Consider the following 144,179-nt stretch of genomic DNA (forward strand, 5'->3'; position numbering starts at 1 on the left):
AGATGTATATTTTGCAAATATTTTCTCCCACTCTGTTGGTTGTCTTTTAACTCTGTTAATTGTCTCTTTTGCTGTGCAGAAGCTTTTTAGTTTGATATAATCACATTTGTTTATTTTTCCTTTGGTTGCCCGTGCTTTTGGGGTCGTATTCATGAAGTCTGTGCCCAGTCCTATTTCCTGAAGTGTTTCTCCTATGTTTTCTTTAAGAAGTTTTATTGTCTCAGGGTGTATATTTAAATCCTTAATCCGGAGTTTCAAGATGGCGGCGGTTGCGGCGGCTGGCGCGGAGTAGCTGAGGTGGAAAAGGTGGCCACTGGGCCTCAGGCAGCCGGGAAACTTGTGGACCTTCCTCTGGCCATCTCTTAAGGGAGGTCTGCTGCTGCTGGCCGGTCGTGGGGGCTCAACGCCACTTTGCCCCCGGCAGGAGAGGCTGCCTCATTTACAGGCAACAGCTTTGAAGTGTGGAGCAGGAAAAGAACTGATTCTTAGCTGCAAAAGCGAGTCTTGAAACAGGGAACACGGCGCCAGGGCTGCGGTGGATGCAGCCAGGATCCCGGAGGCTGGGGCCGCACTGAAGGCGGCCAGCTGCCCTATTCAGGATTCGAGGTTTCAGGCCGGAATTAAAGAAGATTCCTGGGAGCTAAAAATTAATATATAAATTCACACACACACATACACACATACACACACAAACCGGGGGGGGGGGGAGGAAGAAGATATAACAACCACAATTATTTGAAGTTGATACAACAAACAACCAGAAAGGACATTGTTGGGGGGGAGGGGGGGAGGGAGAAGGGAGGGAGGTTTTGGTGATGGGGAGCATTAATCAGCTACAATGTATATCGACAAAATAAAATTAAAAAAAAAAAAAAAAAAAAAAAAAAGAAGATTCCTGGGAGCGCACGAGCGGCGCCGCGACTGAACAGCCCGAGGCGGCAGCGCCGAGAACACGGAAGGCAACAAACCAGAGACAGAGCGAGCGCCCGACCTGGCACAGCAGTGTGAGTGATCCCTGGCACAGCTCTGTTCGGGGGGTGGATGCCCACGCGGCTCCCCCTGCACCACCAGGCCACTCACTGCCCCGGTGCTGCCTCCATTTTCCCAGGTGCGGGCAGCTCCGCCCTGCTCGGCCATCACTGAGCCCATTTGCTTGGCCTGGCGCGGGGCTTTCCGGAGCCTGCGGGCCGGCCTCCTCTCCCACTCCCTCCGCGGTTCTCTGGCGGGGCTGGGGGTGTGGGGCGTCCTGACCAGTGTTGGGAGGGCAAGGAAGTACGGGCGGGCCGACTGTCACTCCACCACACCGTGGACTCCTGCCCCGGTAAACTTCCTGTTACTGGGAGGCAGATACCATCTTTGCGACCACCAGTTTGGAAAAAAGCCTAACGAATTTCTGGTTGGGAATAGTGTGGTAGGAGAGTTCCCAGGTCCGCTTGAACCTGCCGGAGAGCAGGCTGCAGGCGGGCACTAGACTCGGTTTATACCGGGGGGATACAAAGGTGAACAAGACCCGGGAAAGTTCTACACAAGCTCCCAAAACTGAACCACGAAGACGTAAAAAATTTTAACAGAGCAATAACAATAAAGGAGATTGAAGCTGTTATCAGAAGGCTCCCAACAAAGAAAAGCCCAGGACCAGATGGATTCACAGCAGAATTTTACCAAACATTCAAAGAGGAATTGACACCGATTCTTTACAAACTATTCCAAAAGATCGAAAGGGACGGAAATCTCCCAAACTCATTCTATGAAGCAAACATCATCCTGATAGCAAAACCAGGTAAAGATATGACCAAAAAAGAAAACTACAAGCCGATATCCTTGATGAATATAGATGCAAAAATCCTCATTAAAATAGTAGCAAACAGAATATAGCAACACATACGCAAAATTATTCACCACGATCAAGTGGGATTCATCCCAGGGATGCAAGGTTGGTTCAACATACGCAAATCAATAAATGTGATACACCATATTAATAAACTCAAACACAAGGACCATATGATCATCTCTATAGATGCTGAAAAAGCATTTGATAAAGTTCAGCACTCATTCATGACAAAGACCCTCTATAAGTTAGGTATAGAGGGAAACTATCTCAACATAATTAAAGCCATATATGCCAAACCCACTGCCAATATCATCCTGAATGGGCAAAAGCTGAAAGCTTTCCCTTTAAGATCAGGAACTAGACAAGGATGCCCACGCTCACCACTCCTGTTCAACATAGTGTTGGAAGTACTAGCCAGAGCAATCAGAGAAGAGAAGGAAATAAAGGGCATCCAGATTGGAAAAGATGAAGTCAAACTGTCCCTGTTTGCAGATGACATGATCCTATATATCGAACAGCCTAAAACCTCTACAAAAAAACTGTTGGAATTGATAAATGATTTCAACACAGTAGCAGGATACAAAATCGACACACAAAATTCAGTAGCATTTCTTTTCTCCAATAGTGAACATGCAGAAGGAGAAATCAAGAAAGCCTGCCCATTTACAATAGCCACCAAAAAAATAAAATACTTAGGAATTGAGTTAACCAAGGAGGTGAAAAATCTCTATAATGAGAACTACAAACCACTGCTGAGAGAAATTAGAGAGGATACAAGAAGATGGAAAGATATCCCATGCTCTTGGATTGGAAGAATCAACATAGTGAAAATGTCCATACTACCCAAAGTGATATACAAATTCAATGCAATCCCCATCAAAATTCCAAAGACATTTTTCTCAGAAATGGAAAGAACTATCCAGACATTTATATGGAAGAATAAAAGACCACGCATAGCCAAAGCAATGCTCAGCAAAAAAAATAAAGCTGGAGGCATAACACTACCTGACTTTAAGCTATACTACAAAGCTATAATAACCAAAACAGTATGGTACTGGCATAAAAACAGACACACTGACCAATGGAATAGAATAGAGAACCCAGAAATCAACCCACACACTTACTGCCATCTGATCTTTGACATAGGCACCAAGCCTATTCACTGGGGAAGGGACTGCCTCTTCAGGAAATGGTGCTGGGATAACTGGATATCCATATGCAGGAGAATGAAACTAGATCCATACCTCTCACCATATACTAAAATCAACTCAAAATGGATTAAGGATTTATTTTTTTTTTTTTAATTTTTTTTTTTTCATTTTTTTTTTAACTTTATTTTGTCGATATACATTGTAGCTGATTATTGCTCCCCATCACCAAAACCTCCCTCCCTTCTCCCTCCCCCCCTCCCCCCCAACAATGTCCTTTCTGTTTGCTTGTTGTATCAACTTCAAATAATTGTGGTTGTTATATCTTCTTCCCCCCCCCCCCGGTTTGTGTGTGTGTGTGTGTATGTGTGTGTGTGAATTTATATATTAATTTTTAGCTCCCTCCAATAAGTGAGAACATGTGGTATTTCTCTTTCTGTGCCTGACTTGTTTCACTTAATATAATTCTCTCAAGGTCCATCCATGTTGTTGCAAATGGCAGTATTTCATTCGTTTTTATAGCTGAGTAGTATTCCATTGTGTAGATGTACCACATTTTCCGTATCCACTCATCTGATGATGGGCATTTGGGCTGGTTCCAACTCTTGGCTATTGTAAAGAGTGCTGCGATGAACATTGGGGAACAGGTATACCTTCGACTTGATGATTTCCATTCCTCTGGGTATATTCCCAACAGTGGGATGGCTGGGTCGTATGGTAGATCTATTTGCAATTGTTTAAGGAACCTCCATACCATTTTCCATAGAGGCTGCACCATTTTGCAGTCCCACCAACAATGTATGAGAGTTCCTTTTTCTCCGCAGCCTCGCCAGCATTTATCGCTCATAGTCTTTTGGATTTTAGCCATCCTAACTGGGGTTAGATGGTATCTCAATGTGCTTTTGATTTGCATTTCCCGGATGCTGAGTGATGTTGAGCATTTCTTCATATGTCTGTTGGCCATTTGGATATCTTCCTTAGAGAAATGCCTACTTAGCTCTTTTGCCCATTTTTTAATTGGGTTGCTTGTTTTCTTCTTGTAAAGTTGTTTGAGTTCCTTATATATTCTGGATATTAATCCTTTGTCAGATGTATGTTTTGCAAATATTTTCTCCCACTCTGTTGGTTGTCTTTTAACTCTTTTAATTGTTTCTTTTGCTGTGCAGAAGCTTTTTAGTTTGATATAATCCCATTTGTTTATTTTTCCTTTGGTTGCCCGTGCTTTTGGGGTCATATTCATGAAGTCTGTGCCCAGTCCTATTTCCTGAAGTGTTTCTCCTATGTTTTCTTTAAGAAGTTTTATTGTCTCAGGGTGTATATTTAAATCCTTAATCCATTTTGAGTTGATTTTAGTATACGGTGAGAGGTATGGATCTAGTTTCATTCTCCTGCATATCGATATCCAGTTATCCCAGCACCACTTGCTGAAGAGGCAGTCCCTTCCCCAGTGAATAGGCTTGGTGCCTTTGTCAAAAATCAGGTGGCAGTAAGTGTGTGGGTTGATTTCTGGATTCTCTATTCTATTCCATTGGTCAGTGTGTCTGTTTTTATGCCAGTACCATACTGTTTTGGTTATTATAGCTTTGTAGTATAGCTTAAAGTCAGGTAGTGTTATGCCTCCAGCTTTATTTTTTTTGCTGAGCATTGCTTTGGCTATTCGTGGTCTTTTATTGTTCCATATAAATGTCTGAATAGTTTTTTCCATTTCTGAGAAAAATGTCTTTGGAATTTTGATGGGGATTGCATTGAATTTGTATATCACTTTGGGTAGTATGGACATTTTCACTATGTTGATTCTTCCAATCCAAGAGCATGGGATATCTTTCCATCTTCTTGTATCCTCTCTAATTTCTCTCAGCAGTGGTTTGTAGTTCTCATTATAGAGATTTTTCACCTCCTTGGTTAACTCAATTCCTAAGTATTTTATTTTTTTGGTGGCTATTGTAAATGGGCAGGCTTTCTTGATTTCTCCTTCTGCATGTTCACTATTGGAGAAAAGAAATGCTACTGATTTTTTGTGTCGATTTTGTATCCTGCTACTGTGCTGAAATCATTTATCAATTCCAACAGTTTTTTTGTAGAGGTTTTAGGCTGTTCGATATATAGGATCATGTCATCTGCAAACAGGGACAGTTTGACTTCATCTTTTCCAATCTGGATGCCCTTTATTTCCTTCTCTTCTCTGATTGCTCTGGCTAGTACTTCCAACACTATGTTGAATAAGAGTGGTGAGAGTGGGCATCCTTGTCTAGTTCCTGTTCTTAAAGGAAAAGCTTTCAGCTTTTCCCCATTCAGGATGATATTGGCAGTGGGTTTGGCATATATGGCTTTAATTATGTTGAGATAGTTTCCCTCTATACCTAACTTATAGAGGGTCTTTGTCATGAATGAGTGCTGAACTTTATCAAATGCTTTTTCAGCATCTATAGAGATGATCATATGGTCCTTGTGTTTGAGTTTATTAATATGGTGTATCACATTTATTGATTTGCGTATGTTGAACCAACCTTGCATCCCTGGGATGAATCCCACTTGATCCTGATGAATAATTTTTCGTATGTGTTGCTGTATTCTGTTTGCTAGTATTTTAGTGAGGATTTTTGCATCTATATTCATCAAGGATATCGGCCTGTAGTTTTCTTTTTTGGTCATATCTTTACCTGGTTTTGGTATCAGGATGATGTTTGCTTCATAGAATGAGTTTGGGAGATTTGCGTCCGTTTCAATCTTTTGGAATAGTTTGTAAAGAATCGGTGTCAATTCCTCTTTGAATGTTTGGTAAAATTCTGCTGTGAATCCATCTGGTCCTGGGCTTTTCTTTGTTGGGAGCCTTCTGATAACAGCTTCAATCTCCTTTATTGTTATTGGTCTGTTCAAATTTTCTACGTCTTCACGGTTCAGTTTTGGGAGCTTGTGTGTGTCCAGAAATTTATCCATTTCCTCCAGATTTTCAAAATTGTTGGCGTATAGTTGTTTATAGTAGTCTTGAATGATTCCTTGTATTTCAGATGAATCAGTTGTAATATCGCCTTTTTCATTTCTAATTTTTGTTATTTGAGTCTTCTCTCTTCTTTTTTTTGTTAGCCATGCTAATGGTTTGTCAATTTTATTTATCTTTTCAAAAAACCAACTTTTTGATTCGTTGATCTTTTGAATTGTTTTTTGGTTTTCAATTTCATTCAGTTCTGCTCTGATCTTAATGATTTCTTTCCGTCTGCTAACTTTAGGATTGGATTGTTCTTGTTTTTCTAGTTCTTTAAGGTGAAGTGTTAGGTTGTTCACTTGCCATCTTTCCATTCTTCTGAAGTGAGCATTTAATGCAATAAATTTTCCCCTCAATACTGCTTTTGCAGTATCCCACAGGTTTTGGTATGATGTATCATTGTTTTCATTAGTTTCAATAAACTTTTTGATTTCCTGCTTGATTTCTTCTTGGACCCATATGTCATTAAGTAGAATGCTGTTTAATTTCCATGTGTTTGTATAGTTTCCAGAGTTTTGTTTGTTATTAATTTCTAGTTTTAATCCATTGTGGTCTGAGAAGATACATGGGATAATTCCAATTTTTTTGAATATATTGAGACTTGATTTGTGACCTAATATGTGATCTATCCTGGAGAAAGATCCATGTGCTGATGAGAAGAATGAATATTCTGAGGTTGTTGGGTGGAATGTTCTGTAGATATCTGCCAATTCCAATTGGTCTAGAGTCTTGTTTAGATCTTGTGTTTCTCTACTGATTCTTTGCCTAGATGATCTGTCTAATATTGACAGTGGAGTGTTCAGGTCCCCTGCTATTATGGTATTAGTGTCTATTTCCTTCTTTAGGTCTAATAGAGTTTGTTTTATAAATCTGGCTGCTCCAACATTGGGTGCGTACATATTTATGATTGTTATGTCTTCTTGATGGATCAGTCCTTTTATCATTAAGTAGTGTCCCTCATTGTCTCTTTTTATGGTTTTTAGTTTAAAGTCTATTTTGTCAGATATAAGAATAGCCACTCCAGCTCGTTTTTCTTTTCTGTTTGCATGGTAAATCTTTTTCCATCCTTTCACTCTTAGTCTGTGTGAATCTTTATGGGTGAGGTGGGTCTCTTGTAGGCAGCATATAGTTGGGTCCTGCTTTTTGATCCAGTCAGCCAGTCTGTGTCTTTTAATTGGGGAATTTAAGCCTTTAACATTAAGAGTTGTTATTGAAAGGTGTTGATTTATTCCTAGCATTTTATTGGTTGTTTGGTTGTCTTAGGTGTCTTTTGTTCCTTGCTTTCTGATTTACTGTTTGGTTTCTTTATTTGTTGGTTCCTTAGGTTGTAGATAGTGTTTTTGTTAGCTTGTTTTCTCTTCATGAATGCCATTTTTCTTGTACTAGCAGGTTTAGATTTTTCTTAGGTTTTTATGGCAGTGGTAGTTATTTTTCAGGAACCAAACCCAGTACTCCCTTGAGGATTTCTTGTAAGGGTGGTCTTGTGGTAGTGAACTCCCGCAGTTTTTGTTTGTCTGAGAAATAGACTATTTGCCCCTCATTTCGGAAGGATAGCCTTGCAGGGTAGAGTATTCTTGGCTGGCAATCTTTGTCTTTTAGTATTTTGAAAATATCATCCCATTCCTTTCTAGCTTTTAGGGTTTGTGATGAAAAGTCTGATGTTAACCTGATTGGGGCTCCCTTATAGGTAATTTGACGCTTCTCTCTTGCAGCTTTTAAGATTCTCTCTTTGTCTCTGAGTTTTGCCAATTTGACTATAACATGTCTTGGAGAAGGCCTTTTTGGGTTGAATACGTTTGGAGATCATTTAGCTTCATGGATCTGAAGATCTGTGATTTTTCCTATACGTGGGAAGTTTTCTGCCACTATTTTGTTGAATATGTTTTCAATGCAATCTCCATTTTCCTCCCCTTCTGGAATACCTATGACTTGGATATTTGAGCGCTTAAGGTTGTCTGATATCTCTCTCAGATTTTCTTCAATGTCTTTGATTCTTTTTTCTTTCTTTTTGTCTGCTTGTGTTATTTCAAACAGCCCATCTTCAAATTCAGAGGTTCTCTCTTCAACTTCGACAAGCCTGCTGGTAAACTCTCCGTTGTGTTTTTTATTTCGCTGAATAACTACTTCAGTTCAGCAAGTTCTGCTTCATTTTTTTTCAGGACATTGATTTCCTTGTACATTTCCTGTTTCAGATCCTGTATACTTTTCCTCATTTCATCATGATATCTAGCTGAGTTTTCTTGTAACTCATTCAGTTTCCTTAGAATTATCACTCGAAATTCCTTGTCAGTCATTTCAAGGGCTTCTTGTTCTATAGGATGTAGAGTTTGAGATTTATTAACTTTTGGTGGTGTACTTTCTTGATTTTTTGTATTTCTGGTATCTTTCTTTTGATGTTTATTCATTGTGGCAGGGGGTTTCACAGTCCACCGGTTTGAGACTATTGACTAACTAAGATGTTGCGGTGGTTGCCAATTTGGTATGGCTACCTCCGTGACTGCTCAGTTGGCCTCTATTGCCTTGTGTGTATGGTTGCCTTGGGTCTTGGGCCTCTCCGGGGAGCCACCTCTCTGGTCAGCTTGGACTCTGCTGGGCTTCTGGATCTCATACCACAGGGTGTGTGATCTCTCCTTAGCTTTCACTTCCCATGCAGGAGTTCTTCCTGTTCCATGTGCTCTGGCCCGGGCTGTTGGATTGTGCAGTGGAGACCCCACAGGGTGTGTGGTTTCTGTCGAGTCTCCGCCTCCCTGGCCGGATGTCTCCCTGCTCTGTGCACACTGGGCTGGGCTGGGACGTGTCATCTGCAACCCTCGTCTATCAGCTGGGCCTTCAAGACCCTGCTCGGCACCGCCTTGCCCAGGAAGTCTACCAGGTTTCTGCTAGGCACAGACGACCGGTCGCTCTGGGTGCCTTTGTAGCACTGTGTAGATCTTTCTCGGGACTTATCACCTTCCTCCTGGTATCACGGTTATTTGTGTACTTGTCTTATCTCCGACATCAGAGCGTGAGCTCCTCAGGGGAGGAGCCTGCAGCACACTGTTCACCTTTGTATCCCCCTGGCACCGACCGAGTCCGGTGCCCGCCTGCAGTCAGCTCTCTGGCAGGTTCAAGCGGACTTGGGAACTCTCCTACCACAGTATTCCTAACCAGAAATTGGTTAGGCATTTTTCTAAACTGGTGGCCGCAGAGATGGTATCTGCCTCCCAGTAACAGGAAGTTTACTGGGGGCCGGAGTCCAGGGTGTGGTGGAGTGACAGTCAGCCCCGCCCGTACTTCCTTGCTCTCCCGACACTGGCCAGGGACGCCCCACGCCACCAGCCCCACCAGAGAATCGCGGAGGGAGTGGGAGGGGAGGCCAGCCCGCAGGCCCCGGGAAGCCCCGCGCCAGGGCAAGCAAGTGGGAAGGCTCAGTGAGGAGCCGAGCCGGGTGAGGAGGACAGGCTTGGCTGAACCCCGCCGGAGCTGCCACACCTGAGAAAATGGAGGCAGCCCCGGGGCGGTGAGTGGCCCGGTGATGCAGGTGGAAGCCGGGTGGGCGTCATCCCCCCCCTCCCCGTGCAGGGCCGGGTTGGGGGTCACTCACAGGGCTGTGCCAGGTCATGCACTCACTCTCTGCCTCTGGTTTGTCGCCTTCCCCATTCTCGGTTCCCGCCGCCTCGGGCTGCTCGCTCGGTCCCACAGCATGGCTCGGGCGCTCCCAGCAATCTTCTTGTATGCCGGCCTGAAACCTCGAATCATGAATAGGGCTGCTGGCCACCTTCAGCGCAGCCCCGGCCTCCGGGATCCTGTCTGCATCCACAGCAGCCCCGGCGCTGTGTTCCCTGTTTAGAGACGTGCCTTTGCAGCTAAGAAACAGTTCTTTTCCTCCTCCATACTTCAAAGCTGTTGCCTGTAAATGAGGCAGCCTCTCCTGCCGAGGGCAAAGTGGCGGTCAGCCCCCCACGACCGGCCACCAGCAGCGGTCCTCCCTTAAGAGATGGCAAGAGGAAGGTCCACAAGTTTCCCGGCTGCCTAAGGCCCAGTGGCCGCCTTTTCCACCTCAGCTACTCTGCGCCAACCGCCGCAGCCACCGCCATCTTGAAAACTCTCTCTTGATGCTTTTAAAAGTCACAGTATGAGTACTGCTGAGTATATCCTACTCGTAGTTTGTTATGTTTCTGTGATTTGTAGATTCATTTCTTGCATGAAATTTGGAAAGTTTTTAGACATTTCTTCAAACATTTTTTCTGCCCCTTTTTATCTCTCTTCTCCCAATAGGATTCCTGCAATGCCTATGTTGATCTGCTTGATGATGTCTCACAGATCCCCTAGTTCTGTTAATTATTCATCACTCTTTTATATTTCTGTTCCTTAGCCTCGGTAATATCAGTTGTTCTTCAACTTTACTTATTCTTTCTTGTGCTTAAACAAGCTTTTGAATCTCTTTAATATATTTTCATTTCAGTTATTGTACTTTCTAGCTGCAGAATTTTCTTTTGCTTCCTTTCTGTAATTTTATATATTTATTGATGGTCTCATTTTTTTTCTATATGTCTTTCCTGTTTTGTCCTTGCCTTCCTTAGCTCTTTGAGCATCTTTAAGAACATTGTTTTAGTTTTTGTGTAGTAAGTCTGACACCATCTGGGCTTCCTCAGGTACATTCTGTGTTAATTTATTTGGTTTCTTTGAATGGGTGGTACCTTTCTGTTTCTTTGTATGCCTTGGTAACTTTTGTTAAAAACTGAACTTTTGAATCTTATAAGGTAGAATCTCTAAAAATCAGATTCTATCCCTTCCAACAGGTCTTGCTGAGCTTGTTACAAAAAAAAAAATTTTATGGTGTCTCTGAGTTGGCGATCAGCCCGAGGTGAAAACTTAGGGTTTTCTTGAGGTCTTTTCTGAGCCTGTGTCTCTCCCTGGACATGCATAGTGGCTTTCTAAATTTCCCCACATATACAGTTGTTTATGAATGTCCAAAAAACAGGTGTAGCTCTTTAAAATATCCTGGGAGCCACTTTAGCTGGTGAAGTCTGACCAACCTCCATGCCCACACCTCAGCAATCAGAGAAGCATTCCATAATCAGAACATAGTACCCTTTTATGATATTTAGAGGGCCAAATCTTTATTTCCCACCCAGCCTCTAGCAAACCCCCTCAAACATGTGTTGTAGCCCCCCACCGCTGCCTGACATGAGGCTGTGCATAGTTGCCACTGTGCACAATTTATCAGGCAAGCTGTCGCTTGGAAGTTGCAAGCATTCTAACAAACTACAGAGTTCCAAAATTTCAGTTTCTGCCAGTATAATTACTGTCCATTTGTAAGATGGATTCTGGTGCTTTCTACTCTACCATTTTCTTAACTTCACTCTGCTGAGGATCAGCTTTAATAGTAAAGCGTAATTACTCCTTTAAGCATGTTGATTTCCCTGTATCAGATATCCTAATTTTATCCTCTTGGATTAAATATAAGAGGATCCATTCTCCAAGAATACAAAACAACCTAAATGTATATGCATCTAACAAAAGAACTCTGAAATACATGAGGTAAAAACTGATTAGTCTGAGAGGAGAAATTGACAAATACACAGTTACAAGAGACTTAAGTACTCCTCATTTAATAAAAGATAGAGCAAATAGGCAGAAAAACAGTAAGAAAATAGGTTAGTTGAAGATAAAAAAACAAACCTGACCTAACTGACGTATCTAGTATACTCTACACAACAACAGGAGAACACATCATTGTCCAGTGAACAGAACATTCATAAAGTAGATTAAATGTTTAGCAAGCAATAACACATTTAAAAGAATAGAAACCATACAAAATGTATTTCTGGAGCAGGATGGAATTAAAGTGGAAATTAATGACAAATACTTTTGGAAAATTTACAAATTACAAAAATGCAGCAATATGCTTACAAATAACCAATGGATCAAAGAGGAAATCTAAAGGGAAATTAAAAATTATTTTGAGCATAATGAAGAATAGAATAAATCTTATCAAAATTTGCAGGATGCAGCCAAAGGGTGCCTGGAGAGAAATGCATAGTATTCAATGTGGACATTTAGAAAAGAATAATAATTTCACATCAGTAGCCCAAGATTATGCCTTAAGAATATGGAGAAAGAGGAGCAATTTAAATCCAAAGCAAACTGAAGAAAGGAACTTACGCCAATTAGGGCAGAAGTCAGTGAAATTGAAAACCAAAGCAGGGAGAGAGGAGGAGGAGGAGGAAGAGGAAGAGGAAAAGGAGGAAGAAGAAAATGGAGGAGGAGGAAGAGTAGGGGGAGGAAATAAATGAAAGCAAAAGTCTTTGAAAATTTCAGTTCAGTCTGAACAAGAAGAACAGGAAAAGGATGTAGTTTACCCATATTAGGAATGAAAGAGGGGCTACCAATATATACTCTACCATTATTAAAAGGATAATGAACTAATACTGCAAAGAATTCTACATATAGAAATTTGACAGCTAAGAAGAAGAAAAAAATTTCCTTGAGAGACCCATATTACCAAACCCCTGAAGAAATAGATAACTTGAATAATTCTATGTCAGTTAAGAAGTTAAATTTGTAAATAAAATCTTTGCAAAAAAAAATCCAGTCACGATTGTTTCACTGGTGATTTTACCAAACATTTAAGGAAGCAGCAGTTTCCACTCTACACAGTCTTTCCCAGAAAACAGAAGAAAAGGGAACACTTCTTCACTCTTTTTATGAGGCCAGCATTAACGCTAATTTCAAAACCAGAAAATAACATTATGAGAAAAGAAAACTGCACCAATATTAGTCATGGAAAAAGAATGAAAAAAACGTAAAAAAAATATTGCCACATCAGACTTAACTACGGAAATTATATGTATGTATATGCATATGTGTATGTTTGGTGGTGATGCATTATGATCAAGAAAAACAGGGCTGATTAACCATTCAAAAATCTAAGTAACGCACTATAGTAAAAGACTATGTAAAATTATCTCAAAAGATGCAGAAAAAGTATTCAGTAGAATTTAACATCTATTTCTGTTAAAAAAAAATAACTCTCAGCAAGTTAGGAATAAAAAAATTTTCTTAACAATAAAGAATATATTTTAAAGTCTACATTCTTAATGGTGAGGATTGAATGATTTTTCCCTAAAACTGGGAACAAAGTATTTCTATTTGGTATTGTATTGGAAGACTTGCACAGTGCAACAAGAATAAGAAATAAGTGCAGCAGCAGGACCCGCGCCAGAGGTCTGCACAGCCCTGCCGTGGATGGCCCCGCAGCCCCCACGATCTACCTACTCAGATGCAGCTGCAAGACCCGCGTCCAAGGTCCCTGCAGCCCTGCCACGGACTGCCCCACAGTCCTCACGGGCCTCTGCCCCAGACAGAGAAAAGTTGAAACAATCTTTATTTGCTGATATAAAAAAAAAATTCTAGGACAAAATCTTTGGTTTCTAGGGCTAGACAAAGAGTTATTGATTCTTATTTATAAGTATCATTTAACGAATTTTTGTTTTCAGTAATAGAGTAATGTGTACCTTTACTTGTTATGAGAAAAAGGAAAAGTATTCAGTGTGCCCTTTCAGGTTTACAGACAAATTGTGAAGTGCCATGTTGTGTAGAATAAGGAAACAGTAGTTCCTAGGGAAGAAATAATGAAACAGGTAATGTAAATCTAAGGATGTTGAAATACATAGGCACACACACACACACACACACTCTTACATATACAAATTTGTGTATTTCCCGCCCCCTAGCTGACCAGCACAGGGATCAGAACCCACGACCTAACGATGTGCTCTAACCAGCTGTGCTCTAAGCAGCAGAGCTAACTGGCTGAGTAACCAGCTGAACTAGCCAGCGAGCTACATGTGTGTATTTGTAATTGAAGTTAAATTGTTAGGCAGGAAGCATGCAGTCATATTTTTCTATCCTCTCTTTACACGTCTTTCAAACAAGGTGTTTTAAAATATTTTCAACTATCTTCAATAATTGAACAAAAATTTTCAAACAGAAAAGAATGCATGCATAATTATTTTTCATTTTTATTTTACATATGGATGTTGAAATACATAAATACAAACACACACACGCACACGCGCACACGCAGGGCTGTGCAGATCTCTGGCACAGGTCCTGCGGCTGCGTCTGGCACTGAGGCACGTGGGGGCTGCGGGACAGTCAACGGACCTCTGGTGCGGGTCCTGCGGCTGCCTCAGGCATGGAGGCATGTGGGGACTGTGGGACTGTCCACAGCAGGGCTGCGGGGACTTTGGGTGCGGGTCTTGCGGCTGCCTTGGGGCGGAGGCACGTGGGGGCTGCTGGACCATCCATGGCAGGGCTGCGCGGACCTCAGGCGCGGGTTTTGTGGCTGCATCTGGGGCGGAGGCACATGGGGGCTGCGGGATGATCCCTGCAGACCTCTGGCGCAGGTCCTGCAGCTGTGTCTGGCGTGGAGGCATGTGGGGGCTGCGGGACCATCCACAGCAGGGCTGCAGTGACCTCGGGCGCGGGTCCTGTGGCTGCATCTGGTACGGAGGCAACTTGGGGCTGTGGGAGCATGCACGGCAGGGCCGCGCCGACCTCGGGCTTGGGTCCTGCGGCTGCGTCTGGTGTGGAGGCAACTTGGGGACTGTGGGACCATCCTCCGCAGGGCTGCATGGACGTCTGGCACGGGTCTTGCGGCTGCATCTGGCATGGAGACATGTGGGAGCTGCGGGACCGCCCAAGGCAGGGCTGCCCGGATCTCTGGTGTGGGTCCTTTGGCTGTGTCTGGGGCAGAGGCCCGTGAGGACTGTGGGGCAGTCCATGGCAGGGCTGCAGGGACCTTGGACGCGGGTCTTGCAGCTGCATCTGAGTAGGTGGATCGTGGGGGCTGCGGGGCCGTCCACGGCAGGGCTGTGCAGACCTCTGGCGCGGGTCCTGCTGCTGCATCTGAGGCGGAGGCTCGTGTGGGCTCTGGGGCGGTCCATGGCAGGGCTGCAGGGACCTTGGGCGCGGTCCGGCAGCTGCACCTGGGTAGGAGGCTCGTGGGGGCTGCGGGGCCGTCCACGGCAGGGCTGCGGGGACCTCTGGTGTGGAACCTGCAGCTTCCTCAGGTGCGGAGGCACGTGGGGGCTGCGGGACTGCCAACAGCAGGGCTGCACCGATCTCTGGCTCAGGTCCTGTGGCTGCCTCTGGCGCAGAGGCACATGGGGATGTGGGACCATCCAGGGCAGGGCTCCGGGGACCTCTGGCGTGTGTCCTGCGGCTGTGTCTGGGGCGGAGGCACGTGGGGGCTGCGGGACCATCCATGGTAGGGCTGCGGGGACCTCTGGCGCGGATACTGCGGCTGCCTCTGGTGCGAAGGCACGTGGGGACTGTGGGACCCTCTACGGTAGGGCTGCGGGGATCTCTGGAGCGGGTCCTGCGGCTGTGTCTGGGGCGGAGGCCCGTGGGGGCTGTGGGGCCATCCGGTGCTTGGCTGTGTGGACCTAGGGTGCTGGTCCTGCTGCTGCGTCTGGGTAGGATTCTCATGGGGGCTGTGGGGTTGTCCATGGCAAGGCTGTGGGGACCTCTGGCCAGATCCTGCGGCTGCCTCAGGTGCAGAGGCACGCGGGGGCTGTGGAACTGTACACGGCAGGGCTGCCAGGACCTCTTGCGTGGGTACTGCTGCTCCATCTGTCATGGAGGCATGTGGAGGCTGTGGGACCGCCAACGGCAGGGTTGTGCCAATCCCTGGCACAGGTGCTGTGGCTGCCTCTGGCGCAGAGGCACATGGTTGCTGTGGGACCGTCCCTGGTAGGGCTGCGGGGACCTCTGGTGCAGGTCCTGCGGCTGCCTCAGGCGCGGAGGCAACTTGGGGCTGTGGGAGCATGCAGGGCAGGGCCCTCTGGACTTTGGGTGTGGGTCCGGCGGCTAAGTCTGGTGTGGGGGCTTCGGGGCCATTTGTGGCAGGGGTGCACGGACCTCTGGTGTGGGTCCTGTGGCTGCATCAGGTCCAGAGCTATGTGGTGTCTGCGGGGTAGCCCCCAGCAGTGTTGAGTGAACCTCTGGTGAAGGTGTTGCTCTTGCTGCTTCCAGAGCTCAGAGGTCCCTTGAGAGGAGGGAGATTGACTCTTGGTCCTGGAAGGCCCTGCTGTTGGGAGGGAGTTGGCTAAAGGCTTCCTGGTGTTTCTTGATGACACAGAGTAAATGCCTTGTACTTTCTTGTTCCTTCTTCAAAAGGTGACATCCCACGTGTTGGATGGAAGTTGGGACAAGAAGTTGGGCCCTCTGCTGGTTTGTAGGGCGAGGTGCTCCCCAGGCCACGATGTGTGGTGAGTAGCACGATGGGATGGGGAGACAGGATGAGGTGTGGGGCTGGCTCTGGATCTGAGCCAGAGGTGAGGCTCGAGTCAGAGGTTGGAGTTGGGCCACATGGGGGGACCAGAGTTGGAGCTGAAAAAGTTGCGGAGATACTTGAGTCTGAACTTGTACCAGGAAGTAATTGGAGACTTCATAGAATAAAACAGAGAGAAACTCTAGTGGGGGACCAGAGTCCGTGACTGTAGCCACCAGAGACTCACGGTACAGAAAGAAGAGGCCCCAGAAGAGCTGGCTGCATTTCTGCTGTGAACGGGCCTCCCAGACCTTGGGGTAAGAGAGCGAGAGCTGCTGGGGACCAGGAGAGCTTTGAAAGACAAGCTCTGGTTTGTCTTTCATGCTCCAGAAAGGTCGTGGGATTCTGGTGTTCCATTCATCACCCAGTGATTGTAGCATACTCCACAGTGAATGCGGGGGATGGTCTGATTCCTCCATTTCTTCTTCTTTCCAAAAACTCGGTTCTTCTGTCCTGGCAATTAGTACGGCCAGCAGCTCTTGGACATAGGAGTTGTCCAACGTGGGGCCACCAGCCTCCTTCTGCCCATATGTGAGGTCTCCCATGAACGAGGGCTCTGGTAGATGGAAGGAAAGACATTCTTGCTGGGATTGGCTGTGTGACAAGGTGGGTAAGAACAAGGCCTTGGCAGCTGCTTGTCACCAGGAGAGGGCTGAGATTGGACAGCTCAGGGAACCAATGCTCAGGATAGCTTGGACCGGAGTTGTCAACCAGCAGTTACTGTGTGGACACAAGCTCTGTGGGATGGAGCCCAGCAGGAGTGCCACCGAGTGACACTGAGAAATAGCCAGGCTGGAGACTGGTGGAGGCAGATGGGATGCCACAGGGTCCAGGAGTTGTGATGGGGAGGAATGGGTGTGAGTGGCTGGGGGGAGAGAAGGTCTAGTGGGAGCAAAGGCTCTTGTGGTCGAGAGGCACACAGGGGAGAATGGGAGCCAAAAGAAACCATGGAGGTTGTTGGGCCTAGTGACAGGGTGGAGGCCACAGACACTGGAGACTCACCCAGAGGAGCTGGGGCAGCCTGTTGGCACATGGTGATGGGACCAGCCTCTTCCCCATTCTCCCTGCATAGCTGGTGGATTCTGGCAGGTGCTGCTTTGTACACCTCACTGGGAGGGTCGGGGATCTCCACCAGGTGGCTGCAGGAGACAGGAGACACGTGCTGTAGCCAGGAGCAGATGGGCCAGGAGTGGTGCTTGCATCTATGGCCCCTCCACTCCCATCGCTGGCTTCACACAGTTCCTGCGACCTCTGCCCCAGGACTTTAGTCACATTAAGTCCCCTTCCTTGGTCCCCCCTCCCAGGTCCACCCCAGGCCGTGGGGGTCACATCATAGGCCCTTGTAGGAAGGAGGACATGGGAGAGAAGGGGAAAGTTCCTCACCTTTGCCGATGTGAGATCAGGCCCTGCATCTCCTTCAGTTCCCCCAGGCCATCTCTACAGGCTGAAATCAAGAGACTTAGTTATGGTGGAGGAAGGGGTCTGGGGATCTTACAGGAAGCTTAGTGGAATGTCCTTTAGGGGAGACCATGGGAAATTAGACCATGAAGCCCTGGCATCAGTGTCCAAGGCCATGAGATCCCCGACAGTGACAGCAACGCAAATGGATGGGCAGCACTTTGTCATTCACAAAGTGCTTCCATATCCAGCACTCCATGGTCCTTACAACTGCCCTCTGAGGGAGGAAGGGCGGTGTCACCTCAAAGAGGAATCAGCTTTAGCAATGTTGAACAGCATGTCCACATTTGGACAGAGGTTACAGCTTAAGATCCAGGCAGTGTTGGCCTGCTCTTCCCCCGCCAGCCCTGCTGGGCAACACCCCTTCCCTGGCCTGCTGTGGCTTCATTCCCAGCACAGAAACTGAGAAGAACCCGAGATTCTGGTCTCCTTCCCAGGACCCTTCCTCTCAGGCCTCTGTAAGGACATCCTCACAAACATAGCCCTCATTGCTCAGGGACGTGCAAGGTCAGGTCACCTCCAGGGCTCCTGCAGAAGGGCAGAGCCTTCCCTGGCCGAGCGTCACTCTTCCTGCTCCTCCTTGTCTCCACCTGACGCTGAGAGACAAGAAAGAACGAGGGCTGTGACCCAAGTCTCACACTCCTCCCCCTAGACAAGCTGCAGACACACAGCGTTCATGAACAACACGACTTTCTACAGTTGGCTGACGGAGCCCTGTGCTCTTTTCTTGCCTTTTACTCATTTTGAACGTGGATAAAATTGATTCCTGTTTTCCTTCTGTGAAAAACAGAAAGAGGGATTTTCTATGTGAGCTCCGCTGCAGACGTCCTCAGTTCCTCTGGAAACCCACAGGCTAGGCCGGCATCTGATCTGTCAGGTAGGATTCCACGTTCCAAGGCCAGGGTCACCTCCAGCCTCTGATGGGAGCTCTCAGGGGCCCAGGAAGGCCCTCATAAGAGCCCAACACAGAGACAAGACTTGGCCCGAGACACCTGCCACAGGAAGGGACTGATGAGCTCAGGGCCTGTCCTCCACGGAGATCTCAGCTCTCAGCAATCCCGTTCTAGGCTACAGAGTTGAGTCTCGGTGTCTGACGTTGCCTTGGTCCCTCCCGCTGAGCAGCACAGCTGGTCTGAGAGCTTTGGACAGAAATCCTAGTGCCCACTCTCACCCCTGGCCTGCCCCATCTGTCCCTAGAAGGATGCTGTTCTAATCTTTCCTAAGATTTCCCATCTCAGGCATCTCTCTAGTTGATTTGGAAGAGTGGAGATAGTAATAGGAAGAAAAGAGAGAATCACTGTCTGTTGGGTCTCGACAGAGGTTTGATTACCTTCCTCATGTTCCTCAGATAAGGGGGCATCCTTCTGGATTAAGCGGGGTAAGAGGAGGAAGCGCCCCAGCCCACCCAGGATGGCAAGGGTGATGTCCACCTCCCAGCAAGTGGAGCTGGGGCTCAGCCATGTGGCTCTGATGGTTTTCAAACATAAGAGAAGATTCTCCATCGTCTGAATTGCAATGCTGCTCTCAGACAACTGAGCTCTGGGGGTTGCCTTTGGTGCTAGAGCCCAGGCCTGCATCACAGAGCTGTGGCCTCATCACAAAGGGCTCTTGGGGGGGGGAGGGGCAAAAAGAGGAAGAGGCTGAACCACAGCCCCTCCCCCACCACGGGCCCAGCAGGTCCCTACATTCTAGGCCTTCTTGATCCCTCCTTCCCACTCCAGCTGTCCAACCTGTCACAGATTAAGCTTAGTCAACTTTCTGTTCTTTCCCCCTGGAACCCAGATATTACCTGCTTCCTGAGAGATCCCTGCTTGTGGTCCATCCATTTCATAGTTTTTGAAAATGTGGAGTTGTCACTGTAATTTTTGTTATTTCCCAGGGATTATTATTTCTCCCAGGAGACAGGATCTCCTGTCTGCAACATTCTTTTGTGTAGTATGTTCTTGCCTTGCATCAACTCAGATATAGGAGTTAAATTTCTTCCTTACTTTAGGTTTTTTGAATAAGATTTTTATAATTTTTTTATTTCAATTAATCTTTACTATCTTGAGCTAGAGGGACTTAAAAATACTTTAAAATTACACAAAGTTCAGAAAGCTACATAAGTATAAAAAATTGAAATACTGAAAGCTTCAAGTGACATTTTTATACACTTCTAGTATCTTTGCTTCTAAGATAAGTGAAAGTTAAAGTGCACAAGAAATTTTGGAACATTTTGTACACACACACACACACCTTTGAGAAATCAATCCAGTATTTTCAAATGTAAGAACCAAGCATTGCTTTTAGCTCCAAGGACTTCTTTTAGTACTTCTTGTAAGGTAGGACTGCCAAGAGCACCTATTTTAGTATTTGTGTATTTGGGAATTTATTTTTCCTTCATTTTAAAGGGTAGATGTTCTGGACATGGAGTCCTTGGTTGACTTTTTTTTCTTTAAGCTTTGGATATGCCGTCTCACTGCCTTACCCCCACTGTTTCTGATCAGAAGTCAGTGGTTAATGTTATTGTGGTCCTTTGTACAAGAAGAGAATTTTTCTCTTGCTGCTTTCAAGGTTCTCTGGTTTTTCACAGTTTGACTGTGATGTTTCTGGGAGTGGATATTTTTGTTTTCATTTTACTAAGGGTAAACGTTGACTTTATAGATTGCTGTTTTAAGTCAAGTGTGGTAAGATTTCAGCTATTATTTCTCCAGGTATTTTCTCCTTTTCTCCTTCTTTCTGAGACTTTTCCCGCCTATGTTGGTGTGCTTGATGATGCCTCATGCGTCAGTTTTCTTCAGTGTCTTTTCTCTTCGTTTTTCAGATTGTGTAATTATTTTGCATCTTCAAGTTTACTGAGTCTTTCTTCTGCCATCTCAAGTTTGCTGTTACGTCCCTCAGTGAGTTTTTATTGGTTGTTGTACTTTTCAATAGCAAAATTCTACTTTTTTAGTAAATAACTTCTAGCCCTTTATTGGCTTCCTGTGTTTGTTGAGCCATTGTAATTCCACTTTCCTTGAGTTCTTTGTCTGGTTTCCTTTAGTTCCTTTAAGTACTTATATTCACTGCTTTGAAGCCTTTATTTGCCAAATACAACACGTGGGTGCACTTAAAGATGGTTTCTTCTAATCCTTTTCTGTTTTTTAGTTTTTTCCTCACACAAGTATGGGTCACATTTGCTTGTTTCTTTTAATGTTTTGTAACTTCTCATTAAACACTGGATATTTTAGATAATATATTGTAGCAACTTTGCATAGTAATTTTTTCCTTCTGAGACTTGTTTAGTAACTTGCTTGTACTAAATCTGTGAATTCTGTTAGCAATGTATAGCCACAGGTGTCTTGCTTAAATTTTTGCCTTATTTTTATTTTGATGCATGGTTTCTCAGGAGTTACTCCTTTAGCTCACGTATGGTATTTGGTCAACAGTTGTTTGGATTTGCACACAGACACCTTGAGTCAGTGAAGCTTCCACTATTTGCTGATGATCTGTGTGTGGACAGGGAGTGCATTCAGAATCCTGGTGTCACTGGTGTTTACCTTCTACCTTTGTTTACTAAATCTACTTTTCATTTCAATACAGCCATAAGTCACCCTGTAACCAAGAAAACAGTACAGTGACTAGTATAAAAAATCCACTTTCAGAAAGCTCTCTAGTAGTATACAAAATGCATAACACACCATGTAGGGGAGTTCTAAAAAAGATTGTTTTAATTTTGAAAATGAATGTGTAATATTGACATTTAAAATTTATTTTCAACTTCTGTGTGTCACACTCCAGGAAACACTTTTGCATAGTTTTATTTTTTTCTCTCTCATCTAATCCTTTTAGTAACCCTTAAGGGTAAATGTTAACCCATTTGCCAGTTACAAAATTAAGTAATGGAGCCAGAACTCAAACTGTGATGTGTCTGCTCCAATGCCCAGGCTTTTCTGTCTTGCTGTACTATATTATTTCTCCTTAGCAAAGCTTTCATGTCACTTTTAGGAGGACATTGTTTCTTTGGACCTCAGCTTCTTTCCAACACATGGCAAAATCCACCCCAATTGTCATCTCAGTATCCTTACTTGAAAACACTTTTAGCAAGTTCTTTTTGAAAGGTATTTGATTATCAATAAAGCATGTGTGTCCTAGGTTAGCATAGAGTAACTTGGTCCTGTAATGTTCTAGCACTGATTTTCAAATTTTATTAATCCTCAAAATCCTTTGTTCAAATAAAGTCTTCAAGGAAAGTCCAAAATATTAAAAAGAATTGCTGTTGGAAGAAAGCAAGGATGAGCAGTTTGATAACTGTATCATCAATTGTAGCTACGTTTATTGAGCACTTACCTGTCACTTTTCTGCCTTATATACATCATCTCATTTAATCCTTGAAACCACTGTTATTGCTCCTGATTTAAGAATCAGGAGATCAGTTAGGAATGTTACTGTGAGTAACCGAGAAGCCTACTACTATCTCTTAAATACACAGTGGCTTACTTTTCTCAGGTAGCCAGAAGCCCGGAGGTACCCAGGCCAAGGCTGACACGGTTGCTCAGTTCTATCAGGCTTTTCCTCTCCCTTGTCCACCACACTTAAGATGAGGCTCTTCTCCTCATGGACATTGGGTATGCAACTAGCAGTGTTTGCTAAAACGGGGCAACTGAATGATCTGAAAATCATTAGGTTCTACGAGTCCCATAAAAACCTTGCTTCAGATTCATTGTTACCAAGTCAATTTCCTCAGGCCCTGGGCTCTGCAGGATTCTTTGGTCAGTGTCTCCTCGGTCTTGTAACTCCATTGAACTCATCACAGGTGGGCTGCTATGCTTTCTTCTCCTTTCTTTTCTTGCTCCCTTTTTGACTTTTGTTCTGGTTTGCAATTCACTTCCATAATCCCAGGGGTAAGCACACTTTCATGATGTTTCCATTCTCCTTCAGAAACCAGAGTATTTTAGAAAATTTTACATACAATATCTCATTTAATTAAATTTGAGCTTTGGAGATGTTTTCTTTTTACCATTTAAACAATAACAGTAATAATAGCAAATAATTACATAGTAATTTTCTATAAGCCAGGTGCTGTTCCAAGAGCACTGAGTATATTAATAATAAATTATAATCCTCCTATAGCCCATTTTACAGAGAAGAACAAAAGTACACAGTAATTAAGTGACTTGCTGAAGGTCACATGTGAGTAAGGAGCAGGACAGGATTAAAATCCAGGCAATCTGGCTCCCGAGTTTTACCCACTGTACTGTTGCCTCTAATAACTTTAAAAATAAAGATTTTATAGATTATGATAACATATCATGTTGAAAATGAAGTTATTTTAAATGTAGTTAAAAAATAACTAAAAAACTAAAAACAGAACTACCGTATGATCCAGCAATCCCCCTACTGGGTATTTACCCAAAGGAAAGGAAATCAGTATACCAAAGAGATACCTGCACCCCCATGTTTATTGCAGTACTATTCACAATAGCCAAGATATGGAATCAACCTACCTGTTCATCTACAGATGAATGGATAAAGAAAATGTGGCATATATACACAATGGAATACTACTCAGCCATAAAAAAGAATGAAATCACATCATTCATGGCAACGATGAGCCATGTTGGAAGCCATAATGGAACACATTATGTTAAGTGAAGTAAGCCAGGCACAGAAAGATAAATACTGCATGTTCTCACATGTGGGAGCTAAAAAAAAAATGAGCTCATAGAAGGAGAGAGTAGAAATGAGGTTACTAGAGGGTGGGAAGGGTAGGAAGGAGGGGGAATAGGAAGAGGTTGGTTAACGGATACAGAATTACAGCTAGATAGAAAAAGCTGTATTCTATAGTAGTGCTAAGTGATAAAATCAACAATATTGTGTATTTTCAAATGGCTAGAAGAGAGTTCAAATGTTCTCATCACAAAGAAATGATAATTGTTTATGGTGGTGGATATGCTAATTAGCCTGATTTGATCATCACACAGTGTGTACATATATCAAAGTATGACTCCATACCCCATAAATATATACCATTATTACATGTCAATTAAAAATGAAGTCAAAAAAAGAAAAAATAAATGCTAATTTTTAACATTTACTAACTGCCTAAATATGTTTATTTAAAATTGCATCAATACTATGACCTCCAATTGAAGTATGATGATAAGGCAAATTGTTTTACACTTGTGTTTGTAAAAAACAAATATGACAACAATTAACATACTTGACACAGGAGCTGAGTTAATTTGAGATTCTTTTAGAAAATAAGCTAAAACATTTAAGGTAAAACTTTCTTTACTCGAAATATTAATAATGCCAACTTAGTGTTTCTTAGGTCTCAGATACTGTGCTGTGGTAGATTAAATTAAATGTCACAAATTCTTTGCTACTTCTATTATTGAGAGTGGAGTCATTTCTTTCCCTGTTGACTCTGGGTTGGCCTTAGTGATTTGTGTGTCAAAAAGAATGTGGCAGAAGTAACACTTTGAGACTTCTGAGACTTGATCGTAAGAAGCCTGGCAGCTTCAGCAGAGGTCTATTGGAACACTCTTGGATCCCAGCTTCCATGCTGTAAGAAAGCCCCATGGAAAGACCATCATGGAGAGGATCCGAGGCTCCTGACTGGTGGCCCTCGCTGAGCTCCCAGCTGACAGCCAGCACTGACCCACCAGCCATGTAGGTGAGCTCTTTTGGGAGTATATCCTCCAATCCCAGCAGATGCCAAAAGGAGCAAGATGGGCTGATTCTACTGTGCTCTTCCACATTATTGAATTGTGACCAAATTGGATGACTATGATTGCTTTAAGCATAAAGTCTGGGGATAGCCCATGACCAGAACATGTGCTAATAAGTGCTTTACAAATGTCATCTTAATTTATTCCTCACAATATTCTTATGAGGTAGCTATTATTATCCTTATTTTAAGATGACAGAGCTGAGGCACAAGGAGTTTGCATAATAATCCAGGTCTGTCAACTCCAATTTAAAGATGGGTAGTCCTCCTAATTGACGAATATGACTTGACTTTATGATCCATCTTATTCACAAGACAACTTTCGAGTTAAAGAGGAAATCAAAACTAAAACTTAAGAACACCTGGAAAATAACAATAATGACACTAACACATCTAAATGATTCAGCTTAAGCAGAACTCAGAATTAAGCCCATGTCTTAAATCTCATATTAATAATTTAGAAGAAATAAATAAACGCTAACTCAAGGAGTTAGGGAAAAAAATTAAGGAAAGCAAAAAGTAGGAAATGTACTAAAGTGGAAACCCACCAATTAGAAAGAAAAAAAAAATTACAGAATAGAGACAGCCAAGGCACAGCACACTGGTGGAAGCAAAACACACATACAATAAAAAAAAGTAGGTCAACTGTTAGCTATCTTAATCAAGAAAATAAGGGAGCATGCATAATATGTAATAAGGGGGAAAAGACGTATGCATAGGAGAGGACGAGATCACTTTGCTCAACTCCAGGAAAATAAAGTTAAAAACTTGGATGAAATGGATGGTTCCTGATGCAAGATAAGATGTAAAAACTACATGGACCAATTACCAACAAAGCTGTCCAAGTGCTGCCTGCCAAATACCCACCAGAATGAGATAATTTCACTGAAATCTTAAGGAACAGAAAATTCCAATGCTATTTAAACTGATCCAGAGCACTGGAAAAAGAGGAAAGTTTCCAAACCCTCCAGCATTAAATACAAAACTTTCTCAAAGATAACAGGTGCATGCACACACATACACATACTAGTCTCACTGATAAATACGAATGCAAATATTGTAAAAATATAAAACACTATCTAGCAATATATTAAAAAATACACATGGCCAAGTAGAGTTTATTTCAGGAATACATGAATGATTCAAAACCACTAAATATATTAATAAAATTCATATTAAAGGATCAAAAGAATCATATGATCATCTCCACAGATGTTGAAAATGGCATGTGATAAAAATTCAACATACATTCTTAAAATTTTTTAAAAAGTAGGGATCAGTAAATACTCCTTAATATGATTAAATGTTATCTACCTCAACCCAGTTCATTCTAGTCAAAGTTATTTAAAATTATCCTCGAAGTACTGGACAATGCAATTAAACATGACACAAAGAGGTATGCAAACTGGAATGAAGGTTATTGTGTAGCTGGAAAACAATATAATTAACTGAAATACTGTTAAAAATATAAATGAAGTCAGGGGGCTGTGTAGAAAATTAACATAAATCTTTAGACTTTATGTATAATAAAATTATGCTAAATTTTAAACAGAAAACTTCATTAATAACAAAAAAACTTTGTAAGAATAAACTCTTAAAAAAGTACGAGATCTTTGTAAAGTAAAATGCATCTGGAAAAAACCAAGCCAAAAAAAAAGGACTTAAATAGTCACCATTTTTAGATAGGGCACTATGATTTAGAATAAAAAGCTTCAACATAATAATGATGTTAAATTTCCCTAAGTTAATCTAGAAAATTAAAACTGTCCAAAGGGGGAAAAAAAACAAAAGTATGTATGAATTTGTTTTGTGGAGTTCAACAAGTTGATAATAAAGTTCAAATGGAATACTTAAAACATTTTAAAATTATAGTTATTAAAACAATGTAGAACTGGTATAAAAGGAGAAAGGCAGATCAATTGAAGATTAATTAGAATCTAGAAAAATACCTAAATAATATGGAAATTTAGTATATGACAAAAGTCCCACTTCAAATTAGTAAGAAAAGGATGTATTTTTAATAAACAGCTTTGGAAAAACTAGGCAGTCACCTGGAAAAAAAAAGTGAAACCCTAAATTCAGGACAGATCAATGATTTAAATGTAAAAAATCAAATAATGGAAATAGTCAACTTCACTTTTAATATTAAACTCTAATAACATATTTTCCCCCTTGAGAAAAGGTATAGAAAATATATACACAGTAAGTTATGATTTGCATTACTGTATATGGCATTTATGAGGGTACTTCAAAAAGTTCATAGAAAGATTGTATTATCTTTCAATTCTATTTTCCACAAACTTTTCGAAGTACTCTCATATATATATATGAAAACATTTATGTATGTATATGGTATTTCTGGAAGGATACACAAGAATCTGGTATTGGTATGTCTCTCTTTGAAAGGGAACTAAAAGATGGGTGTTAGAGGTAGGAGAGGGATTTACTTTTTACTGTTTGAACCAGGAAGATGTATTAATTAAAAAAAATAAAGCATATGCCAGAAAACAAAACCAAAAACCCTATATCTTATAGTATATTATTTGTAGGACCTAAAAGATTATTTTGGTAACCCAAATTCTGCCATTAAAATCTTCTGTAGGGGTCTGAACTGTATGTGAAAATAACATAAAAAGAGAACTGATTGTGTTGTTACTGTGTCTTACAAGACATATCAATTAAGAGGCAATTTTCTGAAGGCAAAATAATATCCAGGTCCTTTGGGAATTTTACCCTGGAGTACTTGAATGTATAAGCTATTACTTCACTATAAAGTAGTTAAGGAAGAATATCCCTCCTTTTATTTTTCTTCTAGACATATTGCATATTTTATGGCCTGAATCTGTATATACATGAAAGTTCAAAAAAATAAAAAAACAACTTTGATTTAAAAAGTATCTCAAAGCAATAGAAAAAAATCATTTTAATTTTTGATACATATTAAAACATTTTAGTCAGTTCTTCCTGACGGCATAACACGACAAATACACAAGACCTCAAACATGCTTTAAAATGACATTCAGCAAAATATTTAAAATTTAATAAATAGCAATAATCACACACAGATACATTTTTCATACTCAATCATTAAGCTACTAAAACAGACACCTGAAGAATAAATAAATAGGAACTGACAATAATAAAAATATGCTGGATTTTGCAATTCATTCTACCTAAAAAAGAGGGGTGATCTGAATGATTTCTTAATTTGCTTTTCTTCAAGATTGTAGCATGATACCCCCATGAATAAAATATATTGAAAAAAATCACTCTTACAATAATGCAGCTTTAAATACAACTAATAAATATGAAACCAGCACAGCATTTTCAAGTTGTAATAAAAAATGCCCTCCCACCCCCCATAAAAGCTATGGAAATATATAGTCATTGTGGTAGCAAATAATAGTATTTAAAGTGATAGTGCTTGTGCACTAAACTCATCTGAGACCTTGATACGATTTTAGTGCAAATCCCTAGGGTCCAATACAAGCATAACCCTATATTAGGGAAAGACATTACCAGTTGGAACTTATCTTGTACAATTTTTGTACATATTTTATAAAGTTCAAGATTTAATGCATAGTAGAATATCTTCATCTGCTTAATGATGTCTTTAAATAGAGATGAAAAAAGAAATGACTTGGGATTTTAACATTTGGTTTGTACCATATTAGAGTAATAAAGTCAACATTAGAAAAATCTATAAAAGTTTTGTTTCTGCCATTAATTTACCTAATTCTACCTAAAATTTACATCACTACGTTTAAACATAAAAGAAAAATTTTTAGAGAAAGTTTTCTTCCCTTTGACAAGTTCACATTATGATAAAATCCAATAATAGACAAATTGTTATACAAACAAAAACACAGGTGAGTATAAGGGTTTTTTTTTGTATATTAACAACCTAATATCTAGTATATTAAGTTACAAGATGTATTGGCAAAAGCATAAAAGGTTCAATTAAAAGGAGGTACTATTTTGAACAAACAAATCTTTTAACATAGGATAGATAAAATGACAGTCAAATGAGTTTCAGCAGCCATATTTCTACCGTGAACTACAGTACCAGGATAAAAACAATTAGTAACAAATGAAAGAACATTATTGAACAAAATGAATATATAACGCATTTTTAGCTGCTAAAATGGTAAACTCTAAGTTCATAGAGTTACAAGTTGTTTAATTTAACCATGCAGGCTAACCTATAATAAGAAATCACCCTGCATCTTTTTTCTTTTTAAACTAAAACTAGTTTAATTGTAAAGTTACAAAAAAATGAATGGATATTGCTCCAACCTGTATACAATCTCCCTTATGTGATTCGTACCTAACAAAGTAACAAAGCCTCATCATCACTCGTTTCATTTTTCATTGTTGCTTCTAAGCAAGTGTGTGGTATCTGGGCAGTGTGGACAATTCCACAGCGCTCACAGGGGCCATCTCGATTACTTGGCCTTACTCCAGGGTTTGTTGCACTATATTGTTGTCTAAACCCTTGTCCTTGATCTGAGGCAAGATCAAGAAGAGGTCTGGAGCAGTCATTCACATCAAAGTCTGAAGCTCCGTCAGCAACTGGAATTAGCATTTCAACATCATCATCTTCTTCTCTTCCATTTACCCCATTATCAAGCTGTCTCAAAGGACTCTGGTTCTGATTTATGGAGCTTGATCGCCCTAATGTAAAACGTACCCAACGTAGCCCCCGAGTCACACGACTTAGTGCACTTGTAAGCTGGTGACTTGCTGGACTCACACTTGGGGGTTCCACACTTGTCACATCCCTTCCATTATCTGCATGACCACCTCGAGTAGTCTGGGTTGAGGAACTTCCACATGCTCCTATTGCTGCTTCTACTGCTGTTGTGGGAGGGACTTTTTGGGGCAAAGGAGCTGCAACGCCACCAGATGCTCCTGCTGCATCTCTTCTCTCATTTTCTGTGTCTGTATCATCAGACTCCAAGGAAAACAAACTTCTGTGAGTATGACTTCTTTCAGATTCTCTGCTGGTACTCTGACTAGGGACAACCTCATCTCCATCTGCTGAGACCAAAGCCAATGATCCTGAATGACGTGATCTTGCAAAATTAAAAATACGATTCCAAATGTTGCTGGATCTGCCTGCCATAGGAAGCCTGACTGAAGTAAATCCAAGCTGAGATCGTACAGCAAGTCTCAGATTTTCCAAAACAGAAGCCTGCAGTAATAAGAAAAGATCTTAAGATAGCTAACAACAAAGTATTAAGAAGGAAGACACCCTTCTCTTAAGAATGTGTTGTGGCTAAAAATTCTACTACTCGTTATCAGGGTCTATGGAAGACATATTAAGTTATCTCACCTATACAGGTTCATCCCACTATAGAATCTAATCTATAACTTGAATCACTGCTCACTGTGTTTAAGATTTTTGGGGGGGACAGCTTGTTGGTATGGAAATCAAAACCCTTGACCTCAGTGTTATCAGCACCATGCTGTAACCAAGTGAGCTAACTGGCCAGCCCTGTTTAAGATTTTCTTGATACTTCATTTTATATAGACAACTTTAATATTTAATGTCAATTATAAGTTATTTTGTTTTAAAACCTCACACAGTAATCCAATCCTAAAACCGTATCAAAGATAGAAAATAAAGTTATTTGATACTTCTACAACTAGTAAGGTAGAAAAATCTCCACCATAATTCACTAAGTGACTTAAGGAATATGAAAACCAGGTCTTTATCTGTTTTTTTTTTTAAAAAACATAGAACAAATTAGACTTGATTTATAAGGCTGAAACTTTCCAAAACATGTGAAAAAAGATTTGCTTAATGAATGGATATTGAGGATTTAATTATATTGCCATAGATAAAGGAATTAATATATTTGTTATACAGCACAGAAAATAAAAAACAGAAAAGCTAAAAAAAATTTACTTGTTTATAGCACTACACAATAGTATGCAGACATCTGGATTTCTTTTCAACCTTTAAAGATTTTTTTCTTTTTCTTTTTTTTGACCACTGGTTGGTATGGGGATCTGAACCCTAAACGTTTTACTTTCTACAGTTTAGTATTAAATATAAAATACCATCATCGTTCTTTGAAAACTGGTGATTTTTAAGTAGTAATATGGAAAATAACCTTAAAAAAAAATCTATAGCATTTACATAAAGTAGTCTTTAAGCTCCATCTAGTGGTTATAAAAAGGAGTATTCAAACTTGAAACAGCTTTTATCAACCTGGCATTTAGTGTATTTAAAATAGAGTATTTCCAAACGATGGTAGTTTCCCTCTGCTAAAACTCATGCCTCTTGCCTTTACCCTCAAAGAAAAAAGAAGTGAATAGAAAATGGAAGATGTGAAGCTTATGTTTTCCATCTCTGTGACTGGTATTGCAATTATTTGTGATTTCCATATAGGCTTTTCCACAGTGCTGGGAACATAATTCATGGAAAGCTAAGAAGCTATTATCATAGGAATATTTCATAGTCTAGCTTTAATAAAACACAGACTGTCAACAAGAAATTTGGGTATCAGCACACATGGAATTGTTATGCAAATAAGTAATATTTTTCACCAATAAAGAGGTATCTAAATTTAGAAAAACAAAACAACAAAACAAAAACTACTCGTTCGCATCCCTAATGAACTTCATAGATTTGGTACTCAGCATTCAAGTTGTAAGGCTCTGTGTGAGCACTATGTTATTATATCCAGCAATGAACAAAAGTCTCTTCAGATATCCCTCTATGTTATGCAGCTATCGCCAGCAAGGTCAACAATGCCTTCGGCATACTTTAATGCCAACTTTAACGTTATAGTTTATCATAGTGAGGTGAAGCTCTCTACTTAGTTAAAAAGTCTGTTTAATTAAAAGGTTGCCAATCTAACATTAGATTCTATGAGGAGACTTTATGAATGTTTTGGAAATAATTTTTATATACTTCTTCAGTTTACTCAGAAAGCATTTTTATTTTGAATGAGATAGTAAATCACAAGATTATTTTTCTTTTTAAAAACTGCTATGGAAATTTAATAATTTGTTACATAAAGTTTCAAACTTGAGAGTTTACTCTCATTAATGAATAAAATCTAGCTTACTATTCATAAACACATTTTATTTTTAAATGCTGTTGAAGTAGAATTCTCACACAACATTAACCTTAGAGAATAGGGAAGTGTACAGTAAAGAATTTAACCTTACTCAAAGGCTTTGTCCTTGGTTTCTGGGGATGTGATCTCTAAGCCCTTGGAATGTCATGACTGATAGAAATGTCTTTGCTTGGGGGCCTTGGGCCAGCCAGACAGTTAACTCTGTTATTTAGGATGTAAGCTCTAAGTCACACCAACAATGTGATGAAGGGTGGGGGCTTTGGGTCATGTGGTATCAGGCAGTCTCTGGAGGGGTTAGAGAATGAAATTAGCCATAAGTGCAACGCTCATGTGAGGGAGCCCCAATGAAAACTGTGGACACAAAGACTAAGGTGAGCTTCCCTGGTTGGTAATACTTTGTGTATATCGTCACACAACTGTGTAATGCTCTCCTATCTCTATGTGGAAAGTACCACTGGAAGGTCCATGTTTGAACCTGAACTCTGTCCTGTGTATGTCTTCCCTTGGCTGATTTTAATCTGTAACCTTTCCCTGTAATAAACCATAACCATGAGTAAACAGCTTTCAGTGAATTCTGTGAATCCTAGTGAATTATCAAACTGGAGGGTGGGTGCAACTGGTGTAAGGAGTGAAGTCAGTGTTGTGTGGCCTGTGCTCCTTCTCACTTAGTGTTTAGAGGTGGTGGGTAGTAGATGATGGAGCACGTAAATGGAATTAGCCATGGTCTGAAAGCCTACTTAAAAAGAAACTTTCCCCGTAACAGGGCCAACAATATAAAGAAGCTACAATTTAGGTCTTCCCTATTTTGCACACAAACTTCCAATCAGTGGAACTTCTAAATTATTTACTTAGCAAATTACATCAGGAGAAATGTTTTAAAACTACAAATTCTCACCAAAGATTCCCTAAAAGACCCAAATAAAGTGACAGACTGTAGTCAGAAATGTCTTTTACCAAAAAGTGGTCTTCCATTTGGAACAGAATTAAATCACTGGAAAACAATATTTACAATTTTTCTTAATCCTAATACTGAAGAAAATTTTTATAAATGTTTCTTAAATGAACCTACAATTTAAATGTATAAACTCTTATGCCTAAAATGAACCCGAGCACACATTTAAGCATTGAAAAAATTATTTTTAAATTGCTGAGAAATTTAAAGAATTCAAAAACATTAATAAATGAGTTATATAAAGAAAATGGTATATATTCTTAAATAATGTAAAATCCAGCTTGAAGAAGTTTTTCCTCATGTGAGGTGGAAATGTTAACTTCATTTTGATTACTTTTACTTCTGACTGGTTAATCTAGCTTAATATATTACTAGAATATTAATTTCAGCATTCATTCTTAAATCTTCTAAATGATCAGTTCAAGTAGAAAATAATTTGCCAAACTTGCTTTTGAATTTTAACACACTGAATTATCCTAAACAATAAAATGCTTAAGAATCTCACAACCAAATTGGAAGAATGAAAAATATACTCCTGTAATTTGTAGTATTTGTTAAAATATAATGAAAAAAATTATAATTTCAAATCTTCCATATATTTAATCTTTGACCTAACTGCAAAAATGCCGACAGTCAAAGGTCCCTTGTCTTACCTTACATACAGGCATAGATTTCATTTTAAGAGGTACTGACATAGAGATCATAAATTACAACATACCTGATTAGGCGAACAAACAGGAAAGTCTTCAACTGGTGGTATTAAACCCTGAGCGATCAATTGTCCATAAGAGGGAGGGGCTTCTCTTCTTAACAATTCTGCTTCCACTCTTGACAACTGTGTTTCAAAAGACCTTCGAGAACAGACGGCGGCAAAAAACAATTAAAAAAGGGGGCAAGGCAAAACAATAATTTTCAACTCGTAGTAATTAAAACGAACTGAATATGAGTATAGCTGATCATTTTTAAAAGTTAGTCATCAATGAACATTTACTGAATATATGTAGGGATAACCCTACACTGAGAATACAAAGATGAAGCAGTCTGCCTGTCTTCATGGGGCTTTACACTAGTAGAACCCTAGATCACTAAGTTTTAATAAACTGGAAATCCCTTTAAAAAGTAAAGAAAGAAATAAAAATACTAGATTTTGAATCCCCGAAGAATATGCGGTTGGGCGGGGGGCAGACTTTAGGTGACAATATTTGAAAGTTCTCAGGAGATGCTTTTATTCATTACATCCAATGCATTTATTTGTCAGAGAAGAAAGTGAAATGAATCACCAAAACTTTTTAGGATAGCTGGTTCTTGAACTCAGGACCTCTGACTCTTCATTGTGCTCTTTTGTTGCAATGTGGTAAGTTTTCTGGCCATTTATACTTGCTCAAAGAAAAGATGCAGCAATTATTATAATACTGTGCATCTGTGTGCCATCTTAGCTCTCTGGTAGGTAAAGTTCTTTGTTAAATGTATTATTTGTAACTAACTTGGGAGTGAAGGTCATTGTCTCCACAACAGCCTTCTGGGGACCTGACATTAACTTCCCCCAGGTCCAAGTTATCCTGTATCATGCTGAAAACTACTGTTTCGGAAAGTCATTCTTTAATAGTTAACTGTTTCTCAAAGAACTAAGAACTCTCAAGTGTGGCTCTTACTGAAGTCTACAGCATGACATTAGCCCCAGTCTTATCTCCTATTAGTCCTTCATAAGTGTCTTTGGCTCCAGATAAGTTGAACATGTGCTCACTCTAAGCACTGATGGGCATTCCTACTTCTATTTTCCCTTTTTTTTTTTTTTTTTTTTTTTAACTACAACACCTTTTTCCTATCTACATTCTACTCATACATTTCATTGGCACCTCACCAATTAAAGCCTTTCCACATTCTCCCATTAGATAAGGTACTTTTGACTTTTATACCAGTTAGTTTTACAGTTCTTACAGAACTTATACTCCTGTCTTCTTACTCCCATGCACCAATTGTAAACTGCTTGTGCTATTATTCACTTTTCTATTCACCTGTATAGTGCTTTGAACACAGTTCTCAAATATCTGGAATTGTTGAATTAATATGAGAGCACTTCAAAAAGTTCATGGAAAGATTCGTAATATCTTTTTTTTTGAAGTATTATTTTTTAATTCTATTTTCCATAAACTTTTTGAAGTATTCTTGTATTTATAAAAACACAGGGTAAAAAACTACAACTGAGAGTTGCAGCTTACAAAATTCTGATAAAACAGATTAATCTGAGAACAGGAGCTAGTAAATATAAATTGGCCTTTCTCACATCATAACTAAGCATTTATTAGTTTGTAAAGTTTTCAGCCTTTTGAGTCTTGGGCTTTTCACACTAATCTTATAAATCATAAACAATATTTATCCATTTATAAACTAATATAAAATAAAAATACATTGCTAATAATTAAAGTAGTTGTTTAAAATATTTGGGCCATGCTTTTACTGTAGAGAGCATGACCAGTATCGTTTTGCTTTGATACTGACCTTCGTTCAAACATTCTCAGAGAATAAAGCTTACAAGTACATCCCAGTGCAATGACGAGTAACAAGCCACAAATAAGGCTCCCTATGACGGCTGCAGTTATGACTCTGGTAGGCACAATTACTGGGCAGTTCTCCTCATCGCTCCCATCACCACAGTCATCTTGAGAATCACATACCCAGCTTTCAAACACACAACGATTATTTTTACAATGAAAATTTCCTGGCTGGCAAAAGAAGCAGTTTTTTTCATCTGATCCATTTGGGCAATGATTCTGATAGTTGCAGCGATCAGAACGAGGATAACACACACCATTTCTGGAACATGGAAATTCTTCCTTTTGGCACATGGTACAATTGATTTCATCCCTTCCATTTGGGCAATGCCAATATCCATCACAACGCTGCTGCTCAGTATAACACCCCCAGTTACCTCCGCAGGGTATTTCCCATGGCAAACAGAAGCCATCTACTTGGTAAGTAGCATTAAATCCCCTTGCAGCGTTCACTTTATCGGCACAAAAATGTACCCTTATCTGTCCAGAAGAAGAAACAACCGTAAGAGGTGCATGAGAATCAAAAGCAGTTAACACACGCAAAAGCTTGTGTGGACTTTCCTCTAATCCATCATATATTTTGACATAGTCACCATAACCAGTACCATCAAGTTTAAAGTCAGTGAAGCGCAAAATGACTTTACGATGATCACCAGTGTCTATTAACCAAGTGCAATTGCTTCCAGGAGGATAAAAGTCTGGATAATTGGGAGAATTGAAAGTACCATAAAAATATTTTAACCATTGCCCACAAGTTGGCACGTCACAGTCTATCTCATCTCCTAGGTCGAGGCAGTCAATGTTCCCATCACATTTTAAGGATTCAGGGAGACAAGTGTAAACTTTGGTGAAACGGGAAAGACATTGGAACTGGTTGTAAGCACAGGGCTGAAAAGCAGCAGCTGTTGGAGAATTAGCTTCCTTGGCACAGATCTCTTCATCAGAACTATCTCCACACTCATCCATGTTATTGCATTTCCAGGCTTCTGGTATACACTTTCCATTACCACAACGAAACTGATCACAAGAACAGTTTGGTTCCTCAGATTTCCCTGGGAGGATGTGGGTAGGAGAGAGACGGAGAAGGAAGCAGAAAAAACATACTCCTCAAAGATATATAACAGCAAGTGGTATTTTCATAATAAACAATTAGGCCCAAGTGATAGGGGTTAAAAAAATCTTATTTTAAAAAATGGGTTAAGTTCTAATGACAAAGTAGTACTGGCACATCAATTACTCAATAATTCAATTTATTGAATGCTCATTACTTGTTCCATAAAGCTCTTTGTATTTTGATCTAAAGGGAGAAGGGACCAATTCTGTTTTTGCAGACAGCTATTTTACTGCAGAACATTTAACAAAATGATGTAAGATACACAAGCCAATAAGACATATTGCCTAAGAATTTTAAATAACTCTTCCATAAACACCATTAAAACAATGATGGACATTTTTTAATGAAGAAAAATTTATCTACAACAATCACCTGTTCAAATAATTTTTTCATAACGTTCTGTAGTTCTTGTCTCTCTCTATACGTATGTGTACATAAATATATATATGTATACATACACACACAATTTTGCTATATACATGATAGTGTATTTTGCAAGCCCATTATTTAGACTCAAACTTTTGCCAAGACTATCATAAGATCAACTTTATACTGTTTATGTTTCATGTAATCATAAAACAGTATTTCCAATTTATAATTTCTATTGTTTTAACATGACTGCAAAATACTACATGAATCTGAGCTAAAGGTATATACATTTGTTCATCAAAATAAAAGGAAGGGGAGAAAAAAATTGAGTTGCTTACAGAATTCTAATTACCTTTGTATACCATACTAAATATATAACAATAATGAGGTAGGGAAAGGCAACCAAACAACATTAGATTCCTGCAGTACCCAAACTGACAATTTGGGGCCAATACTTACTTTTCATCAACAACTTATTTATCGGTAAATAGGTGACTTATTTGTCGGTGAATAGGTAATTAAATATTACAAAGACCTTGTTTTTAAGAAAAAAGATAAAAAGCATATGTTTGCTAAAGGAGACTATGTAATCTCAAAAGACGCAAAATAATTTTTAGCAAAAAAATATACATAACTAATGCTCTGGATTATTCATTTTTGTATAATCTGGTCACCTTTTTTTGGATACAGTTGAAGAAAAGCAAAAGATAACTTTTCTTTTTCTGAGACTAAACTATGAAGATGAAACTGGTTATGTTTTATTTTTGAAGGTGTAAAAACAATAATAATTCACACACAAAAAATATATTCTAAAGTAACATTCAGGATATGGGTAAGCACTTGAGGGAAAAAACTACTTGCAACATAAAAAAAATGCATTTTAAAAATAAATGTATTCAATATGTTTAAAAGATGTTTAGTTTTTGAAATTAATCATTTATTAGGATTATATAAAACATCCTTTGGAAACCCAGCCCCAGACCACCTGATTTTAGCATCTAATCCTCAATCTCAGCTGCCTTGAGGCCCTAGTCATAATTAAATGGACGTTTCGAAATTAGCTTCAAAGTGACTGAGCAGTTAAAACCATAAAATTCGGTTCAACATTTTTCTTATTACTTAAAAACACACCTGAAAAGTATGCCAGTCTGAAACCCTTTCTAGAGATGCTGTCGTCTGAATGAAACCTGATCCAGACATGATCTTGTGAAGAGATATATGGAGGTGGAATTGTGGAACCGCAAGCTCTGTAACCTTCAATATTCTTGTATGTTTCTATCGTCAACCAGTCCAAACTGCATCTTCTGGACCCTTGAATATCAAAATCCTGAAAACTATACACACACAGAAAAGTTATGAAAGACTATTAATAAAGTAATTTTGGAAAAAAAATTCATAATAAGACAATGTAACTGAGGACATTATTATAAGCCTCCATACATTCACTGGTTCTCCTGAATTTTCCAGGCCTATGACCTTATCATCAGCAAATAATAATACCGCTTCTGTGTTCCTAATATTTGTATCTCTTTTCCAGGTTCCAGAACCTTCATATTCCTTCTTCATAAGTAATATCAGATTCCAAAATAATGCTAAAGAAAACAGGTGATAGTTAGCACCTTTTTCTTTTTCTTCTCCATGTGTGTTTATTTAGGAAAGACCACTTCAAATTCAAAATATCCTAAATTGTTCTGTGTTTGAACCAGAAAAACTACTTCATAATTTGATGAATTGAAGTACACACAGAGAAAGCCTTCTCTTACATTAGACTAGTATATCTGCTTGCTTAATGAAAAGTTTGTAGCATATATTTTCAGGAGAACAAACAGCACAAAATCTGAATAAAATAAAAAAAATTAAAAGTTAACAAAAAACATTTTCAGTGAAAAATCCCTAAGTTTGGGGATACTTTTTACATAAATCACTTTAGATCTAAATATCGAAAAGTAGTTCATAAAATATGGGCATAAGTAAAGGACAAAAAAGTCAAATGAATAAAAGTACATACGAAATTAGTAACTGCTTATGAAAAAAGAGAAGCCAAAATATAATTTTCCAATATCTGAACAGGTCTCATCAAAAAGTGATCTGACTTTATCTTCTTGCCTCTGCCTTAAACTAAGTAATAATGCAATTATCCAAGGATTATTATACCAGGATATTTCCTCTTTAAATATTCTGAATAGCTGTAACAAAAGCTGATAGACAATTTGTTTCCAGTTTTTCACTATCATGATGATTTTGAATCCTTATACAATACATGTATCTCTCTCTCTCATACACATGAGCAAGTATTTTTCTAGGACAGTTTTCTAGAAGTAATATTCCTGCGTTAAAAGATGATTCCTTTTTAAATTTAAAAGACACTGACATAAAATATTCATACTAATTCACAATTCTACCAAGTATGTATCAAACTACCCTATAACCCACACCTTTAGCAAAATGAGGTATTCTATTTTTTAAAAATGTATTGCCAATTAGGTGGACAAAAGATTTATCATTCTATTTTGCATTTCCATGTTTACTGATACTGAAATACTTTTTCCTATGTTTACTGGCTATTTTTATTTCTTTTCCTGTGAATTGCCTTGTTATAGTCTTCATTCATTCAAACTTGTTCTTATTTACTTAAGAACTTTTTATATATTATAAACATGGACTTAGTTGGGGGAATGTCTGTTATGCATGGCATGTGTACATCTACCCACACCCACATTCTCTCCAGTAGTTGATGTGGTCGGTCTTTTTCATTTTAATAATTGGTGGGTGTGAAATGGAATCTCTTATGTGGTTTTTAGTGCACTTCCCTTAAGACTAATTATGTTGAATATCTTTTCATATGCTTATGGGCTACTCATATCTTCTGTGAAGTGTCTGTTCTTCTGCCCATTTTTTAAAAATTGGGTTGTCTTTTTGAGTTATAAAAATTCTTTTTATATTCTGGATTCAGGCCCTTTATTAGATATGTGTATTACTAGTCTTTTCTTCCAGTCTATAAAGTTTGCCTTTTCATTTTCATAATGGAATCTTTTAATGTGAAGAAGTTTTTAATTTTAGTTTTGATGAAGTCTAATTTATTATTTTTTCCTTTATGTTTTAGTGCTTTTAGTGGATACCTCTGCCTACCCTAAGATCCCAAAGATAATTCAACAATTTTTTTCTTATATTTTAGAGTTTTAGTTTTTACATCTATACCTAGGATTTATCTTGAATTAGTTTTTGTGTGTTCTCAAGTAGGGGTCAAGATCTTTTTCTTCTTACATTTATCTAGAATATAGAATATACTAATTTTTGTTCTACCACACAGTTAAAATACTATCTGATTACCCTGAACTTACGGAGGTTTGGTTTTACACTTTGTTAGATTGGGTTTGTTTAAACCCACTTAGTTTAAACTAAGGGCAAAGTAGAAACAGAAAATTGTACACTTCTTCTAGAAGAGGTCAGCCAGAGATAAGCTCAGTAGTTGTGCTTAAAGATGTAAACTTGAAAAGTATGACAGTTACAAGGTTCCAATAACAATCCAAGGTGTTTAGGAAGCCCCTCTTTTACACCCAGTGTGGTTCCTTCTCTCAAGAGTGGAATACCCTCCTGTTTCTGCCAGCTTCTGATTACTCTCTAGTGCCCTGAAATAGTTTTTAAAATTTTATCCAAAGTTGATAATTTAGTTTATGGGAGGGCCAGTTCCACTGAAGCAAGAGAATCTCTTAATCTACTTTTAGTTCACTAAAATGTTTAAGATTCACAAAAGCAGGGACCTTGTCCAGAACAAAAAATCATCAACAAATATCTGTTCATGTATATATCCTATTAGATTTGGTTTGCTAATATTTAGGATTTTTTAATGCATTTATAAGTAGAATTAGTTTTCAGGATTTTAGTGTTCCACATAGTTTACATTATAAAAGCACTGCTAACATAACCTGTGCCCTATGCCTCTTCAGAATACAGGGGAGAGATTTCAATTTTTTCATGTTTTTTTTTTGTTGTTGTTGTTTAATCAGCATTTCTTAAACTTTTTCCAGTCAGTTTTGATAATTAAAATTTTCTTAGAAATTATTCTTTTAATCTGGATAGTGAAATTTATTACTACAAAGGTGTACACAGTACTTTCTTTAATTTAAAGATTTTTCATATCTATGGTCTTTAAATTTGCTTTGTTAGTAAAATTCTGTTTTATCCTTCCCAATTTCATGCCACCAATTTCTATCTTGCATTATTGCAATGACTAGGGGTTCTGGCACAGACTGGAAGGATGCATTCTTGTCTTCGTCTTTGGTGCTGAAATTAACTTTGACATTGTTTGTTTTTTAAAATTTTTTAATGGACACCCTTTATCAGGTTATGAAAATTCCTTTTCTGTTCATCTGGTAAAACTTGCCTATAAAACTATCTAGGTCTGGAGCTTTATTTTGAATGTTGATTCTATTTCTTTAATGGCTATTGATTTCGTCAGTTTTCTAATTCTTCTTGAATCAACTTTGGTAATTTACATTTTCTACAAAATAATCCATTTCCTCTAATTGTATAAAAGAATTAATATAAAAGCAATATGCTATTATGACTTTTATAATCTCTATTATATCTATAATTATAATTTTTCACATTTTTATTTAGTTGTATCTTTTCTTTTTTCTTGTCTTGCCTTGAGTTTTGTCTATTTTCCTCACTTTTTCAGAAAGCCAATTTTTTGTTTTATTGAATCTTATTTATTTTCCTGATCTTTTTTTCTAACTTAAAATTTACCCTCTAATTCTTCTAAACTTGAATTATTTTTTCCATCTTACTAATTTTTAAATCAGTGCAGTAAAAGCTGCAAAGTTTTCTCTAAGTACTTTTTCCATGTGTTCCAACAATTTTAATATGTAATACTTTCACTATGGTTTTTAAAAAAATACCTAGTCCCACTGCGATTTCTTCTTTAATGCAAGAGTTATTTGGGAATATGTTTCCAAATGTATAGGTTTTGTTATTTTTTTTCCCCTTTGTTTTAATTGCATTGTGATAAGAAAACACAATCTGAATGACATAGAGTCTTTAAAATGTATTAAAGAATTCCTTTGTGACTTAACAATTTTCCATAAATGTTCCACATATCTTAAAAGAATGTGTGTTGTCTGTTGAAATAGATATAAACATTAAAGGTGTGTTAAAAATCTTCCATTCTAATTGTTGATTAGTCAAACTTGCTTGGTAATTCTCCACATTTTGCTTTGCATGTATTTTAGGCTATGTTTTTAGGTACACAAAATTCACCACTATTGTATCTTCCTAGTAGATTATCCCATTTGTTACTAGTCTTTTGTGCCTTAAGCTCAATTATATCTGATGTTAATCCTCCTACACTAGCTTCTCTTAATTAGTATCTCTGAGGCTAATCTTTATCTATCCCCCCCTTCTTAGAATTTTTGTATTAGTTTTGTTTTAGGTATGTTCTTATAAGCCCTCTATAGTGGGATTATACAAACCAACCAATAAACCCAATGGGATAATCTGCCTTTTAAAAGTTTGAGTCTATTTGTGTGTTTTTATAGCCTTCCTATTTGGGGAATTCACATTTTCCTCCTTTCCTATTTTTTGAATTAATATATATTTTTTAAAGTTTCTTTTCTTCTATGAGATGCATCAGATTGTTACTTCTATTTTTTTTTTAGTAGTTACCTTTAGATATTTTAATTAAAATACTAAAACACTTTTTTCCTAACAAAGGCCAAGTAAGAGTTTTGTGTTTCTATTTTCTCAAGTTGGGTGGAAACGATTTACAACTTTATTTTCACTAACCTCTAACTGAAATTTAGGATTTCTTTCATTTAAAATATTAACGACAAGCCATGACAGTACTTATAGTACCTGCCACTCTGTCACTATTAGAAATCAGAGTTACTACTTTGAAATTACAGGAGTTATTAGAACGATCACTTGATCTTGTTACTGTATTAATAAATAAGCATATATTACTATATTATATTTAAAAATATCTGATAGCTGTACTTTAATATAATTGGCCTCCTTTGTAATGCTATGTATTTTATGAATTTACAGACATTATCCTAAAAGAGAATTCATTTTTCACCAGACGACCAAGTGTCCATGGCACAAAAAAGGATAAGAAAGAATCTCTTGCATAATAAAACTTAAAATGTCTGGTGTAAATTTGTGTTCCAACTTGATTTTGTGGGCTGTCTTAGTATTAAGTTTTTTCAATCATTCTGAAATTTTGGGTTGCAGGCTTATTTTGTGGAAGGTTTTTTGGTTCTCACTTTTTTTTTTTTTTTTTTTTTAACCCTTTTTACCTCTATGTTCCCCAACCTGGGTTTCCATTCCTGAACCAGTCTTAAATAGTGGTTCAGAGTATTACAGATCCTCTCACAGAGTCAGTAGGTGGCACAGTTATATATCTGTCAGGGTATTTCCTCTCACCTCTCTAAGCTCTCAGCCCCCATATAAGCTCAGGCAGTGGTTAGTGGAAGCTTTTTTCAGCCTCCTTTCCTGAACAAAATAGCCTGATCCTAGTCCTTGGATTCAAGCGAGGTGCTAGGATGCAATCCTATCTCCTATGGATAAGGTGGCCTTTGTTGATTTTGGTGGGTTCCAAAGGAGAGAAATGCCTTTATATCACCATCTTCAGCCAGTTTTACACAGACAGTTCTTAGTGTCATTTGTTTATTCTCCGTAATTTTAGTTTCCCTCCTCTATCTAGATTTTTTAAAACCATGTTTCTGATTCTATTTTACTAAGAATTTTAATTTTGTTTTAAATTCCAGAGTGAATCTGATTTTCTTTTTACCAAAATGCTTTAAAGCATCTATCTATCCTAGATAGTCATACCCTTTTTCTTCTGACTTATTAATATGGTAAACTAATTTAATTTAAAACTTCCTAAGATTGACTCATTTGTATGTCTAAATGAGATGCATTTGACTATGGCACATGATTCTTTTGAATCATTTATTTAAGATTTTACATAAATAATCACATGAAACTTGTCTGTCATTGTGTACATATATATGCATATCGTCTTTTTAAAGTTTTGGTATTACCAGGATTATGACTTTAGTAAAGAACTATGATAGTTACTAAAATCACCTGATCTGTGCAAATCCAAATTCATTAACTTCTTCCAGAATTTAGAAAATCCCTCTTCAGATGTAGGGCTCACCTCTAATTTTATTCTGCATTTCAGTATTGTGCTTTGTCTCTGGTGTATCTTACTTTGTGAAATCTCAAGGATCCAACACATGATCTAAACCAGATGGTAGTATTCTATGTAATCTCTTCTGTGCTGGCAAGAATTTCCAAGTTTTACATAACTGAGCTGGTAAGCTGCAAGTTTAATTTTTAGGTTAAAAGATAAAAATCTCTATAAATTCTAGTTCTATGGTGAAAAAATCCAATATTTGGTAAAAATGTTACTTTGTAAACACATTTATACTTAGTCATATTATAAGTAACAGAAAATAGGCATATTGTTCAGATTCCATCACTGGTACTATAGCAGAAAGATAGCCTTAATGGTACATACTACTAATCAATCAGACAAGATAATCACACTTTTCAGAGGAGTGAAAACAGCTTTTATATGCACCAAGCTCCAGGGTTCCAGAAGATGTAACCTGGGGCAGAAGGGACTAAAAGGAAAATAAGCTATGAGGGTACTTCAAAAATTTCATGGAAAAATAGAATTAAAAGATAGTAAGAATCTTTCCATGAACCTTTTAAAATAACCTCCTATATGACCCCTGTTTATGATTTCCACATAAAAAAGGGAATGGATGACAGTTCTGTTTCTCAAGAAAGACTGGTTCTCTCATTAGTTAATAAATATAAAAAAGGAAGATGGAAAAGTATGAGAAAGTATGCTAAATTTACCAGGCTTTTTAAAAAAAAAAATGTAAAATGAAGGTATGAGTCTATGATCTGCAAAGTCCCTCCAAATTCTAAAATTTCATAATTCCTACCCATAAAACTATTGCACATGAAAGGATGTTGAAGGTGCCTTTGTGCTGTAGCAGAACACCATCTCTATGATGTGAATGGCATTCTTATTTGTGTTTCAGTTCCAAGTGCAGTTTTTTGTTCAGGCACATAGTTTTTTTTTTTTTTTAACCCTTTTAGGTAGATTTTTTCTCTAAAAACCTTGATCTAATTTCCTTGAGCAAGCAATATCTAGTTCTACTCAGTATTTGCTCTTTAGTATCTTATTCCCACACTGTTTTTCTCTGCAAATATTCAGTAAATGTTTTTAAAATTAATCTTAACCTTCCTTATTTATATCATATTTATTCTTAGACTCAAACTTATGGCTATTCTCCCTAGGAATGCCTTTCACTCTGTTTTCTTAACAAAAGTCCTTTTGTTTCAAAGTCATAAAAAAAAGAAAGATTTTTCTAGATAAAATATCTATTAGTAGCTTCTTTCAAGTTTTATACATATATACGTATAAACAGACATGCACCTACAATCACGTTTTAACTGATTTAGGTAGAAGACTCTACCTAGATCTCCAAGTGAATTACTAAGTTTTGTTTATCCCACTGCAAAAGATTACTCTTGATCCTAATAAGCTATGTTGAAAATGTGTATTTTTCATTAAAAATTACCTTAGAAGAATATAGATGGCTCACTGCAAATACATTACCACCATTAGAAAGTATTCAAAACATAAGCCAGATGTGCCATCATTCTAAAATGATACAGCTATACTTTATTATATATAAACAATCTTCTTTCTATATTACTGAATGTTAAGTAACAATATTTGGGAACTGAATTTATATTTTGTAATAAAATATTATGTATATAATAATAAAGGTATCAGAATTACCTTATAGTAATGATTTCCCCTGGGTTTGCCCTTATGAACCAGCTACAGTTGATTTTGGCAGGATATTCAGAAGGCCAGCCTGGGCTCGTGATTATACCACTTGGTGCTCGAATTTGTTCTGGAGTCTCTCCACAAGCTGGAAGATAGCCAAAGCAATCTTAGCTAATTATTATACTTTAAAACACACCATTAAGTAAATCAGTGTTTATTATTAAAAAAAACTCAAAAACTTTAAACATCAAATCATATACAATAAGATGTGGTATTATCAACCTTAAAAAGCTTCTATTATTCTAACGAGACATTTTAATTTCCCCCTTTTTAGACAAAGTACCTTATCCTAATTAAGTACATGTCTTAGGCCCACAAGCAAATTTCCAAATTGGACTAAATAACAACTCAAGAGTTAGGATTGCTACCTTTAAACCCTGGAGATCACTCCATCCAACCATCTTTTTTCAAAACTCATCTTTTAAATTTGATTTCTTTATTATAAACTACCTAAAGTTCCCTGGTACCAGGGGTACAATGACAGTTATCACAAGTGATGTGGCAATCTTTAGAAATAAATACTAATACTGAACTCAAAAATCATAAGAACTCAGAATATTTACATAATTGCTTGTCTTCCAAAAGGTAAGACTTGTATTATATCATAATTAACAAATTAATTAATATTCATACTTATCTAAAAGAGTTGTTGAGTGAATAAATGAATCAGTGTGAGCAAAGTGCATGGTACAACCTATGGCCTGAACTCCTATGATTTTGAGTTATGCTGTTAGTTTAAAAATCAGGTAACCTAATTTGTAGATAACCAAATATCCCCATTACAATTGGAATTTGGAAAAATTACTTTTTTTTTTGGTAACAAAGGTCATAGTCTATTCAATTTAGGTTAAGGATACTAGCAAGTATACTATATAATTTAAAGAACTTTATCCAAAATAATTAAAATAAAACAAGTTGAGCTGGCCTAGCTCAGTTGGTTAGAATGTGTTGGTAATAACACCAAGGTTCAGGGTTCAATCCCTGTACTGGCCAGTTGCCACCCCCCCCCCAAAACAAAAGAATAAAATAAAGCAAGCTATATTGCTTAAAGCCAATCCTTTGTCTACATAATAGCCCATTCTTTGAAGAAAACATGTAATCAATGCTCTAAAAGTATATTCTACCACAAAAAAAAAAAAAAAAAAAAAGTTCATGCCTAAAATGGGTTTTTCCTGGAAACAGGGTATATTGCAAAAGGAATCTTGTTTCAAATCACTTTCAGAAGAATGGAGATTCATGGCACAGAATACACAGATATAATACATCAGAGGCTTAGCATTTATCCCATTGCCCAGGCACAGTCAAATCTTACAATTTTTTTTGCTATTGCTGTTTCATTAAGAGTAAATTTCCTTACCAAAAAAATTTTTGATTTTAATGATGTTTTATAAAAAGACTAAATTTATCCAAATGTAATTCTATTTTAAAAGCTCATTAATAATAACGTGCCAGAGTTTTGCTTCCACTTTGCTCTGAGCTACCATCACGATAATTTAATAAGACATTACCCATTTATAAGACATTCTTTTTTATTATCTCTTAACCAAAGCATTCTAAGTCATTTATAAGACATTTTTTTATTATCTTTTACCAAAGCATGCTGGAGGAGTATACTGAAGGAATTCTTAAGTTCATGAAGATACAAATAAACAGGCAAGAACAATCATTACACCCCTTACCCAAAATACAGAAAATTGTTCATTTTCATTAAAAGACTCATCTACGGGCTGGGCCTGTGGCTCACTCGGACGAGTGCGGCGCTGGTAGCGCCGAGGCCACGGGTTCAGATCCTATATAGGGATGGCCGGTGCGCTCACTGGCTGAGTGTGATGCAGACCACACCGTGCCGAGGGTTGCGATCCCCTTACCCCTCAAAAAAACCAAAAAAAACAAAAACAAAAACAAAAAAAACGACTCATCTACATTAAAGAGAATAATACAATTTTGAGTTAAATTACATTTAACTTAGAAGTATAAAACTGACACATAAGTACTCAAATACTTACTAGCTGATTTAACAACAGTGAGATACGGGTGAAAATGAGGTAGAAGTAATTTATGACAAAGTAAAAATCTGCTAAGCTTTAAATAACGAATTGATTAATTATAGGGGAAAACTAGAAAGAATTTTATTAGGCTTTTGTTTTATTAGAGTTTAAGAAAAAATTTCCAAATACATGAGAAACCCATAGGTGGTGCTCTTATACCAAAAACTAAAGTTATATTCTGGTATGATACTGAAAAATACATGTTGTAAATATTTTATTTTCACATAACTGCTCAGAGATAAAACATACCTCCCATAAATAAGTTATTTTAAGATTCAGTACTTAACATTTCTAATTCAACACATACTTTTAAAACACTATTTTAAAATATTAAAGATTCCCCCAACCAAAAACTACAGTATCATAAAGTTTCTCCCTGAATTTGTTATAAATACATACATTGATGTAGTTTTGCACATTTACAATATGACTGAATTTGGCATTTTGTTCCAGATCCAGCTAGTGGCTTTTTATCAACACATTTTTGCATATACAACATATTGGATAAGTAGATAAACACACTCTAGCACAATCATAACTAATTCCCTTCTAATAGCTAAAAAAAAATTCAAATGCCAAAAGAAACCATTAACAAAATTTTTCCCTCCCTTTAGGGTTAAAAGTTTGCCCATACAAGGGGTCTTTTAAAAGTTCACAAAAAATGCATATTTTGTAAAACCTATGTATGCATGGATTGCAACATTTTTTTTGCACCAAAATCAACTCATACTAACTTGTTATAACATGTCTTAACAGGATCTAATTTTAGGCACTAAGAAGGACAAGACATCTTTGAAAAGAGCCCTTATTAGAGTAGCATGAATTGTGCTAAATCTGAAGCAAGAACAAACATCAAATTTATGGTGAAACTGGATGGACGAATGATGACATCACTGATGCTTTACAGAAAGCTTATGGGGACAAGGCTCCAAAGAAATCAGCAGTTTACAAGTGGATAACTCATTTTAAAAGGGACAAGACAATGTTCAAGATGAAGCCTGCAGAGGAAAATCCACATCAATTTGCAAGGAAAAAATTAGTATTGTTTGTGCCCTAATTGAAGAGGACCAATAAAAAACCAGAAACAATAGCCAACATCATAGACATCTCAACTGGTTCAGCTCACACAATTCTGAGTGAAAAATTACAGTTGAGCAAAGTTTCTGCTCAATGGGAGCCAAAACTGTTGCGCCCATATTAGCTGCAGACAAGAGCAAAGCATTCAATGGAAATTTTAAACAAGTGGGATCAAGATCCTGAAGCATTTCTTTGAAGAACTGCAACAGGAGATGACACATGGCTTTACCAACAGAATCCTGAAGACAAAGCACAATCAAAGCAATAGCTATCGAGAGGCAGAAGTGGTCTAGTCAAAACAAAAGCAGAGTGATCAAGAGCAAAGGTCATGGCAACAGTTTTTTGGGATGCTAAAGGCATTTTGCTTGTGGACTTTCTGGAGGGCCTGGAATGATAACATCTGATTATGAGTGGAGAAAGTTAACTGAAGCTTTAGCAGAAAAACTCCCAGGAAAGCTTCAGCAGGGAGTCCTTTTCTACCACATCAGTGCTCCTGTTCTTTCCTCTCATCAAACAAGGGCAATTTTGCCAGAGTTTTGATGGGAAATCATTAGATATCCATCTTACAGTCCTGATTTGGCTCCTTCTGACTTCTTTTTGTTTCCTAATCTTAAAAATTCCTTAGAGGGCACCCACTTTTTCTTTTAATAACGTAAAAAAAGACTGCATTGACATAACTAAATCCCCAGGACCTCAGTTCTTTAGGGATGGTCTAAATGGCTAGTACCATCACTTACAAAAGTATACTGAACTTGATGGAGCTTCTGTTGAGAAATAAATTTTATATTTTAAAATTTTTATCTTTTAATTTCATTTTCCTATAGACTTTTTGAAGTATACAGGTAGACGTGGAATCAGAAGACCTAGATGCTGTCTGTTCTATCTGCCACTTACTGGCTTTACCATAATGTAAGGTACTAAACCTTTTTGGGTCTTACTTTCTTCATATGTTAAAATAAGGAATTGCTATTTGTCATCTTTTTTGGGGGGATGCAGGGGGGTGGCTGGCTGGTACAGGGACCTGAACCCTTGACCTTGGTGTTGTCAGCACCATGCTGTAAACAACTGAGCTAACTGCCCAGCCTAAGAGTTGCTATTTGAATTGAAGGAGTTGCCAAGGTTTATTTCAGCCCTCAATCATGCACCTTTTCTCCTCATACTGTGATATATTTCTACTATATTTCTGATAGCTCATCACGATGCATCAATACACTTTTCATTTTCTTACTTTGTATTTTCTCTTTGACCCACTGAAGTCAGACTTCCAATTCTTACTTTATCTCCACAGAAACTATGCTAATAAGCAAAGGACATCGCTGACCTCACTGTCAAGTCCAATGGACCTTGTCCTCCACAGGACTAAAGCACTTGACACTGACTTTCTTTTCTACCCTGACTTTGCTGACATCACCTCTTCTGGTTCTCCTCCTAACTCTGACTGTTCTGTGTTAATTCTATAGCACTAGATCCTCCTTCCTCAGCAAGCCCCTGATATGTTAGTGTTCATGGTTCATTCCCAAGCCTCTGCTCTTCTCATTCTCAATGGAAGATCTCATCCACTCCAACAATTTCAACTATGATTTATAGATTATGGGTTTAAAATCTCTAATGCAGAGACTGCATAGTCAAATGACCTCAAATTCAACATGATCAGAACTGTTTCTCAAATCCTTCTCTTTATCCTCTATTCTGAATATTGTCTTAGGCATCATTTGGCTGAAGGAACAGGTACTTAAGTAAAAAAGAAATTTACTTTAAGAATACCATAGGCATCCTACACTGTTGGTGGGACTGTAAAATGGTACAACCATTATGGAAAATGGTATAGAGCTTCCTCAAACAACTTCAGACAGAACTACCATATGACACAGCTATCTCACTGCTGGGTATATAAAGGAATGGAAATCATCATGTTGAAGGGGAAATCTGCATTCCCACATTTATTGCAGCTCGATTTACAATAGTCAAGAGCTGGAATCATCCTAAATGCCCATCATTGGACAACTGGATAAGGAAAATGTATATCTACACAATGGAATACTACTCTGCTATAAAACAGAATGAAATACTACCATTTGCAGCAAAATGGATGAACTTAGAGAAAATTATGTTAAGTGAAATAAGCCAAGCATAAAAAGAGAAATACCACATGTTCTCACTTATATGTGGGAGCTAATAAAAATACATAAATAAATAAAAAATAGAAAAAAAAGACAACAATCACAATAATTTCTTGAACTTGTTAAGAGAAGAGAACAGATATGATGTTGATGGGGGTGGGAAAGGGGGAGAAGAAAGGGGGAAAGTGAGGAATTGGTAAAGGGCCACGAAAATCAACTACATTGTATAATGGTTAAAAATAAATAAATAAATTAATTAATTAATACCATAGGTAATCTCAAGGATTTTCAGGGACAGAAAAAAACTAAAGCCAGGCCTCACAGCAACTAAAACTGGATATTTCAAAGTCAGAAATTGAACCTGCCTTTGCCACCTCTTAGGGAATCAATGCCTGTTTTATTTCCTACACATCTGCCCAAATGTTCCAACTGGCTTCCTCTGAGTCCTCTATTTTTAATTTCAGTGCCTTATAAATGACTTCCCAATCACCATAACACTTCAGCTCTAGCACTTACCATCAACTGTAATTTCATTTTTTTAGTTTATTATATTTATACTACTGTTATCCACTTCATATTATACCTTTTAAAAAGCTTTGAAGTGGCTTATTATTTCAATCAATTTGATAAAACGTAAGTCTCCATTTTCTCACTTGTAAATGGGGATTAAAACACTACCTAGCACATAAGATGTTGCAAGGATTAAACACACTGCTTAGATTATAGTAAACTATCAATAAATAACATCACACAACATGCCAAACCAGGTTGGTTTGCAGAAGTGCCTGGAGGGCTGTCTTGAGATGGCTACTAAGGCTGTTCAGACCAAGTGGGGAACAAGGGCAGTGATTGTAGGTTATTTTATTTTATTTTTTTTGGCGGTTACAGGGATCTGAACTCTAGACCTTGGTGTTGTAACACTGCACTTCAACCAACTGAGCTAACCGGCCAGCTCCCATTGATTGTTTATTTAACATGTGCTGGGCACCATCATGCTGTAGAAAGATTGAGAAATTATGACACGGGTAAAACCCAGGATAAGAATGGAGGTTGGGATACATATAAAACTTTATTTTAGGAAATAAATCTTTTGTTTTAAACCAAAAAGTTTATATGGTTTTGCTGGTTTGAACCTCATCTTTCCAGATTTTGACTATACTCCCAATTTATGATACATCAAACCTGACCTCGAATTACCTCCATTCATTCCATCCATGCTTTTTATATTGCTTATACATAATTATTTTAGCTATGGTCTGGTTAAGTCTTTAATAAGAACTAGTTTATATGTAATTGGCAAATAGAGAAATCTTGTCAGTATATTGAAAACTGTATAAGATTTTATTCCCAATATGCTAATGATTTGAAATAACTAGAGGTAGGAGTTTTCACAGTTTTAGAAAAAAAATATAGAAACCTCATAGAAATAGCATCCTTTATTACAAGAAGTGGTTGTTTTACTGGGTTAAATAATTGCTTGGCTTTCTTCTATATTTAGCTATCTTGGGAAGCTTCAAGTGCAGATGGAGATGTGAAGACCTTATTCCACTATGAAAGTAAAACTAACACATTAATTAATGAAGAATATGTCTGGGCTGGGCCGTGGCTCACTTGGGAGCGCGTGGTGCTGACAACACCAAGTGAAGGGTTAAGATCCCGTTATTGGTCATCTTTTTTGGAAAAAAAAAAAAAAAGAAGAATATGTCTGAATTATACTTTTAGTTTTGATTAAAATTGGTCTCCGTTAGAAGCAAATGCCTTTAAAAGGGAAGCTTGAACTCAAGCACGTAAGGCTACAGAGTACGGACTTATTCTAGATGCAAACGTCAAGGATATCTGTGCTAGTATCTGCATTAATATTTTACCTGTTCGTGCAATACTTACAAAATTATGTAGCTGTGAGTGATCTGTGCCAACACTGCTCTTTTCATAAACCCTGGTGTTTTAGTGTGGGATTTTGTAAAATGTAAGGTGTTTAGCAGAAATGATTATATTTTAATCTTTGTTCATTTTGCTTCCTTAATATATCTCTTAATTATCAGCATCAACTTTTTGTTCTTGGAACACAAACATCTACAAAAAACATCTATTTAATTTACTTTGGTCAGTATCTTTAGATATAAACAAATATTAAAGTATTTTGGATGATGATGATAATATACATTTTCACTTTTTATAAATTTCCCATAACTACAGAAATAGAAATCCCCAAATAAAAAAGGTTCTAAATGTTCATTCAAAAGATAGCAACTTTCAATTTGGACAATATTTTCTTTGTAGGAATAAATAGTGATTATGTTACCTGACTAGCTCCCAAAAGCCTGTTTAATTCATAGTGGAGCTAGTGAATAGGACATCTGGAATGGAAAAAAAAAAAAAAAGACAATGACATTATTACAATGCTACTGGTTGAGTTACACCAAAGATTAAACTAAATACATACTGTTTTTTATTCATCATGTAAGCTATCAATTAAGAAAGGGAGAATTAACTGAAGAATGAATAGGTAGAGATTCTCTGAGGGAGTTCTTAATATTTTGATATTAGTTTCCCGGCTTAAAATACAAAGATCTTGAGAGCATGCCCGGTGTCCTAGGCAGGAGCTGAGGGCAGCATCCCCCTGCCCGGAAGCAGGCAAGGAGCACACCGAAAACACCACTTCCATGTATGTGGCCCATCACAGCCACTGCCATAGCCACAGACACTACAAAAATGGCTTGATGCCAAAGCAGTAGCCACAACTGCCATGCAGGCAGCTTGCCAGACACTTGACTGCAGTGACACAAGGAGTCACCAGCCCAGACCAGAAAAAGAAAAGGCCATCTTTCTCCTCAAAGCCCACTCCAGAGTAACAGAAGAAGCAACTGCTCTACCAGATAACCAGACATCAATGTAGAGATACTAGAAATAAGAAAATCCAAGAAAATATGCCATCACCAAAAGAATACAGCAATTCTCAAATACCAGACCCACTTATACAGCAGGAAACCCTTGAAAGGACTGAGAAGGAATTCTGAACAACAATATTAAGGAAACTCACTGAGATACATGAAGACTCAGACAACATAAAGGAAATGAAGGAAAAAAAAAATTTCCAGGATATGAAGGAGAAAATTTGTAATGAGATTAATACCTTAAAAAAGAATGTAACAGAACTCATGGAACTGAAAGACTCAATGAAATTAAAAATGCAACTGAGAGCTTAAGCAGCAAGCTAGAACAAGCAGACAAAAGAATCTCTGATCTTGAAGATAGTCTTTTCAAAAAAACCCAGGTGGACCAAAAAAAAAAAAGGAAAAAACAATTTAAAAAATGAAGAAAATCTAAGAGTGTTAGTAGACAACCTTAAGCACACAAACATTTGAATCATGGGTATTCTAGAAGGGGAGGAGAAAGGAAAAGGCACGGAAAACCTATTCAATGAAATAAAACAGAAAACTTCCCAGGTATAGGAAGAGACATAGACATTTAGATCCAGGAGGCTCAAAGATCCCCAAACAGATTTAACTCAAAAAGATCCTCTCCAAGACACATTATAGTCCAACTGGCAAAACACAAAGACAAAGAGAGAGTCTTAAAGAAGCAAGAGAAAAGTGTCAAGCCACCTATAAGGGAGCCCCTAACAGACTAACAGAAGACTTCTCAACAGAAACTCTACAGGCCAGAAGAAAATGGGATATATTCAAAATACTGAAAGAAAAAAACTGCCAGCCAAGAATATCACACCCAGCAAGGCTATCCTTCAGAAATGAGGGAGAAATAGTATTTCCCAGACAAACAAAAACTGTGAGAGTTCAACACCACACACCAGCCCTTCAGAAATCCTCAAGGGAGTCCTGCATCAGGAATCTGAAAAACCATAATCACTCATCTTACTGGCTATAGTTCTGTTCAAACTCTGTTTTTTTCATAATTCAGTCTTTGTAGGTGGTACGTTTCTAGGAATTTATTAATTTCATCTAGATCTACAATTACTCATAGTATTCTCTTATAACCCTTTTGATTTCTATAAATTTGGTTGTAATGACTGCTCTTTCATTTCTGATTTTAGTTATTTAAATCTTCTCTTTTTTCTTAGTCCATCTAAGTAAAGGTTTTCAATTTTGTGGATCCTGTCAAAGTACCAATTTTTGGTTTCATTGATTTTCTCTATTTTTTTCTATTTCTATTTCTTTTATCTGTGCTCAATTTTTATTATTTACTTCCTTTGCTAGGGCTGGGCTTAGTTTGCTCTTCACTTTCTAGTTTCTTAAGGTGCTAAGGTGTGATTGTTGATTTGAGATCTTTCTTTATTAATGTACACATTTACATTAAATAAATTTCCCTTTTAGGAAAAAAAAGAAAGAAAAAGAAAAAGAAAGAAAAAAAAATGTCCTGGAAAAAAAATAAAGAAGAGTCAAATCAAGCTCATGGTGATTAAATTTGAATTCATAAACAATCTCAAAAAAAAAGTAAAACAAAAAATACAAAGATCTCATTGTATAGTTTAGAAAACCGGCCAAACTAACTGACAGAGAAATACTCAGGACTTCTTCATGTTTATCTTGATGTGATTTTAATTATCCTATAAAAAAACACATAACTATAGTTTTAAAACTAGATTAATGCATCATACCTATTACCTTTAATGCAAATATTTTAAAAATGTAAAGTGTTCAAATAACCTCTATTAAAAGGACACATGGGAAAGGAGAGGATCACTTCAAAATAATGTCAAACAAACTGCCCTTCAATTTGAGATTTCATGGTGTTAAAGCCTGGAGAAAAAGAAGTAGGCAAAGAAATTTATGATTAGAGCTGATCTACTTGTTAAAAAAAAAAAAAAAGTTAGAGGCTTCCAGACAAGATGACAGAACAGACAGTCCCAGTGTCACTCTCTCCCACAAATCAATGAATTTACAACGATAAAAATGTAACATCAGCCAAGCTGGGGCTGCTGGAATTCGGGGGAAGAGGAGGAGAGACCTATGGAACTCATGAAGGCAGGAGAAACCACGATGGGAGAAACAAAAAACTGTTCTCAACGTTTCGGGCCATGGCTGCTTTAATGCTGGACACATGGAGCAGGAGCCGGCAGAGGCTGTTGCTGTGCCCTTTAGATGGAGTGACTTGGAGGCAGAAGGGGAGAAGAGGACTTTGGTGGCCCCCAGGACAGCAAGACCACTAATAGGGTTCCCTTGGACCCATGCAGGAGGGAAGAGCCAGAACAACTGAAAAAGGGGAGCCATTCAGAAGCCAGTGAGTCATTGCAAGGGACTGGCGCAGGTCCCATCCCATGGGAAGTGTTGGAGCATGGGCACTAGGGGAGACAGGCTCACCAGGAGAAAACTGGGACACAGCAAGGACAGCTGATCTGCCCCCCAATCAGCGCAGGACCACTCAGAGGAGACTGGTTGGAAATGCAGAATTGCATGGGGTGCAATATGATGAAAAACTCAGGCCCAGATCGGAGTTTCTATATAACCCAGGTGCAACGAGTACCTGGAGAGCTGGAAGTGCCTATAAGGTCAACCATTAAACCCAGAGCTGCACAAAAAGCCTTCCCTAGGGAAACAGTAGCAAAGCAGCAATTTACTCAACCACACAGCTCAAGTTCTGGTTCCCATAGGAAGTTCCTCCATGTTAGAAGTAAGTATAGGACAAAAAGTTGATTCCAGCCCAGGCATACCAGCAATGCCTTGGGGCCCACCATGGGTCATGAGTCATGGAGCCAAGGCCCCACCCGCAACCACTCACATGACCAGCACCTCGGGGCCATGCCCAGGAACCTGAGGATTAGAGCTGGGACCAGACCCCACTCCCACATCCAGGCACACCACCACCGCCTCGGGTCCTGCCCGGGGACCCGAACCTAGCAGCTGGGGAGCAGACCCCCTTCCCAGACCCAAGCACACCGTGCCAGTGCCTCAGGGCCTGCCCAGGGTCCCGGGGTATGGAGCCAGGGACCGGACCCCCCTTCCCACAACCAGGCTCACTGTGCCAGTGCCTCAGGGCCTGCCCAGGGACCTGGGGCATGGAGAAGGGGACTGGATCCCCCTCCCGCAACCAGGCACACCATGCCAGAACCTTGGGTCCTGCCCAGGGTCCTGGGGCATGGAGAAGGGGACTGGACCCCCCTCCCACAACCAGGCTCACCATGCCAGTGCCTCAGGGTCTGTCCAGGCACTTGGGCTATGGAACTGGGGATATGACATTCTCCACAACCAGGCACACTGCCAGCACCAAGAAGCATGCCAAAATCATCTCCTCCATGTGGGTGGCCCATCAATGCCACCATGATATCCATGGCTGCTGCGAAGGTGGCTAGATGCCAAAACCACCATGCAGATGGTCTGCCAGCCACTGGAAGAGTGCATTGACACAAGAGTCACCAGCAGAGATAAAGAAAGGAGGATGTCTCTCCCCACAGAGCCCATTTCAGAGTGACAGAAGACGCATCTGCTCTATGATAGTATTGGGGTACCTGATCATGCCTCTCAGCACCAGACAGATCATTTGGGCAGCAAATCAACAGAGTAACCATTATTCTTTCAGAGGGAGAGAAGAAATCTAGGGTAATTGGGGGGGAGGAGGGAGGGAAAAGGGGATGGGGAGGGGTTGGACAAGGGGCATAAAGAGTAATTATGATTTGTAACAATATATATGCTAGTAATATTGATTTGATCAACATATCTCAATGTTGAACCCCAAAAATATGTATAATCAATTTTGATTCAATAAAAATTAAATAAAAAATAAAATTAAAAAAAAAAAGAAAGAAAGTATAATTTCCTGTTCCATAGATGAAGAACTGGGTTTCTTTTCAAAACTGAAAAAAGTTGACAGTTTACGATGAAAAGTAGTTGAAACTAAAAGTAACATGAAATGCGTGTCTCATTTTTTTTACTAAATCACAAAACTGAAATGCAAGTAAAAATCTGCTATGCTTACTGACCATCTAACTTCATAAGATACATAGGAAGGGCACAAAAGAAGTTAAGCTAATTCATGCTGTCATGGACATTATAATTTTGTAACAATGATGTATGCATATCAACTGAATCCAAGAAATATATAACAGCTATTATGAGAGCATACAAGACCATACAGTACTAAATGATATAATGCATACCTAAAGTAATTTTAAACTAAGTGTCGTGTCACATGTAAAGTTAAACATGTAGTATTATTAAACAGAAACAAAGACCCACCAAGAAAAACTGCATTATGTAAGTACAGAACAGGCAGGGTTATACTTGACTATGAACAAAGGATTTCTTTCACAGAACATAAGTAAATAGAGCCAGAGTAAAAAGCACATTCCAAACTAGTTAGAGGAATTTGAGGACCCAATGCCATAGACACTAGTCAAGCCTGGGTAGACCTACTGTGAAATATGAAAGGAAGTGACGTGATATAAACATTTTGTAAAGATTACCTTACAGTGCTATAACCTGTGCAAAGAGAAACCAATGAGGCAAAGAGATCAGCTACGAAGCAAGTATAGAAGCTCCTCTCTGTAAAATTTTACTTTGTGAAAGTTTCACTATGGAACAAAAGCATACTCACCCTATTCATAAGCAAAGGATAGCATTTATGGTTAACGATGGTCACTATCACTTGGCCATCTCATTTTTCAGGTATAAAGTGTCTTATAAATATTAATTCCCTTATGGCTGATGAGTACAAAAGCAATTCCAAGTGTTGAAAATCCTAGTGAGAAGGGTTTGATTCTAATGGAAATAAGTGTACTTTAAAAAGAATACCATCTCCCCCGAAAAGCCATATTGGATGATAGTGAGAATGACTCTGAAGGTTAACAAGTGAATCATAAAATACATGGAAAATACTGTGCCTATGTAAATAATAAAAGGCATCAAAACATGCAAAAATTAAAATCTGTAGTTAGGTGATTAGCATGAAAAACAGATACCTACTGGCCTACTATTAATTTAGGAGAACGGCAGCACTGGAAATACTTAATGGCTAAGCATGGCACACAGTGCTCAGGATGAGATTTCTGTTGCAAGGCAGAAGTTTATAGTTCATAAAGGCCTGTGAATATCATCAAAGTGAGGAGTATAGTCAGGCCTGTGAATCCCATAGCTGATGATAATGTTATAAAATTAGCTAACATTTATTGAGCTCTTACTGCCTGTCTGGTACTGCCTTTTCTCTTGTCTTTTCTCATTTAATTCTTACTACTATTATCCCTATTTAACAGATGAAAAAAAAAAAAAATCCAGGATATGAAGGAGAAAATTTACAAAGAGATTAACACCTTAAAAAAGAATGTAACAGAACTCATGGAACTGAAAGATGCACTCAATGAAATTAAAAACACAACTGAGAGCTTAAGCAACAAGCTAGAACAAGCAGACGAAAGAATCTCTGATCTTGAAGATAAAGTCTTTTCAAAAAAACCCAGGTGGACCAAAAAAAAGGAAAAAACAGAGGTCACAAAAAAGCTAGTAAGTGTCACAGCTGGGATGAAACCCAGACAACATGCTTCAGAAGCTGCACTCAACCACTAAGGAGCTCCCATGAGGTGGAAGAGAGCTACTTCAGTAGAATTTCAATTAAAAAAAAGAGGTCTATTTTGATAAAAAGATTTACTGGTTCTATATTAACATGGACAGAAAGGGTATTGAACCTATAGTAACACATAGAAAAAGGGTATACCTAGTTTTAAAGCTTCTAAAGACTGACTGCTATTCTACAAATCTATCTAGGGGCGGCAGGCAGGACTAAACTGCTTCTCAGTCTCTTTGAAATTAAGATAGATTTTATAAACAGCATTCTAGAACCTACCTGTAATAATAAGGAGAATGTAAATATAGTCGATGATGGCTAAAATGCTTAGGGCATGGAGTAGAATAGTAGCAATAAGGGGATGAAGTGGAAGTTGAAGTAGACATTTCAAAAGAGGAATGAACAGAAAAGGGGAAGAGTAGAGAAGGCTGGATAACTACTGAAAGGTGGTAGTATTCCTAAAGATGGTTAATATTGCACAGATAGTCAGTTTGGAAAGCATGCATGGTGAGTATACAGTATAGGGGCCACTGAAAACACAGGACAGGTGATCAACTGAGTGTCATAATCTGCAAGATGAACGAAGTGAAAGCATTGGAACAGCTATTTGTTAGACTGTCATCTATGACATAACTAAGCCCTGAAATGTGAACAGGAAATGTAGGAAGCACATGGCTAGAAGAAATGACTTCAGTATGAAAAGCACCTTCTTGCAACTTGATTGCATTTGTTGCCCATACCCACCCAGTGTCTTGATTTCTTTGACCTTTAGCTGTCCAGACTCCTTAAATGGGTTTTCTGACTACCTGGTACCTGAGCTCAGCTCTGTCATAATGGAAATGTCAGAACAGTCAACATACTGAAGATGCAGAGTTGAATGGGGAGAGAGATTGGACATGAGTAGTGTTTCCTTAGAATTACTACAAATTTCATCCATTTTTAAAAATGAAGTCAGAAAGCGGAACTTCTCCACTTGTGGAAATAATTACTAGTATTCTAATATCAATATTCACTAGTCTAATATGGGGAAGTATTAAATTATAAAAGGTAAGAATAAGTATAAGCAGAAAAAATGATATTAATCCATTATTCCCGACTACCTCATTACTTTCAGACCTACTACTAGAAATCACAAGTTCCCACAGCAAGTTGGAAATCCTATATCCAGCTGTTTATAATTTAGATGAATATTCCTCTGCATTAGTACAGCTACTTAGGAATAAATGCAGGAATATATTTATTTCTATTATTCTAAGTGACATTCTTTAAGAACCAAAATATTTTACTTGGCCATCAGCTCTAATCAAGGCAGACAATTCCTTGATTCCTTAAAAGTCACTAATGTCCAGAACAAATAAATAACAATCAAGGGTTAGATGGAAGTAAAATAACACACTCACACCACAAAAAAAGTCAGAAGAGGCACAAAATATGCACGAAGAGAGAAGAAAGAAAAATGGAGAAACAGTGTCACAGCACAATATAAAGATGAGAACAATTAAACTGAATATACCTACCCTAAACAAAACTATCTAACCAGCTTCAGCCTGAAATTTCTAAGTAGTAAGAATAATTTTCAATTTTGCTAGCAAAGCATAGGATAAGATGAATAGAGATTTGTCCTTTTATACCTTTTAAAGGCATAAGAGGGCAATATTATTCCTGCAAGAGCATAAAAACTACTGATATGGTATCTATACTTTCTAATTTTAAGCACCACAGAAGACTAACATGCTAAACAAGCTACCACTTCTATTTCCTGAGTGGGAAAAATTATTAGTTTTTGAAGCTTACTGTGACTCTTGCTGGAAGCATAAAAGAGTTGCAGAAATCAGCACCTGAGCAAACTAATTGGCCTTGGAGCTCATGACTTCCTAAACCATCTCTATCAGCTTTGACAAATTTTTTCTATACTCACATCTTCTAGGAGTGTCCCAGTCATTGTGTCCTTTGTCAAAGCTGGTACCCAGAAATAAATATAATAGAGTGCGTTTAAGTGAGAAATTAAAAAGAACTATCGTTTGCTTTATTTTGCATACTGTATTTCTATTACTGCAGTTTAAGATCAACTCATCCCTTTACTTATATTGGGCTATTAGTCAATTGATACCCAAAGTCCAGTTTGCTCATCTGCTAAGTGGCTAGCTTTTACACAACAGTTGCACAGTACATCCAATTCAAATTCATGCCTTGGCAAAACTACAGATAACTAACATGTTATCACACTTTGAAGAATTATTGTCAAAGTTACACAGTAGAAGAGAAAAAGTTAAATGTTTGAATGCAACTTGATTTTATACCTTCACTGGATCTGGCCCACTCAATAGAGTGCATGCACACATCCAGATGAACTTCACTTCTACACTCACAATACAATCTGTTCTGTCTATAGTTCTGGTACTCACATGTACTGTTCTAATGCTGAATTTGTTTATTGCTTAATAACATAATTAAAAAATATAATAATCTTGCTATAAATATATGCTTGCTCAAATATTTGATAACATAAAATGTTACAATTTCATAATATACAGATGTGTCACATAAGATATATTATTGTATAATAAAACATTATGAATATATTATATAAATATGAATAAATTATGCAGTATATAGCATATAATACAATATGAAAATTATAGTACCACCATTGCTTTGCTTTCTAAAACTTAAAGGGAATGCTCTACTCCAAACCGTATGTCTCATAAATAAACTTTCTGAAGGTAGACAATGACTTTAAAAATTAATAGCATCCCATACTAATGTGTGTTCAGTAGTCCCCCCTTATCCATAGGGGATACATTCCAAGACCCCCTGTGGATGCCTGAAACCACAGATAGTACAAAACCCTATATGTACTATGTTTTTTCCTGTACATACAAATCTATGATAAAGGTTAATTTAAAAATTACGCACAGTAAGAGATTAACAACAACTAATAATAAAATAGAACAATTAAAACAATACACTGTAATAAAAGTATTGTACGTAATAGAAGTACATGATGTGGTCTCTCTCAAAATATTTTATTGTACTGTACTCACATTTTCGGATCATGGTAGACCATGGGTAAATAAAACCGTGGAAAGCAAGACCATAGATAAGCAGGGACTACTTTTACAGGAAAAAACATAGCATATACAGGGTTTGGCACTATATATATTTTTCATAAAATTATGTTAATGATGTAAACATTCAATAAGTTCATTACTGCTATTTTTACGTGAATTAATAAGTTTGTCAGCACCACGCTCTCCCAAGTGAGCTAACTGGCCATTCCTATATAGGGATCCAAACCTGAGGCCTTGGTGTTATCAGCACCACACTCTTCCAAGTGAGCCACAGGCTGGCCCCTCAAGAATTAATAAGTTTTGAAACAATTTCTCAATTTTAATTTCTAATAAATACTAGTAGCGACAGCTCACATAAACAAAAACTCTTTGAAGTCCTTATTATAGACTGAATTATGTCTCCTTTCAAAACTCATATGCCGAAGCTCTAATTCCCAATGTAACTGTATTTGGAGACAGTGCCTTTAGGTAACTGAGGTTAAATGAAATCATAAGGGTGGGGCCCTAATTCGATAGGAATGGTGACCTTCTAAGAAGAGGAACAGACACCTGAGACCTCTCTCTTTCTCTGAGTACTCACAGAAGAAAGGCCATCATATAAGGACATATGGAGAAGAGAAGGTGACCATCTGCAAGCCAGGAAGAGAGGCCTCACCAGAAAACAATCCTGCCAACATCTTGCTCTTGGGCTTCCAGCCTCAATAACTGGGAGAAAATTAATGTCTGTTATTTAAGCCACCCAGTTGTATTTTGTGGTTGCAGCCTGAGCACACTAACACAGTCCTCAATAAATTTTAAAAGCTTAAAAGGGGTCCTCAGAACAAAAATTCCAAAAACCACTGAATTAGACAACAACCATTTGGTTGGGTAAATTAAAATTGTTTGTAAACAATCTTCATAGTTACAACTTGGAAAGGTAATCATAATTCTCATTAGCTATTCAAAATAGAAAAATACCTTTATTTTTACTTGATGTATAAAATTATATACTATTTGAAAGCATATAAAAAAAAGGGAAAGAAATTGTGAAAGAATTAGCACAGGCTACCGAGGCACTTGCTTTTCATTTTCAGGAAACTAGGCTTGTCAGTGTGTTTGACTAGGGCTTACTAACCCTTAGAGTATTGGTTAAGTCTATTAACTTTCTGAACACAAAGTCAGACACAAAACAACAGAACGAACGTTCAGTTTTGCTTCACATGAGAAAAACGTAACCAAACAAATTGCTGAGAAAGATGAAAGAAATCAGTCAATGCTGAATAATACACTCAGTACAATTTTTTAACCACATAAAACTTATCAAGAATATAGAGAAATAATAAATTAATAGTAAGAAACCCTATTTCTGCACAGTAATGTGCTGCGTAATAACCTTTTGGTCAACAATGGACTGCATATGACAGCGGTCCCATAAGATTAAAATTGCTATATCATACAGAGGTGTGTAGTAGGCTATACCATCTAGTTTGTGTAGGTACACTGTTTACAAAACAATGAAATAACCTAACAGTGCATTTTTTTAGAATGTATCTTCCTTGTTAAGTGACATGACTGTATATGCAAAAATAAATATTTTTGCTTTCCTAGTAACTACAGTTGATACTGCAAAAATGGTAACAAAACTGTGGACGTCACCTAAGAATGAAAATTTTAGTAGTTATAGGCCATTAAGTAATTACTGAGTGATAAAGGCTTAGATGAGTGGAAATAATGCATTTACCTCAACAAGTTTCTGAATTTCATGGACACAAGTATGTTGTCGAGTCACTTTTAGCAGCAAATAAATTGTGCACTCAAGTATAACAGTTTGATGAAGAAGAGTACTCTCATCTAAAAATCAGGCAAAATGCTTACCTTCTAAGGCTCTAATTTTAAGGACAGCATTCCAAGTTACATTTTAATAAATTTCATTTCACATAACTTTGTATAGAAAGAAAATACTAACTCGACTTGAGCTAACTTTTCTCTTGGTTGAATGTTTGTACAAAAAAATAATTATGCAGTCCGTTTGGAAAAATACAATAAATCCATAGGCATGCAAGTATCAATTTTATCTTATGAGAATTTCTCCATGTTCCAGTTACTTCATTCCTTATTACATGCTGCAAAAAGCAGTAATAATTTTTATAGCCAAATATCACGTCGTAAGATACCAGGTAGTTTTCAATATTTACCATATAAGTCATGCATGAAATTTAAACATTACAAAAATGACTTACCAGTTGACACTCCTGAAATATGCACATTTTCAGGATGTTCTGCAAGAGCACCATTTCCTAAAATTAAACATAATGAATAAACTAATTTCCAAGATAATATTTATAAAAATTTTTAAGGACCTCCCTTTAAAAGAGAAACAACTACATAGAACTACTTTTAATATTCAGAAACTTAAGTTTCTTATAATAATCTTCAAAACAATACTGAGAAGCCCAAAATCATAGTAATAATAGGGGAAAAAAAACCATCTTGGCAATCACAATGTGAACAATATAACGGTCATGTAAATAGATCTGTTTAACACCAGAAAAAATTTCCTACCAATTAATAATCAAAAGGGAACTCAGCACTAGTATTAGAAAAGAGAGAACCTTAGCTTTTTAAAAATATCATTCCTCTTAAAACATGTCACATCAGCCACAGGCTACAGTATGATGATTACTGGTAGGGCCACCCAAGTTGGTACTTAAAAAAAAAAAAAAGTTTTGCATTGTTTTCTAAATCTTTCAACCTTTTCTCATCAACTCTAATAGTCTTAAGAACAGGAACAGAATTAATTACATATTTCTTTGGTAGTCCATGATACCTCACTCCACAGAGTTGGGCACATAGGAGCATTCACGTAATTCACTGAATGTTACCTAATAAAATAAAAGTATGATTCTAAAAGATTCCCATTTAAAGTACTGAAGATATTTACTGAAATTAATGTGAACAGTGTAGTGTCCCTTCAAGTATTCATTTTCAAAAAGTATTTTTTTTTATTACAAATTATTTCCATCAACCTGTTCTTTCTTGTACAAATTGTTCACTGTTACTTCTAAAATTTAGTTTCTCTCTACTCTTTAATTGGATCTGGCACCATAACAGCTCAGGAATCCAGTGGACAGAGAAAGAATTCTCTTCAGAGTGGATTGGTAGAGGAAGCTTAGAAGGTAAAAGGAGAACTCTCTTCCATGGTAGAGAATGGAGAAAATGGCAAATATTGTAATTAACAACTTTTCTTTTAAACTACCACATTTCTGTGATTACTCGATTATTATATAGCACCCCACACTGCACTAAACTATAGCAGAATAGGATCTGTTCTTATTTGGTTCACCTTTGTATACACAGTTCCTGGAACACAGCAGGTGCTCAAATAGCTGATGGATGAATAAATGAGGAATGTCATGATGATTAACATGATATGATGCCCATTAAGCACTTGATACAGTGCCTAGCACACAGTACTGAACAGTATTGATTTTTCTAACTGTGTAAAGTATATTATTATTACTAAAGAATAAAATAGCAGTGATAAAACAACATTTTTAATTTAACTATAGCTATATCCTTAAAAACGAAAAGAAATGTTGTTTCCCTCAAATTAAAAATGATACAGTAGACATGGTGAAATAGATGTGTAAGCCCTATTAAGTATACAAATAAATCTTGATTAGTTATTTTAAGTACTATTCATTAATACCACGCAAAGCAATTTCTTTTTCCCAGCAATGTTAAATGTTACATTTATAGGACTGAAACTACTAGAAAGACACCACCCATTTTTTTTACCATACAAACTTATAAAAATAGGTAACAGAAACAATAAGAAACTTGTAAATAAAACACCTAACAAGGTTCGCCAAAGGTCAATATAAACTTCCTAAAATCTTGCCCTCACAAGTAGACCAGCAGCAGTACTGGCATCCTTGGGAGCTTATTAGAAATGCAGTCTCAGGCCTCACCCCAGATTACTGAACAGAATTTGCATTTTAATAAGATCCACCTACATTCCCAATGATCTGTAAGCACATTAAAGTTTAAGAAGCACTGGCAAGTTTTAGCTTAAACCTTCTACTTTTGTATGCACATTAAAGTTTGAGGAGCACTGGTAAAATTTTGTCTTAAATTTTCTACTTATATATTATATACTACTACAAATTATAGCGTTTGACCATATCTGCTCAAAGAAATGAATGAATGCTAAGCTGATACATAAATAAGAGGCACGTATAGTCCCATCTCCCAAAGAGATTATGATCTACTGAGAAAATAAGTGAAAATATATGAAACAGAAGCAAACAATACAAAATAAAATTAGCATGCTTCTTACTCAAGGGGGAATCTCTAGAGGCTTTTCTACTGAAAACAGGTGTGTCCACTATAGTCACATGTGCCACATAATGTTCCAGGCAATGATGAACCACCTATACGATAGTGGTCCCATAAGATTATAGGTGTGTAGCAGGCTATACCATCTAGGTTTGTGTAAGTACATTCGATGATGTTCACACAATGATGAAATTGCCTAAGGACACATTTCTCAGAATGTATTCCTATCATTAAGCTATACATGACTGTACTAATATTACCCAATGCAATTAGACAAAAGACAACAGCTACAGGTATAAGAATTGTAATGAGGTTAAAACTGTATCTATGTGCAGATGATATCATTGCACAACTATTTGGAAAATGCAAGACAGTCAATAGAAAAGCAACTACAAACAATGAGAAAATTTAGTAAGTAGCAGGATATAAAATAAGCATATAGAAATCAAACAACAGCCAGTCAGAAAATAAAGTGAAGAGAAGACCCCATTTCAGTAGCAACAAAAAGGGAAGTTCTTAAAAAACTCAGATATAGGACCCCTGCTGCTGGTCATGACAGAGTAATTGGTAATGAACCAGCCATTCTACTATGAAGAATTTTAAAAGCTGGGAAAAATATGTGAAAAAAAAATTCAGACACTGGACAATAGGCTGTGTAAGATGTGATCCCTGAGAAACAGGAAACAAATTAATGTGAGCCCTATTATTGCCCTGGCTTTCTGCCTGGAGACTTCCTAGACCCTGGCACATGGAGGGAGAATCCAAGCAGAACATGGAGATCTTGTTAAACCGAGGAGACAGAGATTGTAATTTAGAGAAGCTGAAGCAGCAGAAATGTTCAGAATACCAGAGAGAGCAGGGGCCGGGGGTGGGGTGGGGGGGACCTTACCACCAACAAAAAAGAACTTCAAAACTGCATCAGGGCCATAGTCTTAGGCTGAATGCTTAGCTGCATGTATTTAAGGTGAGACCTCACAAGGACAGGCAAAAAACTAATACTGGAAGCTGGAAGTGTCAACACTTCCATCCCACCAAGGTGGAAGATTCTGAAGTCCTGACCAGCAAGGGTGAAAGAACTTGAAAGTGGAGAGACCTAGATGAACACCTGGAGATCAGAAAGTCTACTCAGCAGATCAGAAAGTCTACTCATACATTAGGAATAGGGCTAATTTAGCTCTAAAGTAAAGGCTACTCTACAACTGCCCTAACAAAGCTTTAAAACAAGCTTCAACTGGAACTCTCAAAAATTGCCGGTGAGAGTATAAAATAGTGCAAGCACTTTATAAAACAGGGTTTCTTTTCAGGATAAATATATTCAAATGATCTAACAAGTCCACACCTATGTAAGAGAAATGAAAACATATCAGAAAGACAAAAAGAAATTCCAAAAACATACAGAGCAAAAGAAGCCAAACACAAAAGAATTCGTACTATATTATTCTGTCATATAAAGTTCTAGAACAGGAAACACTAATCTACAGTGGCAGAAATCAGATCAGTTAGTTGTGTGGGGTGGGAGGTACGGGTAACTGACTTGTAAGAAGCACGAAATAACTTTCTGAGGTGATGAAAATGTTCTGTATCTTGACTAGGGTGTATTACATGGGTACTTCTGTTTGTCAAAATTCACCAAAATATAACCTCAAAATGGGTGCACTTTATTGTATGCAAATTATACCTCAATAAAGTTGTTTTAAAAAAATAAAGTCAGGAGGTAAACAAGTTGGACCTCAGGCATGACTTAATTTAGAGATCTAGCTTCCTTTCTCTCTAATTCTCTTGGCCATGTGCTGGCTTCCCTATCAACCTAACAAAATGGCTGCGGCCATTCCAGGCATCACATCCAGAGGAAGAGAAAGGATTTGTGTCCTATTATTTGCAACTAAAAGCCTTGATACTCATTCTGTTTAGAACAGCATAGGCCACATGCCCACCCTTGTCAAGGAAATCAAAATGGAATATGATTGGCATAAGCCTAGGAATAGGGTGTTGAATTAATTTTTCTAAAGCATATGAGGACTTTGTTAAAAAAGAGGAAAGGGGATGACAGACAAAAAACTACTGCAGCATTTTTCTTTCCAATTAAAGTTCAAGTCCTTATCCTTGCATTTAGGATCCTACATACTCTAGGCCCCAAACACCCTTTTCAATTTTAATTTCCCATACTTCTTTGTGCACCAAACACATTGGTCTTCTATCCTCTGTTAAAAACAAACAATCCCTCTTCTCCAAATATTTTCACTTACCAGATTTTTAGAGAAATTTTAAGGCATAATTAAATGTTAACCGTAAAGCTTCTGGATATCACCCTAATCAGAAGTGAGTCTTTTAAACTCCTACGGTCAGCATTTTGCATCCTTAATGAACTAATGGAACCAGGCATTGACCCTCAACAACTGCTAACAAAATCAGAAAAAAAAGAGATAACAAGACATCATGTGCCTCCTAATGGAAGAATACACACACACAAAAGGAACCTGAATTTGATCAAGCCTCTACCTAAAGCAGCATTACCGATGCTATATGATGATGCTCCTATAATGATGTAAATCTTCTATAGAGACACTGTACAATATGGGAGCCATTAGCCAAATGTGGCTATTGAACATTTGAAATGAGGCTATTGTACCTTAGCAACCAAATTTTTACTTTGTTATTTTTAATTAATTTAACTTTAAATTTAAAAATAGCTCATGTGGCTAGTGGCTACTGTATTAGAGAGTGTAGCTCTAAATCCAATTACCAATTTACAGGACAGGCAGAGGACACAGGAACATTTTAAATCAAACTATGACGGTATATTCAGCAAACTCCAGAATGAAAAATTCTAAAGAATAGTTTCTTCAACATACATACTATACTGTAAGGTGACAAGAAAAAAAAAAAAAAAGGTTGTGGAGGAAACGATTGAAAAAGGCTTAAGGGAAGAATCAAATAATAACAAAATGTGTACCTTATTCAGATTCTGATTCATAAATATTTATGACACTTGTGTGAGATGATTACAAATTTGAACCTAAGTGGATTTTTTATGAAATTGAGTAAAAATTAACAAGCATTTATATTTATCAAAAAAGAAAGCATCCTTGCCTTTTAGAGATGCACTCTAAAGTATTCATGGATGAAATAATGCCTGATATTTTCTTCAAAAAATACAAGACAGGAAAAATTTAACAGGGTTATGAATGGGGCAGGATTGCTCTGGGTTATTGTGTTGAGGACTACATATTGGGTAATGAGGGTTCACTCTCCTATTCTGTCTACTTCCACAAATATTTGAAATTCTCCATAACAAGAAATTTTAAAAACGAAAAAACCCTCTGATAGCATATTATACCACTTATATGACACCCAAATTGCTCTGTATTAGAGATTTGTGGAAATGCCTATGTATCCTAAAACATGTAGGTGTCTTAAAATCAGGTTTTATATTATATGCATTGTTTTATTCCCCTCAGTATCTTATAAACACAAATTACGTAAAATAAAACATTTCCAAAAATTTTACTACCAATGAGGCTCTTACCCTCAAAATCTTAATATAGTCTGCTTAGCAGGCAGGCTCCACTATCTTGGAGGGCTCATTTGCTTTGGTTATATGTTGATACGCCTAAGATCTAGAATCAAAGCACGCAGAGTGGCCACTTTCTCATTTCTCAAGACTACAACTGAATCTTGGCTCTCTGTTAAATTAGGTTAAATGAGGTCATAAGAGTGGGGCCCTAGTCCCCAAAATTTCATGTCCTTGTAAAAGGAAGAGACACCAGAGATATCACTCTCTACACATGTACAGAGAAAAAGCCATGTGAGGACACAGTAAGGATACTGCAAGCCGGGAAGAGAGGCCTCACCAGAAACCAACCCTGATTGCACCTAGTCTTGGACTTCTAGCCTCCAGAATTGTGCGAAAATAAATTTCTGTTGTTTAAACCACTAAGTCTGCAGTATTTTGTTATGGCAGTCCAGACAAACTAATATACACACTTTTCCCACATATGGCTCGGCCAAGATATTTGTGAATTCCTTGAAAGTATATGAAGAATTCAGTACATTCCTTTGAGGAAAGGCTCCACAGTATCTAACAAATACCTATAATAGGATGCTTCATGCAAAAAAGGTTAAGAAATCCCTTGCAGATAAGATTATATTTTCCTGCTTTATTTAACTTCTGGTATTCTAAAAATATATCTACAGATTTTTAATTGCAGACATCCATTATAGATTATTATAAACTGGCCTAAACCTACCTGCCATTTAAAATAATAATAATGATTATGTATAATGTTACTTTTTATGGAAAGACCTATAAAATTCTTAAACCACATTCTTAATGGACATTGGGAGTTCAATGTTTTCATACGTTTAGACTTCCCATAGTATTTTATGTTAGTGAGATTTTATGTTTGAAATGTCTTGGAAATAAGGGTATGATGATAATGAATTATTTCTCAAAGTACAAATACTAAACAAACACATGATCCTACTATTCAGAGAACAAATCATATCCCTTAAAGAGCATGCAAAGATCTTTATGAATCCTACTCCTGAGCATCTCAGTGAGTGTTCATGCAGATGAAAATAATTTTCTTTATTCTAAAATTAGCTTGAACTACTGATATAAGAGCTCATGACAAAAACTAGAAAAGGAACTTTAAGACTATGAATTCAAAGTTTCCTACCTATGAGTACTGTGGTTCACAGAGTATGAAGATTTGAAGGGATTCAGAATTCCACAAAAAAAAGACAATAAATTATACACTTATATATTTTATATTAACAGCTTTATTGAGGTAAATTTCATATACCATAAAATTTACCTTTTAAAAGTATACAGTCCAGTGGTTTTTAGTATATTCAAGAAGCTGCACAACCATCACCACTAATGCCTGAACATTTTCATCTCCCCAAAAGAAAACTTGTACCTATTAGCACTTATTCCCCTTTCCATTTTCTCAGCCCCTAGCAACAACTTATCTGATGTCTGTCTCTATGGATTTGACTATTCTGGTCATTTCAAATAAATGGAATCATACAATAGGTGATCTTTTGTGTCTGGCTTCTTTCACTTAGCAGTATGTTTTCACCCATATTGCAGCATGACTGATTTCTTTCCTTTTTATGGCTGAATAATATTCCTTTGTACTGATGCTATGGTTTTAATGTGTTCCTCAAAGTTCATGTGTTGGAAACTTAATCTCTGATGCAATAGCATTGAGGGATGGTACCTTTAAGAGGTGATTAGCTCATAAGAGTTCTGCTCTCATGAATGGATGAATGCCATTATCAGGGGAGTGGGTTCCTATTAAAAGGGTAAGTTCAGCCCCACCCCTTCTCTCTGGAGCACATGCTCTCTTCCCCTTCTGCCATGTGATAATGCAAATATATATGCACATGTAATACATATATACACATATAGTGGGTGCTGTTATTAAGCATTTTATTTCATTTAAAGAAATGAGCATTTAAGTATATATTTAAGCATATTACTTTTGCTTCTAATTTTCTTCTTGGTTTATTAACCTTCATAGCTTATTACTGAACACTAAGTAATTAGTTTGTTGATTACATTATAACATTTCTGGAAAGTGATTAGTGGCGTGCCTTATTCAAATTATGTATCAAGCACAGTACCCAAACTGATAAATTCAATACACGGTCAGCTTAGCACATGAGAAAAGTATAATGGACACATAAAGATAGCTTTTTCTTTCTTTGTTTCTCAATAGGCAAAATCTCTTACACTGTGGGGCCTGTAATTGGGGTTGGGATTGGGGCTGGGAAGGAACAGTAAAAGAAGCCTGATGATAAAAATGTTGGGAACTTTTAATGTCAACTCTACTTTATTAATAGTTAATGAAGTTGTTAAGTACAGAGAAAAGGAAAAGGCAGTTATCTTTTTAAAAATCAGCTTTGCTGAGGTATAATTCATGTGCATAAAATTTAATCAATTTCAAGGACACATTTTGATGAGTTTTTAACAAATATATACAGTCCTATAACACACAGAACATTAACATCACCCCAAAAATATCTCTGGTGCCCCCTTGCATTCACTACCTTTCCCACACCCTGAAGTAAGACGACTACTTATCACAGTCAACATTTAATAAATGTCATGCATTGCACTGAACTTGTGATGTGTAATTAAAATTTCCCCCTAAAGTTGTAAGAACACAGACTGTTATCCCCATGTTACGGATGAGGAAACCGAATCAGGTGAAGTAACTTGCCCAAGGTACTTTAGCTAGTAAGTGGTAGGGACAGACTCAAATCCCCAAGATAGGGAGGAGGGGCAGAAATGATTAGCTTTTGTTTTTGATACGTTTTATAATATTTGACTTGTTAAAGTATTTATTACGCTTGTAATTAATGTGGATTGAATACACATACTAGAACTCTAATTTCTGAAAAAAAGTACAACATAAAATTCTTTTTTTTAAAAAAAATTTTATTATGTCGATATACATTGTGGCTGATTATTGTTGCCCATCACCAAAACCTCTCTCCCTCCTCCCCTCCCCCCCAACAATGTCCCCTCTGCTTGTCATATCAACTTCAAGTAATTGTGGTTGTTATATCTTCTTCCCCCACCCCCGTTTTTTTTTTTTTTTTTGTGTGTGTGTGTGTGTGTGTGAATTATATATTAATTTTTAGCTCCCACCAATAAGTGAGAACATGTGGTATTTCTCTTTCTGTGCCTGACTTGTTTCACTTAATATAATTCTCTCAAGGTCCATCCATGTTGTTGCAAATGGCAGTATTTCATTCGTTTTTATAGCTGAGTAGTATTCCATCGTGTAGATGTACCACATTTTCCATATCCACTCATCTGATGATGGACATATGGGCTGGTTCCAACTCTTGGCTATTGTAAAGAGTGCTGCGATGAACACTGGGGAACAGGTATACCTTCGACTTGATGATTTCCATTCCTCTGGGTATATTCCCAACAGTGGGATAGCTGGGTCGTATGGTGGATCTATCTGCAATTGTTTGAGGAACCTCCATACCATTTTCCATAGAGGCTGCACCATTTTGCAGTCCCACCAACAATGTATGAGAGTTCCTTTTTCTCCACAACCTAGCCAGCATTTATTGTTCAGAGTCTTTTGGATTTTAGCCATCCTAACTGGGGTTAGATGGTATCTCAGTGTGGTTTTGATTTGCATTTCCCGGATGCTGAGTGATGTTGAGCATTTTTTCATATGTCTGTTGGCCATTTGTATATCTTCCTTAGAGAAATGCCTACTTAGCTCTTTTGCCCATTTTTTAATTGGGTTGCTTGCTTTCTTCTTGTAAAGTTGTTTGAGTTCCTTATATATTCTGGATATTAATCCTTTGTCAGATGTATATTTTGCAAATATTTTCTCCCACTCTGTTGGTTGTCTTTTAACTCGGTTAATTGTTTCTTTTGCTGTGCAGAAGCTTTTTAGTTTGATATAATCCCATTTGTTTATTTTTCCTTTGGTTGCCCGTGCTTTTGGGGTCGTATTCATGAAGTCTGTGCCCAGTCCTATTTCCTGAAGTGTTTCTCCTATGTTTTCTTTAAGAAGTTTTATTGTCTCAGGGTGTATATTTAAATCCTTAATCCATTTTGAGTTGATTTTAGTATATGGTGAGAGGTATGGATCTAGTTTCATTCTCCTGCATATGGATATCCAGTTATCCCAGCACCATTTGCTGAAGAGGCAGTCCCTTCCCCAGTGAATAGGCTTGGTGCCTTTGTCAAAGATCAGATGGCAGTAAGTGTGGGGGTTGATTTCTGGGTTCTCTATTCTATTCCATTGATCAGTGTGTCTGTTTTTATGCCAGTACCATACTGTTTTGGTTATTATAGCTTTGTAGTATAGCTTAAAGTCAGGTAGTGTTATGCCTCCAGCTTTATTTTTTTTGCTCAGCATTGCTTTGGCTATGCGTGGTCTTTTATTCTTCCATATAAATGTCTGGATAGTTCTTTCCATTTCTGAGAAAAATGTCTTTGGAATTTTGATGGGGATTGCGTTGAATTTGTATATCACTTTGGGTAGTATGGACATTTTCACTATGTTGATTCTTCCAATCCAAGAGCATGGGATATCTTTCCACCTTCTTGTATCCTCTCTAATCTCTCTCAGCAGTGGTTTGTAGTTCTCATTATAGAGATTTTTCACCTCCTTGGTTAACTCAATTCCTAAGTATTTTATTTTTTTGGTGGCTATTGTAAATGGGCAGGCTTTCTTGATTCCTCGTTCTGCATGTTCACTATTGGAGAAAAGAAATGCTACTGATTTTTGTGTGTCGATTTTGTATCCTGCTACTGTGCTGAAATCATTTATCAATTCCAACAGTTTTTTTGTAGAGGTTTTAGGCTGTTCGATATATAGGATCATGTCATCTGCAAACAGGGACAGATTGACTTCATCTTTTCCAATCTGGATGCCCTTTATTTCCTTCTCTTCTCTGATTGCTCTGGCTAGTACTTCCAACACTATGTTGAATAGGAGTGGTGAGAGTGGGCATCCTTGTCTAGTTCCTGTTCTTAAAGGAAAAGCTTTCAGCTTTTCCCCATTCAGGATGATATTGGCAGTGGGTTTGGCATATATGGCTTTAATTATGTTGAGATACTTTCCCTCTATACCTAACTTATAGAGGGTCTTTGTCATGAATGAGTGCTGAACTTTATCAAATGCTTTTTCAACATCTATAGAGATGATCATATGGTCCTTGTGTTTGACTTTATTAATATGGTGTATCACATTTATTGATTTGCGTATGTTGAACCAACCTTGCATCCCTGGGATGAATCCCACTTGATCGTGGTGAATAATTTTATGTATGTGTTGCTGTATTCTGTTTGCTAGTATTTTAGTGAGGATTTTTGCATCTATATTCATCAAGGATATCAGCCTGTAGTTTTCTTTTTTGGTTATATCTTTACCTGGTTTTGGTATCAGGATGATGTTTGCTTCATTGAATGAGTTTGGGAGATTTGCGTCTGTTTCAATCTTTTGGAATAGTTTGTAAAGAATCGGTGTCAATTCCTCTTTGAATGTTTGGTAAAATTCTGCTGTGAATCCATCTGGTCCTGGGCTTTTCTTTGTTGGGAGCCTTCTGATAACAGCTTCAATCTCCTTTATTGTTATTGGTCTGTTCAAATTTTCTACGTCTTCATGGTTCAGTTTTGGGAGCTTGTGTGTGTCCAGAAATTTATCCATTTCCTCCAGATTTTCAAATTTGTTGGCGTATAGTTGTTTATAGTAGTCTCGAATGATTCCTCGTATTTCAGATGAATCAGTTGTAATATCACCTTTTTCATTTCTAATTTTTGTTATTTGAGTCTTCTCTCTTCTTTTTTTTGTTAGCCATGCTAATGGTTTGTCAATTTTATTTATCTTTTCAAAAAACCAACTTTTTGATTCATTGATCTTTTGTATTGTTTTTTGGTTTTCAATTTCATTCAGTTCTGCTCTGGTCTTAATGATTTCTTTCCGTCTGCTATCTTTAGGTTTGGATTGTTCTTGTTTTTCTAGTTCTTTAAGGTGAAGTGTTAGGTTGTTCACTTGCCATCTTTCCATTCTTCTGAGGTGAGCATTTAATGCAATGAATTTCCCCGTTAATACTGCTTTTGCAGTATCCCACAGGTTTTGGTATGATGTATCATTATTTTCATTAGTTTCAATAAATTTTTTGATTTCCTGCTTGATTTCTTCTTGGACCCATACGTCATTAAGTACAATGCTGTTTAATTTCCATGTGTTTGTATATTATCCAGAGTTTCGTTTGTTATTAATTTCTAGTTTTAATCCATTGTGGTCTGAGAAGATACATGGGATAATTCCAATTTTTTTGAATTTATTGAGACTTGATTTGTGACCTAATATGTGATCTATCCTGGAGAATGATCCATGTGCTGATGAGAAGAATGAAAATTCTGAGGTTGTTGGATGGAATGTTCTGTAGATATCTGCCAATTCCAATTGGTCTAGAGTATTGTTTAGATCTTGTGTTTCTCTGCTGATTCTTTGCCTAGATGATCTGTCTAATATTGACAGTGGGGTGTTCAGGTGCCCTGCTGTTATGGTATTAGTGTCTATTTCCTTCTTTAGATCTAGCAGAGTTTGTTTTATAAATCTGGCTGCTCCAACATTGGGTGTGTACATATTTATGATTGTTATGTCTTCTTGATGGATCAGTCCTTTTATCATTAAGTAGTGTCCCTCATTGTCTCTTTTTATGGTTTTTAGTTTAAAGTCTATTTTGTCAGATATAAGAATAGCTACTCCAGCTCGTTTTTCTTTTCTGTTTGCATGGTAAATCTTTTTCCATCGTTTCACTCTTAGTCTGTGTGAATCTTTATGGGTGAGGAGGGTCTCTTGTAGGCAGCATATAGTTGGGTCCTCCTTTTTGATCCAGTCAGCCAGTCTGTGTCTTTTGATTGGGGAATTTAAGCCTTTTACATTAAGAGTTGTTATTGAAAGGTGTTGATTTATTCCTAGCATTTTGTTGGTTGTTTGGTTGTCTTAGGTCTCTTTTGTTCCTTGCTTTCTGATTTACTGATTGGTTTCTGTGTTAGTTGGTTCCTTAGGTTGTAGATAGCGTTTTTGTTTGCTTGTTTTCTCTTCATGAATGCCATTTTTATTATCCTAGTGGGTTTTGATTTTTCTTGGGTTTTTATGGCAGTGGTAGTTATTTTTCAGGAACCAAACCCAGTACTCCCTTGAGGATTTCTTGTAAGGGTGGTCGTGTGGTAGTGAACTCCCGCAGTTTTTGTTTGTCTGAGAAATATACTATTTGCCCTTCATTTCAGAAGGATAGCATTGCAGGGTAGAGTATTCTTGGCTGGCAATCTTTGTCTTTTAGTATTTTGAATATATCATCCCATTCCTTTCTAGCTTTTAGGGTTTGTGATGAAAAGTCTGATGTTAGCCTGATTGGGGCTCCCTTATAGGTGATTTGACGCTTCTCTCTTGCAGCTTTTAAGATTCTCACTTTGTCTCTGAGTTTTGCCAATTTGACTATGACATGTCTTGGAGAAGGCCTTTTTGGGTTGAATACATTTGGAGATCGTTGAGCTTCCTGGATCTGAAGATCTGTGATTTTTCCTATACCTGGGAAGTTTTCTGCCACTATTTTGTTGAATATGTTTTCAATGGAATCTCCATTTTCCTCCCCTTCTGGAATACCCATGACTCGGATATTTGAGCGCTTAAGGTTGTCTGATATCTCTCTCAGATTTTCTTCAATGTCTTTGATTCTTTTTTCTTTCTTTTTGTCTGCTTGTGTTATTTCAAACAGCCCATCTTCAAGTTCAGAGGTTCTCTCTTCAACTTCGACAAGCCTGCTGGTTAAACTCTCCGTTGTGTTTTTTATTTCGCTGAATAACTTCTTCAGTTCAGCAAGTTCTGCTACATTTTTTTTCAGGACATGGATTTCCTTGTAGAAAAAGAACAAAATTCAAATGTCTAAATTTTACATTTCCCCTCAGAATAATGCAAAAGAAAAAATCCAGTAATTACAAATATGTATATTGTACAAAAAAACCCACTTATCATGAAAATTAGTGAGATTACAAAGATTACATTACATTATGACTGAATTTCATATCCTAATGGGTCAAGTCCCTGGTCTAGAAGCATTAGAGAGGATTCTCTTAACTTCTGTAGCAACTTCCTTAGTTCTTCCGTAGAAAATACCAGATACAGCTTGTGGTGCTCAGAGGATACCATATCTGCTAACTGTAGGCATTCCTGATATTGCCCGGTACTATGCAATATTGTATGAAGCAGAAAACACAACATTGGCAGACAAAGCTTTCTCAGTAAAACCATTTGATGTGCTCTTTCATGGTCTTCTTCAGCATCCTCTCTAACATCCACCATCCAGCCTCCATCAACAAACAACAGCACGTTATACATTTTCTCCTTCACATCAGCAGTTAGGGCATCCAAATGCCCTTTCCAAATACCATAATCCATTTCATATTTCTTTTCTTTGTGTTCCTGAGCCACTGTCTCAGTAAAAGTTGGTCGAGGTACCAAAGTAGGTTTTTGTGGAGCTGAATTCATATGCTTGAACCACTCATTAAAGGTTTCATGGGCTTCCAAATAAGCTCTAATGCATAAATGTTCTCTGATAGCATTATCATCTTCAGCAGGAAGTGGACTTTCCATTCCTTGTTCCTCCCACTGATTATAGATTTCTGCTATGGAATCCTGAGGAATTTTCACAAATACTTCTTTTGCAGCTTCATGCTTTTTTGATGCCAAGAATTTTCTCATTATTGCATTGCCTTGTTTCAGTGCTTCTGCTCTCTGTGCTGGGTCAAATACCAACCAGTCAATTACATCAATCTTTAAACGGTACTCCTCAGTAGTGTCAGTATCTAGAGCTGGGGCCAAGTCATGATGACTAAATTCACCATTATCTCTCTTTCGAATATTCTCAACTACAGTTTTTGTTATTGTTGCAACATCCAAATCTGCTTCTTTGGCCAGTTCCAGGCAATGGTGGCGCTGTTCAAATTCTGTAATGCCTTCCAAAAATAATGCATACTGGGCAACAGCGAGGTCTTGAGGCAAATGACAGGTATAAAATGCTATGAGATTTATATGTTTCTCACTTATTAAAAGCTGTACATATGTTTTTAAAACTTCAATAGAAACTTCTTCTTTGGTCTGTAGTCCCAGAGCATGGAAAAACAAAATGAGGTGAGTCATGAAGCGTAGCAGGTGTCCAGGTAGATTGCTTCTGTTTTTGGAAAGCCATTTGCTAAACTCATCCATCAAACCATCAATGTCTCCCAGGATAAGGAATTTTTGAACTATATGATAATGTTCTTGATTCTCTTCCAGAACTCTCTTTTTATCAGTAGCTTGAAGTTCCTCAAAAACCTTTTCTAAGGTCCAATTTGCTTCCAAATATTCTCTAGGGAGTTCTTCAGTTTCATCCAGAGTTATTACTGATGTCCGGATCTCCTGTTCTACCAGACTGTCCACCATCACCCGGAAGTAGGCCCATACTGTGTCTTCCCAGGTGTCACAGACAGGAAGAAGCTGTTTAAGATTCCCACTTAAAGCTACATAAATTGCTCTCTCGTATCTATTAAAAAGCTCATCTTCTGCCATTCTCCAACAACTTATTTTCCAAACGCGTCTATATGGGTTCCCTTCAATAGGTTCCAATTCTGTTCCTCCATTAACATTAGGGTCATGATACAGTTTCCAGCCTTCAAGTGTTGCAGCTCTCCATGCTTGACCACAACGTTTACAGAGTCATTGTGCCTCTTCTGTCATTCCAGCACCAATTAGAGTGAAAAGATATTTGAGTAATCTAACTTCATCTTCTCTATCTAGATCATCAAGGGGCATTTTCTGTCTTATGGGAGCATCAGGGTTCAATTCAGTGACAAGAGGATGAACACTTCCTATATAAGAAACTAGTGGCCGTTGTTTTAAGGTATGCAGAGTATTTTCCCAATATACTGATTTTGCATAAAACTCAATATTATCAGAAAATTCTCCAATCTCATCTTTGCAATACTTTCTAACCAATCAACCACCAGCTGACTTTGCCGGACAAGCCAATCTCTCTGAAATAATGCTTCCACAACTGTTTTTTCACTGGCATTCAGAGCAGTAACTGCAAACATATTTTCCTCTTCTAATGCAGACTGTATTCTATCTCTATACAAGGAAGCCAGCAGCCTCCATGTGACCATCTCCTGTTGAAGAAGCCAGAGCATACTGGCTGTTTTTGAAAATTTTTGAAGTCCAGGTGTTGCTCGGCTCACTATTTTACTCAGTATATTCACCTGACTACCACAAATGTTTTCATACTCTTCCACAAGGTCAAAAACTGTAGTTGAAGAATGCTTCAAAAAAGATTGCAGGAAATCAGAAAACATACTCATGGTTGCTGCTTCTTCAGGATCATCCTCACATAACATAACAGCACTGAGAGATACATCTTCTGTTACATTATGGGGCTCCATGTTTGTGAAGAGCCCTGAACGCTGGGATGAGAATGCAGCTGCCCAGTTACTGTCATCCAGATTAATTACCAGACAGATTTCCCAAGATCCCTGAAGACTGTGTAAGCCGGGGAGACCGCCCTCCTGTTCCAAAAATGCAGGAAACATCTGGCTGCCTTAGTAAGCTTCGGTTCTGTGGAGTAAAAGCCTGTCGAAATGAGCTGGGAGTTCGAGGGATAACCTGGTTTCTTGGTGTAGTATTACCAAAATTTTCATCTTGGGATGCCTGAATTAAAACTCTTTTTTGAGCACTCTGTTTCCGTGCAGTCCGTGTCACCTCTGCCTCCCGGATCACAGGGGATGACATCTCTCCAAAGCCACTCCTGTCCATGGCTACAACTTCGTCCACCTGGAACCTTGCAAGCTCGGTTCCAGCTCAACCACCACGTTTCAGCCTTCCCCACAACATAAAATTCTATAGCTACACAGTTTCCAATTTTTCTTTATAGCATTATAATATCATTGCAGTGATGCTTTTCCTTAATATTATCGACAAAATGGTACAAGAAATATCATTTAATATAAATATGAAGACATATTCGTTACCCTCTCCTATAGCAACAGGTCACCTTAAGAAAATGTTCTTCTACAGAAGACTCAATGATGAGAACATTAATATGTAGCTATAACTTTCTCACTCTTGCCAACATCACTAACAACACTGTTTATACACAGATGAATGCAAACAAATAGAAACAGTGTTGGCTTTTCCAATAACAAGGATAAATGACTGTTAACACAGTAGGCTGCAGAAAAATAGCCTTTTAAAAGTAGAATTATAAAGAAAGCAAAATTTAAAAATCTTAGTAACTTTTAACAACATAAAAAAGAAATTACTAAATTGTTAAAATTACAGTCAATAATATTTGTAGATCTAAGTTTTTGTTGACAGTAACCCTGTGTTTTCTTTTTCTGCATCAAATATCCTACAGTTGTCTTTTTCCTACCTTTATTATTTACAAAAGATGAGAGTAAGTAGTTTCTACTTCTACCAATTTCTATGACCAGAGAACATGAAGTTATATGAATTAACCAGTTAGTATTTCACTGATAGGGAAGATGGTTCTCAGGTTTATCAGAGGCTCTATCACAGGCGCCAAGGCCATACTAAGCCTAAGATCACTCTGAATCATGGAATCATTCATTAGTGCCTCTTTTTGCTTCATCTTCAGACCTTTCCTCTCTTCTGGTTCCTTTGTCTCCTCTTAAATGTATATTCAATTATTTCTTGCCCATAAAAAACAAAACCAAAAAACTTTCTTGTACCTTTATCTTCCCACTTTCCTATCTTGGTCTTTCCTTTCTCAGCCAAAATTTTTGAAAGAATCTACACTCGCTAATGGAGCTTCCTTACCTATTATTTGTTCCTGAGCTGTCCTCAGTCTAGCTTTTACCCCTAACACATTTCTAAAACTCATGCGGCAAATGTTACCAATGACCTATTTATAAAACACTTTATCCTCAAAAATATCAACTCTGAATCCAGTTTTCTGATAGTTGGAGAAAACCAAATAACTATGAGAAAGTGTCACTATAAATTCAGGTTTCAATTCATCTGGATACTCAGTGCTATTGTATAATCTTTTAACAAAGCCTTATTCAGCTCTATGTACAACTAACTCCCTTGAAAACTGTTATCAGTACTTCATTATTCTCTTCAAGCCTCCAAACAATTTCCTCGACCAATACTCTTAGTAAATTACCTCCTTTGGCAACTATTCAGGGATCTCTTGGCATATTATCCTCTCCCTTTTTTGAAACTCTCTCTTTTCAGCATATACGTATAAGGGCTCAAGTTCTCCATGTTGATAGCTCTCAAATTTCTACCCCTAATCTGAACCTTTCTCCCAAGGTGCAAATTTTTATGTGACTCCCAGCATTCACTGAACACTTACCTTGTGCCAATCACTGTGGTTGGTACTTTTCAAAAACTATTTATTACTAGTCCTTACAGTAAATGTTTGTTGATTTAATGAATCAAAATTATGACTTTTGAAATTAGGCATGAAACATCCTCTGCATAATTACCAATTTGGTTTCATGTTATAGTTAGGAGGGTAAGAGGAACACAGGCTTTCTTTTATTAGTGGATAAAGTTAGCAACATGGAAAAGAGAGATTTCAGATCCAATTGCTCACTTTAATTAGAGGCTTAGAGAGCTATCACTGTCCCCCAAAATGTAAAATATTTGGTAAATGATTAGTCAAAGCTCTTGAGCAGCTTCAGTCTTTAGATAATAAGGGACTTTACTCTTTAGCAACTTGTTGGTGGGGAGGGGAAGAGGACACCAAGAAAAAAGCATGCCGTTTTTACCATTTTTCACCTTCTTGCATTTTTAATAGTTTTACGGCCCAATGTAATAAATATGTTTAAGTAATTTTTTTTCTCTCAGCGAACAGCTAGCTTTTCACTTATCTCTACTGAAGCTCAACTCATAACTAACTTACTCTTTCACAGAACCTTAAAATAGTATTTTCAGTTTATCCTATCAAACTGGCATTTTCCTGTAGAAGTATCACAGTGAAGTTGAGGATTATCCTTTTCCACATAACTTTTAAAAAATATCAAATGTAAATATATCCACCTCTGCTATATAGGTATGTTTCCCCAAGTGAAAGAAGAGAAAAAATATTTAATTATCTAGTATTATCTGTAGCTATACTATGTATTTTCAGAGATTTTTAATTTACTTAATCATTAGAACAAATATGTGAGCTAGGTATTATCTACAGTTTACAAATGAAGCAACTAAACTTTGGAAATAGTAACTAATTTGTTCACGGTGACACAGCTAAGAAATAGAACTGACATCCAAACTTAGGTCTGTCTTATTACAAAGAGCATGTATTTAATTCCCTCAGTGTACCTTCCAAAAATATAAATGGGTCTTACTTTGGCTAATAATTTCATCATTTACGAAAAAATTTCTTAACACATATCCTTTAATTTTAAAATAATCCCAGGAGTTACTGATATTCCCATAAGGCCCACGAAGTTGAGACACAACAATTAAACTGGCAGGATTAAATCTCATAGCAACACAAAACGGACTAAAACAGTAGCTATTCACAGAAATACCTGAGACTGGGTAATTTATAAAGGAAAGAGGTTTATCCGGCTTACGATTCTGGGACAGCTGTGTCTGGCATGGGCCTCAGGCTGCTTCTACTCATGGCGGAAAAGTGGTAGGGAGTTGGGGGGTAGAAGCAGATCACATGGCAAGAGGAAACAACAGAGAGGAAGCAAGAGAGAGAGAGAGAAGGTGCCAGGGTCTTTTTAAGCAATGAGTTCTCGCAGGAACTAACAGAGCGAGAACTCACTCATTAATCCCCCCTCCCCCAGGGAGAGCATTAATCCATTCATGAGGGATCCGCCCCCATGGCTCAATCAGTTTCCAACACTGCCACATTGGAGATCAAATTTCCACATGAGTTTTGGAGGGGACAATACATCCAAACTCCATCAGCTACTGAGCAGTAGAATCAAGTATGGAATACCAGGCTCTTCTGCCACCAACACCAGAAAATGTAGATCCATCCTTCATCCCTGTTAATAAAGAACGTCTAGATATAGTAGAATAGGAGAAAACCAAAGGCATACTTACACTGACAAATAATCCAAGGGATTAGGACATTTTAAAAAGATAGGTTGGTAGTTGTCAAAAGCAACCTAGAAGGCATTCTAAAATTTATTATAGATAGTATATGATAGCATGATGATACAATGGAAAGTACATGAGCTGACATCAAAAAGTCTTGAGTTTGACTCCTGCCTTTGCTACTTTTTTCCTTTTTCTTTTTGTGAAGTATGTTGAGATAAATGCCGCATATTTCACCTCTATATACGTCAATATACATCTCTGTAAACAGACATTCTCTATCTATAACTCTATTATTCTAACAAAATTAATAATAATTCTTGATATCATTTAATATAGCCAGCTCATAATCAGATTTTCCCGACTGTCTCATAAATGCCTTTTCAGTTTGCTTAATGTTTCATTTGGTTGGTATATTTAAGTCTCTATTTACCTAGAGGGATGCTTCCTCATGTTCAATACCACTGACTTGTTACAAAAACCAAGTCAGCTGTCCTGTAAACATGTCCCATGTTCTGTGATGTCACTTCCTTTTGACGTCAACTTAACTTTGTTTGTCTACCTCAAGGGTCAGCAAACATTTTCTATAAAAGGATGAGATAAATATTTTAGGTTTTGTGGGCTATGTGGTCTCTACTCAACTCTATGCAACTACTCAACTCTGTTACTTCAGCACAAATGCAGCTACATACATGTAAACAAATCAGAGTGGCTGTTTACTTAAATGTTATTTAAAAAGAAAATAGGCAGTAGGTTGGATTTGACTGAAAGGATACAGTTTGCCAACCCCTGCTGCAGAAGCTTGATTTGACAAAGGTTCAACATTTTTTGCTGGAAAACTTCAGAGTTATACATGTACCACAGCAGGAGGCATATACTATCTGCTTGCCCTACTTTTCATAAGATTGATATGAATCAGTATGTCCAGGTAGGACAGCTGGATTCCTCCTCCGAGAAGTTTCCACATGACCACGTATTTAATAGCTTCATCCACTGATGAAGCTATAGCCTGAATAAGTTATTTCATTAGAGGTGGCAAAATGATATTTAATCCTGTCATTCTTTCCATATTCATTAATTTAAATTCTGCAAAGAACTTCCCCCCAACAACTAATGGTATTTGCTTACCCTGAAATAGAGTTCACACAGAAAAAGGGAGGATAAATGTTTAATTCTTTCTTCATAATTGCTTACTTTCAGAGTACAGAGTTAGTGGCTTATTTTTTCCACTGGTATCTAATAATTCATCATTATTGCAGTGGTATGTGTGTTTGTGTTTCTTATTATAATTCTATTCATTCATTACAATTCAATTCATTAGAAACTAAGGAGTTTTTATATATTCAGTGCATTTCAACCAATTGTTTTCATTACTCTTTTTGATGCTCAAGTTCTGTCATCTTTGGCCAACTGGAGCCCCTTTATATTGGCCTCCATGTTCTTCTGGCATGAACTAGTGATCTTTGGTAGCTTCCTTTCTTTCTGATTCAACAGATATCCCAGGCTCAACTTTTGTATTTTCTTTCCCAGACTGGAATTAGCCATTCATACAGTGACCCTTGAAATGGTATTTAGAGACCATAACTATGGTTCTAGCTGTGCTTACTGCTATTGTGTTATTATTGCACATTTCACTAGGGAGGGCATAAAATAATACATAAGCTTAAATTCTATGGGCAGAAGCTTAAAGTAGTATAATCTTTCTCAAAAAAAAATCCTTGCTCTAATTGTGTGACTTCAGGAATATTATTTGATTCCTCTATAGCTTGGTTTTCTGTAAAACAGTATTAGAATAGAGCCCAATTCATAGTTTTGATATAAAGATTAAACTAATTAATATATACAAAGCATTCAGAGCAATGACTAACACAAGGTAAGCATTCAATAAGTATTAGGTATTATTTTTATTTTTATTGAGAGCTTTGAAAATATTCTAACCTTTGACCCAGTAGTTCTACTTTTATGACTCAATCATAAGGAAAATAATAAAAATTCAAACAAAAATTAGTAACAGCGGCTGGACAGTTGGCTCAGTTGGTTAGAGTGTGGTGCTCATAACACCAGGGTTCAGGGTCCAATTTCTATATTGGCCAGCCACAAAAAAATTTCTTTTAATTAAAAAAACAATAATAAAAGCATGTTAATTACATCATTGTTTATAACTGTGAACAAAACTGTAAACAATTTAACTACCTAATGTTCAACATTAGGGAAACAGTGCATGAAAAAAAGTGATATGGAAAAATGCACAAGATATGTCATATAATACCAATAAACCCATCAGCCAAAGATGGCCATTTCTACTAGTCAAATGCGAATGCTCATTTCATTGAATCTTAACCACATTTGCATTTTTATGTCTTTATTGAACATTTGATAGAACAGTTTCGTTTTCATATATTTACTAAGTTGGTAGGTGGTATTTATTTGCATTTCTTTGACTGCTTTTGAAATTAATCTTTGTTTCTAATTTAATTAGCCATCTAATTACTATTTTTATAAATTTTCCTTTGTCCATCTGCTGAGGAAGGAAGAAAATTAACATTTGATGTAGAAAGTATTTGCTTAGGTTATTTATTTAATATCCTTATAACAAAAGTTAAGGGTAGGTAGTGTAAAATCCAAGTATCCAGCTTCTTACCATTTAGAAATCTCAACTAAAATAGCAAACCAAAATTACTTCAGAAAACATAAATGACCTGGCATCTCTGGCTCATCCATCAGCACCACAAGCAGATGAGTTCTAATAACGAATTAAAGAGTAAATATACCAGGAATTAATCAGTTTGCTTATGACCTGCATTGAGTTTAGGTAGGTCTCTAAGTAAAATTTCAAAGAAGCAGTATGTAGTGGTTAAGAGCACAGATTCTAGAGCCATGATATCTGGGTCCAAATCCTAGCATTTGATCTATATACCGCAGGGTTTTCTAAAATCTTACAGCCGTGCTTCTCAAACATGAATACAAAATAAATCACCTGAGAATCTTGTTAAAATGGAGAGTCTGATTCAGTATCTGGGGCAGAACCTGAGATTCTGCATTTCTAATAAATTCCCAGGTTCTGGCACCAATGCACCTGGCTCTAGAACAGCACTTTGAATAGCAAGGATGGAGAGTTCATGAATGAGCTTCTAGAAGTTCTGGAACCATGTGACATTGTATACAAAATTTTCGGTAAATGTGCATATAGGGATTATTTTCTGGGAAAATGATCTACATTTACCATATTCTGAGGGGTGGGACTGGGAGTAGGAGACAGGGCAGGGAGAGAATTAAAGAGCTCTCAGAGGAGGTAAGAAAGACACAAGTTAGCTCCATAGCTAATTAAAAAACACTAAATTGTCATTATTTAAAAAAAGGTATGTGTAAGTAGCCATATTATTGACAAATTATAATTTAGAAAACTAAACTGGAGAATCTTTAAATTGTAGAATAAAAAGACAAAGATATAAAAGTCTAAGAGAAAAAAAGGCCAGAATATCTATTATTCACTTAATAGATTTTCTAAAATGAGGGAACATATAGGATAAAAGAGATTTAGAACACATATGTACACATATATGTGCATATGTACATGTTATATATAAGTATGTCTGTATATATTCACACAAATATACATACAAGCATATATGTTTTTCAGAAAAATATTGATATGTTCAGATAAAATGGCCCACCAGACACCAAACAGTAATAATAACTGGAGATACACAAATACTAGTGAAAACTATAAACACCACCTATAAAAAGGTACTTATAAGCTTCTAAAAAAACAAAGGTACAAGAACTAAAATGGTAATTTAAAGATATAAGATGATAAAGTAAAATATACAGAATTCTGAAAGAATATATTGGAATCTGGAATTCTAGATTCAGCCACGTACGAGGGCAAAATAAACATTTTCAGCTATGTACACCTAGGAGTATATACAACCCACACACATTTCTCAGTGAGTGAGTGAGTGAGAGAGAATTCAAGAATGTACTTCAGTAAAATAAATTTCAATCTTATTAAAGACTTCAAGAAAAATGACATGAGACAAAAATAACAGTAAGGGAGAGGGAGAGGAAAACTTAGTAGTCAAAACAATTGTTGAGAATGGGGTTGCAAATTTTAATGCAATTGGTTTTGGTAAGTATGTTAACACTTTATTTTTTGCTATATGTAAAATTTTAAATAGAAACGAAATAGAAAGAAGAGCATAAGTTCCCATGTATCATCCGCCCATCTTCCCAGCTTTGATGATAATAAAATGCTTAACACAATTGTTTTAAAGGTGATTATAAATAAAAATATTGTACTGGAGATTTTAGCCAGGGCAATTAGGCCTTACTCATTGACACTAGAACCTAAAACCCATGTAGTGATTCCACTCCAGTAGCACCAATTGTAAGTAGTAGGTTTGTCTCATCTCCCCAACCTTTGCACCTAGGTTAACTACTCTTATGTACAAGGAGTCATGTTAGTGACACTGCTAAGTCATGGCTTAGATAGCACTGGGGCTGCATTTTGGTTAACTCTGTGGCTGCTACCTTTTGAACAAACTAGTTTGGTCTTAAAATGTCTTCCCTAACTGGATGCATCCAATTGAGAGAATACAAGGGAGTCCTACTCCGTGACTTGAGCTCAATCCTCTTTTAGCATCTCCATTTTACTCCCCACAGCTCCTGCCTTGAGATGTGAGTTCTCCTCTCATGGGGCCAATTCATCTCCACTAAGGTACTGTACTGGCTTACTTAGTCCTAAGGCCCATTCATAAGAAGAGATCTATTTCTTAGAGGCTTATCTTTACTCTCTTGCTTAGTGAAATAAAGTTTAACCGTGTAGGAACGAAAACATTTCTCCCATCAGCACTTATCAGTACAAAACTGTTAATTTTTGCTTTTCTATCATAGTACCTACAGAATTCAGAAACAAACACGTAACTCTCCTTTCCAAATCTTAAAAGGTAAAATGATCACGACTGGAACATTAAAATCTTTTATACTGCTCCTAACTGCTGGAATCAACAACAAAAAAATTACAAGTGCATCTAAAAGAATGGATTAACAGATATGAAAATCAGGCAGGAGAGGTAAGGTTACAGGAGAAAGAAAGAAAAGGGGTGGAGGGAGGAAGAAAATTAAGAATAACTATAAACTGACCTCACAAATATAAATGCAAAGTCTAAAAAATATTAGTAAATGTATTCCAGAAGATTAAAATATATCATTACCAACTTACGTCCTATTCATGAATGCAAAAATGGTTTTCAACCTTAGGAATCACATGAGTGCAATTACTTCATTTGTAGGTAAGTGAATCCATTTACTCAACAAGTACTGTCTGGCAATACATTAGATATGTTTCACTAACGTAACTCTGGCCCTATAGCAATTAGCATAAATGTAAAACAATGCCTATCTTCTCACTAAATTTAGTTTGTTTTGAAAAATAGTTATTTGTCACTACACATTTTTAACATGTTACTTATGGTAACATGTAATGGGTTTCTTACTGTCATTTAAAATGGATTAATATTTTAAGTTTCTCAATTTTAATTTCCAATATTGTTTAAAAGCATTCTTTGGATTCCTCAAAAATTGAGGAGTCCTGAGACCCAAAAGTTTGAGAACTGTTTTTGTATAGTAGTCCCTTATGCAAATAAACCATAATTTATTCATCCATTCTATTGCTGACAAACATATGGTTCTAGTGTAGGACTATAATAAAAATTCTATGAACATTTTTGCACATCTTTCGGTGCACATTATGTACCCACTTATTTTGAATTTATACTTAGGAGTAGAATTGCTGGGCCACAGGGCATGTTTACATTCAGCTTTAATAGACACTGTTTTCCAAAGTGGCTATCAAGCATTTGAAATGTAGTTATTCTAATTGAGATGGGCTGTAAATATAAGATTACTGAATTTTGAAGATTTAGTATGAAAAACATAATGCAGATTCATTAATAATTATTTCTCACTACTTACATATTGAAATGACAGTATTTTTGATATACTGGGTTAAATATATTATTAATATTAATTTCACCTGGGTTTTTTTTTAATGTGGCTACTAGAACACTTAAAACTATATATATGATTTACTTTTTAGGCTCACATTATATATCTGGGATGCTTGTAAGAAGGGTACCTAGTTTTGAGGAACCAGGAAATATTCGCCAAAAGAGGTGAGAACTAAAGGAAAGCAAAAGGACAAGCAGGAGTTATCGAAGTGAAGAAAGAGGCATAGGAAGGAAGATAAAGCCAGGCAGACGGAACAGTGTTCAGTACGGCAAGAACATGGTGTGGGGGACGAGGAAGGGCAGTGGTAAAGGAGAATGACAAGAGATAAGGCAGAAAGGTAAAAATGAGGCAGATCATGAAGGCTCTAGTGAGGTACATTTGTATTTAAGAATAAGGGAACTCCTGTGGGTTTTAAGCAAGAAAGTTTCATAATCAGATCCATACTTTAGAAAAGTCACTCTGAGGGCCGGCCCGTGGCTCACTTGGGAGAGTGTGGTGCTGATAACACCAAGGCCACGGGTTCAGATCCCTATATAGGGATGGCCAGTTAGCTCACTTGGGAGAGCATGGTGCTGACAACATCAAGTTAAGGGTTAAGATCCCCTTACTGGTGATCTTTAAAAAAAAAGAAAAGAAAAGAAAAGAACAGAAAAGTCACTCTGGCTGCTGCTGTGTATGATATGATTGAATCAGGACAACACCAGAGCCAAGACGAGTTGAGGGCTGTTACAATAAAGTAGACAAAATAATGGGCCACTATCTGAAGAAGAACAGCAGTAGAAAGGTGTGAACCTTAGGTAAGATCACTACTCACAAAGCTTCAGTTTCTTCTAATAATAATATTTACTTCACAGAGTTAATTTGAGAATTAATCATGGCATTTTTTTTTTTTGTAAAGGTGTTCTGTATTCTATTAGTAAAAGGTTTTAGTGTCATTAGAATAGGCATTAATAATTTCAAGAAACTGAATTCTATTTCAGAATATGTCAGGTACAAAGATTTATCTCCAGAATACTTAAAACCTAAAACATGCTTTAACTATTAATGAAATTAAGTCAGATAATAAAAGGCTTATTCTCTTCCTCATATTTGTAAAGGTAAATTCCAACTACTAAATATCCTACTGTGCTCCATTTAATCCTAATATTAAGAGTTTAGCACCATTTTTCCTTTCTCTAAAAACTGAAATGTAAGTGAATTTTAAAGGTAGATATCAAGCTAGTCTTATTCAATGGTAGGAAAATGAGCACAAGACAATTTCATTTCTTCACCAGTGATACCAGCAAGGCAGTGAGTTATCAAATATTTAAGCGAACACTAGAAAATTGTTCGGTCAGCTTCATTTACCTTGAAGTTTTGGGACCTACTGAAGTTGTAGCTTCTGTAAATAAGCTACCTGATCCAGAAAAAAAAAGGTAAAATGTACTTTGTTTTTCCAAATATGTTCTGAAAGTCACTAATCTACCAATATATTCCTGATTCTTCCAAAGACAAAACTATCTATCATTTAGTATAAAGTAATTAACTTGGGCAAAAAGGTACTTGAAATCTAGCTTTTGTCCCACCCTCTGCTTCTTGTCTGAAATACTCTTAAAACACTGTAGAAGCCTATGTTATGTACTTATTTCATTGACAAAAATGACAGCCTTTAGAATTGAGTTCACCATAGAACGCTTCTTAAACTTCTTCTCCCTTTGTAACTTAAGTCCTCATTCCTTCTTGTCATCTTTTGTATAACTATTCACAATATCCCGTCTTGCGTTGATTGTTCTTAGCCTTCTTTTTTTTTTTTTAGATTAAATAACAGGAACTTAACATCCTAAGGGTCCAATCTGTTCTACTGAATTCAGGGAAAAGAAATCACCCTCAACCTCTCATTCCCCCTCTTCTCTCTTAACTGATGATCACATGTTACATTACTTTGAGAATATAGGAACAATCAGATGTAATCTCCATCTTCCCACCCCAAAACCTACAGAACTAAGTACACTTGCACCAATATTTTCCTTTTTCCCTCTGGTCACAAGAGAAGTACCACTTTTTTCCCTATCAAAAGGGCAATCCATACTCTTCTATCTCCATTACTATTACTGTGGTCTAAGCTCCTATGTCTCTAACCTGGATTACAGTCAAAATCTAACTGATCATCTCTACTATTGCCTGCTTCACAACATTCCACACAGGAGCAAAAGTGACTGTTTCAAAACATAAGTCACATTACATCACTTGAACCCTTTCAATAGTTACACCTAAACTCAAACTCTTCAGTGGTTTCCAAAGCCTTGAACTCCTGGATATCAGTCTAACCTCATCTTGTCACTCTCCCTTATGACCATTATGGTCCAGCTACAATGATTTTATTTGTCTACCTCCAACACACTAGCTCTTTCACATCAGCTTTTTCCTGATTCTGGGCCTTTAATTTATTGTTCTCACATGCAAGGCTTTCTTACCCCAACCATAACATGGTTAGCTTTTAGTTGTTATAAATGTCCCCTGTTAAGGAAGTCTTCCCCTAATTACTCTGTGTGTACTGACTATCTCTGCCCCTTATTTGTTTCTGTTAGAGCACTTACTACAACTTATCGACTAGGCTGTAAGCTCCATTATGTTGTTGTACCTAACACAATTCCAGACATAAGCAAGTGCTTAACAAATATTTGCTAGATGAATCAATGAGTAAAGAGACAGGATTAGGCTGCAATCCTGACTCTACTACTTCTTAGTGGTTTGATCTCAGATCTATGTCACAACTTTTCCAAGCTTCAATATTCACATCTATAAAAAAGAATTCCTATCTTCTATAGGATTGCTAAATGAGACGTACTAAAGATTAATTGGCAACGAATAAAGACCAAGCACAGTATCTGTAACTTAATAAATGCTATAAAGTTAATTTAATAAATGTTAGTTTCTTTCCCTCTCCTCTTCAGCTTAGACAGAGAGAATTCCCTAAGCTAATTTAGTATTGAAACTATATACATTTATATTTGCATCTATTTAAAAAGAAGGGACTCTGATGACATGCAACTGAACAGTTAGATTGGTAACTTGTATTTACAAGATCTAATTCTAAATCTTGGAAAATGGGAATAAGTAGTGTACATCTATTACCCACTTATCTCAAAAAGGAAATGGGGGAGGGAGGTGGGAAGGAGAACGTAAGAAGAAAAGGAGAAACAGAAGGGAAAGGTAACCTTAGAAATTAGAGATCATCAAGTCAACTTCAATTCCTAAATTCAGAACAACCTTCATTTACCTATAAAGACATGCAGTGAGAACAGGAGTAATATGCATTCTAAAATTCTGAAATCAGAACACTTTCTATTTGCTTTAAATCTATATAAATCTCTCCTATACTTAATGTATTCGCCTCCTTTTTACCTAACTTTCACTCTTTAAATTATAATATCAATTTACATCTTTTAAATTGTAGTCTCAATTAAAATGTAAAACAAACCAAAAAAAACCCCCCAACAACAAAAACATCTCAAATCAGAAACACAAAAAGTTCTCTGTTCCCTTAATTTCTCGATAGTCTTTAAATTTTCTAACCATGACAGTAAGTTTTAATATTTTTTTAAACTGCTGATTACTTTTCAGCCTAACATCCCTTTTATTTTTTCCTCAAAGGAGATTTTACTTTCTAGGAACCCTCTAAATCATTTACCACACATCATTCGAATCTGCTCCACTCTCTTCCTCAAATATAGGTATTCCTCTAAAAGTGGTCATTTAATACTTTGTGCCTGATAATAACCACCTAGGATTTTGTGGAATGTGCTGCCTACCTTCATATTCTCCCTAGGATATGGATATAATTTAGATTCTGACTCAAGGAAGGGTTTATATTAAGCAATTAATTCAGTTTTACTCAACATATTTTATGTAATCAAGCTTGACTTCTTTTAGAAGTAATTCGTATCTGGTTTGGATTTTTTTCTCATGTTCCAGTTATTTCTACAACCTTTCTAAAATTGAAACTTCTAGTCTATCCTTAAACTGGAAATTTTAAATGTGCTGTTTGAATGTTCCATAAAATTCATGGGAAAAGATTGACCAAGTTGATATAACATGCAAGAGTAAAAAGAATATTTTATGCTACCACAACATCTAGAATAGTACTGTGCACAGTAAAGACTCTTGGCTGTAATAAGCTGAAAACCTGTTTAAAAATGAATTTTATCACAGGTCAGTCAGTACATGCCAGGAGGAGTTCTGACTACTTCTAAATGCTCTGGCAGGAAGTAACCAAAAACTATCTGCAACTCTTCAAGGCTATTGTAAAATGATACATAAACATAAACATTCTAAATTATATTTTTTAAGGCTTCATCTGGGGCAGTGTTTTTCAGACTAAGGATTGCAATCTATTACTAGGTCCCAAATTATTTTTATGAGTCCAGACCAGCAAATGAACAAAGGAAGAGAGAGAGGAATGGAGAATAAATAGAATAGAAAATATCTAAGTGTATCACAGGTATAAGGGTAAGTATTATTTCATGAACTTTGCTTTGTTCTCTATGTATATACCAAAAGCAACATAAAATGTATTTTAAGGGTGGGTTTGAGTAAAAGTTAGAAAACACTGATCTGGGAGACAAACAAGTAGAAAGCAAAAAGCAATGGAACTGTTAAAATTACCAAACTGTGGTTTGAGACGTGAGCAAGACTAAGGTTCTACTGAGTAGGAGACAGAGGTTTTGGAAATCCCACACATTTGTAAAAGCCAGAAATCTCTGTGTGAGAAATGAAGAAGCAGTTTCTCCTCTTAAAGGACAATGCCTAGCAAAGCTTATAGTGGCCATGATTGATGTTCTTATCCCTTCAAACTTCCAAAGAAGGCAGAAGCCTTTACTTTCTCCTCCTAACCCTTAGGCACATTCAATGCAGTTAAGATATAGCAGCTCCTGAAAAATAATTACTGGTCTTTGAACAACTACTTCTACATAATATTAGCTGTGTTACATATCACAATATACAATTTCAAATAAAACTTTGGCAATCAGAAAAGTAACTTGGAAGTATAAGTCACACATCATAGTCCACTAAAAACGATCATGTGAAGAATATAAAAATCAAAATAAATATTTTTCAAAAAAGGTATATAAAATGTCTCAAAATTCCAACACACAATTTGGAGCCATATAAAGTTGCAGTTAATAGGTAAGAGTCACCCAGTGAAGAATTAGTATGGAATTCCCTAAATACTGGTCAGTCAATCTGCTTTTCTATGTTATGCATTTTTCTGAATATTGTTTTTTAAACAAATCTTTCTCATTATTTCTGAAGTCTCTTAAAAAAATCCCTTTTAACTGTAGAAGGCACCGTTTCATAAGTTACTGCTAATATCTGTTCTAAGAGGCTGAAGGTGATGGCTATTTCTCTGGATGTATCCACTACACATCAAAACTACTATACCCAAGTCCCACTATTGTTGATGGAGTTTGGATGTGTTGTCCCCTCCAAAACTCATGTGGAAATTTGATCTCCAATGTGGCAGTGTTGGAAACTGATTGAGTCATGGGGGTGGATCCCTCATGAATAGATTAATGCTCTCCCTGTGGGAGGGGGGATTAATGAGTGAGCTCTCGCTTCCAGTGAGAGCTCGTTGCTTAAAAAGACCCTGGCACCTTCTCTCTCTCTCTTGCTTCCTCTTGCCATATGATCTGCTTGTACCCGCCAGCTGCCTGCCCCTTTCCGCCATGAGCAGAAGCAGCTTGAGGCCTGTGCCAAATGCAGCTGTCCCAGAATCGTAAGCCAAATAAACCTCTTTTCCTTATAAATTACCCAGTCTCAGGTAGTCTGTTATAGCAACATAAAATGGACTAAAACAATTGTTATGGAAGCATATCCCCCCATACTACTGTTACAGCTTTTTTTTTTCACTAATATAAACCCACATATGGTTAGAAGAGAGAAGAGGACCCCCAAAAATGCAGTTATAAAGAGAATTTCACCAGTTGCAGGGTAAAGGGTTCCTTTAATCTCTGCTGATATAATTTAATGTTCTGCCTGGCTCACTATCTTCTTTTTTCTTATACTTTGAAACTTGCTGTGGCTTGAGACATCAACCTTCGGCATAATCACCTGCTAGTTTATAATCTAGTCCCACACTCTTGGAAAAAGGAGTTTCAGTCTTTGTCAACTAACAACTCCTCACTGAACACGAATTCCAAAAAGACACATCTTTGATAAACATCTACTAGGAAGTCACTTAGTGTATAAGTCCAAAAGAATGCACCAAACCAAATTACGGGTTTCTTCACAGCTACGTATCTTGAGACTTAGTTTTAGGCAAAAGACTTAGTTCAAACACTAATGACATAGGTTTTAATGAAAGAAGAAGGTTTTAATGAAAGAAAAGCCCATTTATTTATCTATTCTGATCAGACATCACAGAAATTCAATTCTGATTATAATAAAGGACAAAACTAGACACTCCTAATCACCCTAGATTAAAGATGCCTTTCACTTTCTTCTCTCTCCTGGGCCATTACACCAAACCTAGAGCATAACTATACCCACCTTCAGGCTAGAAGAAACATCGTAATAGCTTATTGATCTCTGGTGTAGGCCCAAACCCACAAGTCATCAGGCAAGCAGGGATCATAGCCACTTGATCCAACTAACAATCAAAAGTCGTGCACTGGGTTTTCTGATCACACAGGAGCACACCACTCGCAATTACCACATCAACGAGGACCAACCCACTCTCCTCCCCCAAACAAACAAAAGTAATAATATATTAATCAGGTAAGGGAGCAGCACATCCCGAATTACAACAAAAAGACTAATGTTTCTTGGCTGTCGATAATTGCCGATTTAAATTCATTAAATTCCTATTTAGTGTCATTTCTCAGGTTTTAAAAGTTATCGTTACATTGAATTCCACAGATAAATGCTTTCAAAAGAGACAATACTCGCTCACGAATTACATGTTGACTGAACCCAATCACCACCACCACTATATTAGTAGTAGTCAAAATAGTGTTTGTGGCAAAGGACAGACTTCTTACAAGTAAAATTTACCAAAGAACGGTAACTTCTAATTATTGTCTTCTAGACAAAAAAAGAAAAGGTTAACTCCGTTCTTGAAATACCTATTCGATGTGTTTAACGAACTAAGAACGGGTAAGTCACAAGTGGAACTCAAGTCTCTCCAGCGAAGGATGTTCTTTACATTTAATTCCATTTAGCTCTTGTTCTGATCTCAAACTAATATAAAGCTTAGTCTTCACACATAGTCTTCAGCCTTCTCTTAAACCTCAAAAGAGTATCTCTAACCCGATCCACAGACTGGAATAAAGCAACAGTGACAACAGTAGCGGAGGATGATGGATGAAATGACAATTGAACTAGGGCTGAGGGCAGACGTGTACGCCCTAAGACTGAGGCGGGGCTGGAAACTATTTTCTGGCCTTCTCCCGCGTGCTGCTTCTGGAAAACCAACAGGATCCTACACGCCCGGGACCAACGGAGCCCCGGCCCCCGAGGTTGAGGGGTGGAAAGGAAGCCGCCGGGTGCTTTCCAGGGAGTGGGGAAAGGGATCGAGGCGGTGGCAATCTCACTGGGGAGAGAACTTCCTGACCCCGGTAGGGTAGGGGGTGGCAGGACCGTCCCGGCAGCGGCGGGGGCGACCTCGTCTTCTTTCTCACACAGTCATACATCTTTGTGTGAGCGGATTGTGCAAGAGGCTACGGGTCCTCGAGGAGCCGGCAGCTGGGGCCCTCAAGCCCAGGTCGGGAAGTCCGCCCGCCACCCCGTCTTTCCACCGCCCCGCCCCCGGCCGGGACCGCAGCCCCTCTCCAACACCCGGAGGGTCTGGAGGTGGGCAAGTGGACGAAAGCATCTCCGTGTGGGGACACCCCTGGCCGCCGCATCCACCCCTCCCCGGGTCTTTGTCCCACCGGCTGCCAGGGTCTCCAGGGGAACCCCCGTCCCGGAGGCCTCGCGGCCCGGGGTTGCCCCAGCTTTGTTCGGTCAGTGGGGCGCGGGGACGCAGACACTTACCGTACACCTCAGCGAGGAAGAGCAAGAGCAACGCAGACCTCCACCGCGGAGACTCTTTTGTGCTCCAGCGGCGGGCCATAACCACGGCAGATGGAGGGAGCGAGAAAGAGACGGAGGAGGAGGGGGGGGAGGAGCTGGGGCCAGACGCCGCCGCCGCCGCCGCCGAGCCCCCGGCTGCTCCCTCTCCGCGGCGGCGGGAGGGGGAGGGAAGGGGCCGCTGTCGCCGCCCGCGCGCCCTCCCTCCCTCCTCCCCTCCCTCTGCCGCTAGCCCGCTCCCACCCCAGGTGGCGCGACAGCCCCAGCGGGTCTGCCCTCCCCGGGACAAGGGCAGACAGTGCGCGCGCCGGCGCTAGGCGAGGGAGCGACAAACGCGGGACTCCGGCCTCGCGCCGCACACGCTCGCCGGCGCCGCCACCCGCCAGGCGGAGCGCGCGTTCATCCCTGCGATCGGCAATCTCCTGGCCCGCCTGCTTTGGTTCCCGCCCCGCGCTCCGCGGGACTCTCCAAGTCTCGGGCCCGAATTCCCCGAGACTGGAGCCCGAGGAATAGGCAGTGCTAATCGATGAGCGAGCGCGCGAACGCCGGCCGCTGGATTCCCGGGGGTTGGAGAGCGGGGGCCGGTGGTGGAGGTCCGTGGCGGTCCGAGGCCTCCGCGCTGGCCCCACGGGTGGGGTGGGGGCGAGTTAGGAGGCTGAAGGTGGCTCTGTGTGGGGGAAGGGTGGGTGGTCCGGAGGCTGGGAACTTGGGAGTTCCTTCCCCTACCGCGCACCCCCATGGGGTTGTGGGGGGAGCTAGGGTAGAGCGGCGGACCCCGGCCGCGGGTCGGTGGTGGGTCGGTGTCGACACAGGCTGGGGAGCTAGGTCTAGACGCCCACTCCCAAGGTACCAGGGATGAGTCGGGCAAGGCTAGAGGGCACAGCTCTTCCAGTCTGGCGTGGAAGCCGCGGGTGGCCTTTTGACATCTCTTGAGGGGTTGCGCCTGGACTAGGAGGCTCGTCTGGAGCCGACCTTGGGGGTTGGGAAGTGGGAGGCGGGTTAATCCAGCACTTTCTAATTTTTCGAAACCTCTTTCCTCGCTCCCAACAAGTGTGACCGCTCCTTTTCTTAGATTCCCGTAACACTTTACTAAATACATCTGTATTGACACTGGCACGTCAGACCTTCTGCCTTGTGATTTTAAAGTGTTTGTCTACAATGTCTTATCTCTCCTCTCAGATTTATGTTGCCCTTTACAAGCCCGCTCTCGGCTATTCATTGAAGACCTACAGTGCTTTGTGCGGTCCTATTGACATAGATTATCGTTTTTTTAATCCTTATCAACCTTATGAGATAAATATTATTATCCGCATTTGATAAGAAAACGAGACTGAGAGAAGTTTAATTACCCAAAACGGTATAGTAAATAAATCGTTTGAGACAGTTTTTCTCATTCTAAAGTCATAACTGTTCCCCATATACCCACACGAAAGTCTCTAGCACGATGCTTACTTACTGTGTTGTAAGTAAAGGTTAAATTTTAAGACACTTTTTGAGGACTACATTAGGCTTTCCCTCTATCTTCTACCGATTTGTGCCCTTTAAAATTTTTTCAAAGAAGGTCGGCCCGTGGCTCACTCTGGAGAGTGTGGTGCTGATAACACCAAGGCCACGGGTTTGGATCCCAGCGATAGGGGTGGCTGGTTAGCTCACTGGCTGAGTGTGGTGCTGACAACACCAAGTCAAGGGTTAAGATTCGCTTATCGGTCATGTTCAAAAAAAATTTTTTTTTCAAGGAAATGATATTCCAAAAGATAAAAAGAAAAAATTAACAAGTATTGAAAAATCAAATAATTAACAAATCTTCTATCATCTGGAGAAAAAAAATAACAAGAACTCCAAAAATGTTTTCCATTCTTTGGAGAAAAAGAGGAGCTTCAGTGTTCCTCACTAAACTGGCAGTTGTCCTTCCTAGTTTTGGGATTCTAAACTCCACTTGCTTGTTTCTTGAGATCGCTTTCTATAAATTGCACTGCCATGACAGCTGTTTAGGAGCCACAAGCAAAGTGAAGTAGACTGGATTCTATCCTCCCCTGTCCACTTTGAGTACCCTTCAAGGAACTCTGTCACCACAGCAAGACACACAATGTCCTCATCAGTCCCTGACTACATGTATCCATACCCCTTCCATCCATACACTGGCTCATCCAACTAGATCTGTCTTCTCAGACTTAACAGGTTCTCAAACTTTATCTGGGCCCCTTTAACACTCTTAAAACTTGGTGAGTGCTCCAAAGAGCTTTTGTTTATGTGGATCATATCTATTGATATTTGCTATGTAGGAATTAAAACAAAAATTAGGGGCTGGCTGGTTAGCTCAGTTGGTTAGAGCATGGTGTTATAACACCAAGGTCAAGGGTTTGGATCCTTGTGCCAGCCAACTGCAAAATAATAATAAAAACAGAAAAATTTAAAATATTTTAAAATTCATTTAAAATAAAAAATACATTATAAGTTTATATAACTCTATTTTCCAAAACAAAAAAAATGTAGTGAGAAGAGTGGCATTGTTTTCCATCTTTGTAAATCTCCTTAATGTCTGGCTTAATATAAGAAAGCTGAATTCTCATATCTGCCCCTGCACCCAATCTGTGCAATATGTTGTTGTGATTGAAGTATATGAAGCAAATCCAGACTCACAGATACATAAATTGGCAAAGGGAGACCTCATGTACTTCCCTGAAATAGTCTCAGGCACACCCTGCCACCACCTCCCACCAGATAAAACTTTGAGAATTGTTTATCTGCGTGTCTTTTTTGTTTGCTTTGGTGGCTGGCTAGTATGGGGATCAGAACCCTTGACCTTGTGGGTGTCTATCTTAGTTATCTTAATTAATTAAATATCTCTATCTTTCAAACCTAGGTATTGCATTTCTCTTTGGAAAGGATCTAGTAAGTATTCAATGTTCACCAATCAAAGATCTTTATGTTTCATGAGGGAACATTTTTATTTATACAAAACAATGCTAATAAAATATCAGACATTGGTAAGCAACATGGCACAGAACAGGTACTCAATATTAATTCCCCTTTATGTCACCTTATCTACCTAGATGGCTATCTGGGCTGATACGTCAAATAGCTCATATATGAGAAAGCACTTTGAAATCCATAAAAAACTATGACTATAAAGTGATTAGTGTTAATAACAGTTCCACTGCAGTTGGACTACTGAATTTGCTTTGCCATTGTTCTCATCTGCACTCTATATAAAGCATAAATCATGCTCCTGAGATCCGTATGATTCTTAATTTCGGCCCCCTAGATCCATAGATTGGCTTCAAAGGGTCTCTTAAGCCTTCTAAAATTGTATGAAATTTTGTGCTCATGTACTTTCATAGGAAGAAGAATCATTATTTTCAGCAGGTTCTTAAAGGGCTGTGTTAACTATTTAAAAAAAAGTTTGAGGATAATTCAGTGAGGCAACTATTTGAGTTGCTTCTTAATCCTTTTCCGAATGGTTCTCCAACTTCTCAAGTACATGCAGTTGAGAGCAATACATGAACTGCTTCTTTTTACCTTGACATAATTTGAAAAGGGCCATAATCTTCTACTTTATTGAGACATGCCCTAAATAATCAGTCCTTTTGTTTGAATTTAAATGTCTCTTTCCTCCTTGTTTGGTTATCATCACATATAATGGTTTAATTTTTACTCTTGTCACCAATAAAAATTCATTCCATCCCATTTAGTAGCATTTGAGACTTACCAACACTGTGAGGTTAGGCTGGGAATTTAAGTCTACCGCTATGAACATCATCTTTTATTGGAAAGAAAATTGATGATAGTGGATTTTCTACTTGGCATGCTGCCAGACAAAGCTAAATCTTTCAACTCCCTCTCAAAGGAATATTATGTTTTAAAAAGAAAAACAAACTTGAAAAAACATATAAATAAAAGGGAAAGAAAAAAATTTTTTTTAAAGATTGCAGTTAAATAAATGAGATCACTTTACAAGCAAATTGTATTTTCCATTGGAGTTGAATAATATAGGGAAGCAAATGAGATCCATCAATCTAGGCAACTTCTATACCAGTTCCCTAGCACATTTATTGTGGTTATTATTTATTTTGCTCTGTGCTTTGACAGCATACCCATCATTGTACCACGTAGTCAAAGACATAGTTCTGGCTCTAAAATAAAGAGCCCAATCCACACAGATTTAGTTTTGCCCTCATAAACTCAACTTCTTAACTGTAAAACCAGATCACAGAGGATGCATGAATTTATAATGGTAATAACATCTATCTCTTATACACATATGAAACAATTGCCCTCAGTAATCAAAAAAGAGTGAAGGGAGAATTAATTACAGACATTGGCATTTATAAGGAAATACTTTGAGCTTTTTGTTAACTGCTAAGTTTCAAAATCCATATAACTTTGTGTTTAAGTTCTCATAATTGATTGCTTGTAGGATAGAATCTCTTCCCATGTTATGGGCCCGTCAGAAATGAATTTGGCAACTGCAATGGCAACCAATGGCTCTTTATAAGGAAATATTGCTAATTTCATGTGTATATAACTTGTTTGTACTCTGTCCAAATCCTACAAGGATTTGAGGTTCCCTACTGTACTGTAGTGGATAAAGAAATAGTTCTCAAGAATTTAACAGTGCTGGGTTTAATCTAGATGGTCGACTTTGGTAAAGAACCTAGTACCTTGTACCTCTTATGTCTTCATATTAAATGGGAAAAAATAGAATTTCATTTGATTATCTACATGGTTTAAGTGAGATAACAATAATTGCTAATATATATTGAGTACCTATGATATGCTATGCATTTAATCCTCAAACAATCCTGTGATGTTGATACTACTATTATCTCCATTTTTCAAATGAACAAACAAGCACGGAGAGGCTCAGTAATTTTCTCAAGATCACACAGATAGTAAATGGACAGCATTTTAACTCAGGCAGTCTGACTCTAGAGAATGCACTCAATCATTCTACCATGTTGTATGTGTAAAGCACTTAATGCAATGCCAGACACTTAGTAGGTACTCAATGAATGGCAGCTACTGTTATTAAACACATTAATGACATAAGCAAAATAGTCGTTATTCTGTAATGTCATACAATTTAAAATAAAATCTATATAGTTATTATCTGTCTTCCTTTTGTTTCCCGGAAGTAACCAATACTACCTTGATTTGTTTAACTTAAACAGACATAAGCCTCTTTTAGATTTATTTTTAAAAAGAAAAGTCATTAAAAAGTTTTATTTAGGTCGTGGGGGCTCAATGCCACTTTGCCCCCGGCAGGAGAGGCTGCCTCATTTACAGGCAACAGCTTTGAAGTGTGGAGCAGGAAAAGAACTGATTCTTAGCTGCAAAAGTGAGGCTTGAAACAGGGAACACGGCGCCAGGGCTGCTGTGGATGCAGCCAGGATCCCGGAGGCTGGGGCCGCACTGAAGGCGGCCAGCTGCCCTATTCAAGATTCGAGGTTTCAGGCCGGCATTAAAGAAGACTCCTGGGAGCGCCCGAGCGGCGCCGCGACTGAACAGCCCGAGGCGGCAGCGCCGAGAACACGGAAGGCAACAAACCAGAGACAGAGCGAGCGCCCGACCTGGCACAGCACTGTGAGTGATCCCTGGCACAGCTCTGTTCGGGGGGTGGTTGCCCACGCGGCTCCCCGACTGCACCACCAGGCCACTCACTGCCCCGGTGCTGCCTCCATTTTCCCAGGTGCGGGCAGCTCCGCCCTGCTCGGCCATCACTGAGCCCATTTGCTTGGCCTGGCGCAGGGCTTTCCGGACCCTGCGGGCCGGCTTCCTCTCCCACTCCCTCCACGGTTCTCTGGCAGGGCTGGGGGTGTGGGGCGTCCCGACCAGTTTTGGGAGGGCTAGGAAGTACGGGCGGGCCGACTGTCACTCCACCACACCCTGGACTCCGGCCCCGGTAAACTTCCTGTTACTGGGAGGCAGATACCATCTCTGCGACCACCAGTTTGGAAAAAAGCCTAACGAATTTCTGGTTGGGAATAGTGTGGTAGGAGAGTTCCCAGGTCCGCTTGAACCTGCCGGAGAGCAGGCTGCAGGCGGGCACTAGACTCGGTTTATACCGGGGGGATACAAAGGTGAACAAGACCCGAGAAAGATCTACACAGTGTTACAAAGGCACCCAGAGAGACCGGTCGTCTGTGCCTAGCAGAAACCTGGTAGACTTCCTGGGCGAGGCGGTGCTGAGCAGGGTCTTGAAGGCCCAGCTGATAGACGAGGGGTGCAGAAGACACGCCCCAACCCAGCACAGTGTGCACAGAGGGGGGAGACGTGCGGCCAGGGAGGCGGAGACTCGACAGAAACCACACACCCGGTGGGGTCGCCACTGCACGATCTAACAGCCTGGGCCAGAGCACACGGAACGGGGAGAAGTCCTGTACAGAAAGTGAAAGCTCAACAGAGATCACACACCCTGTGGTACGTGATCCACCAGCCCAGCAGAGTCCAAGCTGACCAGAAAGGTGGATCCCCGGAGAAGCCCAAGACCCGAGGCAACCACACACACAAGACACTAGAGGCCAACTGAGCAGTCACGGCGGGAGCCATACCAAAGTGGCAACAACAGCAACATCCTAGTTAGTCATTAGTCTTAAACCGGTGGACTGTGAAACCCCCTGCCACAATGAATAAACACCAAAAAAAAGACACCAGAAATACAAAAAATCAAGAAAGTACACCACCAAAAGTTAATAAATCTCATACTCTAGATCCTATAGAACAAGAAGCCCTTGAAATAACTGACAAGGAATTTCGAGTGATAATTCTAAAGAAACTGAATGAGATACAAGAAAACTCAGCTAGACATCATGATGAAATGAGGAAAAGTATACAGGATCTGAAAGAGGAAATATACAAGGAAATCAATGTCCTGAAAAAAAATGTAGCAGAACTTGCTGAACTGAAGAAGTTATTCAGCGAAATAAAAAACACAACGGAGAGTTTAACCAGCAGGCTTGTCGAAGTTGAAGAGAGAACCTCTGAACTTGAAGATGGGCTGTTTGAAATAACACAAGCAGACAAAAAGAAAGAAAAAAGAATCAAGAACATGGAAGAAAATCTGAGAGAGATATCAGACAACCTCAAGCGCTCAAATATCCGAGTCATGGGTATTCCAGAAGGGGAGGAAAATGGAGATTCCATTGAAAACATATTCAACAAAATAGTGGCAGAAAACTTCCCAGGTATAGGAAAAATCACAGATCTTCAGATCCAGGAAGCTCAACGATCTCCAAACGTATTCAACCCAAAAAGGCCTTCTCCAAGACATGTCATAGTCAAATTGGCAAAACTCAGAGACAAAGAGAGAATCTTAAAAGCTGCAAGAGAGAAGCGTCAAATCACCTATAAGGGAGCCCCAATCAGGTTAACATCAGACTTTTCATCACAAACCCTAAAAGCTAGAAAGGAATGGGATGATATTTTCAAAATACTAAAAGACAAAGATTGCCAGCCAAGAATACTCTACCCTGCAAGGCTATCCTTCCGAAATGAGGGGCAAATAGTATATTTCTCAGACAAACAAAAACTGCGGGAGTTCACTACCACAAGACCACCCTTACAAGAAATCCTCAAGGGAGTACTGGGTTTGGTTCCTGAAAAATAACTACCACTGCCACAAAAACCTAAGAAAAATCTAAACCCGCTAGTACAATAAAAATGGCATTCATGAAGAGAAAACAAGCTAACAAAAACACTATCTACAACCTAAGGAACCAACAAACAAAGAAACCAAACAGTAAATCAGAAAGCAAGGAACAAAAGACACCTAAGACAACCAAACAACCAATAAAATGCTAGGAATAAATCAACACCTTTCTATAACAACTCTTAATGTTAAAGGCTTAAATTCCCCAATTAAAAGACACAGACTGGCTGACTGGATCAAAAAGCAGGACCCAACTATATGCTGCCTACAAGAGACCCACCTCACCCATAAAGATTCACACAGACTAAGAGTGAAAGGATGGAAAAAGATTTACCATGCAAACAGAAAAGAAAAACGAGCTGGAGTGGCTATTCTTATATCTGACAAAATAGACTTTAAACTAAAAACCATAAAAAGAGACAATGAGGGACACTACTTAATGATAAAAGGACTGATCCATCAAGAAGACATAACAATCATAAATATGTACGCACCCAATGTTGGAGCAGCCAGATTTATAAAACAAACTCTATTAGACCTAAAGAAGGAAATAGACACTAATACCATAATAGCAGGGGACCTGAACACTCCACTGTCAATATTAGACAGATCATCTAGGCAAAGAATCAGTAGAGAAACACAAGATCTAAACAAGACTCTAGACCAATTGGAATTGGCAGATATCTACAGAACATTCCACCCAACAACCTCAGAATATTCATTCTTCTCATCAGCACATGGATCATTCTCCAAGATAGATCACATATTAGGTCACAAATCAAGTCTCAATAAATTCAAAAAAATTGGAATTATCCCATGTATCTTCTCAGACCACAATGGATTAAAACTAGAAATTAATAACAAGCGAAACTCTGGAAACTATACAAACACATGGAAATTAAACAGCATTCTACTTAATGACATATGGGTCCAAGAAGAAATCAAGCAGGAAATCAAAAAGTTTATTGAAACTAATGAAAACAATGATACATCATACCAAAACCTGTGGGATACTGCAAAAGCAGTATTGAGGGGAAAATTTATTGCATTAAATGCTCACTTCAGAAGAATGGAAAGATGGCAAGTGAACAACCTAACACTTCACCTTAAAGAACTAGAAAAACAAGAACAATCCAATCCTAAAGTTAGCAGACGGAGAGAAATCATTAAGATCAGAGCAGAACTAAATGAAATTGAAAACCAAAAAACAATTCAAAAGATCAACGAATCAAAAAGTTGGTTTTTTGAAAAGATAAATAAAATTGACAAACCATTAGCATGGCTAACAAAAAAAAGAAGAGAGAAGACTCAAATAACAAAAATTAGGAATGAAAAAGGCGATATTACAACTGATTCATCTGAAATACAAGGAATCATTCGAGACTACTATAAACAACTATACGCCAACAAATTTGAAAATCTGGAGGAAATGGATAAATTTCTGGACACACACAAGCTCCCAAAACTGAACCGTGAAGACGTAGAAAATTTGAACAGACCAATAACAATAAAGGAGATTGAAGCTGTTATCAGAAGGCTCCCAACAAAGAAAAGCCCAGGACCAGATGGATTCACAGCAGAATTTTACCAAACATTCAAAGAGGAATTGTCACCGATTCTTTACAAACTATTCCAAAAGATTGAAACGGACGCAAATCTCCCAAACTCATTCTATGAAGCAAATATCATCCTGATACCAAAACCAGGTAAAGATATAACCAAAAAAGAAAACTACAGGCCGATATCCTTGATGAATATAGATGCAAAAATCCTCACTAAAATACTAGCAAACAGAATACAGCAACACATACGAAAAATTATTCATCACGATCAAGTGGGATTCATCCCAGGGATGCAAGGTTGGTTCAACATACGCAAATCAATAAATGTGATACACCATATTAATAAACTCAAACACAAGGACCATATGATCATCTCTATAGATGCTGAAAAAGCATTTGATAAAGTTCAGCACTCATTCATGACAAAGACCCTCTATAAGTTAGGTATAGAGGGAAAGTATCTCAACATAATTAAAGCCATATATGCCAAACCCACTGCCAATATCATCCTGAATGGGGAAAAGCTTTCAGCTTTTCCTTTAAGAACAGGAACTAGACAAGGATGCCCACTCTCACCACTCCTATTCAACATAGTGTTGGAAGTACTAGCCAGAGCAATCAGAGAAGAGAAGGAAATAAAGGGCATCCAGATTGGAAAAGATGAAGTCAAAGTGTCCCTGTTTGCAGATGACATGATCCTATATATCGAACAGCCTAAAACCTCTACAAAAAAACTCTTGGAATTGATAAATGATTTCAGCACAGTAGCAGGATACAAAATCAACACACAAAAATCAGTAGCATTTCTTTTCTCCAATAGTGAACATGCAGAAGGAGAAATCAAGAAAGCCTGCCCATTTACAATAGCCACCAAAAAAATAAAATACTTAGGAATTGAGTTAACCAAGGAGGTGAAAAATCTCTATAATGAGAACTACAAACCACTGCTGAGAGAAATTAGAGAGGATACAAGAAGATGGAAAGATATTCCATGCTCTTGGATTGGAAGAATCAACATAGTGAAAATGTCCATACTACCCAAAGTGATATACAAATTCAATGCAATCCCCATCAAAATTCCAAAGACATTTTTCTCAGAAATGGAAAAAACTATCCAGACATTTATATGGAACAATAAAAGACCACGAATAGCCAAAGCAATGCTCAGCAAAAAAAATAAAGCTGGAGGCATAACACTACCTGACTTTAAGCTATACTACAAAGCTATAATAACCAAAACAGTATGGTACTGGCATAAAAACAGACACACTGACCAATGGAATAGAATAGAGAATCCAGAAATCAACCCACACACTTACTGCCATCTGATCTTTGACAAAGGCACCAAGCCTATTCACTGGGGAAGGGACTGCCTCTTCAGCAAGTGGTGCTGGGATAACTGGATATCGATATGCAGGAGAATGAAACTAGATCCATACCTCTCACCGTATACTAAAATCAACTCAAAATGGATTAAGGATTTAAATATACACCCTGAGACAATAAAACTTCTTAAAGAAAACATAGGGGAAACACTTCAGGAAATAGGACTGGGCACAGACTTCATGAATACGACCCCAAAAGCACGGGCAACCAAAGGAAAAATAAACAAATGGGATTATATCAAACTAAAAAGCTTCTGCACAGCAAAAGAAACAATTAAAAGAGTTAAAAGACAACCAACAGAGTGGGAGAAAATATTTGCAAAATATACATCTGACAAAGGATTAATATCCAGAATATATAAGGAACTCAAACAACTTTACAAGAAGAAAACAAGCAACCCAATTAAAAAATGGGCAAAAGAGCTAAGTAGGCATTTCTCTAAGGAAGATATCCAAATGGCCAACAGACATATGAAAAGATGCTCAACATCACTCAGCATCCGGGAAATGCAAATAAAAACCACATTGAGATACCATCTAACCCCAGTTAGGATGGCTAAAATCCAAAAGACTATGAACGATAAATGCTGGCGAGGCTGCGGAGAAAAAGGAACTCTCATACATTGTTGGTGGGACTGCAAAATGGTGCAGCCTCTATGGAAAATGGTATGGAGGTTCCTTAAACAATTGCAAATAGATCTACCATACGACCCAGCCATCCCACTGCTGGGAATATACCCAGAGGAATGGAAATCATCAAGTCGAAGGTATACCTGTTCCCCAATGTTCATCGCAGCACTCTTTACAATAGCCAAGAGTTGGAACCAGCCCAAATGCCCATCATCAGATGAGTGGATACGGAAAATGTGGTACATCTACACAATGGAATACTACTCAGCTATAAAAACGAATGAAATACTGCCATTTGCAACAACATGGATGGACCTTGAGAGAATTATATTAAGTGAAACAAGTCAGGCACAGAAAGAGAAATACCACATGTTCTCACTTATTGGAGGGAGCTAAAAATTAATATATAAATTCACACACACACACATACACACACACACACACAAACCGGGGGGGGGGGGGAAGAAGATATAACAACAACAATTATTTGAAGTTGATACAACAAGCAAACAGAAAGGACATTGTTGGGGGGAGGGGGGAGGGAGAAGGGAGGGAGGTTTTGGTGATGGGGAGCATTAATCAGCTACAATGTATATCGACAAAATAAAATTTAAAAAAAAAAAAAAAAAAAAGTTTTATTTACTTGAATTTTGGAAAATAGTATCAATTAGATGAAGCATAAGTCTGATTTTTTTTTTTTTTTGCTGCTTGTACTAATTTTTTTTTTTTCCGGTGACCCTGGAGTCATTTATATTAATAGTTTCCTTTGAAGACCAAAGAACCCTAGGTTGCTTATTGCACTAATCTTCAGAAAAGATCTATGACAGATTTTTTTGATCTCAAAGAATACATCAAATCATATGAAACTGCTCAGTTATCAGGCATAAAAACAGAGGTCATTTCTACTAAAGAGTAGATACTCCAGCTTCATCATGAAAAGAATATTCTCCTTGGAAATACCCAGGCGAGTTTGCATTTTGAATACATACCAGCTGTGATGGAAAAGAATAGTCTAAGCCTTTCTATTCCTGTAGTCCACTGCCTCACTTACACAGCAGGCGACATGAAAGAAATTGTGTCAAAAGCATTTCAATATAAAATTTGTATTCTCACATGTAATAAATGAATTAAGTAACTGAAAAAAAGTTAAGCCCTTGAGAACATTATGTTGGCTGGTTCTAGTCACCAAGGCATTTAAGTCTAGTCACCACAACTTTTTCCCACATTATTACTAGCTCTGCTTTAGTACAGACACCCCTGAGATGGTAACCCCAATTTATAAATACTCACATACAACATTTCATAAAATACTTTTAACCCTTTAAATATGTGACTTAAAGGCAGTTAATGGCAATTAACAGGTAGAGACCCAGCACTCTGCAGCTGTCTCCGCTGGTCTGGGAGTGGGGAGGGAAGGCCCAGTCTCAGAGCACCTGTGCTGACTGAGCTCCTTCTGGATTAGATTCCCAGCAGCTCTAGGCCTCAGTACTCTAGGGACCCGCATAGATGAGGTGAGGATCCTCCGGACATTCTGTCCTTTTTTCATTGCCTTGCAAAGCCAGAAGCAGAGAGCCAGGTTGCCTCCGCTGCATGCTTACTCTTCCCCACCCCCTCCCATCTTCCTGTTAAGTGGACGATGTTTTTCAAGAAATCTGTTCTCAGAGTGTTGTCTACCCTCATCGGAATAGTTAACTGATTTCCCCAGGAGCCTCCTTCTCATATGGGCTGCAGACCTGTTCTGGCAAGCCACTTCATGGGCATCCTTCATAACTCTGAAAAAATAGTGTTAAGAATTGAGACATGCACCTCTCTCTGAAGATGGGAGAAGTACTCTGAGTTCACTAATCCCATCTATAGCCTATGGCCTGGTGCATTTGCTAAGCTGGAGAGTGGAATGAGAATATTCAGATTCTCCCGTCTTTATTGAGGAAGAGAGAAAAGGAAAATGAGACGGAGAGAAAACTCCAGATAGGTAAGAACTTTTGTCAGTTTTGTTCACTGCTGTGTTCTCAGCACCTAGAAGAGAGCTTGTCACTGAGTAGATGTTCAGTAAATATTTGTTGAGCGAATAAATAAAGAAGCTGAGGAATAAGATAGATCACTGGGGAAAACAAGAAGCAAAGTGGTTAGGCAGGAGTAATACGGAGGAGAGAGAGGGAGAGAGGACAGATACTTGCCCTGACATTGGTGCTCAAATGGCCTTCGGTGAAGGCTGTTAGCTTTGGAGCCCAGGCACAAAAGGAGCGAATCTCTGATGCTTGGTCTGAGGAAGAGCCAATGAACCTTGCTGCAGGATGAGGCTGACATATTCTTGTGTGCTGATGTTCAATATACTGTGTAATGAGGTTTTTAAAAAAAACTGTTCCGTTATTGAAACCATAGTTTACTACAATTTTATTTTCAATGTGTAGTATTTACACTATACTAGGTTAAATGCTTTTTGTGGCTTCAACTAGCCTTATATCATCTATAAGTTGGGCACTACCTATTTTATTGACTATTAAAATGAATGGGACCTTTGTTTTCTGATCCAGTGAAAACCCTTAGAAAAGAAGGATTTTCAAACATTCTTCTTCAGAAAACTGTAAACTAACACCTTGCTTCAGGTGTGCAGAGAGATTCCAATTCTATTGCCTATGAAGTTAAGCTGTTGTTTAGCATCAGACTAAGAGGTGATGAAATTAATGGCCAGTGTGAAGCCAGGATCAGAGAGTAGAGATGGGAATCCTGATGGCCCAACCTTTGCAGTACAAATTCAAGATGTGTTCAATGTATTATGAATTTCTTGGCCAACAGTCACTATCATATTAAAATTTTAAGTACAAGGAGCACTTTCTGACTTTGAAACTCCAAAGTAAATTATCTTTATTATTTGTTTGCTATTATCAATATGGTCTTCTCTCCATTAATGTGTATTTGCTAAAGTTGATTGTTCAGCAAAGTAAAATCAATTCTCTAAGAACTGACTAGAGGAAAACTCTTCCTGTGACATACTCATACCACTGACAGCCATAATGAAAATCTTCAAGTAACAATCCTTATCACCAGACAATCATATTGGCCTAAAATACTCATCAAGTGTGGGAATGCCTCTGGGACAAAAAATAGGACTGGGAGGTTTCCTGTAACACCCCAGATTTAGAATTCCAGTGCATACATGTAAAAAAAAAAATAAGAATGAGGAGAGAAAAAAATTGACTAGAATATTGTTGCGATTTTACTAACTCACTTTATATTTTTGAATACTTGAAATATGCTAAAGATTATAGACAGTGTAGAAGTTCACATTACCTGACCGAATCACTTAATGGTGGATGTTCTACTCTGTCAGGATAGTCATTGCAGTTACAAAGGAGCTTATAATCTAGTGGGGAAACAGATATATCAATAAACATAGACAACACTCACTCATGCCACAAATATTTATTGAGCTCCTATTATGTACCAGGTGCTGGGAGTGCTCACTAAACAAACATGGTAACTGCCATGGCAGAGGTACATACACACAAGATACACCAGAACCAGAGTGAGGAATTAGAGAAGGCCACACAGAGGAAAAGCACTTGATTTGAAAAATAAAGGATGAGCAGGAGATTACCAGAAAAGAAGGAGATATACAAGGGGTAATGGGAAGGCATTCCAGGCAGAGAAATGTCAAGTGGAAATTGGAGAGGAGAATAGGGTATGTTCTAGGAATGTAAAGCAATTTGGTATTGCTGACTCAAAAGTGTGGGGGAGTGAGGAAATGGAAACATATCAGAAATTTTATTATAAAGGGTAAAAAATGACATGCAAATGAGTGCAGTTTTATTTGGTGAGATGGGCAGTGTTGAAAGAATTTTGAACAAAGTCGTCTTGCTCCATCTGTGATGGAGCCTGGAATAGGAGGGAGATAAAATCTGGAGTCCAGTCGGGAGGATGTTACAGACAGTAGTGAGGACATGAGATGGACTGATGAAAGCCTAGCAGCAGTAGGAACGGAGAGCAGGTAACACGGTCAATATTGTATAGAAGAGAGAATCTATGATTCCCAGATTCCTAGATTGGAACAACTAGATGGCAGTACCTTTCCCTATGACAAGGAATATGGGAGAAGAATGAGGTGGGGAAAAGAGGACAGAAAATGATAGTGTAACCTTGAGCTGGCACATTCAGATAGAGAAGTCCAATAGGCCATTGGATATATGGTACACAGAGGGAAAAATGGGCCCAAGATAGAAAACTACTGTCATTGATAAGATTTTCCCGAAGAGAATATGATTTCAGGGTCTAGAGGTGGTAGAGGAAGAAGAACCAACAATAAGAGGAGAATGAGAAGGAATGGATGGGGGGTAGGAGACACAGAAAAGCCCAATGTCACAGAAACCAAGTAAAGAGAATATTAAGAAGGGAGGAGAGGTAAAGCCTGTCAGTGCCAAAGACAGCTCAAGTAATAAAAGGTCAAGATGTGAAGAGAAACTAAAAGAATGACCTACAAGAAAATCAAACACACGTATCTAAAGGCTTCTGCAGAAATCTGTTTGGCCTTTAATTTAGATCAACGCTGAATTCTGGGCGATCTATATATTCTTTCCTTATTTCATCAAACATTTTACCATTTTGTCCCCTCTGCATTTTCCATTTTGTATTTAAACTTGGGAATTTCTAAGTTCAGTATGGACCCTTGACACAACACTGAACTGTATTAAATTTGTCTTTACTGCCCAGTGGTTCTCTTACTGCCCCTTTTCAGTCTTGCTTACCTTCTCTTCCTCCAACTTCAGGCTCCTGATACTTTTCTCACCATCACCTTTCTTCCATTAGAGATGATTCTCGAAAAAACTATAAACAAATTCATCTTGAAGCTAAATATGATTTCTGTCCTAGAGTATTTGTAATATAACAGATCATAGGTGGAAGTTTCAGGGTGGAATTTCAGAGATTTGGGTTCAGGGAGAATGCCCCTCTAAGGTGACATCTTACTGCAAGGCCATCCCTGCCTGAGAGAGACAAGTCAGTGCAAGAATGTCTAATTTTTCCTCCTAGAACCATACTTAACCTTTAGAAGACTTAAAGGTCACAAACATTTATTATATCAGTAATGTTCTTTTTGAATATTATATTTTTGGCTGATAGTATTTCAATGTACTTAGTTGCTAACATAATAGTCAAGGAACACATATCCTTTATCTAGTTTAATGCCAATTATTCTGTCACTGTTTTGCTTGGAGCTATTGGAATAACTTCAAATGGGGTTTGGGACAGACAAGTTCAACTCTACAGAGGCCATATATATATCCATGTCTACTGCATCAACTGTTTCCTATTACATTTTTTAAGCAATATTAATGACTGACTTCTATACACCCAAGTAGCTTGATCATGCTTTTAATTTTATTCAGTTGTTTAGGAAAGAAAAACAATCTCATTAATCATTTTTAAAGATCCAGTTTATGCGTGTGGTATAGATACCATGTTTCCTAAAACAGTCTTTGCTGAAGTTCTCTGCCTAGAAAAAAAGAATAGCTCAGTGAGTGAAAAATTTTACTGTTATAAAATTCATTTTTAAAAGTAAAGGTTTATGGCAAGAGGATTTGCCTTTTCTAACATGCAATAGAAAACTATATTAACTTTTGTTCAGTGTGTCATTTAAAGTGTGTTATGCTTTCATGGATATGTTTGTATCGCATGTAAATTAGTTATGCTCTTAATCCTCTATTTACATTTAAGCCTCAGGAAACAGGTTCCTAATACATGCATTGTGTAAAAATATTCTTTTACTGAAAGAGAGGAGGAAGTATACAAGCCCAAAGATATCCTAAGCAGCAAAGGCCCATTACCAGAGGCATGTTTGGGTCCTGGCCAAAAAGCTCAGTGACAAGCTGCTGTAGATTAGCAATGCTTTCTGTTTAAGTTCAATTTGTGTTACGTAAGAAATACAGAAGGAAAATCTTTAGTATATCCCTTAATGGTCTGACTAAAATAAGTTGTGTGAACTGATAATAACTATAGTATTTAAAGAAAAGTACTCCCTAAGAAATAGAAGCATTACTCCGAAGGAAAGATGAGAAATTTATCATCAGAGAAGAGAGCTAGGCACAGAAATATAAGAATAGAAATAATGTACTCAGGACCTGGTGTGATTTTATTTTCTCTGAGGTACTGTCAAGGACTGTTAAATAGAAGAGGCATTTATAGAATCATAAGACTGTCAGAGTTGAAAGGATCATCTCTAGTCCCATCTCCTAATTTTACAGGTGAGGAATCCCAAACCTATTTATACAATGATAATAATACTCTGTGAATTCTGCTGGGAGACAGGCATTCTGGGAGAAATGGGGACTTAGAACTAGATCTATGCACTTGGGTGGAGATGAGGAAGGAAAGATGGACTGGCTTCCAGAAGGGAAGCCCAACCTTACAGAAAGAGCACGGTACGTGAAGGGCTGAAGTAGCGTGAGTATCTCCATAGACAGAGAGATAGCATATAGCTGTTACTGGAGGCCAGCCAGCTGAGACTTGAAAATCCAGGTTACTAGTGAACCCTGAGCAGGCAGTTAGGCCCTTAGTTACTCATCTTCAATTCCAGAGGTGGTGTCCTGCCCCTAGAAAGAAGGGAAGTCTAATAAGAGCAAGATAAGGCTCCAATTCCAGAAAGACTGGGATGCCAGTTATGTTAAAAATAGATAATCAGCACTGAATTAGACTGGATGTTCAAGATGGGATTGCAGCTTTAGAGCAAGAGAGATTTTTAGTACCAAGACACAGGGTCAGAGATAATAGAAGCAAAGTAGAAAAACAGAGTGCTCCAAGATGCAAGAATAGAACCCCATGCATTCCTCTTAAGGGAAAGATTTCTCTGAGAAGCACTAGTCTGTGGAAATTCAGTGGTTCCAGCTGTGAGGAAAAGAGGGCTTTAAGTCCCATGAAAATATATTTAGTCACTTCTAACATCCCAGAACCAACTTATTTTAAAACACTTCTGTGCATCATCAGGTTACTTTTTCACATTTAGTAGATGTCTTAGTTCATTCAGGCTGCAATAACAAAAATACTATAGACTGGGTGGCTTATAAACATTTATTTCTCACAGTTCTGGAGGCTGGCAAGCCCAAGATTGAGACACTGGCAGATTCAGTGTCTGGTGAGGGCCCACCTCCTGGTTCATAGATAGCTGTCTTTCTGCTGTAACCTCACATGGAGGAAGGGGGTGAAGAAGATCTCTGGGGTCTCTTTTATGAAGGCACTAATCCATTCATGTGGGTTCTGCCCTCAAGACCTAATTTCCTCCCATAGGCCCCACCTCCAAGTACCACCGCATGGCATTAGGATTTAATATATGAATTTGGGGGGAGGGACACAAACATTCAGTCAATAGATGACTTAACTAGGGATCTTACTCTAGCAATTCTCAAATACAACTTATATTAGCAACATAGGAATGGAGAAGTAGAAGAATATTTGTCCTTTCCTTCCTCATTAATACCAATTGTTCTCATGCATGAATTTAACAATAGCACTTTGAATTGTGGCTCTTGTTTTTGTTTCCAGCAAAAAGAGCAAAGTGAAGAGCAATGGAAATATAATTGGAATATCACATAAAATTTCAAACGAGTGACATAATCTGTTTTACTTGGTAATTAATATTATTCAGCTCAGCATTTACTGAGACCCTACCATGTAAAGGAGCTTTGAACTGAAGCTTAACATGATTTGATTGTTGATGTAACATATCAACTTGACTAGGTTATGGTGTCCAGTGTTTGGTGAAACACCAGTATGGATGTTGCTGTGAGGGATTTTTTGGATACAATTAACATTTAAATCAGCAGAGTTGGAGTAATCTATATTACTTTGTAGTAATGTAGTATTCTACATTACATTGTAGAATGTAATGTAGTAATCTACATTACATTGCCCTCCATAATGTAGATGGGCCTTGTCCACTTAGTTGAAGGACTTAAGAACAAAGACTGAGGTTTCCTGAAAAAGGAATTCTCTTCAGTACTGAACTCTGCCTGAGTTTCCATCCTGCTGCCCTGTGGAATTTGTACTCAAGACTGCAAAACCAACTCTTGCCTAAATTTCCAGCCTGCTGACCTGCCCTACAAATTTCAGAGCTGCCAACTCCTACAATCACATGAGATAATTCCTTAAAATAAATTTCTTTTTCTCCTCTCTCTCTCCCCGCCCCCCCCCAACCCCCTATCCCCACAGGTTCTGTTTCTCTGCAGAACCCTGACTAAAACTCATGGCCTATTCTCACAATGAAAATCAATCAAATGCAGAAAAATCTTCAATATCTCAAGTAGCTTGGTCTGGTTAGGCTAGTAGCATTTGTATTTCTTTTTAAAGTGTTATCAGGAAAACAGCACATCTCAATACATCACACTTCATTTTCCCATGCCAAGACCTGATTAGTTTTATCTAAATTTGAGTCACAATAAATCTTTCATCTGCTGAATCTCTGCCATTTTTTCTCTCAGGAGCTCTTCAAGCCAAGTTTTAGTGGGGACATATGAAAATATCTGTGAGGCCATGGCAAATCGGAGAATCAGAATTTGCAGGGCACTTTGATGAGCAGCCTAGATCATCATGAATTGACTATTGCCAAGCATTTTCACAAAGAAATGGTGTCAAGTTAAGCAATTAATTTATTCTTTGTTGCCAATTGCAAAACATTTAATTAAACCAGGAATTAAAAAAAAATCCTTTCCACTCATATTTTCATGATTTCTTCCAAGTTAAATGCAACCTAAAAGGATCTCTACTCTAGCATAGTGGTTTTGCAAATGAGGTACAGAAAAATTAAATGATTTTGTATAGTGGTTTATTCTCAATCAACAGTGAGAGTAAATTTTAAAAAACATATCAAGTCACATCACACCAACTCAAAAATGTCCACAGGCTTCCTAACTCACTGAGAAAAACTACAGTCTTTTTAATTTATACAAGTTGCTACTTGATCTGCACCTTTCTTCTATGCTGCATGGTTACCATCTCCTACCTCATCTTTAACTTCATCTCCTGCCATTGTCTTCCTAGACACACACACACACACACACACACACACACACACACACACACACACACACACACACACACACACACACACACACACACACACAGAAAGAGAGAGAAAGTTAAGAAATTGGCTCATGATTGTGGGGGTTGGTAAGTCTGAAATCTGCAGGGCAGGGCTGTCAGGCTGGAGACCCAGGGAAGAGTTGATATCGCAGCTCAAGTCTGAAGGTAGTCTGGATAGTCTGGAAGCAGAATTCCCTCTTCCCGGGGGAACTTCAGTCTTTCCTCTTAAGGCCTTCAACTGATTGGACAAGGCCCACCTAAGTTGTGGTGGGTAATCTGGTTTACTCAAAGTCTGATTTAAATGTTAATATCATCTAAGAAATACTTTGACAGCAACATCTAGACTGGTGTTTGACCAAATAGTGGGGTACCATGGTCTAGCCAAGTTGGCACATAAAACCAACCATCACAGTAGTGTTATCAGAAGAAGGTGAGAATCAGAGTTAAGGGGAAAGGGAACAGAGGAGAGAGAAAGAATGGTGTGGAAGCGGCAAGAGGAACGAGGACATCTGCCCCACATCCATTCTGGCTTAAGGCCAGGTCAATTCTCAACTTAACTAGAGAGTTTTATTGTCCTGACACATAAAAATGGAATTGGTTCCAGATTCAGAAATCAGAGTAATGAGGTAGGCATAACATAGCCTTTAATTGTTAGAGCAAGTTAGGGCATGAGAGCTCAGATCATTGACATTCTAGCTATATGTGTTGAGTATACTTGCTTAATAATCATCACACTTTGCCTCATTTCTCTTCATACCACATACAAAATACTAAATAAGAGATATATCACATGTATTAGAACAAAGATATTTTCTATGCTTATTTTTATTCAGTATATATTTGTATATTTTCCCTACTTCCTGTTTTTAAATTATAAAAATATTTTTAGACATGTCATATGATAGTGAATACCAGGTACTGTATTTTGTTTTAATAATATCAACAATGGTAATGATTATGAGCTGTCTTCTAACATTACAATAAATGCCATCCATGAACTGACGGATGTGCCATTTCTAAAGTGAGATCCTATGTCTACCAACTTCACTATAGCAAATGGGACTGGATATCTCATTATATAATCTCCATCCTAGCCAAACATGTCAAACTGGGCCAACAAGAAGTTACTATCCTTAATTTTTAGAGTTACACTATGCTACATATACATATGCACTTTGTTGGCTCTAGGTAGTGAATATGTTCGTTATGATTATGGTGAGGGCCACCCATTGATTAAGAGAATTTTTTAGAAGGAAATATGTGTATTTCCTATTACACAGTTACTATTTGACAAACCTCCTAAGCAGAAGTTACTATTTGGCAAACCTACCAAGCAAAAGACTGTACCTGTGAATCCAATGACCTATCTCTTCATTTTGTGAAATTGCTGACATATTAATTATTTTATTACAGTAATGTATTTGTTCTGTTTCACTGTTGTTTTTGCTGTTGTTTTTCCTGTTTCTTGAGAATATGCCTTTTTCTTGCTTTTCTTGGTAAAGCTTGAGATAGAAGCTTCTTTGATTACTACTCCCTTGTAAGTACTATTTGAATAGCAATTTTTTTTGCAAATTACTTTTACGTAATACTCATAATAACAAACATTTTTTGAATACCCACTCTGCTCTTTATATGCATGCTATTGTTAATATTCATAATTTGTACCTTACAATTGAGGTAACTAAGGCTCAAAGGGATGGAGTAACTTATGTTTAAGATGTCACAGCCTACAAATGGCACACTATGATTTGAACCCAAGTCTGTTGGACTTGAAGTGCTTGATTTTTCCACTGTGTCATCCTGCATACACTATCTCATTTTATCTTTTCAGCAATAATAAGAACTGACATTTTTGAACACTTAATATGTACCTTGTTGATATGTTTGACCTATTTTATCTCATTTAATCCTTAAATATCCTTAGCAGGTGAGTACTATATTGTTGCCCTTATTTTGCCAAATAGGAAATGGAGGCACAGAGAGGTTAAGTAAAATGCCAAAATCAGACAACTAGTTACTGGTAGAGGTTGGCTAAGAAAAGGAGATGTCATTATGATTCCCACTTTACATATAAACTGAGAGATCAAAGAGATCAATGATTTGTTCATGTATGCAAAGCTGGTGAGTGGTAAAATTGGGTCTTTCAGGTCTTCGATTCCAAATTTCATGCCTTTAGCAAGAGTAGTATAAAATTATCTTTTAAAAATTAGAGTTCTTAATGGATTTTGAAAGATATAAGAGCTGTTTAATGAGAACTTTAAGCATTTACTGTGTATAAAACTTAAATGAAATAAATGCAGGTAAAGGATACAGAGGAAACACATTAAGAACACTAAATAATCATTTCACACCATGAAGGATAACTGTGGACCATTGAGAAAAAGCAATAAAAGACAGTCCAACCAAGCGTGCAGAAATCAGAAATTGGATTGCTCTTTGGAAACAAATGTCACTAGCAATTGTAAAGGTACTTTTTAATCTATGCAATGAGTGTAAACTTTCAAGTCTACATCTCTCTTATTCCCTTTTCTCTATGTTTAATAGTCAAATCACTTTGGTCAATTTTTTCAACATTTGAAATATAAACAGTCATGACTTCATCAATATAATGCTATGAAGTTTGTAACCCAAAACTTAAGAACCTAAAAGAGTCCATTTCTAAATTCCAAATTCCTCCTTGCTCTTTTCTTTTTAGGAGTGAGTATAATTACTTACTACCACCAACAAGCATTATCAACAAAAGAATTATTGTTCAGGCAGAACTTGATCTCAGTCCTGATTATCTGGGTAATGTGCTACTATCTCTAGTAGCCATGGTGCAGCCTGACAGAAACTGTGCTCATTCAATCACGTGTCATGTGGGACAACAACAAAATATGAGACAGGTAAAGGAACAATAACAAAGAAATTTATACTCTTATGGGAGGTCAGATTTCAATTTAAGAACTCTCCAAGTATTTTTTAAGCATTAATAAAGAGGGAGGATTATTAGTCTGGTAAAACATTAATGCAACTATTCATCTGAAGGAATTTGTGCTGCTAAATTTATATTGCATATTATCGAATGACTCTATATGCCATGGGGTGTATTTTAAAATTGCTTATCCTTCCATTTCTACATGGAATCAGTTATTTGGAATTCAAATACAAACAAAACATAACAAAAATGGACAAACTTCCTCCTGTTGATCTTTTCCAAGATTCTTTTAAATATATATATGTATCTTTTGTTTAAGTATGGCAACATTTTAAAAGATGTTTTGTTTTTTTATGCGTTTCTTATGCCAGGACATTAATTTCTAGTAAGATTATTCATCCTGTAAATGTACCTTTTTGGGTTTTTTCGCATGTTCTAATTAAATATATTTTATGGTGATATTTGGTGTACATTTATAGGAAGCAAAGCATAGCTACTACTGTATTAGCACATTAGTAGGAAAGGTGTTGGAACTGATCCAGTCTAGATATTTAGCAGTTGAATAAATAATAATATTTGAGAACTTTGTTAAGCCTCTGATGACATGTTATAACTTAACTCTTCAGAGTGTGAGGAGGATGAGTGTTGAATTCTAAGAGTTAAAGGTCGAGTGGAGGAAGACAAGCCTGCTAAGGAGAGTGAGAGAGTGTATCTAGAGAGTGCAGGAGCTTATCATTAAGACAAAGCAAAACTGGGTCACCACGGAATGAGGACTATATTTTAAAACCACAATGCTATTACTTAAGTATACTGGAGAAAGGGTGAACATACCAATAATCCTCTTCACAGAGAAAGAATCAGACTGAAATGAATTTCTTAGAAAAAAGTCATGACAGCAGTCCATCAAACATCTTTTTATTAAAAACTCTTAAGAAAGGTGAGCATAATAGAGTTGTGTTTGAAGAGTACACAAAGCTTCTTTAGATGGTGAAGCGTTGAGCCAATTAAAATAAATCTCAGGAAAGAAAAAAGTGGCTGATGACTTTGTGGGGTCAAGTGTATGATAATAATAGAGTAACCACATCCTATGTGCTAGGTGCTGAGCCAGGTGTTTTGCATGCTTTAGCTCTGATCTTCACCAGCACCCTAGAAGTTCAGGTGCTCAGCTCATAAACACAGGCTTTGGAGTCTGATAGTGGGGTTCCTGTTGTGACTCCACTGCTGCCTGTTCTTGGTGGCTAGGCCAACTCCTGACATGTCCTGCCTCTGATTCTGACAGATCTTCTCTCTCCCACCTCTACTTCTGAAGTTCTACCTAGCATGTTCCCTCTTGGATCAGGTAATCTTTGATTTCAAGGTACCAGATCTGAAACTATGTCTACAGATAGCTCCTTGTAAATCTTGATCTCTCACTTCTAGTACTGGAAACCCCAGTTTTGGCTCTGTTCTTATTATTCATGCCAAATTTCAGTAAACTCCCTCTTACTCAGGTGTTGTTTCCCTTTGCTTTTAGGATGTGGTACATGTCTTCAGGAAACTGAGAAAGAACTAAAGGTTGGAGTAAAAAATGGGTCAGAGCCAGGAAGTCAACCAATTCAGGAAGAAAGAGAAAGTGAATAAGGCAAGGTCAGGAGTGCTGGATAACATCTCCAGTAGGACCCCAGCGTGGGCTTGGCTCCAGACCGGGGTGCCATTTAAAGCACAAAGTATTGACATAAAATAGTACAGTTCCAGCTCTTTGCCCATCTTCACTCTTATGTACATAGGTGGCCCAGGGCCCACAGGTGTGTAACTGGGTTGAAGGAACACCCAAAGTCAGTAGGAGCACACTGTTTCTATATAGGGCAGGAGAAACAGGGCTGCAGCTAACAGAAAAGTCTTACTAGATTGTGAAGCAAATCAGCAAGCAATCGTGAAAACCCATGCTTTCCATCTGTCTTGTAGAATATTATTCAATGAACATTTAATACTTCATTTTAAAAAAATTTTAATACTATATTTTATCTAACTCAATATATTCAAAATATTATCATTTCAACCTGCAAGCAATATCAAAGATTATTGAGTTATTTTACATTCTTGTTGTCATACTAAATCTTGGAAATCCAGCATGTATTTTACACTCAATTCAGAGAGCTTCCTTCCTTATGCTCGGTGGCCACATTGACTCACAGCTGCCATACTGGGCACTGCACATGGGGACTAAAGTGGTTGAAAGAGGTGGGCAAGGTTGGTGAAGCCTGGAGTAAAGCAGGGAGTACTTCATTATTGTTATAGTTAGGATTGTTGTTTAAAGGCAGAGGCAGATTTTGAGGTAGAGATGAGTGTTGATGTACTGAATTTTTAATGTGCTGTATTACCATTTTTTGACAAGAGGAGGTGTCTTTGATAGTGTTTTTATCCTTTTGACAATGTGAGGGCTATTCACTCACTCAGCAAGCTTATGTTGTTGTCAACTGTGGGCTGCACACTGTGTTTGTGCTGGGAGTAGAAGATGAGTAAGTTTCAGTTCCTGACATCAAGGAACCTAAAATAGAGTAAAGGGAACTTAGAACACAGCAGAATTATTTTTAGGTGCAATGGAGTGTTTGGGGTGGCATGACAAATGTCAGTATAGAATGTATTGGTAGTATAAGGATGAGTCATCAATTTTATGGAGTTGAGAGGATTAAGAAATCTCCATAGAGAAGGTTATCCTTGAAATGTGACTGAAAGCAATTAAACAGGGACTAAGACACCCCAGGCCAAAGAATGTGGACAGACACGAAAGTATAAAAAGCAGGACCTAGAGTAAGAACTGAAATTTGAGAAAAAAACATTCTGATCATAACATGGTGAATGGACAAAAAGGATGTTGGATTGCAGGCAGAGAGAGCCTTAGAATACTATTTCTATGGGATTGAATAAGGCAGTATCCACAAGTTTGAAAAGAAGGGGACATTAGAAAAATGATCTTGAAATTGACAGAACTTGGTTGTGGATTGTAATAAAGAAGAGAGAGAAATCTAAAATGATTTCCAGATTCCTGGTTTGGATGACTGGATAGATGGTGGGCCATTCACTAAGATGAGGAAAGTTCAGAAGAGGAGCAAGTATGGAATAGAGATTGGAGATGGTTTTGAGACATCTGTGAGTAATCCAGACGTTAAAATAGATATTTCTGGACCACAGAAGAGAGGTCTCACCTACAGGCACAGCTTTGGGTGCTACTGGCATGTAGGTGTTAATTGAAGCTACAGAATGGAAGAGATCACACGAGAATGTTAATATTGAAAGAAATAGAGATGTTATCACTGGCAATTACCAACATTAAAGGACCAAGGAGGAGGGGATCTGGCAAATAAACCTAGAAAATTGGCAATGTTAGTAGCATGGGACTTAAAAGAGCCATCTCCTGTTAACCAGAGGAAGAATTGTGCCAAGCAGAGAGATATCCATATGATCAGGTGATCCAGAGAGTTTAAGATGTTGAATAAAAAGAGACCAGTGGTTTAGGATATCAAAGATGGCCTTTGCCAGAGCAGCGTCAGGAGGGTAGTAAGAGAATTTTGATGGCAGTTCACTGAAGAGTCAATAGAGAAAGAAAGACTATTCTTTGGAGGAGATTGTTGAGAAGGAACAGAGATAGCTAGCAGAGAATTAAAAGACAAAGCATGTATTTTTTAAAATATGAAGTTGAGCTTGTTTAGGCTTCTTAAAAGGAGCCTATGAAGAGAGCAAGATGTTGAATACAGGAGGAAGAGGAAATAACCTTTGAAGCAGCGTACCAGAGATGGGAAAAAACTGATTCTCATCCCAGGTGGAGAGGTTAGTTCAGAGTAAGAGATAGCTTTTTTCTTTCAGACTTGGGGGAAGGAGAAGAGATTTGGCACAACCACAGTTCTTCTGAGCTCACTCCAAAACCTCTTTCAAAGTGTTCTAGTCCACATTTCCCTTGTTGTTTCATTAGGATATGCTGAATCACTTGAATGTTTTCTTCAGGTTTTCATTCTTCCTCTGATATTTAATTAAATATTGGTGCTTGTTTATTAGTTATGTTTTCATGTTTTCGATTTTTTTGAGGATGCAGTCTTTCCGGCACAAGCATTTGCAAATTAAGGGTTATTACATCCATAAGAGCTGAAAAACCCTGATTGCCAGCCGTAATTACCAGCTTTAATTCTCTCGGTTGTGTGAGTGTTGGTGTCACAAGGAAAATCCCAAATGCCTGCTTACTGAAGTTCTTCTGATATAGTGTTTAAAAACTACAAAAACTGAAGCTACTCTCCTTATGTAAAATGTTCTGAAGTTTTCCTGAAAATCAAACCCTTAGTTTCTGGTTACCTATAATCTGTCTCGTTTCCTTCCTTCCCTTCCTTCCTGCCTTCCTTTTTTCCCTTCCTTCTAGTGGTATTTTATTCAGTGCCCCCATGTGCTTGGTCCTGGAAACACAGCAATGGACTATTAGACATGGCTCCTGTTCTTGTGGTGCTTACATTCTAATAGAGGAAACGGAGAATAAACAAGTAAATAAAAACATGAAAAAAATAATTATAATTATTTCTCCATGCGTTATAAAATGCTGTAAAGATGGTTCTGTGGTAGAGAATGAGGTGTGTGTAAGGAGGATACCAGGGAATGCCTCCCTAAGGAAGTAACATTTGCTATCCTAACAGAAGATGAGGAAACAACCATGCAAAGAGTTAAGAAAAGAGTGTCCCTAAAAGGGGGAACAAGAGAGTCTGGCAGGGTCTAGGAATTAAGAGAAAGGCCAGTTTGGCTGCAGCCCAGGGAGCAAGGGGCCAGATGGGCTAAGAGAAGAAGTTGAAGTCAGGTTGAGTGGGGTCTTGCAGAGTTTGGGTTATATTCCAAATGCTATAGAAAGTAAAGGGTTTTTTTTTTTTTGTTGTTGTTTTTTACATAAACAGTTACATAAATCCATATATATTTTTTAAAAGCATACTTTAATTGCTGGATGAAGAAGACTAGATTAGAGAGGAAAAGATCCTGAGCAGAGAGATCAATCAGATGTTGGATGGATTAGTTCAGGTGAGAGACGATGGTGGCTCAGACTTCGGTGCAGATAAAGAGAAATGAAAGATATTCAAAGTATATTTTGGAGGTAGAACTGATTGATGGACTGAATGCAGGAATGTGGTTGTGGTAAGGAAAGGATTAGGGTTGACCTGTATGTTTCTGACTTATTTAACTGAGTGCCCCTTACCATGATAAAAAAAAGAATGGTTTTGGGAGGTGAGGATGGGGAAGAAGCAAAAGATCTATCTTGGATTTGTTAAATCTGAGATGCCTATGAGACATCCAAATGCAGATGTCAAGAAAGCAGTTGGATATATATATCTGGTGCCCAGATCCTTTAGATGTAAATCTGGATGTCATAAAAAATAATAGAAGGTATTTGAAGGCACAGGAATGGCTTGGGAGAAAGTGTACAAAGAGAAGTGAAGCTCTGAGACTTAGCTCGAAAGGCATACAAACTTTAGAGGTCATGTATTGGAGAAAAAGTCAGCAGTGGTGACTAAAAAGAAGTTGCCAGTGAAACAGGAGAAAACCAGACCAAAGCCATGCAAGAAGAATGTGTTAAGAAAGAAAAGTACTTCTCTGTGTGGAAAGCTGAGGGAGGTTACTTAAGGTAAGGGCAAAAAGGACTCACTAAATTTGTAACACAAAGATTGTTGATGGCCTTGACAAAAATAGTTTCCATAAAAGAGTGGCAATGGAAGCCACACTGGACTATGTTGATAAATTCTACAACACTTCCTCATTTAGAATTTATTTGCCTTTTCAAGGATTATAACCAGAGCTTTCTCAGGAATATATAAACACATGATTTTTACTGTTATAGGTGTATTATCAAGAGCTAATTCATGATGGTCTTCACAGAGATCTCTACTCTGACTGCTGCCAGGAGTCCTGCTAAAGTCTCAACCCTCTCACTCACTCCTGATTCAATACTAGCTAAATGTTATGAATGACCTAAGTAAACTGGCTAATAATAGTGATTAATGATAACAAATTGAGTAGTGTGATCATCCTTTTGAACAGGTAAATTAGAATATCAATTCCCATGAAAACAGAAGTGGAATGAAAGATCAATAGGAACAAATTCAGAAGGAGGTATCCAAGTCCCTATCTCTAGCCCTTACCTTACTCTTATGCATTAGATACATATCTCTACCTTAAATACTGGAATGACCCAGAATCAACTCAAATTCAACATAGTTTACCCCGGAAATCATTACCTTATTTAATTGCTCATCCTCCTCATGCAATAAACCAAACTAGGAACTATAAAATGATTCTAGATTCCTCATTAGCCTCCCTTTATCATAATTCACATATTTTTCTCCTTTCTATATTATAAATAATTCTATAAAGCAATATACTATTGCCAATTCTTTTTTTTAGACCCTCATTAATTCTTCCTTTAATCATGGCAACAATTTTCCAAGTGGTACTGCTAGAACAAGTCTTGATCCTCTTCACTCAACCTTCCAAATGCTCACCAGCATTATCTTTTAGAAACTCTTCTCTGCAACATGGAGACTGTTCCTGGCCTTGACAATAATAGTTTTAGTAATGTGGTGGCATATGAGAGCAGCAAAGGACTGTGCTTATGAGTTGTCTTACTTGGTTACTTTAGAACTTAATATGGCTCTCATTGACAACAACACGGAGACCAAATGCACTTAAGGAGTTTTACACTATCTCTAACATATTTTTCAAGATTTGACTCCCTACACTGTACCTCATCTTTTCCACACTTGTGTATAATTGCAATTGTACATTTTTGCTATGCTGGAATAGTTTCTACTCCCAGAACACTCCATGTCCTCTCACATCCTCATGTTCCATTTTCCTGAAATGCCTTCTATCCTTTTTCCATATAAAAAACTCCTACCTATTCTTTAGAGCACATTTTAAATCCCATCTTCTCCATAGACATCTCCCATAGTCTGTTGCAAATTTCATCCCACTGTGTTGTCATTACAGGAGGTGCCAGTTGTTATTTCAAAGTAAATGAAATAGGGCTGCGGGATGGACTCTTGTGGTTTCTACCCTGCCTTACCCTTAAGATAAAAACGTTTGCTAACCTCATCTGAAGGAAGCAAGCCATTATCTCAGGTTTCCTTTGTAGTTGTTTACTTGTCTATTTCCCTCCCTATTGCTGAGCTTCTTAATGGCAAGGTCAGTATCTCATTAATTTTTGTATTCCCATCACTTAGAAGCTCATGGAAGACACAAATAGTTGTAGAATAAATAACATTTAACTGCATAAATAGGTGATTAGCTTTGTTCATGTGTGGCAAGTAATAAAAAGAAGGCAAGTAGGTCGGCTAATTCTAATAAGTAATATTGTACAGTTATATTTTGAAAGATATAGTAAGATGTTTAATAATATGTAGAAGTGAGTGGTTTCTCACACTAAAGTTCACTATTGTTTTTATTGAAGTGCACCTGTGGTTTTAGTGCCTACAAGTCAAGTATAGCTCAACAGTTTTGCAGACTTGAAGAAGAGTTCTGTAAAAGACTCTGGGTCTGTTGGGCTTACTGAGAGAAGAACCATTCTCTTAATCATGTATTTTTGTTGGGCCTTAAAAACTAACCCCACCTTAAGTGACATTACAAGCAGCGCCATTATGGGCCTACAAGGGTGTATTAACGTGGCAGCCTAAGACTGCAGGGAGGAAGTAGGGTGGGATTGTCTGGGGGAACCTTGCCTTAGTCCTTATTGGCCAAATATGCGCTTCCGGCGCTCGTGAACACTGCTGTGATTGCAATAGCTAGGCATTGAGACAGGATGCATGCTCTCCTAACCTTTAAGCTGATTGGAGGATGTAAAAACCTCCCTTCCCCATTTGCCTTTAAAAGCAAGTGCTTGTGTGAACCCCTGCCGAGTCTGAGTGCCCTTTAACGGGCTGGTTGGGGCCAGTGGCTGTGCTCACCTCTCTTCACGGCTCTCTTCCCCTGTCTCCTCCCAACGGGGACTGGAGGGAAAGAGGAATCTGGGCCATTTGCTCGCCCACCAAAAGGAACGAGGCTAGGGCTGTTTGGGTCGGCCGGCAGCGGACCTGACATATTTTAAAGTTTTTAAAAATAATTACGACTTAGTAAGTGTTTGTGGGGGTGGGGAGAGGATGATAGCAATTTACTAAAAGAAGACTGGCTAAAATTCTTGGACTTGGTTGCCTCTCAGTTGGCAAAGTAAAAAATTAATCTACATGGCACTGAAACCAAATAGACTAAAAAGTGTATTTTCAAAAGTTATTCTTTAGCAATATTAATAAAAGTTACAATTTATAAGCACTTATCATGAATCTGTCACTATACCTTCTGTTGTGGAGAAATCTGTAGATAAATCTATTTTAAAAGAGTATAAAACATGGAATCCTGAGATGAGGGGCCGAGGGCCCTCCCATCACCCCCCAGTTGCAACCAGGCCTGTGAGGGAGCCAGCTGTGGGCCAGTCCTGTCCCCCCTTCCGTACTCTCCCCCCAATATCTTAGAATGTACTTATTATAAAAAAAAGAAAAAGAAAAAAAGGAAATGCAGTATTGAAAACTGTATGATACTGATACAATAATAGACAATAGGATCAGAGAAACACAATATATGGACCAGAAACCATTAAAGAGATACCATTATATATAAGAATTTAATACGTAATAAAACAGGCATTATAAAGCAGTGATGAACAAATTATTTTTAAAATGGTACCTTGGTTGCATTGCAGAAACATCCATTTAGTTCTTTAACCTGCATTATACATAAAAATAAATTTCAAGTAGTAGAAGGGTTAAATATAAATTCAAGCCATAGATAATCTAGAAGAAAATAGAATTTACTCTTTATGACTTTATTCTAGAAGAAGGGGGTACCTGATAAATTTGGAAGCAAAAGAAGAAAGCACCAAATATAAGATAAATGCTTTGTCTTATTCACATAGGTGAAAGTTTTGCACAATCCCTTCAGAAAAAAACAGAAACCTAGATTCAACCTAAATAAACCGGCAAACAATAGAGTAAGATAAAGTATTTTTAGCAAATTTAAGAAACAAAAAGTTTACTATCTTTACTCTAGAAAGAATACATACAAATCTGTCTAAAAAAAACTTTGCACACATACAAGAGAAGTGAAACTGATAAAGAAACATGGCGAAATGTTTATCTTAATTAGCAACCAAAGAAATGTAAGTTAAACCAAGATTGAAAAACTTTTTTGCATATTAAAATAAACATACATTCAGATTAATGAAAGTATTTAGTAGTGCAGAGTGTATGGTGAATAGACACTCTAGCGTTATTGGTGCAAATATAAATTGTTTTCTTGAAATCACTTTAGTAATCTTCATTAAGCCTAAAAAAATGGTCATATATTTTGATCCCCAACTCCATTTCTAGGAATCTATTACTAAAACAAAACCAAAATAATTCTTATGGGAGAAGATGCATATTAGTGTTTGTATTAGTGTTCTGTTGCTGCTTTAACAACTAACACAAACTTGGTGGCTTAAAACAACAGACATTTATTTCTCATAGTTTTGGAGGCCAGAAGTCCAAAATCAGTATCACTGGGCTCAAATCAAGGTGTTGGCAAGGCTGTCCTCCCTCTGGAGTTTCTAGGGGAGAATTTGTTCTTTGCTACTGGTGGCTACTGGTATTCCTTGGCTCGTGGCTGCGTCACTCCAATCTACATCTGTGGTCATATGGCTTTCTTCTGTCAGTAGTCAAGCCTCCCTCTGTTTCTCTCTTATGAAGACACTTGTGATTGCATTTAAGACTCATCTGGATAATCCAAGATAATCTCCCTATCTCAAGATCCGTAATTGAATCACATCTACAAAGACCCCTTTTCCCAACAAGATAACATTAACAGTTTCCAGGGACTGGGACTTGGATATCTTTGGGGGGCATTTTTCAGTCTATCACAATGTACATGCATTAACCCCCACACATAATTATGCAAGATACTATAGAAAGTAATGGTGATGCAACATTGATCTAGGATATCATAACTGCCCTCAGGGAGCTTATGGTTTGGTGGGAAAGCCAGACAATAAATCTGTATTTGCAGTTCACAATGAGGAGAAGCTCACGGTGCTAAGGGGACCTGGTTTTGACAGTGTCAGGGAAGGGAGGCAGTAACATGTCACCTGTAAGTTGACTGAGAGTAGGAGTTGGCTAAGGGATGGCATGGGGAAGAATACAGACAGCGATACTGAAATTTTAATTCTCCTTATGCACAATGCATTCTGTTATTTTTGGATCTTTGTTCATCTTTGTGCCTTTACATGTGCTACCTCTTCATGGAACGAACACCTTGGTTTTAGCCTGCAGAGAGATATTCCTTTCATCAGGAAAGCTTCTCCCAAGTTCTTTGTGCACCCACAGCACTTTCTACTTCCCCTCTCACAACACTTACACTTGACTCTAACTGCCTGTTTGCTTGTTCATATCCTCCACTAATTTGTAAGTTCTGTGAGCTCATGGCTTGTGTCTGTCTTGGTCACCATCGCAGTCTTAGTTTCCTATCTCCTAGTAGAATACATGGCACATAGTTGATGCCAATAAGTATTTGTCGAGTCAGTGACAACTGGTCTGGAACTTCCAATTGAGCAGGATTCACTTACCAAGCCTCCTTTTTGCATTGAACTTCTATTAAATATGCAACTTATCAAGGTAGGCTAAGCACTAGATTTCTTTTTTTTAAAATATAATTTTATTAGTATTATTTTTAATATTCTAGGATGTTGCTGTGGAGCAGTTGGGAGGGAGGGGGAGAGGGAAAGGGGAAGGAAATGTGATGGAAGAAGGAGGAAGGAGGAGGGGTGGGATTGAGGCCTGTGGCACCCCTCTCATTCTGACAGAGGAGATGGAGGGGGCTTCCAGCAGTGGCTTGGTCATTGCTGGCTGGGTGCAGATGTCAGTTCTGGAACCCAGGGCCTTTCTTGCTGCAGTTTGGTGGTCATCACTGAGGTGGTTGCACGTAAGCACTAGATTTGACGTAGGTCAGACAGATGTATGTTCAAGGTCTGTTTTTTCATTCCAGTTAAGTGACTGTGTGTCACCTAACATCACTCAATCTTTTTTTTTCTATAAAATTCAGAGTTTGAATTAAAGTACCTCTAAGTTCTCCTTCTGCCCTGCAATTCCATGATTCTTGCCATTTTCCATTCAAACCATTTCTTTGTTCATGCATCTCTCTGTTTTTGGAATGCCTTTCCTCCTTTCGTCTCCCTTGGATAACTCCTAATATCCATTAAAACATAGCTCAAATATCTGCTGCTCTCGCTTCTTCCCCAAAGATGGCAGACTCCTCTTTCCTCACTTATCTTCCCACAACACTTTGCAAACCACACTGTATCATGATTGCGTATGTTTTTTATCCCACTTCCCTTCCCACCTTCACTAGAATGGCAGTTTCATGAAGTATCATGTTTTCATGTGTTAAATCTCTTTGCATCCCTACTGAGTGTGATTCCAGAATCAAGTAACAATGAATGCAATCGAATTAATTCTTTTTCTTTTTCTCTTATTTACATATAAGCATTTTAGAAAATAAGGTAGGAAAGAGTGATGCCAATATTATGGCAAGTCAGTAGCAACTGGGTACCAGCAGTGCACTGCAGGGTTGCTTTCTTCAGCAGTGTAAGTAAAGTCCAAATGGTTACTCTGTTTAACTATCATACTCAATATATTATAAGCTGTACATAGACTTTGCTGGGGTTGCTCAGAGTGGGTAGGGGAGGCATAGTTTGCCTCTTAGTAAGAAGTAACAGATATTAACCTTTTGAGCCACCTGGATCAATTTGATAATTTACTCTTAGTAAATTGCTTAAATAGAACCTTTGTGGCCTAGAAAGTTAGCACATTTGCCTAAAAGTAAGCAATTTACTCTCCTCTCAGTTGTTGGATTAGTCCTTAATGGCCTCTTTAAATCTTAATGACTTCCTTAGAATGTGGAATGGTGTAGTCTTTTATGGTATTCTAATTAAGCATTTCAAATCAAATCACATATATTTATTGAGCTCTGTGCAAAACACGGTGCTTAGCTGTGGGGCATACAAAGATGAAGACATAGTTGCTATCATTAAAGGGGGTACTATCTTATTGGATACAAAGGACAGATGTATGATAAATTAAATAATAACACATGATTTAAATAACAATTAGAGAGACTTGCTGAAAAGATTTCACGAAGCAGTAAGTGATTAATTGGTACATTAATTATTCAGGCTACATTTATAGTAAGCATTCCAGAGAGCTAGGAGAATGCTTCAGGTTATGTAAGGCTTTATGAAGAAGAGAGTATTCGAGTTAACCTTCAAGAATGTCTGGCAAGGAAAAGGAATTTTAACTTGGGACACGAGTGGGAATACCTGTTACCTGGCGGGACAGGTAACACTATCAGGAAGTAATAGGTGGGGAGTCAAGCACCAGGATCAGGCAGAGTTCAGTCTGAAACAGCACCTAGAGGGAAACTAACAGCCAACAACATGTGACATGATCTAGGCAAGAAGTCAGTACCAAGAGATCCAGCATAAAGGAGAAAGATGGCAAAATAATTGGTTGTTCATAAGGAATAGCTAATTATAGCAACAATGACAAACAGCAGCAACAATGGTGGCAGCAGTAATCAATTTTTGAGAGCTTGCTAAGTGCCAGGCACTTATAATGATCTTATTTCACATATTAATTATCTAATCCTCATTAATTTATATATTAAGTACTATTGTAATTCCTGTTTTATGGATAAGAATACTGAGACATCAATCCACAAGTAGATGATACCTACCAGTCAAATAGAATAAAGAAATTCTGTCCACAAACAGTACCAGTGTCTTGGCAAGGGCTGTCTTGGCAAACTTCCAGTGCTGTAAAAATCTGAGAATTAGACAGGAGTTGTTAGAAAAAGGATTGATTCACAAGAGCCTTTAAGCTGATATGGATCACTCATTGACCCACCAGCCAGGAATGTACCCAGTGGCATCTGTGCCCTTTGGCCTGTAATGGCCCAGTACTTTCTTTACATTGGCTCTATTTCTGCTTGCTCTATCTCCTAGCTCTGAGACATCTGCTTTGATTCCTGCTTCCAGCTTCTGCATTGGCTTTTGAACTGGCTCTCTCCAGTCTTAAAACTTGGTATTCACCAGTGGACTTTGGCTTGACTATTGTCTTGATTCTTGGCTGGACTGTCTCTAGCAGGAAGTTCTAGTTTCTATTCTAGCCCTCAAACCAAGTCTTGGGGAACCCAACATTTTCCCCACCCAGTATTCCACACAGGCCAACTCTAAGTCTCCTGTCTTACTATTCCCCTAAGTAGGGGTAGGGTGTGTGGGTATATGGGTGGGTTCAGACATGAACAGAATGTGGCCCATGATTGGAAATCAATGAGTTTGACTGGAACAGAGTTCTTCAACAGAACAGAGGAATACAAGCCTGGTACAGTTCATTGTGATCAAGATCAGGAGGGCCTTTTATCTCGAAATACTTAAAATGTGGTATTTCTGAAAGTGATGTTTAATGTGAAGATAATTATAAAACTAGTACAGCAATGTGTCCTAAATGCTCTACCTCTGGGCTATGTCTGCAAACCTGAAGTCACTCAGAAAATCTGTATTAGGTAGATTTTTCTTTCCAGTTTCAAGAAATATATAAATCTTAGGATATCATCAATTAGTGTTTCCTAAGGGATGATTCATTAGAATATCAGGTTCAGATATACACAATGATGATTCCTAGGTCATGCCCCAGATCGAGTAGATCAGAAACTCTTTGGTGTTAAAGGTAGTAGATTTTTAACTCACACCTTAGGTGATGATTATGCACACCAAAAATTTTTTTTTTCCTTTTCTTGGCAGCTGGCAGATATGGGGATCTGAACCCTTGACCTTGGTGTTACAAGGCTGTGCTCTAACCAACTGAGCTAACTGGCCAGACCATACACCAAATTTTTAATGAGAGGAAGACCAATAAACACTATAGCCACCCAACCAAGTCTCACAGAAAACAGTACAGACTTTTGTGGTTCAGTGTGATTCTAGTGATAGTTTTGTCTCTTTAGTGATATTGTTATGTATCTTAATATCCCACCGTTATAATGACTCCACTTTTTTAGTCTCAGTCACTACCTCTTTAGCTCTCATAGCTACCATCTCTACTCTCCCACTTTCTGTCTCCTGATTTTTTGCTTATTCATGATTTCTCCTATCTTACAGCCTCTGCTCTCTCATGACTTATGCTTCCTGCCTTTTCTCTGGATTTCTGTCTGTTCTGCCTTTCTTCCCAACAGATGATTGTGTTGTTGTTCTGGCAGAAGTTGGTGCATAGGGTTTCGTTTATTTTTTTATTTTCCAGTACATTTTAATTCTTTGTTTTTTAGATTTTTAATTAATAAATTAATCTTACATTCTAAGATGTTGTGGAGGGGAGACAGGGAGGAGGGGTGAGGAAGAAGGAGGAGAGGGAAGGAGAAAGGGGTGGCCCACGGCTGGCTCCTTGGCTGGCGGGGGTGGGGTGAGAGGAGAGGGTTGCCAATGGCAGGGGGCGTGGCTGAGGCCCACAGGCCCCCCTCGTGCCCCCCCATGGCTCAGGAGCCCCGGGGGGCTTCCAGTGGTGGTTCCATTGTCTCTGGCCTGGGTCCCTAGGGTTTTAAATCAGAGATTAGTAAATCTCCACATAAGATAATTCTCATAGTTTTTGTTTTTTATTTTCTATCCTCAGGATAATTTTAATATTTGCAGAATTATACAAGAAATAAAACTGTTATTTATATATCCCGACTTATATAGTTTAAATAACATATTCTTCCGTGTACCCCTCATGCTTCCTCCATCTTTCTCTAATGCTCCATATGTCCTCCATTTAAACTCCCCAAGAAAGATAACCTGGTTTGCTTTGTAGGTCACTTTCCCAAGTAGAGTAGCCTGGCTGGCAGAAGTCTCATGCCATTTCACACGCCACCGGCCAGCCTTGGGTCAGTCACCCAAACAGTTAACGGTGGTGAGAGTAGTAGGGTCACATGGCCAACTCTCCTTGAAAAAAAAGAAACTATGAACCAGTCAAAAATTTAGAACATAAAACATCCCTTTTCAATATGTGACCATAATAGTATCTGGTGATTTGGGGCTTTTGGAATGGCTTTTTGTGAAATATACATCATTGCGTGACTCAAGTATTTGGAGTCACATGGGGATGGCTCTGGACACGCAGAAACTCACATCCTGCTACCTCTTGGAGTATTTATCACCTTACAGTAGAAATACAAAGATAGGACTGAGCATATTTCAATAGTCACACACTACTACTTCTCTATTCCAAGGAGGTTGGATTCATAATAAAGATTCATGAACCTTTATTTCAGGTGCTAGCTAAAAACATGGCAATAAAGTTGGTTGAAGGATTCCATAGATATCAAAAATCACAGGCCTATAGCTTCTTCAGACCGGAGAATCAATTACATGCTGGATTCCTTGAGAAATCACGCATTATTATTTATAGCAGCGATGCCAATTGATTATAATGGACTGTACTTAAGAAAAAAAAAAGAAACCTTGATTTATAGGCTCCTGTTTTCTCACAGTGGATATGAAATGCTGGTGCTCACTGTGTTCATGAGACAGGGAAAATTATTCAACATGTGTCTTGATGGTCATATTATGGAAAAAATCTAGATGGATAATTATTTTTTGAATACTAGCTGTTAAACATATTACATGGATAATGAAACTCCTATGCAGAAAGTATTGCTCCTTGCAAAGAGGAGATTCAATGTTTATATTCTGTAAAGTCTTTTCTACAGCATTGTTGTGAATATTTACTACATAGAGGAAGTTCTGAACTATTCACTCAAGAAATATTTATTAAAAGTCTACTCTGTTCCAGACACTTTCTTAGTCATGGGCAAGACAAAGTCTCTGCCCTCATGGAGCTTACCTTCCAGTGGAGAAGCACAGAAACAAATAAGATAATTTCAGATAGTGAGAAGTACCTTGAAGAATATAAATCAGAGTAATAGACTAAAGGGTAAGAGGATGGATGAAAGTCTGGTACTTTAAATAGGATAGCTACTTAGCTAGAATGGCCAGGAAAGAGTGCTCAAAGGAGATAAAATCTGAGCTGAGACTTGGACGAAAAGCAACAGGACACTGGTGAGAGTGCATATTATTACCACACTCTGGTATAATCTACGGAAAATTGAAGACACCTTCCCTGTGACTCAGCAATTCCTCGCCCAGGTGCATACTCAACAGAAATGCCCATAAGTGTGTGTCAAAAATTATGTACAAGAATTCCTGTTTACTTATATACTTAGTAATGATGCTCACGTTTGTGCTAACGTCATAACACTCAACACTGAGGGTATGTAGTTGGGATGTGTTGTACAACATTTTTGACTGTTATTTACTGAAAAACTTACTGCTCCAAATACCTACAGTGTTTCACAGTCTCATAGTCTCAAACTGTAAACAATCCAAATATTCATTAGCAATAGAATTCATACATAGGTTGTATCATTTCACACAATGGAGTACTCTATAGCAATGGAAATGAATACATTACATTTATGTACTCACCGTGGATGAATCTCAAAAACAACGTGAAACCAAAAAAAGCCAAACACAACAGAACACATGGTGTAAAATTCCACTTACACAAAGTTCAAAATGAGGCAAAGCTAAGATCTAGGGTGTTGAAGATGGCCTCGGCAGTAAATCTAAAAGCAAGCAGGGTGGTGATTACTGTAAGTTGGGATAGTACTTACCTATGGCAGGAGGAGAGTTCAGTGTTTGAAAGTGGACAGGTGGGAGGCTTTTGGGGTGTGGACACTATGTGTTGACCTGCAGAATAATACCTTATCCTGCTAGTGTCTACTGACCTGGGTTATATCTAGATAGGTCTTCTCTTTCTGATACTTCATTGAATTTTACATTGTTATTTTTTGCATATACCTATTTGTTATATTTCACAGAAGGAAAAAATTCATAAAAGCATAGCTAGTGTCTACTGACCTGGGTTATATCTAGATAGGTCTTCTCTTTCTGATACTTTGTTGAATTTTACATTGTTATTTTTTGCATATACCTATTTGTTATATTTCACAGAAGGAAAAAATTCATAAAAGCATAGCCCATGTATAGTTTGTGTACTACTTGTATAATGAATGAAAACGAAATCAAAGCTTACACTTCAAAATGTAAAAAATGAAGAAAAACATGTATGAAGAAGAAATTTTAAAAATTAATGACATTTTCATGTTGTATTTACAATATTTAAATTATTAAACACATATAAGATTTTTATCTTCATTAGGAAAAACCTTACATTTTATTAATTTTCATTTGCTACCTTATTACTGTTTACCTGTGAATGATGCTGATGAGTTATTTTTTTCTTGCCTTAATCCATCTCAGAGGGTGTTCTAGCTATTAGATTATCAATAGGAATGGAAAATAATATTTCACATAATACCCTTTTTACTGAGAATGCCTTAAGGCACTTACAGAGTAAACACTGGTAGTGAATAACCTTGAGCAAATTTTGCCTTTGTTATGCATTTAAAACTCTATATGTATCAAATAAGGAAATGTTGGCCAGAATGCAAGGCTTTTGTTATTATTATTAATATTTATTTCCACGCCTACTAGGGGTGCATATATAATAAAATATCATGCTGAAACAATAAAGGTCAACAATCATAAAAAAGGTTTACCAGTCTACTTATCTACTTGGTAATGATGATCACATTTATGCTAACATGGCAATTCTCACTACTAAGGTTGGGAGTTGTGGATATGTTGTACAATGTGACTGACAACTATTGATTTACTGAATAACTTAATATTTAATCCACTATTACACAGGGAACTGCCAAGGTACTCAGCAATCTCATTACAAATGAAAACCTTGAATGTTTTTTTCTTTGTCCTGCTATAAAATCTGCATTTTCTTTTTCTGTGTGTGTGTGCATGTGTGTACATGAACACATTTGTTCGCCAAAAAAAATGCTCTGTATCTGTTAACTACAGTTTATCACCCAAAGTGATAAAATCTCTTAACACCCTTTGTCATACTTGATCTCTTCCTGGCACCTCAAACATGGACTTGAAGGTTGCTAAGACAAGGGTAAACTGAAAATTGCATTCGGAACCCAGGGACCCTCTAGACCAAAGGGATTGAGATGCCCCCAAATTCAATGTTATACAAATCTATTGAGGCAGCCTATTTGGCCCTGAGTAAGGCCCAATGGCAGGGTATGCATAAAAACTTCAGTGATAAAATTACAAGATAAAATTATCATAAAAGCTAGAAACACTTAAAACCGGAGTGTTGGCTTGGTCAAAAGTTAGATGATTAAAGGACAATGAAATTTCTGGGGTCTGTAAGGCAGTATACATGAGAAGCTCTCTACTTACATACAGGTGGCAGACTTGAGTCCTGAGGAGTTTTCTGAGTGACTTATTCTAAGAACTATGATGCAAGGAACCCAGGCCAGAGAAGGATCTTTCTCTCACTCCAAGAAGCACTAGTGCAGTTCAGCGAGGACTTTCTACCACAATGGTGGTTCAGTCCAGCTCTCTTGCTTTGGGTTGGACCAGCAGGGTTTATGTCCTTAGAACAGCAACAACAGAAACAAATGGAAAATTTCATCAGGGCACTGTTCTGGGGAAGTGTGGTCCCCGGAATAGCTGTATCTGCATCACCTGGAAACTTGTTAGAAATGCATGTTCTTAGGACCCACTCAGATCTACTGAATCAAAATCTCTGAGAGTGGGTGCTATGGGTCAAATGTGTCCGCTAAAAGTAGATATGTTGCAAACTTAATCCCCATTGTAACTGTGTTAAGAGGGTGGAAAATTCTATTATGGTAATTGAAAGGTGGGGCCTTTTAAGAGGTGATTAGATTGTGAGTACCTTGCTGTAGTGAATGGATTGACCCATTCATGGGGTAATGAGTCAATGGCTTAATGGGTGGTCATGGATATGGTTCTGATGGCTTTATAAGGAGAGTAAGTGAGCAGGTTAGCTCTCTCTTGCTCAGCCCATTCTCATCATGTGATACCTTGGTCTCCACTAGACCTTGCAGAGAGTTCCCAGCCAGAACAAGGCCCTCAGCAGATGCGCTCCCTGGATTGCAGACTTCCCAGCCTCCAAAACTGTAAGAAAAAGTTTTGCTTCTTTATAAATTATCCAGTTTCACGTATTCTGTTATAAGCAAAGGAAATGGACTAATACGGTGGAGACCAGCAATTTGTATCTTAAGTCCTCCAGGTCATTCTCATGCAGGCTAAGTTTTGAGAACTGCTACCCTAGAACAACCAGCTTCCAGTAGAGGTGGTAGAATCCTCCAGCTTTAAGGGCCTAATACCAAGGTAAGAAACACCAAGACTGGCCCTTTAGTCTCCACAGGTGGTGACTTTGTGCTCTAGTATTAATGACAGCATCAGCAATTAGTGACAAGTCAGGGGCCAATGAGCTGTCTATATAATGGTGTCAAACGCAACGTTGTGTTAACTACTGGTGAAACCCAGCTTTGATTACTCCTAGGATTTCACCAGCTTCAAGGGAGCTTTTGGTTTCATTGTGATTTGATATTAAATCAGTTGGAACTTTGAGCCCCAGGAAGCAGTCTGGGGGCTTTTTGAGCATTCAGGGGAGGTGGACCCAGGAGTAGATGTGGAGTATAGCAATATTTATGAAGCAAATATATTTCAGAGGGCCTACTTTCTTGTAGTTTCAGGCTTAGCCTAACTTCTTAAAAGTACATATAAAAATGTTAACCTTGCAAAAGACAGGAAACTTTCCCCAGGCTAAAGTCTCTGTTGTAAGATAAAGAATTGTAACACAGCAAGGTTGCTGGCTCAAGGACAGACAAGTTACTGATTGATATGTAAAGATACTGGGAAATTGCTGTAGGGAAAGACAGTGTTTGCTAAGATCAAGCTTTTGTTGGTGGATTGACTTAACTTCTTGCAAATTGCATTATGGAATGTCACTTTGCTTGTTACCAGCCTCTATTGTTAAACTATTACCCCACCTATGTTGTTTTCCTGTAATTTCCTGGTCTGGAAAATAAATGTGGGGAGAAAACCCCAATTCATGGTTAATTTCCCAAAGGAAGGAATGCCTCACTCTTGAGGGTTCTGGGAGATTAACCCCTTCGGGGTCTCTCACTGCTCAGAAGAGATGGGCTTTGAGTAATCCTTTGCAGATCCATCACCCACAGTAAGAGGGGTGACAAATCCATGGGAGGCAAAGCAACAAGTAGAGGCTGAACTCTTTCTAATCTGTGTGATGAGGGGGCTCCAGTGTTGCACGGGGCAGCACCAGAGGCTGTCATTTGCACCTAAAACTGTGAGTGGGCATACCCTAATTACACAAGGAGGTATTTTTATGTATTAACTTACATTTTTAATCAGTTTTGTTTATAATGTTAAAACATTAAACATTTTTGTTGATTAATTCCAGGATCAAGTTCCTGACTTACAGTATTTGTGACCTCATGTTGTCATCTCTGAGATGGCCCTTCTATCCTGAAGAAGCTAGCAAGGAAGGAATTGGTGCTCTGATCTGGAAGCAGCCAAAATGGAAGGATACAACAAAGCACTCAGTGGAAACATGCTGTCTTTTTCTCTCAGGAAAATAGAGCTGAAGTCAACATCACTTTCAGGAACGAAACTTAGTATTCACTAAAGAAAGATGACATGACCTCGGTCATGTTTATCTTTGGCTTATGTTATAAGAGTTAACATTTAAAAAAATGTGACACAGTATGAGGACATTATTAAGATCTAGCATAAAACAGTGCAAAGCTGAGACTGGAGAAGATTGAGGAAATGAAAGATATTTATGGACAGTCTCCTCTGCCTTTCATTTAAATACTTTGTAAAATTTCTTTCTCCTCTAAGGGGAGATTGAAGAAAAAAATGCATTCTCCTACCACAATTATAAAGACACATCAGATGTTAAAGAAAAGCAAAGCCCAGCACCATTATGTTGTCTTTTGCATTCTTCTTAATCTCTCTCACTCCCTCCCCTTCCCTTCCCCCCCACAAGAATACATTACATCATTTCCATGTTAAAGGACTGCAGGAAGCTATAGACTTCTCTGCAAAGTTTTTGAAACTGTGGAAACAGCTATACTCATAAATTGATGGTGCTTAAAATGATCATCCGCTGTAAAATCTTACTTTAATGGTTCTGAGCATATAAAAGAGCAGAATTTGTTCTAAGCAAATTATTGCTATACTTGCACTTCTTCAGTGGGGCTGTTGCATACTCTTGACTATATGTGATTGGCTACATGTAGAATACATGTAGAATAAGTTAATAATATATATGTTTATCTAGTCAAAGTCTAAATAGTCTCACAAGTAGTAATACTGACTTTTGTCAGAATCATCAACACATAGCAGATCACTGAATGATTCTGATTTGAAATGTGGTTGGGATCCCAAATCTAGCTAATTTAAGAATAATGTGGGAAACTTGACATATACATCACCACCCCTGAAGACTTTGATTTAGTAGGTTTAGGAAAGAAATTGAGCGCCTGAGTTTTAAAAAGATAACCAGATGTTTCTGTTATTAACCAGGCTTGACAACCACTGAAGTTATCTATCTTCTTTGTTTCTTTCTTTGTGTCTTTCTTTCTTTCATCATCTGTCAATCTATGTATCTATATAGATATAGGGGTTATATCTAAAACTTGTCTATAACTTCATAGTTTACAAAATATATTCTAAGGCAATTACGTGAACCTCACAATATTTGTTGAGATAAGCAGGGAAATTTAAGGACAAGACCTGAAGCTCAAAGAGGGTCTCAAACTCAAGGTCTCTTCATTTGTGGTGGTAGGAACGGGATTCAAACCCAGGTCCTCTTGTTTTAGACCTTCAGCTCTTTTTCTGTATCATAAAGGACTATAGTAAACTCTTGCCAACAGTTTAATGCCATCTTTCTCCTTCAGGAAGGTGTGAACAACCCAACCTCCTGAGACTTGGGGATTGGGGGGGAAATGGCAAAGAGAAGCCACCAGTTTTTTTTCCTTTCCCAGAATAACCCAATAATCTATGCAGTCAGTGAGGTAATAACAAAGAATATACAGTAGTTATGTTTATACTAGGGGTCCTGAACTGGTAGGAGCCAAGAATCCCAGAAGACACATGTAGAGGTTTCAGAGTATCTGTGAACCTTCCAAAATTTAAAAGTAACATTTAGTATTTACATGTAGTTGAAACATTAGATATTTTTTGGTACTCTATTATGCTGCATTCCACATTATTTTAGTAATAGCATCACCCTAATTTTCTTTTGGAGCATAACTTCTTACTGGATACACACTGGCAGGCTATTAAGGAAAGTTCTCTGTGCTTCATTAGCCCAGGTCTAGGCATATGACCCATGTTAAGCTAATTGAACAGCTACAATTTGGAATTTAAATAGTAAATCAAGTAATTCAAGACTGAAATCATTTGGAGTTTATTCATTCTAGCAGAGGTGCTCTGAGCAATTCCTATAACTGAAAGCCTTTAGAATTACTTGATTCCTGTTTTTTCTTTTAGTCAATTTTTCAGCTTCCCTCTTTTTTTTTTTTAATCTGTGAACGCCTCTGTATTAGTCAGAGTTTTCCAGAGAAACAGAACACACACACACACACACACACACACACACACACACACACACACACACACACACACACACACACACACACACGAAGAGAGAGGGATTTTAAGAAATTGACTCATGTGATTGTGGGTGGAGTTTGGCCAGCAGACT

At 38.0% G+C, this 144,179-nt stretch overlaps 2 protein-coding genes across 3 annotated transcripts; both read right to left on the minus strand.

Moving 5' to 3' along the window:
- Nucleotides 1-27,331: 27,331 nt before the first annotated feature.
- On the minus strand, nucleotides 27,332-98,545 carry LRP12 (LDL receptor related protein 12). Of its 2 annotated transcripts, XM_063079442.1 has the most exons (7): nucleotides 98,161-98,545; nucleotides 64,435-64,491; nucleotides 45,338-45,473; nucleotides 37,642-37,844; nucleotides 34,975-36,079; nucleotides 33,194-33,326; nucleotides 27,332-29,626 (listed from the first exon to the last, which is right to left on the minus strand). In XM_063079442.1, the coding sequence occupies exons 1-7, from the start codon at nucleotides 98,237-98,239 to the stop codon at nucleotides 28,760-28,762; spliced, it is 2,580 nt and encodes an 859-aa protein (XP_062935512.1). In that variant the 5' UTR covers nucleotides 98,240-98,545; the 3' UTR covers nucleotides 27,332-28,759. The 2 variants fall into 2 exon arrangements, with proteins under 2 accessions (XP_062935512.1, XP_062935513.1); XM_063079443.1 differs by lacking the exon at nucleotides 64,435-64,491.
- LOC134363964 (nuclear pore complex protein Nup107-like) lies at nucleotides 78,081-80,934 on the minus strand. Its single transcript, XM_063079821.1, is given in 3 exon segments — nucleotides 78,081-80,045; nucleotides 80,048-80,571; nucleotides 80,573-80,934. Coding segments are annotated over 3 exon segments (2,772 nt in total). The 5' UTR covers nucleotides 80,872-80,934; the 3' UTR covers nucleotides 78,081-78,096.
- Nucleotides 98,546-144,179: the final 45,634 nt, after the last annotated feature.

Source organism: Cynocephalus volans, chromosome 15 (genome assembly GCF_027409185.1).
Source record: "Cynocephalus volans isolate mCynVol1 chromosome 15, mCynVol1.pri, whole genome shotgun sequence".
Taxonomy (NCBI): Eukaryota; Metazoa; Chordata; class Mammalia; order Dermoptera; family Cynocephalidae; genus Cynocephalus; species Cynocephalus volans.

Bases quoted from the DNA above. Each gene is read 5' to 3' on its own strand.
- LRP12 (XM_063079442.1), bottom strand. From the start codon at position 98,239: ATGGCCCGCCGCTGGAGCACAAAAGAGTCTCCGCGGTGGAGGTCTGCG. The intron at 36,080-37,641 runs GTGTGTTTTTAA...ACATCCTCCCAG, and splicing joins CAGACTGGCATACTTTTCAG to GGAAATCTGAGGAACCAAAC. The intron at 33,327-34,974 runs GTCAGTATCAAA...CTGTTCTCGAAG, and splicing joins CTGAGAATGTTTGAACGAAG to GTCTTTTGAAACACAGTTGT.